The following is a 144,179-nucleotide window of genomic DNA, read 5'->3' as shown; positions in this document are numbered from 1 at the left end:
GTATTGAGCTTTAAAAAGTAAGATAAAGTTTAAGAATGGAACTGAAGACAGGATTGTGATTATTTACAGACTGTGCATTGTAGAGTTAAACTTGTACAGAGGACTTAATTTTGGAAAAGTTGTGAGTAGAGAGGCACAGATGGTGCATCCCAGATGACCTAGAACTCCAGGCTCTGGGAACTCATCATCACATGAAAGAAATAAACTACCTCACTTATATACGCCCCGTGTTTCTATGATTATGTTGATAAAAGAGGAAATTGGGGGTGCAAGTACATGTCTTAACATGATGATTTCTTGAAAGTAATTCTTTATGACATGTTAATGGCTCTTACTGTCTAAATGCCATTCTGGTAGAACTCTGAGTTTCAAAGACTTCATTAAGATATACCTGTAATATTTTCACCTGACTTTCCTATTATTTAATTGACTTCTATCATTATTTAATATTTAAAATTCTGTTTCTTTTCAACTTTGAAATATGAATAATCTCTTTGTTACTGAAACCTTTATTATCTCTTTATTACTTTATTACTGAAAAGTAGTATATATTTACAATCCATATACTACTGCCTATACTCAGAAGTGTTATTAAAAATGAAACATAGTCTCAATTTTTAATGCAAAATGGGAGACCATGTATTTTTTGTTCCCTGGAAAAGGAACTGGCAAGCCACTCCAGTATTCTTGCCTGGAGAATCCCATGGACAGAGGAACCTGGAAGGCTATATAGTCCATAGGGTTTCACAGAGTCAGACATGACTGAAGCAACTTATTTTGCACACACATATTTTCTGTTAAGATTTGGTTTATCATTAATATTCTGTAACACCTACAGCAGAGAGAAAATGGATGAAGTCTGTTTCCAGTTCGAAGTTTTTTTTATCAAGAAAAGTTAATGCACTATAAGAAAAAATATAGCTTCAATTTTTAGCTTTGTCTCCTATGAATAATAGAACCAGTTGAGTTAAGTTCTATCTTTGCCCTAGGCACTCTGTGAATTTAAAATCTTTGCAGTTTCTCATTCTACTCTTCATGTCAAGAGTGGCTTGAGGTGTCATAAGAATTGTAAAACTATAAGAAATGTCTAGTCTAGTACTTCTCCAGCTTTATGTGCTATGAGGGATTTATCTGGAAAAATTTTACAGATAACTTTCATCTAGGTGATATTTAAAATTCCATAGTTTAAGAAAATAATGCTAAGAATCTAAATAAGGCTTCACTACCATTTCTATCAACTGTAGATACTAATATAAACAAGTTGAATTATCCTTTGAGATGAGTGGCAATGCATCCATCTTTTGTATATTATATTAATTCCAGAAAATTATTCTTAGGTAAAAGTTATAGGAAACTGTTAGAAAGCAATTCTGAGGGTTGTAATCAAGATATCCTCAGAAGAAATGTTTAAATACAATTATTCTTTCAATGTAGAGACACCACCAAAGACTAAGATATCAAAAATCTTTTGTAGTTCTAAAATCATAATACATAAAAAGATAGATAATGAGTCTACAAAATAATAAATAAAGATTTAAACAAGAAAATTAATTGAATAATGCTAATTTCATCAGTAATTAAAAAGATAAAAATTAAAGTAGCATTGGATGACCATTTACTTGTCTACATATTTGTTCACATTTTATTTAAGAAAACGTAGATAACTTGTCATGCTTGGAAAAGATGGGATAAAAATTATATATTGCTAGAAAAAAATATGGCAATGTGCTTTCTAGCAATATATCTAGCATAATATCAATTGGATAAAGTAGGCTATATTCCAGCTTCTCTAACAACATAATTTTACTGAAATAAAATATGCATGCATAGACACACAAACACACGAGGGAAGATTAGAAATTCTATTAAAAGGAATAACACCAAGTGGTTACAATAGTTGTAGAATTGAGGAAATATGGTCAGTTTCTTTCCCATTGTTTTTTGTCTCCTTTAACATGGTTATTTTTCATAATTAAAAATAAACATTACAATATATGCTGAAAAATATAAAATGCTTGTGATATTATCTTGGTCAAAATATATAAATTTTGTACAATTTTAAGTGTGTAAACCTATGGAAAATGAATGAAATTATTGTAAATAATTTAAAACTGTAAAAGCAAGGAGGATTTAATTCACTTTAACTTCTGATTTACTGACTATGCCAAAGCCTTTGACTGTGTGGATCACAAGAAACTGTGGAAAATTCTGAAAGAGATGGGAATACCAGACCACCTGACCTGCCTCTTGAGAAATCTGTATGTAGGTCAGGAAGCAACAGTTAGAACTGGACATGGAACAATAGACTGGTTCCAAATAGGAAAAGGAGTACATCAAGGCTGTATATTGTCACCCTGCTGACTTAACATATAAGCAGAGTACATCATGAGAAACGCTGGACTGGAGAAACACAAGCTGGAATCAAGATTGCCGGGAGAAATATTAATAACCCCAGATATGCAGATGACACCAGCCTTATAGCAGAAAGTGAAGAGGAACAGAAGAGCCTCTTGATGAAAGTGAAAGGGGAGAGTGAAAAAGTTGGCCTAAAGCTCAACATTCAGAAAACTAAGATCATGGCATCCGGTCCCATGACTTCATGGGAAATAGATAGAGAAACAGTAGAAACAGTGTCTGACTTTATTTTGGGGGAGCCTCCAAAATCACTGCAGATGGTGACTGCAGCCATGAAATTAAAGGACCCTTACTCCTTGGAAGGAAAGTTATGACCAACCTAGATAGCATATTCAAAAGCAGAGACATTACTTGGCCGACTAAGGTCCATCTAGTCAAGGCTATGGTTTTTCCAGTAGTCATGTATGGATGTGACAGTTGGACTGTAAAGAAGGCTGAGCGCTGAAGAATTGATGCTTTTGAACTGTGGTGTTGAAGAAGACTCTTGAGAGTCCCTGAGACTGCATGGAGATCCAACCAGTTCATTCTGAAGGAAATCAACCCTGGGTTTTCTTTGGAAGGAATGATGCTAAAGCTGAAACTCCAGTACTTTGGCCACTTCATGCGAAGAGTTGACTCATTGGAAAAGACTTTGATGCTGGGAGGGATTGGGGGAAGGAGGAGAAGGGGACTACAGAGGATGAGATGGCTGGATGGCATCATTGACTCGATGAAAGTGAATCTGAGTGAACTCCGGGAGTTGGTGATGGACAGGGAGGCCTGGCGTGCTGCGATTCATGGGGTCGCAAAGAGTCAGACATGACTGAGTGATTGAACTGAACTGAATCTTGTTTGAAATCATCTATTAAACAAGGAATTACCCGTAATTAATACATAATAGTTCAGAATTTAAGATTTTATGTCATGAATAAAAATTCAGTAATGATACATCTTTTCTTTCCATTTAGTTGTTGAAATCCTGTTACATTTTAGCCTCTTTGTTTAAAAGTTATTTGATTTAATTAAAATGTAATTGTCTTATTTTGACAATTAGGTCAAAATATGACCTAATTCATTAGGTCGTACACCTTTTGATTTGTGAAACGCATACCAAGAAATTGTTTTGGAACAGTTTTCTATTTGGAACCAGTCTGTTGTTCCATGTCCAGTTCTAACTGTTGCTTCCTGACCTGTATACAGGTTTCTCAAGAGGCAGGTCAGGTGGTCTGGTATTCCCATCTTTTTCAGAATTTTCCACAGTTTCTTGTGATCCACACAGTCAATGGCTTTGGCATAGTCAATAAAGCAGAAGTTAAACTGAACTGAATCCTCCTTGCTTTTAGAGTTTTAAATTATTTACAGTTATATCATTCATTTTCTATATATTTCTTTAGAGCAAGCAATTAATTTACATTTAATATAGAATCCACTGCTTTTGATAATATTGATTTACTAATATTTGAGATGGACACTGTGTTAAACAAAATGCTATCTTTTTAACATAAATTTTAATAAACTTACTATTATTTCAATTAAGAGCAACTTGCTAAATTATTTAATATTGTATAAACAATAGCAAATATTCTTTGTATGTTTACTACATGCTAGCGATCTTATAGGGAGAAGGCCATGGTAACCCACTCCAGTACTCTTGCCTGGAAAATCCCATGGGCAGAGGAGCCTGATAGGCTGCAGTCCATGGGGTCGTGAAGAGTCGGATACGACTGAGCGACTTCACTTTCAATTTTCACTTTCATTCATTGGAGAAGGAAATGGCAACCCACTCCAGTGTTCTTGCCTGGAAAATCCCGGGGACAGGGGAGCCTGGTGGGGTGCTGTCTATGGCGTCGCACAGAGTCGGACATGACTGAGCAACTTAGCAGCAGCAGCAACTTTATAGTCATTCTCTTAATTAATCCTCATAATAGCCTGCAATATTCCATAGACATAGGAGCCTAGCAGATTGTAGTCCATGGGGCCCAGAGTCAGACATGACTGAATACATACACAGGCACACAAAGTAGCCCTATAAGGTAAATCTATCATTTATCCCATTTTTGCATAACTAAAACTGAATCTCAAAGAGATGAAATGCTTTGTCCAAGAGAGGACAGGGAATGTTTGGAGCTCCTGGGGCTCAAATCCACGTCTGATTCTGGAGAAAGAAATTTAATGATTATTATTTAGACAGCAGGTACTAAAACGTCCTGTATATTTCATTTTTATTAGTCACAATACTCGACACAAATATAAGAAATATTCATATGTTCTGATTGGAGGTTGTAGTTGTGGGGCAGCATGAGGCAGCCTAACTAGAAACAGATCAATTTATGTGATTGATTGATAAAAAAAGTGGCTTTGTCTGGTTGATCCTGGCTAGAAATGGGAACAAAAAAACGAAGTCTACACTCACTAACCAAGTCCTGACCATATGAACACACTGCTGCAAAGACTGTGCTTTGGTTTCCTGGGCTTTTAATGTGGGTCAGAGGTCAACTGTTATATGTGGGCTGGCGCTTGTCTTTTTGTGTATTCAGTAAAATATCAGTTCAGTTGCTCAGTCATGTCTGGCTCTTTGCAATGCCATGGACTGCAGCATGAGAGGTTTCCCTGTCCATCAAACTCCCAGAGCCTACTCAAACTCATGTCTATCGCATTGGTGATGCCATCTAACCATCTCATCCTCTGTCGTCCCCTTCTCCTCCTGCCTTCAATCTTTCCCAACATCACAGTCTTTTCCAATGAGTTGGTTCTTCACATTGGGTGGTGAAAGCATTGTAGTTTTAGCTTCAGCGTCAGTCCTTCCAATGAATATTCAGGGCTGATTTCCTTTAGGATTGACTGATTTGGTCTCCTTGCAATCCAAGGGACTCTCAAGAGTCTTCTCCAACACCACAGTTCAAAAGCATCAGTTATTAGGTGCTCAACTTTCTTTGTAGCCCAACTCTCACATCCATACAGTAATACTGGAAAAACTGTAACTTTGACTAGATGGACATTTGTTTGCAAAGTAATGTCTCTGCTTTTTAATATGCTGTCTATGTTGGTCATAGCCTTTCTTCTAAGAAACAAGCATCTTTTAATTTCATGGCTGCAGTCACCATCTGCAGTGATTTTGCAGGCCCCAAAAAATAAAGTTTCTCACTGTTTCCATTGTTTCCTCATCTATTTGCCATGAAGTGATGGGACTGGGTACCATGATCTTAGTTTTCTGAATGCTCAGTTTTGAGCCAGCTTTTTCACTCTTCTCTTTCATCAAGAGTCTCTTTAGTTCTTCGCTTTCTGCCATAAAGGTGGTGTCATCTGTATATCTGAAGTTATTGATATTTCTCCTGGCAATCTTGATTCCAGCTTGTGCTTCATCCAGTCCAGCATTTCAAATGATGTATTCTGCATATAAATTAAATAACCAGGGTGCCAATATACAGCCTTGATGTACTCCTTTCCTGATTTGGAACCGGTCTGTTGTTCCATGTCCAGCTCTAACTTTTGCTTCCTGACCTGCATACAGATTTCTCAGGAGACAGGTCAGGTGGTCTGGTATTCTCATCTCTTCAAGAATTTTCCACAGTTTGATGTGATCCACACAGTCAAAGGCTTTGGCATAGCCAATAAAGCAAAAGTTGATGTTTTTCTGAAACTCTCTTGATTTTTGATGATCCAACAGATGTTGGCAATTTCATCTCTGGTTCCTCTGCAGACAAACATTGTCAACGGTCATCTTTTCTCTCTTTTTATTTTTCTTTCATATCTTTCAACAACTAGAGTTTATTACCGGGGGATAGAGGACAGCAGAGAAAGAGGCATACGTTTTATGAAGCAGGATCTGGTGTGGATGTCTGCTAGGTGTTGTGAATACTTAAAGCTAGCTTTTTCTTTTACCAACCTTCTCATCAGCCTCACCTTGGATTTTGCTACAGCTTACTGATTCAAATTCTGTATTTTAATAAGATCTTCTGATGGTTTGTATGCACAATATCATTTAGAAAGCACTGAGCTAGAATGCCTTTGTGAGTTTCTCCTAGATTTCTTTACTGGCAGCTATCAATTACAATTCTCATGAGGTTGATGGTACTCACTCCACTAACTGTATTCTATTATTCTTCAGTCCCTGTGTTTCTGGATATTTGTTTTACTGCCAGGCCATTTCATTCCTTAGGCAGTTTTCCTACATGGAATGCCCTTGAAGACAGCTCCATCCAGCATGGGCTAACCTACATAGTACAAAGAAAACCTGGATTTTTGCTTCCTCGTTAGTAAAAATGCTTTCTTTCTCTCTCTCTGATTCACTCTTTCAGACAGAGTTAACCAGGCTTCCTTATGCTAGACCTTGTGCTTAGTCTTCTAGTCATGTCTCACTCTTTGCAACTCCATGGACTAGCCCATCAGATTCCTCTGACTATGAGATTCTCCAGGCAAGCATACTGGTTCCCTGTATTGGAGGCAGATTCTTTACTATGTGAGCCACCAGAGAAGTCCCAAATGTTGCTTACATACTAGATCCTAAGTAACTCTAAGCCAAAGAACACGCATTGCCCTGTTTCAAGGCCCAAACCCCGAAAAATCCCCTTCTTTAACCCAAGTACGGGGGCAGAAATTGTTTCCTCTTCTTTAATGAAGTTAAGAAACAGCATAAGTGACAGAGTAGAGCCTATTTCATCAATTCAGCAAAAGACCTCTCTCCTTAGAACTTAAGATTTTAAAAACTAGAGATTGGTAACTACCTACTAACATTTGAAGAAACAGATACACAATCCCTTAGAATGACCAGGAAGAGGTAAAGCCCCAAAATTAAGATTTAAAAAAATCCTGCAGTCTATTGCCTTGTTCTTCTCTTTGTGGGTCTAAAAAAAAAAAAAATCCACAGAGACAAAGGGAAATCATGTCATAGCAAGAATTGTCAAGGCACAGTTATATTAGGGAAAGGAATTAAAACTTCAGGACACAAATCAAGCAGAAATCTGATAACCTTGATTCCCAAGAGCAGGTAGGTTCTTCATCCTGCCCTTTTAGGCTTTTTTTTTTTTTTTTTTTTTACTGTATTGGTTTTTCTATACATTGACATGAATCCGCCACAGGTGTACATGAGTTCCCAATCCTGAACTCCCCTCCCATCTCTCTCCCTATATCATCTCTCTGGGTCATCCCAGTGCACCAGCCCCAAGCATCTTGTATCATGTATCGAACCTAGACTGGCGATTCGTTTCTTACATGATAGTATACATGTTTCAATGCCATTCTCCCAAATCATCCCACCCTCTCCCTCTCCCACAGAGTCCAAAAGTCTGTTCTATACATCTGTGCCTATGTTTTCCTATAAAATAGGATGAGAATTGCTATTGTTTAGCAAAACACGCAGAGACCTGGACATGAGAGAAATTTGGAAGTCAGTTTTGGCAATAACTATTTAGCTTAAGAAAACTCACAGTTTATTTTAACAGCAGCTTTTGGTTTTAGGAAACTTGGAACACCATGAAATCTATCTGGATATAGGTGTAGCCCTTGTTTTTTATATCAAATGCCCTAAATATCAAATATGGGTTTGAGTAAACTACAATTTATTTCCTTTATTTTTGGGAATACTTAAAGTCCCTTTAAGTCTAAAATCTTATCAAGTGGATTTCCCCCCCTATGAGGAAGCTTGAGAAGAAGAGCAAAGAAGAAAATTATTCATATACTGCAACACAGTAGAATAGCAACAGAAGTTTATATCATTTGGATCAGCCTTTAGGGTTTGTGAGAAATAAGTACTCTCTTATTTCTTATGAGGCTTACTGTCCAGGTGATTTTTTTTTTTGTCCCGACTGAAGACAACAGGGTATTCGTCAACGAGAATGCTAAAGACTGTGCTATATAAATCAATTACAGTAAATAAGTTACTTTTTTTCAGAATGGATATTAGCAATATGTTAATTTATGAGGGACAGTGTGTTGAGACATAGGAGTGCTTTTTATTGCTCTGATGTCATGGATAAAATTCTATCCTCAATCCTTAGGTTTTCTCACTCATAAAAGAGGAGCATTACTAAGACTGAGGAAAGAGATAATGAGGTTTTGAACTTATGCAGTTTGTTTCTTGAAGGCCTTTTTTATTCATTGGATAATGATCAATTTTGGGAAGAGGTTGTGAGGAACAGATTTTCACTTGAAACTAATGGAAGGTTCTTTGTGAATTTTGCGACATCAGTTGGAGATGTTGCCCATATGAAAGGTAATCGCTGATTTAGTAGGTACTATTAATCAGTAGTTCCAGAATTGGGCTTCCCTGGTAACTCAGCAGCAAAGACTCTGCCTGCTAATTTGGGAGACATGGGACACCCGGTTCCACCCCACAGTTGGGAAGATCCCCTGGAGAAGGAAATGTTGACACACTCACGGTTCTTGCCTGGAGAATTCCAGGGACAGAGGAACCTTGTGGGCTACAGGCCATAGGGTCGCAGAGTTGGACAGGACATAACTGTGTATGCACACACACATACACTCACTATCAAAGACAGAACAGATGATAAATGTTGAAGGCCATTTAGTTCACTGGAGCTATTTTAGTGACTACTGACAAATTCTAGAATTATTTTTCTCTTTTGGGAGAAAGAAATTCCAGCATGATATTTCTCTAAAATATCTTGACCTAATAAGTAGATGTGGGTGGAAGAATAAGGAAGAGAAATGTGTATCGCTCAAAGGGCCTGAAAATAAAGAGAATAGGTTCAGAGACAAGAATCTTTTGATATCAGTTAGAAAGCCTCACTATTTGAACTGTTTCAGTACTCAAGGGCAGGGGCTGATTTATAGTAGTGGGGTTGAGCACCAAGAGCGTGACTTCAGTGTCAAATAAGATTGGGAGAAATTCCTCCCCAATACAGAGGGTTTTCTCATGCCAGTTAACAGAAAGGACTGGAGAGAGCTTCTCTAGCTCCATAGTTCAGTTTAGTCATTCAGTTGTGTCCTACTCTTTGCAACCCTATGAATTGCAGGTGCCAGGCCTCCCTGTCAATCACCAACTCCCAGATTTCACTCAAACTCACCTCCATTGAGTCAGTGATTCTATCCAGCCATCTCATCCTCTGTCATTCCCTTCTCCTCCTGCCCCCAATCTCTCCCAGCAGCAGTCTTTTCCAATGAGCTTCTCATAAGGTGGCCAAAGTACTGGAGTTTCATCTTAAGCATCATTCTTTCCAAAGAAATCCTAGGGCTGATCTCCTTGAGAATGGACTGGTTACATCTCCTTGCAGTCAACGGGACTCTCAAGAGTCTTCTCCAAAACCAGAATTCAAAAGCATCAGTTCTTTGGCACTCAGCTTTCTTCATAGTGCAACTCTCACATCCATACATGACCACTGGAAAAACCATAGCCTTGACTAGACGGACCTTTGTTGGCAAGATAATGTCTCTGCTTTTGAATATGCTATCTAGGTTGGTCATAACTTTCCTTCCAAGAAGTAAGCATCTTTTAATTTCATGGCTGCAACCACAATCTGCAGTGATTTTGGAGCCCCAAAAAATAAAGTCTGACACTGTTTCCACTGTTTCCCCATCTATTTCCCATGAAGTGATGGGGCCAGATGCCATGATCTTCATTTTCTGAATGTTCAGGTTCAAGCCAATTTTTTCACTGTCCTCTTTCACTTTCATCAAGAGGCTTTTTAGTCCCTCTTCACTTTCTGCCATAAGTGTAGTGTCATCTGCATAGCTGAGGTTATTGATATTTCTTCCAGGAATCTTGATTCCAGCTTGTGCTTCTCCCAACCCAGCATTTCTCATGATGAACTCTGCACATAAGTTAAATAAGCAGGGTGACAATATACAGCCTTGACATACTCCTTTTCCTATTTGGAACCAGTGTTTTGTTCCATGTCCAGTTCTAACTGTTGCTTCCTAACCGGCATATAGGTTTCTCAAGAGGCAGCTCAGGTGGTCTGATATTCCCATCTCTTGAAGGATTTTCCACAGTTTATTGTGATCCATACAGTCAAAGGATTTGGCATAGTCAATAAAGCAGAAATAGACGTTTTTCTGGAAATCTCTGGCTTTTTCCATGATCCAGCGGATGTTGGCAATTTGATCTCTGGTTCCTCTGCCTTTTCTAAAACCAGCTTGTACATCTGGAAATTCATGGTTCATGCATTGCTGAAGCCTGGCTTGGAGAATTTTGAGCATTACTTTACTAGTGTGTGAGATGAGTGCTACTGTGCAGTAGTTTGAGCATTCTTTGGCATTGCCTTTCTTTGGGATTGCAATGAAAACTGACCTTTTCCAGTCCTGTGGCCACTGCTGAGTTTTCCAAATTTTCTGGCATATTGAGTGTAGCACTTTCACAGCATAATCTTTGAGGATTTGAAATAGCTCCACTGGAATTCCATCACCTCCACTAGCTTTGTTCGTAGTGATGTTTTCTAAGGCCCACTTGACTTCACATTCCAGGATGTCTGGCTCTAGGTGAGTGATCACACCATCGTGATTATCTGGTTTGTGAAGATCTTTTTTGTACAGTTCTTCTGTGTATTCTTGCCACCTCTTCTTAATATCTTCTGCTTCTGTTAGGTTCATATCATTTCTGTCTTTTATCTAGCACATCTTGCATGAAATGTTCCCTTGGTATGTCTAATTTTCTAGAAGAGATCTCTAGTCTTTCTCATTCTGTTCTTTTCCTCTGTCTTTGCATTGATCCCTGAGTAAGGGTTTCTTATATCTTTTTGCTATTTGTTGGAACTCTGCATTCAGATGCTTATATCTTTCCTTTTCTCCTTGGCTTTTTGCTTCTCTTCTTTTCACAGCTATTTGTAAGGCTTCTGCAAAAAGCCATTTTGCTTTTTTGCATTTCTTTTCCATGGGGATGGTCTTGATCCCTTTCTCCTGTACAGTGTCATGAACCTCAGTCCATTGTTCATAAGTCACTCTATGTATCAGATATAGTTCCTTAAATTTATTTCTCACTTCCACTGTATAGTCGTAAGAGATTTGCTTTAAGTCATACCTGAATGGTCTAGTGGTTTTCTGTTGGGACCTAACAAACACCATGATAGGCTTCAGGGACTAAGGTAGGACTCACAGGAAAAGCTGAGTCATTGTTCAGTGAGTTCATCCCCGCAGATGCCAGGACTTGTCTATTCAGCATACTTCCCCATTACCTGGTGTGAGTTTATCAGGACGTAAAAGACATCCCCCTGCAGCCAATAGCCAATTAGTAAATACCAGGAAACCCCTGCAGCCAATAAAAATTAGCCAATTAGTAAACTCCTGCAGCCAATCAGCCCTTGCCAACTCTCTGTTCTAAAACCTATAAATACTGCTGTAAATCTGGGCTTGGGGCTCCTTGCTCCACTCTGCTGTGTTGGATGTGGTGGGAGCCCTAGCTCGAGCTAGAAATAAAACCCCTTCATGCTTTTGCATTGCTGTGGACTTCTTATTCTCTCAGTTTTGGGGACTCGGATTCTGGGCATAACATTTTCCCTACTTTCTTCAATTTAAGTCTGAATTTGGCAACAAGGAGTTCATGATCTGAGCCACAGTCAGCTCCTGGTCTTGTTTTTGTTGACTGTATAGAGCTTCTCCATCTTTGGCTGCAAAGAATATAATCAATCTGATTTCGATGTTGACCATCTGGTGATGTCCATGTGTAGAGTCTTCTCTTGTGTTGTTGGAAGAGGGTGTTTGCTATGACCAGTGCATTTTCTTGGCAAAATCTTATTAACCTTTGCCTTGCTTCATTCCATATTCCAAGGCAAAATTTGCCTGTTACTCCGTGTGTTTCTTGACTTCCTACTTTTGCATTCCAGTCCCCTATAAAGAAAATGACATCTTTTTTGGGTGTTAGTTCTGAAAGGTCTTGTAGGTCTTCATAGAACTGTTCAACTTCTGCGGTGTTACTAGTTGGGGCATAGATATACTTGGATTACTGTGATATTGAATGGTTTGCCTTGGAAATGAACAGAGATCATTCTGTTGTTTTTGAGATTACATCCAAGTACTGCATTTTGGACTCTTTTGTTGACCATGATGGCTACTCCATTTCTTCTGAGGGATTCCTGCCCGCAGTAGTAGATATAATGGTCATCTGAGTTAAATTCACCCATTCCAGTCCATTTTAGTTCGCTGATTCCTAGAATGTCGACATTCACTCTTGCCATCTCTTGTTTGACCACTTCCAATTTGCCGTGATTCATGGACCAAACATTCCAGGTTCCTATGCAATATTGCTCTTTCAGCATCAGACCTTGCTTGTATCACCAGTCACATCCACAGCTGGGTATTTTTTTTTCTTTGGCTCCATCCCTTCATTCTATCTGGAGTTATTTCTCCGCTGATCTCCAGTAGCATATTGGGCACCTACTGACCTGGGGAGTTCCTCTTTCAGTATCCTCTCATGTTGCTTTTTCATACTATTTATGTGGTTCCTAAGGCAAGAATACTGAAGTGGTTTGCCATTCCCTTCTCCAGTGGACCAGATTCTGTCAGACCTCTCCACCATGACCCACCTGTCTTGGGTGACCCCATGGGCTTGGCTTAGTTTCATTGAGTTAGACAAGGCTGTGGTCTGTGTGATCAGATTGACTATTTTTCTGTGATTATTGTTTCATTGTGTCTGCCCTCTGATGCCCTCTCGCAACACCTACTGTCTTACTTGGGTTTCTCTTACCTTGAACGTGGGGTATCCCTTCCTGGCTGCTCCAGCAAAGTGCAGCTGCTGCTCCTTACTTTGGACAAGGGGTATCTCTTCACCACCACTCCTCTTGACCTTGAACATGGATTGGCTCCTCTAGACCCTCCTGTGCCCTCGCAGCCATGGCTCCTTGGACATGGGGTAGCTCCTCCCGGCTCCTTAGAGTACCTCTATTGAGAATGAGGAGGATGTTAGAAAGGCTGCTTAGAGGACCAAAGGAGACTTAAGTGCTTACATATGTAGTCTCTTCTCCAATGCCCTAGTTCTTTGCAACAACTGCAGAGACTAAAAGAGTTTTAGTTTTTTTGTTTGTTTTTGTTTTTTTTTCTAGGAGTCTTCATTTGCTGGGGTTGAAAATTAAGAATCTTAACTCTCTGCCTTTTAATTGACTCATTCAGAGTGTGAAGAAGATGCTCTGCCATATTAACTAATTATTAACTAATTCTGGAGTAGACTATGACCCTCCCTTAGAGTCTATGGCTTTTCCTGGTTGTCCTTGCAGGAAAGAATAGAAGTTTCTCTTTTTTTATTGGACTCTGCTACTGTTACAAAGCTTGAGTGCTCACGCTCTGGCCTCTCATCTCTATTTAATTGAGGTTTCTCTTTGTTAAATATTTTTACAGTACACATTCTCAAAAATTTATAGGCAAATTATTAGCAGATTCCATGCTCCTTTACCACTATATTAAGATTCATCCTAATTATAATTTTTCTCCCTTAGGAAAAAAAAACACTTTATGGTAAATGGCATATCATATGCTAAATATATAATTGTGACTAACCAGTTCCAAAAATTTAAAATGGAAAAAATTATGCACTGCCAGTTGTTATTCAGTCGCTCAGTCGTGTCTGACTCTTTGCAACCCCATGGACTACAGCATGCCAGGCTTCCCTGTCCTTTGCTATCTCCCAGAGCTTGTTGAAACTCATGTTCATTGAGTTGGTACTGCCATCCAACAATCTTGCCCTCTGTCATCCCCTTCGCCTCCTGCCTTCAATTTTTCCCAGCATCAGGGTCTTTCCTAATGAGTCAACTCTTTACATCAGGTGGCCAAAGTATTGGAGTTTCAGCTTCAGATTCAGTCCTTCCAATGAATATTCAGGGTTGATTTCCTTTAGAATTGACTGATTTGATCTCCTTGCAATCCAAGGGACTCTCAACAGTCTTCTCCAACACCACAGTTCAAAGGCATAAATTCTTCAGTGCTCAACTTTCTTTATAGTCCAGCTCTCACATCCATACATGACTACTAGAAAAACCATAGCTTTGACTATACAGATCTTTTTTGGCAAAGTAACATCTCTGCTTTTTAGTAATGCTGCATAGGTTTGTTATATCTTTGCTTCCAAGGAGCAAGCATCTTTTAATTTCATGGCTGCAGTCACCATCTGCAGTGATTTTGGAGCCCAAGAAAATAAAGTTTCTCACTGTTTTCATTGTTTCCCCATCTGTTTACCATGATTTGTACTTTCAGAGTGGCCCCAATATCTGTACAAGAACAACAGGTTTCAATAATTTCTTCAGTAATATAATAAATGTAACTTGAAAAACATTGAAAATATAGATTGTTATTCATTTTTGATGAAGAAAATAACACAATGCCATTATCACCACAGACAATTTAATGTATATTTTAAGTGGAAGATGAATAATCATATTCTGACCATATATACAAATGATGGACTCCTTAACTGAGAAGAGAATTGAATAAGATAACCTCTGGATTCATATCTAGTCAATTTATAACAGCCTAGAAAATTAGGAATTTAAAATGTCTAGCTCTACTTTATTTGGGAGTGAATGAATATGTAATACAAATATAAATGCATCATTACCTTTAAATAGTGAAGTATCCTAACTTTCCATTTTTATAAAGAATTATGCTTTAGCAAATTCCCTGGAGGTCCAGTGGTCGAGACTCCATGCTTCTAAAGCAAAGGGCACAGATTTAATCCCTGGTCAAAGAATTAAGATCCCACATGCCACACAGTATGGCCAAAAAAAGAAAAAAGAATTATATTCAATAATGTTGAAACATAAGATATTTTATATATAACTTTTAATTTATCAAAACAATTATATAAACAGAACATTTAACTTTTAGCGTATTTTGATTGATAGAATGAAAAATTTTAGTTTTTTGAGATCTTTTACGACTTTACATAGAAATAAAATAAGTTCTAAGTGAATCATTTTGAAGTGATACAGATCATTAAAATCTGAGAGAGGAAACTTGCAAAACATTGAAAACTTAATTAAAAAGCAAAATAATTAATAATACCTTAAGTACAGTGCTTTATAATTTATAAGGTCCCTTCACATAAAGAATTAAATTTAATGCTAAGACAATCTTTCAATGTAGATGTTATTTTAAGCTTATTGAATATATAAAGTGAAGAAAAAAAAAATCAGTCATTGCACATTCTATTACCAAAGACTGAAAGTCTTTTTGAAATGTCCTTCTCATAGACTTATATTAGCTTCAAAGCCCAACTTAATTGAGATTTCTCTTGTGAGCTCCTTTTTTAATTTCCAAAGACTTTACCATCATTCTTCCTGTGTATACTGTGTTAGAACTTATGTCAGCACTGAATTTATTTCATAGTCTGTTTTCTTCTTCTTCTTCTTTTTTTATACCAGATATTGAACATCTAAGTGCTTCTCTAATGGCTCAGATTTTAAAGCATCTACCTGCAGTGCAGAAGACCTGGGCTCTTCTGCAACAACTGGGTTGTGAAGATATCTTAGAGAAGGAAATGGCTACCCACTCGTGTATTCTTGCCTGGGAAATGCCATGGACAGAGGAGCCTGACAGGCTACATTTCATGGGGTCACAAGAGTCGGACACAACTTAGCAACTGAACCACTGCCACCATGGAGTTTGACAGTATGGCTATAGGGCTAGCTTTCCACACTTATGTAATGACCAGCAGCAACACAGGTTTCACTCCAAGCTTATCTTCATTCCCTTCAGAACCTCATTAATAATGTGATTCTTTATCATTCTGGGTCCACACTTTACAATCCTTGTTCATGGGACTCTACGTGGTAAGAGGAACAGCATTCTACCTCAGCACTTCTTTCCTGGTAACTAACTAGAAATGTGCAGACAAAAGAAGTAAAGGGAGATTCAGTGCTCTAAGTATTTCAAAACTGAAGCCTTCAATCAAGGATCACAATTTACCCTTTCTCTTCACAGTGAGTACCAATTTTCTGGAGTCATCCTTTCCTTCTCCCACATGTATACATTCATTTATTATCAAACATATGTTTAAAGTCAAATAAACAGCTTGTCTTAGGGAATAGTGTGATATTTCAAAAATATTTGGCTTTCTTGATAACTAAATTGGTAAAGAATCCACCTGTAATGCAGGAGACCCCGGTTAAATTCCTGGGTCGGGAAGATCCACTGGAGAAGGGATAGGCTAACCACTCCAGTATTCTTGGGCTTCCTTTGTGGCTCAGCTGGTAAAGAATCTGCCTGCAATTCGAGAGACCTGAGTTCGATCCCTGGGTTGGGAATAATCCCCTGGAGAAGGGAAAGGTTACCCACTCTGGTATTCTGGCCTAGAGAATTCCATGCAGTCGCAAAGAGTCAGGCACAACCGAGCAACTTTCACTTTCAAAAATATTAACCAATATATTTTGTTGTAGTGATTATTTTATAAAATTATTTTTATCTTGTGTATATTCCATCTAGTTAGGAAATTACTAGGTTTACTTTTGTCTCAGGAAAAAGATGATATTACAAGAAAGGATAAATCTTTTTTTCCTTGCTTTCACATACCAAAAGTCCAAGCACAAGAAAAACCTTAAAAGGACTCTTGTGCCTGAAGAATATATTACACTTGATCATTGTTTCCTAGGCTGTCAAAGAGGAAAATTAGAGCAGAAACAAAAAATGAGTAGATATAGTGGGCCTCTGACAAAGGGGACTGCTTCCTAAGAAGGGATAAAGCAGAGAGATTAAAAAGGCCATATAAAATTTAGAGTATTTACAGATAGTATATTTCTATATTTGTCTCTTTTCCCTGAGTGGAAATGCAGGTATCCCTCAGATATTTTCACCAATTCTTCATTCTCCAACATGGCCTTGAAAAACAAAAATGTTTCTCAAGCCCCTGAGTGTAGCATGGAACTAGCAGAACCTTTAAATAGTATTTTAGAATTTCCTTTATCCCAGTGTGTTGTTAAGGAAACAGCAGAATGATGTCCATGTATCCACAAGTAGTAGTGAAAATCATTAGAAATGGAGAAGAGGAATACACTGGTGATATGCATGGACAAATGATACAAACCTGGCTGGGCCATGAATGTCTCAGAGAATTCCAGCAAGAACAGATTACAGAGAACTGTGTGGAGCCCTTTTGCCAATCCCCTTTGCCATTCACCACTGGATGTTAGACACAATTCTGGGAAGAAAAGTAGATGTTAATTTACTGGAAATGTAAATCATCATTAGGCAAAGTAGGAACTAGATTTATTACATCGAATTAGGTAAAATGTCAGACATAATTTTTTTATAGTAAATTTATGGACCTACTGAGTTGCAGACAGTACAGTTTTACTGACCTCTTCATTATCTTTGATTCACATCTAAAAAAATTCTCAAAACTGACATTACTGAAAGTAAGGGAAGTCAAATCAAAGTTTTAGACCAGAATATACATTCAGTTCAGTCACTCAGTTGTGTCCGACTCTTTGCGACCCCATGAATCGCAGCACAGGAGGCCTCCCTCTCCATCACCAACTCCTGGAGTTTATCCAAACTCATGCTCATTAAGTCGGTGATGCCAAACGACTATCACTATCTCTTCCTCTGTCATTCCCTTCTCCGACTGCCCTCAGTCATTCCCAGTATCATGGTCCTTTCAAATGTGTCAGCTCTTCACATTGGATGGCCAAATATTGGAGTTTCAGCTTCAACATCAGTCTTCGCAATGAACACCTAGGACTGATCTCCTTTAGGATGGACTGCTTGAATCTCCTTGCAGTCCAAGGGACTCTCAAGAGTCTTCTCCAACACCACAGTTCAAAAGCAGCAATTATTTGGCACTCAGCTTTCTTCACAGTCCAACTCTCACATCAATACATGACTACTGAAAAAACCATAGCCTTGACTAGACGAATCTTTCTTGGCAAAGTAATTTCACTGTTTATTAATATGCTGTCTAGCTTGGTCATAACTTTCCTTCCAAGGAGTAAGCATCTTTTAATTTCATGGCTGCAATCACCATCTTCAGTGATTTTGGAGTCCAAAAAAAAACAAAGTCAGCCACTGTTTCCCCTTCTATTTGCCATGAGGTGATGGGACCAGATGCCATGATCTTCGTTTTCTGAATGTTGAGCTTTAAGCCAACTTTCTCACTCTCCTCTTTCACTTTCATCAAGAGGATCTTTAGTCCTTCTTCACTTTCTGCCATAAGGGAGGTGTCATCTGCATATCTGAGGTTATTGATATTTCTCCCGGAAAACTTGATTCCAATTTGAGCTTCTTCCAGCCCAGCGTTTCTCATGATGTACTCTGCATAGAAGTTAAATAAGCAGGGTGACAATATAGAGCCTTGATGTACTCCTTTTCTTATTTGGCACCAGTCTGTTGTTCCATGTCCAGTTCTGACTTTGCTTCTTGTCCTGCATACAGATTTCTCAAGAGGCAGGTCAGGTAGTCTGGTATTTCCATCTCTCAGAATTTTCCACAGTTTATTGTGATTCTCACAGTCAAAGGTTTTGGCATAGTCAATAAAGCAGAAATAGATGTTTTTCTGGAACTCTCTTGCCTTTTCAATGATCCAGAGGATTTTGGCAATTTGACTTCTGGTTCCGCTGCCTTTTCTAAAATCAGCTTGAACATCTGGAATTTAATGGTTCTTGTATTGCTGAAACCTGGCTTGGAGAATTTTGAGCATTATTTTACTAGCGTGGGAGATAAGTGTAATTGCCTGGTGGTTTGAGCATTCTTTCACATTCCCTTTCTTTGGGACTGGAAATAAAACTGACATTTTCCAGTCCTGTGTCTCTTGCTGAGTTTTCCAAATTTGCTGACATATTGGGTGCAGCACTTGCACAGTATCATCTTTTAGGATTTAAAATAGCTCCAATGGAATTCCATTACTTCCACTAGCTTTATATATAGTATACATAATTCATAACTTGAATGTATTCTTCAGAGATGACTTCTCTTTCCTTTCCAGCACCCAGAAAGGAAAATAATATATTTAAGATATGTTTCAGTTCAGTTAAGTTCAGTTCAGTCGCTCAGTTGTGTCTGACTCTTTCATGTCAGCCTCCTGTCCATCACCAACACCCGGACTTCACTCAGACTCAAGTCCATTGAGTTGGTGATGCCATCCAGCCATCTTATCCTCTGTCGTCCCCTTCTCCTCCTGCCCCCAATACTTCCCAGCATCAGAGTCTTTTTGAATGAGTCAGCTCTTTGCATGAGGTGGCCAAAGTACTGGAGTTTCAGCTTTAGCATCATTCTTTCCAAAGAAATCCCATGGCTGATCTCCTTCAGAATGGACTGGTTGGATCTCCTTGCAGTTGACGGGACTATCAAGAGTCTTCTCTAACACCACAGTTCAAAAGCACCAATTCTTCACTGTTCAGCTTCCTTCACAGTCCAACCCTCAAATCCATACATGACCACTGGAAAAATCATAGCCTTGACTAGACAGAACTTTGTTGGAAAAGGAATCTTTCTGCTTTTCAATATGCTGTCTAGGTTGGTCATATATTTTCTTCCAAAGAGTAAGTGTCTTTTAATTTCATGGCTGCAGTCACATCTGCAGTAATTTTATAGCCCCCCAAAAACAATGTCTGACATTGTTTCCACTGTTTCCCCATCTATTTCCCATGAAGTGATGGGGCCAGATTCCATGATCTTTGTTTTCTGAATGTTGAGCTTTAAGCCAATCTTTTCACTTTCCTCTTTCACTTTGATCAAGAGGCTCTTCAGTTCCTCTTGACGTTCTGCCATAAGGGTGGTGTCATCTGCATATCTGAGGTTATTCATATTTCTCCCAGCAATCTTGATTCCAGCTTGTGCTTCTTCCAGCACAGCGTTTCTCAAGATGTACTCTGCATATACGTTACATAAGCAGGGTGACAATATACAGCCTTGACGTACTCCTTTTCATATTTGGAACCAGTCTGTTGTTCCATGTCCAGTACTAGCTGTTACTTCCTGACCTGCATATAAGTTTTTCAAGAGGCAGGTCAGGTGGTCTGCTATTCCCATCTCTCTCAGAATTTTCCACTGTTTATTATGATCCACACAGCCAAAGGCTTTGGCATTGTCAATAAAGCAGAAATAGATGTTTTTTCTGGAACTCTCTTGCTTTTTCCATGATCCAGGGGATGTTGGCAATTTGATCTTTGGTTCCTCTGCATTTTCTAAAACCAGCTTGAACATCAGGAAGTTCATAGTTCACAGTCTCATATTTCTGAAGCCTGGCATAGAGAATTTTGAGCATTACTTTACTAGCATGTCAGATGAGTGCAATTGTGCGGTAGTTTGAGCATTCTTTGGCATTGCCTTTCTTTGAGATTGAAATGAAAACTCACATTTTCCAGTCCTGTGGCCACTAATGAGTTTTCCAAATTTGCTGGCATATAGAGTATAGCACTTTCACAGCATTGTCTTTCAGGATTTGAAATAGTTCAACTGGAATTCCATCACTTCCACTAGCTTTGTTGGTAGTGATGCTTTCTAAGGCCCACTTAACTTCACATTCCAGGATGTCTGGCTCTAGGTGAGTGATCACACCACGTGATTATATGGGTCATGAAGATCTTTCTTGCACAGTTCTTCTCTGTATTCTTGCCACCTCTTCTTAATATCTTCTGCTTCTGTTGCTGCTGCTGCTAAGTCGCTTCAGTTGTGCCCGACTCTGTGCGATCCCATAAATGGCAGCCCACCACGCTCCACCATCCCTGGGATTCTCCAGGCAAGAACACTGGAGTGGGTTGCCATTTCCTTCTCCATCTGCTTCTGTTAGGTCCATACCATTTCTGTCCTTTATCGAGCCCATCTTTACATGAAATATTCCCTTGGTATTTCTAATTTTCCTGAAGAGATCTCTAGTCTTTCCCATTCTGTCCTTTTCCTCTATTTCTTTGCATTGATCGCTGAGTAAGGCTTTCTTAATCTCTCCTGCTATTCTTGGGAACTCTACATTCAGATGCTTATATCTTTCCTTTTCTCCTTTGCTTTTCCTTTCTCTTCTTTTCACAGCTATTTGTAAGGCCTCTGGAAAAAGCCATTTTGCTTTTTTACATTTCTTTCCATGGGGATGGTCTTGATCCCTGTCTCCTGAACAATGTCATGAACCTCCGTCCATAATTCATCAGTCACTCTATGTGTCAGATCTAGTCCCTTAAATCTATTTCTCACTTCCACTGTATAATCATAAGGGATTTTATTTAGGTCATAGCTGAATGGTCTAGTGGTTTTCCCTACTTTCTTCAATTTAAGTCTGAACTTGGTTATAAGGAGTTCATGATCTGAGCCACAGTCAGCTCCTGGTCTTGTTTTTGTTGACTGTATAGAGTTTCTCCATGTTTGTCCGCAAAGAATATAATCTTTCTGATTTCAGTGTTGACCATCTGGTGATGTCCATGTGTAGAGTCTTCTCTTGTGTTGTTGGAAGTGGGTGTTTGCTATGACCAGTGCTTTCTCTTGGCAAAACTCTATTAGCCTTTGCCCTGCTTCCTTCCATATTCCAAGACCAAATTTGCCTGCTATTCCAGGTGTTTCTTGACTTCCTACTTTTTTATTCCAGTCCCCTAGAACGAAAATGACATCTGTTTTGGTTGTTAGTTATAAAAGGTCTTGTAGGTCTTCATAGAACCGGTTCAACTTCTTCAGCATTACTGGTTGGGGCATAGACTTGGATAACTGTGATGTTGAATGGTTTGCCTTCGAAATGAACAGAGATCATTCTGTTGTTTTTGAGACTGCATCCAAGTAGTGCATTTCTGACTCTTGCTGACCATGATGGCTACTCCATTTCTTCTGAGGGATTCCTGCCCACAGTAGTAGATATAATGGTCATCTGAGTTAAATTCACCCATTCCAGTCCATTTTAGTTTGCTGATTCCTAGAATGTTGACGTTCACTCTTGCCATCTCCTGTTTGACCATTTCCAATTTGCCTTGATTCATGGACCTAACATTCCAGGTTCCTATGCAATATTGCTCTTACAGCATCGGACTTTGCTTCTATCACCAGTCACATCCAAAATTGGGTATTGTTTTTACTTTGGCTTCATCCCTTCATTCTTTCTGGAGTTATTTCTCCACTAATCTCCAGTAGCATATTGGGCACCTACTGACCTGGGGAGTTCCTCTTTCAGTATCCTCTCATGTTGCCTTTTCATACTATTTATGTGGTTCTCAAGGCAAGAATACTGAAGTGGTTTGCCATTCCCTTCTCCAGTAGACCACATTCTGTCAGACCTCTCCACCATGACCCACCCATCATACAATAATACAATATTACTGTATTATTATTGTCAGTACCTTGGCATCTTGACATTTCCTCTCTAAGCTATGCCACTTTTAGTTTTATTTTTCTGATTTATTTAAATATACTGCACTTGTATTAGTCACTCATGAAAAATATAATCTTTAATTTTTGAATCTATGTAGGAAAACATGACATATTCTTCAGCTTAGAATTCTAAAATATAAAAGAAAAATAAAATGAGCCTAGTAAAGATTTAACTTATGTTGCCTATATCAAAATTAAAAGACATTCACTATACTATTAATTTTCTAAAGTGTTTTTGAATACACTATTATTATATATGTCATTTTCTTTAACATTTACAATTACATGTTTTAGCTTATGTGTTTTACAAGAAACAATTGGGTATTGGTTCTTTCAAGACTCTGTAGGGAGTCATTTCAAGTTAATTCACTAGGAAAATTACTGAACCAGCAAATCAACATGACTACCATTGGCTCCCTACCATCTGTGCTGCGAGAGGATGCCAATAAGTGTTAGCTTTCTTCCCCATCAGCTGACCCAACCAAATTTTACCAACCTGCTTAACGTTTTTTCCTTTTGTTTTCTACCTTTATCTACCATATTCTAAAATATATTTTATTTCATCATACTGTTAAGCTATGGTTTCCATAAAGATTTATATCAGGAAGATAGTAGAACTTGAGCACATAAGCTTTTACAGTTTAAACACTGGTTCAAATTTTAGCTCCATCATTTATTGATTTGTAACCATGTTCGGTTGAGAAGTGTATGGCAGCCCACTCTAGTATTCTTGCCTGGAGAATCCCATAGACAGAGGAGTCTCATGTGCTATAGTCCATGGGGTTGCAAAGAGTCAGACTTGACTGAAGTGACTTAGCAAGCTCAACTAAAATTTGAATTCTAATTTCCTCATCTGTAAAATAAAAATAATAGGAATTTATTCAGAGGAAAATGTAGGGTTTGAAAGATAAAGATGTAACACATGTAACCCACTGCCCACCACATGGTAATAAGCTTATGTAATATATATTGTCTCCACTGATGCTCTAATTATGACAACCTTAAAAATTAATGGTTATGAATTATATAGCAATACAGAATTTATATTTATTGTGCAAATATTTCATTTTTAAACTGGAAGCTACTTTTGAAATAATTTTTGCATCTTATTCATAGGGAAAAGCATCTTCATGGCAAATGTTTAATTAGATATAGATATTATGGGGTTATTTCATCAGCATAATGATGTAATGATAAAAGTACTCAATTTGAATTGTCAGAATTTGATTACAGCCAATGGTTTTAAGTTCAGTCCTGTACATCAAAAATATCAGTTATTAAGATACACATTTTAGTTAAACGAATGTTTGAGGCTTTAACAGGGAATCTATCTTAAATTTAAATAAGGAACTTTATTTTACAAAAAGGCAATAAAAACAAATTCCTGCTCTGTTCAGTTCAGTTCAATCGCTCAGTCATGTCTGACTCTTTGCGACCTCATGAATTGCAGCACGCCAGGCTTCCCTGCCCATCACCAACTCCCGGAGTCCACACAAACCCATGTCCGTTGAGTCGGTGATGGCATCCAACCATCTCATACTCTGTCATCCCCTTCTCCTCCTACCCTCAATCTTTCCCAGCATCAGTGTCTTTTCAAATGAGTCAGCTCTTCCCATCAGGTGGCGAAAATATTGGAGCTTCAGCTTCAACATCAGTCCTTCCAATGAACACCCAGGACACATCTCCTAATTCCTGCTAGCAATGGTTTATTCATGTATAGAGATATCTATTGTTTAAAGCTTGAATGAAAAATCTCATGGAGTATGCTTTAGAAACTTCAACATTTTAGTTGATCTATGATCTTCTAAGGATATTATTACATGACTAATACACCAATGAGAAGGTTTAAATTAATTTAATATATAGAATGAACCCTAAGATTTGTTTAGCTCTTAAACCATCAGATAAAATTTTTATTATGGTCAATAATTCAGAATGTATTTCAATAGTACAAGTTCTCAAAGGATAATGTAATACAAAAATTAGTTTTATTTTTGTTTGGAATCCCCATTTTTTGTTGAGCATGCTTAACTTTTTATAGAGTTTCTAGTTGCTCAAATTAAATAGTCAATTAATGAAGGCTTAAATTAGAACACTAGAAAACTATTTAAATTCTATTTTTCTTACTCCCTGCCTCAACTAAATAATTAATAATATCACTCTGCAAGTGGATGCAGACTACATGACAAAATTAATTTTTGGAAATTCACTGTATCCATAAACTAGGAATGTGTGTTAGCCTCTCATTCGTGGTTGACTCATGGACTATAGCCCACCAAGCTTCTCTGTGCATGGGATTTTCCAGGCAAGAATACTGGAGTGGCTTGCCATTCCCTTCACTAGGGGATCTTCATGACCCAGGGGTCAAACCCAGATCTCCTGCATTGCAAGCAGTTTCTTTACCATCTGAGATACCAGGGAAGCCCCAAATTAGAAATGGTATATAGTAATTTCTCTGCAAACCTGTGTCATATGTGCAAGCAGCAATGGAGATTGGGGAAGAATAAAGTTTTTTTACACACATCAAAATTGTGTTTTGTTAGAGATTTCTGTATAATAGAAGTCTCTTATAAGCAAGGAAATACCTGGAAAAGTACAATTCCTATTATTTTGGAATCTAGCATTAACAGTCTATATTTAAAAGATTTCTAATATGTGGAGTTTTATATTACTATCAAAATCCTCATTATATAGAAAATGCTGTAGATAACATCTAGGAGATTAACAGATATATTAAAAACTTCGCTAAAATTAACTCATTTGAAAAAGGATTAATATCCATAGAGTAAAAAGTCCATTATTTCATATTTAAATTATGTTTATTGGAACTAAAATTATTGATATATTGTCATATAGTTCTTTAAAATTAAGCACACTTACTCTCAATTATTTGCCAAGTTTAACTGCCTAAACACATAAAAAATATGGTTACACAATGTTGGAGATGACAACAAATTTGAGATCAGTCCTAGAGGCCCAGAAAGCCAATTTTGGTTATTGTCTTACAACAAATTAGATTCTGATCACCATGATTTAAAATTTTAATTTCTCTCTCCAGTAGCTTAAACATACTAGTCTGCCAAGCATTCATTGGTTTTGTTTATAAACAATTTCTTTTATATTCTTGTCATTTTGCATCATATCCTTGCCTAAATATGGTGAACAAAAGGCCACACTCATTTTTTAAATGTTTTGATTTTTTTATGACATAACTTTTTATTTTTTATTTTTATATTGGATTATAGTTGATTTACAATATTGTGTTAGTTTCAGGTGCACAGTAAAGTGATTCAGTTATACATATATTCATTCTTTTTCAGATTATTTTACCTTATAGATTATTACAGAATACTGAATACAACACCCATTTAATATTCAAGAATATAACATAATGTTAACTCATCTTAACCCACTTCTCTTTAGAGCTGGCATAGTGACAAATGGGGAGTGATGTTTTCTTTATTTTTAAACAAGCTTGCTTTACTTTGTGTGTGTGTGTGTGTGTGTAAGAAATGTGTAGTGGCTACAGCTGGAGCATAGGTTGCATACAAAGGAAAGCTGGTATGGGTCTTCACAAGATGGTCAGTGAATTCCTGAATGGGAAGGTTTGGTGAACACAGTCTCTTTCCAGAGGCTGGATTGAAATAGCTATTGGTCTTAGAGATGGCATGGAATCCATGTCTGGAGCATGGAAGGAGGAAGATTTATCCACACAACATATATTCCTAATAGGTCAATGATGGCTCCATGAGAGTTAACTGTTTTAATGTCTGAGTTCACGGTTTTGCATGCTAGGGTGGTATCTAACATATGTATCAATTTCATACGTTAGAAAAAGACTCTCGGTAAGAAATAGAGGCTGAAGGCCTAGGCAGATCAAAGTGAAAGCTACTAAGATGCATCAATGCAAACTTGGACAAAGTCTCTTCAGAAGATATTGCTATATCAGAAGCTAAAATAAGAGTTTGAACCCAATCTTTTATTCATGTATTTAAATGTACTTAAAAGATTGAGGGATAAATTCAGGAAGCAAATTATGTTTCACAAAAAATGTATATAGTAGATCTTACTATTGATGAATCTTCATAACATAAGCAAGAATAAAAAAGTACATACAGGAACTTCTAATTGCAGCCTCTAAGAACTCTTGTCACAGAAATTTTAAGAGCTGTCATAGTGTAAAATGCCAAAATAGGTATTTAAATATGTGTATATACATATATATATACACAAATATGTATGTATGCACATATATGTCTATATACACACACATATTAGTCTCTTACAAATAATCTTATTTTTATTTTTATATGCAACATTATATGACAAGGTCTTATTTTTCTCATTTTTGGAATGTAACAGAACTATTATTGGCTTCATAGACTTAATATCTGCATCTCAGTTAAAAGCAAAACTATAGAAAAGTCATCCAACAATACAATAATTCTCAAGTTATTGTACACAGTGATAAACATCCATCAAACAAACAGTGTATGAAGGACATTGTTTCACAAATATAAGTGGAAAACAAATAGGAAAAGCCATTTATAGGTGAGAGAGAATAAAAACACTAAGAGATTGTCTTTCAATACTTTAGAATACCAAGGATTTGTGCTTTCATGTTCCCATGATCATTCTAATTGGATCTTATTATATAGACATTAAAGGCTAGAGTGTAAAAAGAGAATATCCATAATACTATCTCACATAGTTCATTAAAAATGTGTTTTCTTAGTTCTTCACATTTTATTTCCCCAAACCATCTGATTAGAATATGGTTTTCACAATGATCTTTGGAATTGAATCTAGTTTGTGTTTATGGAAAATATCACACAAATATCATGATTATATAGCCTTGAAAACTTTTATCTAAGTGTTCAGTTCCCTCACTGGTCAATGAAGAGTAGAAAATATTGCATTTGTGAGGAACTATGGAATTTTCCTGGAGAAGGCAATGGCACCCCACTCCAGTACTCTTGCCTGGAAAATCCCACGGATGGAGGAGCCTGGTAGGCTACAGTCCATGGGGTCGCCAAGAGTCAGACACGACTTCACGACTTCACTTTCACTTTCCCCTTTTAAGCATTGGAGAAGGAAATGGCAACCCACTCCAGTGTTCTTGCCTGGGAAATCCCAGGAATGGGGGAGACTCGTGGGCTGCCTTCTATGGGGTCTCACAGAGTTGGACACGACTGAAGCGACTTAGCAGCAGCAGCAACAGCATGGAATTTTCCAGTGACAAGTATATGTCAGATAAAGATGCATATATAAACAACCCCAAGATAGCAACAGAGTATACTTCAAATCAAGTATGCTCTCTGTCTATATTATCAGCTCATGAGCTTTAATGCAGAGCTGTTGTTTACATTTAACCCCAATATCAAATATGGGTTATATATTAATCCAAGAGCAACATATATGATTTCATCAAAGATTTATTTCAATACTGTCCCATTTCATATGCATACATATATATGGAACTTAACCCGATTACACTAACACCAAAAATGTTGAATCTAAAATTCAATTTAAAAAATCTCTAGGCAAAACCAATACAATATTGTAAAGTAATTAGCCTCCAACTAAAATAAATAAACTTATATTTAAAAAAAACCTCAGTGACACCTCACTCCTGTCCAAATGCCTATATTAAAAAGAAAAAAAAATCTGTAAAAATATTTCTTATTATAATGCTAATTTTATATTTCAACCTGGCCAGGCTATGGGACCCATTTGTTTGGTAGAATACCAGTCTGGATGTTGCTGAAAAGGCATTTTTTTAGTTGTGATAACATTCAAAACAGTAGTCTTTTAGTGAAGCAAATTAACCTCCACAATGTATATTATCAGCTAAGTCCTTACTAGAAAAGAAGGCAGGAAATCTGACTCCAAACTGTCTTCAGGTTTAAGACTACAATTATTTTCAGAATTTTCAGCTTTGTGGCTTTCCCTAAAAATTTAAGACTTTTTTGCCCCTACAATTGCAGGAGCCAATTCTTTATAATAAATGTGATCTTCTAGAGAAAAATTTGGCGTCAAGTCTTCAACATGTGAATTTGTGGGGGAGGGTTAGGACACTTAACATTCAGCCCATAGCAGAAACCATCAGCATATGTGCCAACACTTAGAGAAAATCTGATCAAACTTCAATGATGAATTCTTTCAAAATTGCTTTGCCATTATTCTCTTTATTTTCCTTTGTGGATGTCAGAGGTAGTGAGTTATTTGAGGTTATTTGAATTTTCCAAATTCCATTCTAATTTTTTTACTGACTTATGACTCTTAGTATACTATTTTAGTGCTTATTTTTGGTGTTGAAATACAGTTAGCAAATTCTATATGGGCCACTTAAAATTAATCTTTTACCCTTTCAAATAAAAGAAAGAAACCCAAACAGCTCCACAAGGTTTTACTCTCCCAGCAATGCCATATTAGGGATGCTTCTAATTTTATTTTTCTATAAGCCACTTTGGTAGGAAGTCTTACTTCAGTCATTGACTATTAACTAGCCAAATTTCTCCCCTCTATGGGACTGCAAGGAGATTAGCCCAGTCAATCTTAATGGAAATCAACTCTGAATATTCATTGGAAAGATTGATGATGAAGCTAAAGCTCCAATACTTTGGCCACTTGTGAAGAGCTGACTCATTAGAAAAGACCTTGACACTCAAAAAGGTTGAAGGTAAATGGAGAAGAGGGTATCAGAGGATGAGATGGTTAGACAGCATCACTGACTCGGTGGACATGAAACTGAGAAAACTCCAGGAGATAGTGAAGGACAGGAAAGTCTGGTGTGCAGTAGTCCATGGGGGTCTCAAAGGGTCATATCCAACTTACCAAGTGTACAATAGCAACTGTGAATTGAATATATGCTACTCATGTTTAACTCTTTTCCCCCTGCATATTAAGTATTTTGAGGTCATGAGTCATGGCATATTTTATTTTTAATCACTTTAGTTTGTAGAAGTTGACAAGCAGGAATAAACTGAAAATTATAGTTGTGAGATTTGAAAGGTAAAAGGTACTGGACAGCTATGATGTAAGGTTAAGAAAGTGGGAACTCAGGGGGTAAGGACACATAGTCCATGCCTAGAAGATAAAATCATATTTTACCACACTTAGTATTTTCAAACAATTTAAGCAAGAGGGACTTAGCATTGATTCTTAATGTCCATATTAGTGGGACAATTGTAGAATGGAAAACACAAGAGCAGAATTTTTCAGATATCTTGTTTAAGGAGCAAAGTGCTGAGTATCGGAACAACCACTATAGTGTTCTTAAATAAATTCACTTTCCAGGTTAGAATTATTGAGTTATTATCAATAATTCAATAAAATACCTACATACCAGAAAGCCTCATTGGGACTTCAGTGGAATCAATATTTGTCTCATATGGTGGACATCTGACAAATGTTAAAAAAGATAATGAACACCTTAAATAACTTTCATTGTGCCTAAGAGAAGTAATGCATGCATCAATAAGAGAAAAGAAGAATCATTTATGTCCTACTGTCTTTTTACATAGAGAAAGAATTTAAAGCCAATCAATGCCTCCTACTTGAAAGTTATGCTATGCCCAGTAATGAATAGCTTTTCAAAGCAATCACTGACCTTGGTGATGTTTTCATTCTGCACACTTGTTACTCCTAATACATAAGATTAAATTCCTTAATGTCTCTATTGGCCCTGATTGATACTACATTGATATTATTGCTATTGGCCCAGGTTTTTGACAGAATGTGTCATATATTGTGGCTTCCCCTGGAGGCTCAAATGGTAAAGAATTTCCCTTCAATGTAGGAAACCTGAGTTCATTCCCTGGGTTAGGAAGATCCCTTGGAGGGTGGCATGGCAGTTCCCTCCAATATTCTTCCCTGGAGAATCCTGCTGGACAGAGGAGTCTGGCAAGCTATAGTCCATGGGGTCACAAAGAGTCAGACACAGCAGACTGACTATATCAATGTAATATTGATTATTCAACTAGTAATATCATAAAAATATTATATATGTGATTTAGTTATACTAGGCTTTCGATTTTAGAAGATCAAGGTGCTTTATGTTAGTGTTTAATGATCTAAAATCACAAATTCCTACATTTTGCTAAATTTATCTTCAACATTCTGTGAAATGTATGATGGAATGCATCTGAATATGATTACACAGTGGGTTAACATTTTATGGCTTTAATGATACCCTGTGTAATGATCAAGACCAATAGAGACATTTAGAAATTTCATCTTATGTGTTATGAGAAACAAATGTGCAGAGTGAAAAAATCACCATGCTCAGTGATTGCTTTGAAATATTATTCATTATTGGGCATAACATAACTTTCAAGTAAGAATGATTGATTGGATTTAAGATCTTCTTCTATGTAGAAACAGAGTAAGACATAAATGATTCTTCTTTATTCTTACTAATACATGCATTGCTTCTCTTAGGCCCAGTGAAACTTATTTAAGATGTTCACTGTTGTCATATATTGTATCTAGTTAACTACCAAATATCTTATGTGAACTGTGTCCTTAGTCTTACAGAGAGTCAGAAATAAATCTATCACATACCTAGTAAGTGGCCACAAGATATGGCTTCACAAAGAACACTTTATTAAATGAGACATATGAAATCAAGATAGTTCATCATTGGTTAATTTTATTCCTTGACAAGACTTCATTAAATATTTTATAAGAGTGATGGAGATACATGCATAAAGAAATAATATCGCAATCATACAACTGCCAAAGAAAATCCAGACATAACAGTTTATATATTGTAGGACTGCATTGTGTGGCAGCAACTTTCATTGCTAAAATGCTTTTAGGCAGAGAAGAATCACTGTAGAATATGTTACAATTAATGGTTTGGTAGAGGAAAATTTGAACTGTGCATTGAGGAGATATATGGTCAGATTGGGAGATTAAAAAAGAGAATTAAATAGGGTATTTCATAAAAGGTGGCATAAGATACATGGAAAAGGAGTCTGAGTACATCCTAATCCAAAGTGCCTAGAAGTATACCCTCCATCATCTCAATTTCTAGCATGCTAGCCTCCCGCACCCTATCCTAATAATTTCACTTTCTTTGCCTGTTCCTCTCAGCTCCCAAATTCCTCTAACTCATCAAGAACTGCAGTACATTTGTCCCTTCATATTTCTTTGACTCTGAAAGCTTATGCTTTTTTCTCTTTCCTACTTGGTTTAAATTCCATGATTAATAATGATTTTTTTTTCTTTTCTTCTTACCTAGCTTTGACTCTAAGAGCAGTCATCAATGATATTTCCTTTACTCACATTTTTTTTCTCTTTCTTTGTGATTTTCTCCTTATTTCACTCTCTAGGAAAAAACAAAATGCTGTTGAAATCTAATATCCTATCTACTCTCTACTTTTACCTGTGTTGAGTAAGACAGGAGAAAACACACGATGACAAGCTCTTAGTCTTGCCTTACAAACCTGATTTTTTAAAGTTAATTTAGTCTTTACCTTCCTAAATAGTTTTGCATCTTTAATTCTCTCTTTAAAGTCTCACCTCCTTCCCCAGCTCTTCACTTAGTTGATGAGTTTGCTTAATAGGAGCAATCAGAGAAATTTCACACTAAATGATACAACTTACTTGCATCTGCACATATGTAGGTTCTTCACTTCATTTTTTAAAATATAAACTGCCTGTGTTCACGTCTAAATTGAGTCCCTATATTTTTTATTGTCATTCAGCTGTCAAGTCTTGTCCAACTCTGTGACTCCATGGACTGCCGCTTACCATGCTTCTCTGTCCTTCACTATCTTCCAGAGTTTGCTCAGATTCATGTCCATTAAGTTGGTGATACTATCTAACCATCTCTTCCTCTGCTACCTCCTTCTCCCTTTGCCTTCAGTCTTCCCCAGGTTCAGAGTCTTTTCCAATGAGTTGGCCATTTAAATCAGGTGGCCAAAGTATTACAACTTCAGCTTCAGCATCAGTTCTTCCAAAGAATATTCAGAGTTGATTTCCTTTAGGATTGCCTGGTTTGATCTCCTTGTAGTTCAAGAAACTGGATTTATTCCATCCCATTCACTGAAGTACTTTGCTTCTGTAATTATTCCTCCTTGTCTTCTGTGTTATCAAATTATCCATCTTTACTGTATTAATATCACAGCTTATTGATCAGTAATCACATGAACTTGAGGAAGCTATGTAATACCTCTGAACCTCAATTCCTCTTTATTAAGAAAGAAACAAAAGAAGAAAGAATGATGGAAAGAAGGATAAAAATTATTTTCCACTGTATGAGTTTGTTATGAGAATTTATATTTAAATGACTCAGCATGATTCCTAGTGGATGCTAAATATTCAATTTACATATGCGTAGAACTGACAGGATTATATATATATATATATAATGTATTATATATAATTATAATTTGTGATATATATTACATATAAATATAATATAAATAAATGTACCTATATTAAAAAATATATAGAGATAGTATATATTCGGATATATACCCATCTTACCCTGCCATTCTCCACTCCATTTGGCCCAGGTAGCCTCAAGTTTCTAACCCTGACTTTGAAATGAGAGATATATTTTGGTAGAGAACTCAACGTGCAGTATGGATGCAAGTGACCTCTGGACAACTTATAAACGCAAGAACAAAACGTGAAAGTATGGTCTTAATAGTCACTAAGATATTGGGATTATTTTGTTACTCTACATTAACACAGGAATAGCTAACTAATAATGATATAAGCACTTTTTCTTGTCTGAAGAATTAACGATAACTACCATGACAAATTGCACAATTGCACTCATCTCACACGCTAGTAAAGTAATGCTCAAAATTCTCCAAGCCAGGCTTCAGCAATACATGAACCGTGAACTTCCAGATGTTCAAGCTGGTTTTAGAAAAGGCAGAGGAACCAGAGATCAAATTGCCAACATCCACTGGATCATGGAAAAAGCAAGAGAGTTCCAGAAAAACATCTATTTCTGCTTTATTGACTATGCCAAAGCCTTTGACTATGTGGATCACAATAAACTGTGGAAAATTCTGAAAGAGATGGGAATACCAGACTACCTGACCTGCCTCCTGAGAAACTTATACGCAGGTCAGGAAGCAACAGTTAGAACTGGACATGGAACAACAGACTGGTTCCAAATAGGAAAAGGAGAAGGTCAAGGCTGTATATTGTCACCCTGCTTACGTAACTTATATGCAGAGTACATCATGAGAAACACTGGCCTGGAAGAAGTACAAGCTGGAATCAAGATTCCTGGGAGAAATATCAATAACCTCAGATATGCAGATGACACCACCCTTATGGCAGAAAGTGAAGAGGAACTAAAAAGCCTCTTGATGAAAGTGAAAGAGGAGAGTGAAAAAGTCGGCTTAAAGCTCACCATTCAGAAAACTAAGATCATGGCATCTGGCCCCATCACTTCATGGCAAATAGATGGAGAAACAGTGGATACAGTGTCAGACTTTATTTTGGGGGGGCTCCAAAATTCCTGCAGACAGTGACTGCAGCCATGAAATTAAAAGACACTTACTCCTTGGAAGAAAAGTTATGACCAACCTAGATAGCATATTGAAAAGCAGAGATTACTTTGCCAACAAAGATCCATCTAGTCAAGGCTATGGTTTTTCCATTGGTCATGTATGGATGTGAGAGTTGGACTGTGAAGAAAGCTGAGCGCTGAAGAATTGATGCTTTTGAATTGTGGTGTTGGAGAAGACTCTTGAGAATCCCTTGGACTGCAAGGAAATCCAACCAGTCCATTCTGAAGGAGATCCACCCTGGGATTTCTTTGGAAGGAATGATGCTAAAGCTGAAGCTCCAGTACTTTGGCCACCTCATGTGAAGTGTTGACATATTGGAAAAGACTGTGATGCTGGGAGTGATTGGGGGCAGGAGGAGAAGGGGCCAACCTAGGATGAGATGGCTGGATGGCATCACTGAGTTGATGGACGTGAATCTGAGTGAACTCCGGGAGATGGTGATGGACAGGGAAGCCTGGCGTGCTGCGATTCATGGGGTCGCAAAGAGTCAGACACGACTGAGCTACTGAACTGAACTGAACCATGACAAAATAAAGGCAGAGAAAAAAAAAATCGTACTGCAGCAAGAGAGTTAAAGTATGAACATGCATATCATTGCTAGAAAACCTGGGTTTGTATGCTATCTGTGTTCTTCCAACCACTAAGATTTTTGGCTTCCTAAGCTTCTAATTCCTTAAATTAGATAGTAAATAATACTGCATCTCTATTGAGCTGCTATAAATACTAAATTTAAAAGACATAAAATTTCCTAGAATAGAACCAATCATAGAACTAATAATTAACATTTATTATGTTCTATCCTGATAACATGCTGGAGGACAGAGAAGCCTTGAGTGCTACAGCCCATGGGGTCACAAAGAGTCAGACATGACCTACTACTAAACAACAGTAACAAATCCTGATAATAAGGATTCAGTTCAGTTCAGTAAGTTCAGTCGCTCAGTCTTGTCAGACTCTTTGCGACACCATGAATAGCAGCATGCCAGCCTTCCCTGTCCATCACCATCTCCCAGAGTTCACTCAGACTCACGTCCATCGAGTCTGTGATGCCATCCAGCCATCTCATCCTCGGTCGTCCCCTTCTCCTCCTGCCCCCATTCCCTCCCAGCATCAGAGTCTTTTCCAATGAGTCAACACTTCACATGAGGTGGCCAAAGTACTGGAGCTTCACCTTTAGCATCATTCCTTCCAAAGTAATCCCAGGGCTGGTCTCCTTCAGAATGGACTGGTTGGATCTCCTTGCAGTCCAAGGGACCCTCAAGAGTCTTCTCCAACACCACAATTCAAAAGCATCAATTCTTCAGTGCTCAGCCTTCTTCACAATCCAACTCTCACATCCATACATGCCCACAGGAAAAACCATAGCCTTGACTAGATGGACCTTTGTCGACAAAGTAATGTCACTGCTTTTGAATATACTATCTAGGTTGGTCATAATTTTTCTTCCAAGGAGTAAGGATTAGAGATACTGGTATAAGCAAACATATCAGTAGAATCACTTTGGTGAAAGTGTCTTAACTCAGAGTAAAGACTCAACATGTGTTTGGTGTATTTATGAATGAACACTGCTGCTGCTGCTGCTAAGTCACTTCAGTTGTGTCCGACTCCTAGCGACCCCATGGACCGTAACCTACCAGGCTCCTCCATCCATGGGGTTTTCCAGGCAAGAGTACTGTAGTGAGTTGCCATTACCTTCTGGATGAATGAACACTATATATCCTCAAATAATTTCAACTAATTTTATAATTAAGTCACCAAAATAAGTGAACATAGGTTAAAAGAAGAATACTTTTTGTTCTATTTATTACTTGTGTCTGTGTTGTTGTTCAGTTGCTAACTAGGGGAAGCAAGCCAGGCTTCCCTCTCCTTCACTATCTCCTGTAGTTTGCTCAAACTCATGTCCATTGAGTTGGTAATGCCATCTCATCCTTTGTCTTTCCCCTTTCCTCCTGCTCTCAATCTTTCCCAGCATCAGGGTATTTTCTAATGAGTTGACTCGTCACATCAGGTGGCCGAATGATTGGAGCTTCAGCTTTAGCATAAGTCCTTCCAATGAATATTCAGGGTTGATTTCCTTTAGGATTGACTAGTTTGAGCTCCTTGCAGTCCAAGTGACTCTCAAGAGTCTTCTCCAACACAACAGTCTGAAAGCATCAATTCTTTGGCACTCAGCCTTCTTTATGGTCCAAGTCTCACATCCGTACGTGACTACTGGAAAGACCATAGCTTTGACTATACAGACCTCTGTTGCTGAAGTGATGTCTCTGCTTGTATCTGTGTCGTTCAAAGCAAATAATTCATTTAGCATTTACACAGAAATTAAAGTAGGAAAAGATCTGTCAGTAAGAATTCATGGAGACTTGTATTCATATTTCTTAAAAACAATAACCACTCCTAATAACCAGATTGAGGTCTTGGAATACAATTTCCCACTAAAATAATTAATTGAATGAAATATCTGCCTCCATCTGCTTCCAGTTCAAATGGGGAATAAACAAAGATGGAATAATTTTGACATAAGTGAGAGTAATAATTACAAGGGAAGTGGAAGTAGAAGTGCTAGTTACCCAGTCAACTAACAGACCAGGCTGTAGCAGACCATGCTCCTCTTTTCATGGAATTTTCCAGGCAAGAATACTGGAGTGAGTATTCATCCTCTTTTCCAGAAGATCTTCCCAAGCCAAGAACTGAACCAATGTCTGCATTGCAGGCAGATTCTTTCCCATCTGAGCCACCAGGGAAGCCCAATAAGTACAATACATCAAACCAAATCAAATATATTTAATTTCACCAGTTACAAATGAAACTAATTTTCATTTTTAACTAAGGAAAACTAATTTATTTGTCTTTTGCAGATTCTAGAAAATCCACTCTATACCAGTCAATAAAGAATGGAGAGACTCTATTCTGCCTTTCCTCTTAACTATGTCTCCTGGTAGCTAAGACATGGATGAAATAAAATATATTTTTAAAAAATATATTCTAGTTTTGTAAAGATGAAATTTTAGAATGACAAATCCATTCATTCAAATCTCTAAAGAATTAATAGAAAATTCATGGTGGCTAGTATCATAACATGTGTGCATGTATGTGATAAGTTGTGTCCAGCTCTTCATGACAACATGTGTCATAGCCTACCAGGCTCCTCTGTTCAAGGGATTTCCCAGACAAGAATACTGAAGTTGGTTATCACTTTCTTCTCCAGGGGATCTTCCCAACCCAGGGATCAAACCTGTGTCTCCTGAATGGGCAAGTGGATTCTTTACCACTGAACCTCATGTGAAGTAGACATTGCAACATGAAAGACAAATACTACATTCTTTCTAATTGAGGTGAGAATGTTATCTATGAAGTAACCTTTCTAAAACATTGACATTAAATCTAATTACACCTTAACTCTAATTACTGATTATCAATGAAAAAAAAATTACAAGTGACAGACATGTATTAAATTGTAACATCAAGTCCAACCAGTAAAACCCAGATTGTGGGAAATTTCACACTAAAATTGGCTTCTTAGACAAAGAACTAGTAACTTAATAAGAGAGAACAAAAGGGCACAGATGAATTTAAAAAATTATAATTGAAAAGAAGGAAAGCTATGGAATAATTATTTTGCATAACATTATAGTGCTTATCATAAAAGCCGGGATGGAATCAGAAGGCGATAGCAGAATGCATATTCAGAATTTCTATTTTCTAACCAGAAAAGTGTTATTAACTCAGTTGTGTCTCTTTGGGACCCCATGAACTATAGTCTGCCAGGCTCTTCTATCCATGGAATTCTTCAGGCAAGAATACTGGAGTGGGTAGCCATTCTTTCTCCAGGGGATCTTCCCAACCCAGGGATTGAACCCTGGTCTCCTGCTTTGCAGGTGAATTCTTTACCATCTGAGCCACTAGGGAATCATATTTTCTGGCCTAATAGTTGTTAAAGAGTGCTTGCCTTTAAATAACTTACAAAGCTCTAAACTTTTAAACATTTTTATTTAAATATAAAAGTATTGAAATACAGTTGGGAGTTTGGGATTAACAGATGCAGACTAGTATACATAGGATGGATAAACAACAAGGTCCTATTGTATAGCACAGTGAAATATAGTAAATATTCTGTGATAAAGACAAAAGCTATGAAAAAGTATATATATATATATATATATATATATATATATATAAACTATTGCTCTACAGTGGAAATTAAACACATTTTAAATCAACAATACTTCAATTAAAATTTAAATAATATATAAGGAGTGTGGGAAATACTGTTAAACACTTAATTTTTTTAACCTTAGGAAGTCTCACATTGCTAATGCTTCCTCTGGATTATTCAGAGAAATTTAGCCTGTAATATTTCACAATCTGACTGTGAAGAACTACTTTATTCCCAAAATACTTATTAACACTCCTTAAAATTTCTGTTTTTTAAAGCACAGTCCAGAAATCACACATCTGTTCAATATATATGTCTAGTCTAGTGGTATCCCAGGCCACAGTAGTTCAGTGATTTTATTCCACTAAAAATTTCAATTATCACATAACTGTGCTAAATTTACTAAGTAGTCTTCAGTGTGGACTGTCTTGAACATTTGCCAAAGGGAATTTTCTTTTAAGTGGCAACTGTTTCTGTTCTTATAAAATATCATTGAACACATATTGAGTTTACTTCCAAGATTTGATTTTCTGACACTTCCCATTGCTTTCTTGATTTTTAGATCTGGATATGTCTTTTTCTGTAAAAATAACAAACCTAAGATTTTGTACAATATGATTCAATACAAAAATAAGAGATATGATTTTAAAATCTCACAGCTACAGTGTTTGTATAGGATAGTTCTGTTGCAAACCTTAGAAAATTATAAAAAGGTCACATATCTTGAGCTACTTGTCCCCTTTAAATATACAAGATTTAAGCTGACCTTCCAATATAGGATCAAATACTGTAGCAATATATTGTCGAGATATGATATTTCCCTCTGGAACTCTAGAGAATTCACATCCCATCAAGGTAAGTAAGATTGTTGTTGTTGTTTAGCTGCTAAGTTGTGTTTGACTCTTTACCCCATGGACTGCAGCCAACAAAGTTCCTCTGTCCATGAGATTTCCCAGAAAGAATACTGGAATGCATTGCCATTTCCTTCTCCAGGGGCTCTTCCTGGCCCAGGGATCCAATCCATGTCTCCTGCACTGGCAGGTATATTCCTCTGAGCCACCAGGGAAGCCCAGTAAAGTTAGGGGGCAAAAAAGTTGTAGCATATGCAGAAAATAATCAATTTTCTATATTATAAAGCCCAGAATTGATTCTTAAGGCTTTGCTCTATCAGAGTGTTTGGGCAACCCTAAACGGGAAGTCACCTTACATGAAGAGATTATTCATTAAGATTTTCAGAAGAGTGCTGAGCATAGATATAATTAACGTAGTTAATGACTTTAAATAGGCCAAGTAGAGTTTTATGTCAAGCATAAGACACTATAGAAAGGCAGAACTTATTTTATACAATTCTAAGAGTGAGAATTCAATCTCTTATACAATTAACTTCCCCAAAATAAAAGTTTTTTTTTTAAAACAAAGTTACTGCCACAGGTACCAATTTATACCTTTTATTTCTTTTTTCAAGAGACATGTAAACTTGGAAAACATATATTCTGTTAATAGGGGGACTTTTAAGAAAGTGTTTAGTCTCAGAAATACTGTGGGGTTTTTTTGGGTTTGTTTTGTTTTTTTCTTTTTGACTGAATTAATTGACCATAAATGAGGCTGAGCACCAAAGAATTGGTGCTTTCAAATTGTGGTTCTGGAAAAAACACTTGAGAGTCACATGTACTCCAATGAGATCAAACCAGTCAATCTTAAAGGAAATCAGTTCTGAAAATTCATTGTAAGAACTGATGCCAAAGCTGAAGCTCCAATACTTTGGCCACCTGAATGGAAGAGCAGATTCATTGGGAAAAATCCTGATGTTGGGAAAGACTGAAGGCTAAAGAAGGGTGAGGCAGAGCTTGAGATGGTTAGAAAGCATCACCAACTCAATGGACATTAGTTAGAGCAAACTCCAAGATATAGTGAAGGACAAGGAAGCCTGTCATGCTGCAGTCCATAGGGTCACAAAGAGTTTGACATGACTTAGCAACTGAACACAAATATAATAATAAAATATTAAAGACATAATATAATTATTTTCTACCTCTCTATATTGTTTAAGTAAGCAACTTCTTAAATATATCAGTTTATGGATGCATCAATGTGAATATCATGTAGTGAAATTTCCAGTTTCCAATTTCCAAGCTGCTTAATTCTTGTAAATACAGAGCTATAACTACGTAACTCACTCAAACGTTAAGAGCTGAAAGGTATCTCAGATGAATACAGATGAACAGTTCTGTTAAAACATTTTCATGATTTGTTATCATTTTTACATCACAGCAACTCCTATATTTTTTTTGTAAATATAGCAGAGGCACTGTTTAAAGAATGATACAAAGCCGAACGTTTACAACTGTGTCTCTGGTTAAATTAAAAATCATTAGACCTTCTGCTTTATGCTTGTAACTAAAACACAGCCTAAGCAAAGAGCCAAATCCAGTATAATTAGGCCTCTGCATTAGAGACAAGATATGAGACATTTTGACAGCTCTGGAACATTGCATTTCACAGGGCTCTGTGCACAGCTAGGTAGCACAGGTGTTCCTGTAATTGCAGTACAATGGAAAATTCAGTGCTCAGTGGCCTTCACATTCTCCATTCCTGTGTGTGATGTGATGTGAAGCACCTATGTCAGTGCTGCCTGCTTTCTCTGTGATGGAATATGGTTATGTGGAATGCAACTGAAAATATTTTGAAGTTCTTGATCTCCAAAACTAGATTAAAATTATATATTTAGCTCTTTCCCCTGTCCCCATAGCTTCTGTATATCAGCATCTGTGATTTTATAAATATAGAAAAAAAAAAAGGATTTCAAAAGCCTTTGTTGATACAAGTTTTATTTTGTGAGAGTTATCTTCTCTTTCTCTTATTAGAATGCTACAGCCAAACTCTGCTGCTTCCTGAGCCAGCCTGTCATAATTATCTTTCACAGAGTGCTGTTTAATGTGGTAAGAATTCTGGTGATTTTTCTTTCCAATTTCTTGTCAGAATCCTGTCAATTTTGAGTTTAAATTTATGAAGTCCCTCTCAGTGAACTAGATAATTAAAGAAAGAAGCTTAGGTTTATATATATATATATATATATATATATATATATATATATAATCAAACATCTAGTCATTTAAAATCTGGCCATGTTAAAATTTTGAAGAACATTTGTATTAGAATTTGTTCTTTGAACAAAAAGTTACAAATTTAATTTTTGAAATCATAAATCGCCCAAGTGATAATCTTAATGAGGAGCCTTGAGCTCTTAACTGAATCTTTAATATAAATCTTCTTTTTCAAAATGTGCCTATAGCAGTGGTACATGGCAAGATATATCTTTCTAGTTATAGAGTGTAAAGCTAAGCTGTACTAATAACTGGCTTATCTGAAATAAGAACAGAGAAATTGTGTTTGTTGGTAGCATGTCACCTGAAAGTAGGAGAAAACCTTTGGGAGAGAACCAAATGTAGAAAGGTGACCTCCCACATATGCAAGAAACGTATGCCTAAATACTTGGAAAAGCACATATATAGAACCACATATGGTGGACACATCAAGAAGATAATGGGCTTTCCAGAACTTCTGAATGCTGATGTTAATGATTTCCACTCTTACAAATGATCTACCAGTTGCCCATGATTATTTCCTTTGTTGATAAGTGATATAAAATTGATATCTATTTTTCAGTCTTTTCTATTTCATTTTACATTATGGACAAAAGAAAATCATTATTTTTAATACTTGCAATTATCATCTCTAGTTTTATCATCATAATCAATAAAACTGCATGAGATAACATACTGGCCATTGAAAAATGGGAATTTCTTGAACGTACCCACTAGATATTGATAACTCAAGGAGTGTGAGCCATTTGTATAATCAGATCTCAACAGATATCTGTTGAATAATTGAGTTAATGACATGGATTAGTATATTGGAAATGACCTAATAACTATGTCCAGGTTACAGCCTCATTTCCTTTCCACATTTTATTCATCTATTATTTCAGGAAATAATTATTCTTTCACATGGTCAATGATCTTATTTACTACTGATTCTAACACAGAGAATGAAACTCAACTTCAGAATGAACGAAGCAGCCAGGAAATTACCAGATATTGGGCTTAGCCAACCCTTCTCAAATTGGATCACACCCCAAGTGTGATTTTATATCCACATAACAAACACTTTTTTCCCTTTGCTGCCACTCAGAAACTGATAACGTTAACTTTCGGAAGCTTTACAGAAGAGCCTTCTCTAACCCAAATATTACAGAAGCTATTTATTCTCTTCTTCGAAGGCCTTCACGCTAATTTGAAACATGCTCTCCAAATAGCTAATTCTCAGGTGCTCCCAATAAATGTTTAAGGAACCCAACTATAAGTTTTGAACTATTAAAACAGGCAACAGCATATGATATTAAATACCTATATAATTTTTATTTTTCTGTGACTTATTTTAAATATAATGATATCAAATTAGCATGAATTGGAGTTTTTTATACTTCTGTATGGATAATAGTTACTAATAGCAATTGTCACCATGTAGCTCAGTCAGTAAATAATCTGCCTGCAGTGCAGGAGATCCAGGTTCAATTCGTGGATAAAGAAATGGCAACCTACTCCAGTATTCCTGCCTGAGAATCCCAGGGGCAGAGGAGCCTGGCAGGCTATAGGCTAATTTGTCCTACAGGCAAAAGCTGGACACAACTTAATGACGAAACCACTACCACCAAGAATAACTAGACAGTATTGCAAATGTATGGAGAATAGGAAATAATTGATTTTTACAACTAATGACAATGTTGTAATAAAGTCCATTATTGACCATATAATTTTTATCTTATTAGTCATTTTTGTGTCATTATTGTATCTCTTTTTCAAATTTAAACAAACTTTTATTTATAATAAAACTGGAACATTGAGAAATAAGAAAGGATTAAGGAAATGTTTCCTAAGAAATTCATGCTGAATTTTTATTTGCATATTTATTGTTAAAATGGTTCCCTTAATGTATAGTTCATTAAATTTTTATGTTAACCGAACTGATATAATCAAAATCTGGGCAATAGGAAAACTCTGAAGAAATCAGAGAGTCTGCGTTTGATATAGTTTCTCCTTTAAATCTGAGAGATATGTGTTCTGTCATAATCACATTAAAATAGAAATGTATTTTTCTTGAACACTTCACATACTTTAAGATGGCATCTACCAGAAAGGGCACACATTTATCCTATGTTAGTACTGTCTTAGTCATAACACTCTATTTCCTGCCCCATGTGTACTTGCTTGATCTTTATTCTACTTTGTTATCTGCACATGAGAAAATTGGATACTAAATTCTACTACAGCAGGGAGCATTTTTTATTTATTTGTTTATTCAAATAACTTTGAAAACTCTGGGAATTCAGCTGAAGTTTGTATTCTCTCTATTTATATATCTCTCTATAATGCATGCCTGAGTGCTAAGTTACTTCAGTCATGTCTAACTCTTTGCAGCCCCATGGACTGAAGCCCACCAAGCTCTTCTGTCCTTGGGATTCTCCAGGCAAGAATACTGGAGTAGGTTACTGTTACCTTCTCCAGGGGATCTTCCTGACACAGAGATTTAAACTGTCTCTTACACCCCCTGCATTGACAGGCACAGTTCTTTACCAGTAGTGCCACTTGAGATGAGTCTCTCTATATAGAGAATATACATAAAATCAAGATTTTATAGTCTTAGAGATTTTGACAATTCTTCAGAAATATCTACTGTTGAATTTTGAGAAATTTCAGAGCAGATAAAAGTTTTTACTCTGTTAATTTTAGATTAAGTTATTAGGAGAACTTCCCAGGTGGCTCATTGGTAAAGAATCTGCCTGCAATGCAGGAGGCAAGGGTTTGATCCCTGTCGAGAAGATCTTCTGGAGAAGGAAATGGCAACCCACTCCAGTAGTATTCTTGCTTGGGAATCCCATGAACAGAGGAGCCTAGTAGGGTACAGTCCATGGGATCCCAAAAGATAGGACAAGACTTAGCAACTAAATAACAATAGTCTACTAGGAATCTTTAAACATTAGAAGCCATATGTTCTTCAGAGAGACAGATAACTACTTCAAATATAGTCAGATATAGTGAAAATATAGTACATGGGCTACATATTTTAAATATACTCTAAATGTTTTCATGAATTATATTACTATTTTCATGACTTCTTTTGCATTATTTTAATCAAATGGAATATACAAAAGAATTTTTGTTAAGTATTGACACCGAAGGGCAAAAATTAAGTTGATGGTCTACAAGCTAGTATCATTATACAAACAGCTTATGCAACCATTTATAAATAGATTTTTGAGTTATTGAGTTAGTCTGCTTTCTTCTGGACCTGCTAGAGATCTACTGATTGGTTATGCATTTGCAATTCTACTTTCAAGAACAGCATCAAAAATTTTCTCAGATACCAGTATAATCAATTATATATTTTGCTTATTTATTTCATAAATTTCCTGTCACTGACCACTTAAGTACAGTTTCGTTTTATCTTGAATCTTTCCTTTTATTGGCCTTTTCTCTAGAATAACAAACATATTGTTTGTCCATGCTCAGTTGCTCATCTTGTATGACCTTTATGTGACCCTAAGGACTGTAGCCTGCCAGGCTCTTCTGTCCATGGAATTTTCCAGGCAAGAATGCTGGAGTGGATTGCCATTTCCTTCTCCAGGGAATATTCTCTCTGGAAATGTGAGTTCCGGGTTGGAACTCACATCTCTTACATCTCTTGCATCTCCTACATTGGCAGGAGGATCCTTTACCACAGTGCCACTTGGGAAGCCCAACAGACTTAGTACAAGCACAAACATTTTGCATATTCTTTAAAATAATTGAAAGATATGTTGAAGTTAATTCATGTGCCGTGGGCTAAAAATGAAGTTATTCGGCATTCTGTTACTTGAACATACTTAATTTTGTTACCAAAACACACTTAATTTTGTTCTTCTTAGTCAATTGGAATATATCAGAAATTTCAGGAAAACATGAAACTGAGATGTAGATAACATGAGATTAAGAATTTAAAATACGTAATTCCATACCAGATGCAGTGTCAACCAATGCTTGGATCTCTTCTTAAATCAGGTAATATCCCTAAGTAGATAATATCACTAAACTGAGAGCTGGCTTTTCTTATGGTGAGAATTGAAGCCAATAAGCTGTTGCTTCCAACAAAGAGTGAAGCTGGGTTTCCTCATATTCTTACTCTATTCAAAACAGAAATGATTGGCCAAGTAGTCCTCTTGCCTCGTTTGAGTCTCTAATTGGAAGGGGTGCTGAAGCATTCAAAAGATTCCACTGGTGGCAGGGGTGGATGGGGGCATCAGATTTTAGTTCTAAACAAAAAAATACTATCCTGGTCCACAGACATGACTTTTGGTTCTTCTTTCTTTCAGATACATAGCTTATTTTGTGGAAAGACCACAAGGGTTTTAGCACACTTTTCTTAATTATGAAAACAACGAATGTGATCAATTAATCTCATTGTTCCCCATAAGGACAAACATTGTAATATCAGACAATGTTACAGCAGTGTGCCAGGTAGAGCCTTTTGCTCACTGCTTTGCCATCTGGTTTTGTACATTATGAGTTGATTTTCTTCAGTTAATTTACTTATTTTAATTAGAGGATAATTACAATATTGTGTTGGTTTTTGCCATACATTCACATGAATCAGCAACAGGTGCACATGTCACCCCCATCCTGAACTCCCCTCTCACCTTCCTGTCCACCCCATCCCTCCGGGTTGTCCCAGAGCACCAACTTTGAGTGCCCTGCTTCATAATGAGCTGATTTTTATTAAATTTACCTGTAATTTCTACAGTTTCATTTTTCTAAGAAATCTGGTGTGTCTGCATATGCTGCTTATGAATCATTAAAAACTTACTGCATCTACTTTTCAAGCACTTCTGATGCTTTGTGTAACTGGATCAATAATATATGTGTATTTCTCTTATGATAAAGTTACACTAAAATTAGAAGTACCGTAAAAATTCAGTAATGCTTATGGTGTGATGAGACAGTGTGGTGGAACTGTGTACTGTTTGTAGGAAATTATTACGTGATTTCCATCACCTTCACATACTCTGCTCCATGTGTTATACATTGATTATCTATTTATGTCTGGGTTTATTTTGAATAGGTATTTGAATAGGTCATCTCACTAACATCATCTGGTGGCTATTACTTCTCTATCTACTCTTTCATCCAGAGAGTCAAACTGCTAACTGAAAAAGCCATTGCGTATCTTCATAGAGTCTATTTTTACTTTGTTGAATGCTTCTAAGAAAATCCATTGTTAGATATATACTCGTAAAATATTAACAAAAAGTTATGTTCCCACAACCATATGAGACATACAGGCTCATGAATGGTCATCACCAAAATGTTTATAAGAACAATCTGCTCCTCTACTGATACCCCAATAAACAACTATGTTCTACACTGCAGAGCAGAGGTCTACATGCCCAAGATGCATCCTGTCTTTCAAATATATCTGAATTTTTTTTACAAATTTGTTTGTAAAATTTGCTCTACTTTTCATCCTTCATTGTCACCTGGAAACATTTTATTTTTTTTACCTTTTTTTAAAATAATTATCTTATTTTTTATTTATTTTAATTTTTTTAACTTTATTTTACTTTACAATACTGTATTCTTTTTGCCATACATCAGCATGAATCTGCCACGGGTATACATGAGTTCCCAATCTTGAACCCCCCTCCCACCTCACTCCCCATACCCTTCTCTGGGTCATCCCAGTGCACCAGCCCCAAGCATCCTGTATCCTGTATCAAACCTAGACTGGCAATTCATTTTTTACATGATATTATACATGTTTCAATGTCATTCTCCCAAATCATCCCACCCTCTCCCTCTCCCACAGAGTCCAAAAGTCTGTTCTATACATCTGTGTCTCTTTTGGTGTCTTGCAAACAGGGTTATCGTTACCGTCTTTCTAAATTCTATAAATATATGTTTTAGTATACTGTATTGGTGTTTTTCTTTCTGGCTTACTTCACTCTGTATAATAGGCTCCAGTTTCATCCACCTCATTAGAACTGATTCAAATTCTGGAAACATTTTAAAAACTTGGAGAGTGTGGGACAAATTGAAAGTGTAGCACTGAAGCATATATATTACCATAGGTCAAATAGACAACCAGTGGGACTTTGCTGTGTGACTCAAACCCAGTGCTCTGTGATAATCTAGAAGGGTGGGATGAGGTGGGAGGTGGGAAGGAGATTCAGGAGGGAGGGAACATATGTATACCTATGGCTAATTCATGTTGATACATGGCAGAAAACAATGCATTATGGTAAAGCAATCATCCTACAATTACAGAAAAAACTTGGAAGTTATGAAAAGAAGAATAAACTGAGAAGTAATAAATTTTGTCCACAACAAACATAAGAACTTAACAAAACACACATATAGAACTTTAGTTATGTTCTAAAACTGCCTTCTAGACAAGAAAATACTAATAGGGAGCCTTCCTTTTGTCCATCCTCTTCTCTCTCCTCCATCATCCTGATGACCAAATACAGAAATGCTCATGGATCCATGATGATTGCTATCCACCCCTAGGGATGACAATACTCCCTATAAATTAACAAATTGGCATTTATAAAGCATTTTTTCACCTGTACCTTTCACATACTTTTGGAACTTAAGTTGTTTTTTCCCTTTTATCCACAGAAAATATTAAATAAATGCTCAAATACAGCAATAGTTAGATCATCTGAACTCAAAAATACAGAACACTCCATCCACATTTCCTCCCCTACAAGACCAGTGGACAGTCAGAACACTGCTTTAAGAGAATGTTACACAATTGCATTTCCCCAATACAATAATTCCCCTGAATTCACAAACACAAATCACATCTTATGCATCTTCTATTCTGTATACTTCTAAATATCTAGAAAGACAAAAGTTTTAAATAAGAACTCAAATTTGTTTACTATAAACAGAAACATGTTGAATAAAGTGCACCCAGATAGCAGAGGCTATAATCTAAATGTGTCTTTTAAATAGCGTTTTGGCCTAGAACTCCCTCTCTTTTCAGTTCTGTCAAATCAGCATGAGATGGTTTTAACAATTTTATTTTCACATACCATTTTTAGAAGACAATCTTGCCTATGAATTTTGGCTTCTTTTGCCATATTCTGGCAAACTCCTTGAAATTTATGGATATTAAATGTTGTAAATGTGTTATTCATTTGTTCACTGTTTTGTTGGAGGAGGTCATCAGGAGATTGTGACCACCAGTTGATATACAAGCTGTATCAGGCAACTGGGGGCTCCTTTCCCTCTTCCCTGTCCTTGGAATGTATATTCTCCTCACCAGTCCCACACTAGGAGCCAGTTTCAAAGACAAAATCTTGAGAATGTAATGTATTGTTAAGAGCATATGGATGGTATATGTTACTGAGCAGTTAAGGCTCTATGAAACTTTTAAAATTCTGACAGTAGGTGTAGAGATCTACTCATCTGGTGGTTGCTCAAGACAAATGTATGCAAGTTCCTTTGCTTATTAAACTTACCATCTACTAATCAGGATTGACCTTTCTCTTTTTTGATCATTCCTTGGCCTCCATGTGCAGGGGTTAGTTTTAGATTATACCCGAGAAACTCCTGAGGTTTTGAACCAATGCTTTACATTGTATACACAGCCAAGTAAAATAGAAAGCACAGACCAGAGTTGATAATGGTTAGCCTTGTCTCTCTATAAACACACAGGCAGAGAGCTCTTTGCATTTCATTACCTTCCTTCCTCTCCCAAAGACTGTAAAAACAATGTGGTATGTCTCAATAAGGAGGTTTGGCTACTCCATTTAAAATATATTATATATATATATGTATATATATATATATACACATATATATTTCATACAAGTTTTTACCAAAAAGATTCAGAAAAAAAAACACATTTTATTTTATTAACTTTACTGTTAACACACCAAGTAGTTCAGATAATCTAGAAAACACTGGCTATTTCATAAACAACTTAGCATTGTCAACTATATATACATAGTGAGGACTAAAGCACACACACAGAACAATGATTATAATACAAATGTGTCTTTCAAATACAATCAGCCTGGCACTGAGTCTAGTTTTCTTGTTGTAGAGACTTTCTACTACACTCCTTCAATCCACTGAACAAATGTGGGTATGATGCTCATGATACTGTTTTTAGAGGTAATACTTTAACAATTTAATTTCCAAAAGTTATTTTGAGAAGAAGTTTCTCTTCTGTGATTTTTTTGAAGGCATTTATAGCATAGATTTTTTTGAACTCAATGTTATCTTATGATAGTAACCAGTTTACATGTAGAATGTTGAAATATAGCAAAATTATCTAATCTACAAAATTTCCAGGGAGTTTGAAAACCTTTTCATAGGTACACAGACCTCTACAAATGACCTGGAAATCAGAGTAGTGAGCATTTCTTATTTAAAAAAAAATGTGGAACATTAGTCTACACATCTTTTCTTTCAATATCAAGATCAGGTAGAAAATCACATGTAAGTAGGCTGCTGACCACTCTGTCCATTCTCCTTTGGGACACTACTGGGCCTTGTTTAAACAGATGGTATCTTATCCAATGAGGGTACAACGGCAATTCAAGGTCCTAGATAATTGTGGCTCCATGACTCGAATCTGAGGTGCTGAAGCTGTGAGCTACTTTCTATGCACCCACATTCCTGAGTCAAGGAGACACTTCCTCATGCATTGGTTTGCTACTGTTGCCCTCATTCTTTGCACTCAATGGCCCAGTGACCCAAGGTCTGGTTGGGGCCCCTTTGTCATTGCAACAACCATCAGCTCGCTGGTGGGAATGGGATGCTCCCACTGATTCAGGTCTTGGACCAGGTGGCATGTATTTCAGGCTTGCTCAGGGCTGAGCCAACACCTATCTGACCAATCAAGAGAGTCCCGCTCATCTCCCACTCTGAGGTCTTTCCACCCTGTTACACACTGCACCTTCTGTTTGGATTGACTTTGTGGTTCATTAATCCAGAGAGAGAGGCTGGTTTCATTTTATTTTATTATTAATTTTTGTATTGAAATCTAATTTTAATGAAATTAAAAGATGCTCCTTGGAAGAAAAGCTATGACCAACATAGACAACATATTAAAATGCAAAGATATTACTTTGCTGACAAAGTTTCATCTAGTCAAACCTATGGTTTTTCCAGTAGTCATGTACGTAATGTGAGAGTTGGACTATAAAGAAAGCTGAGCTAAAGGAGATCAGTCCTGAATATTCATTGGAAGGACTGATGCTGAAGCTGAAATTCCATTACTTTGGCCACCTGATTCTAACAACTGACTCATTGGAAAAGACCTTGATGCTGAGAAAGGTTGAAGGCAGGAGGAGCAGGGGATGACAGAGGTTGAAATGGTTTGATGGTATCACTGACTGGATGGACATGAGTCTGAGCAAGCCCTGGGAGTTGGTGATGGAAAGGGAAGCCTGGAATGCTGCAGCCCATGGGGTCACAAATATTTGGATGTGACTGAGCTACTGAACAGAACTGATAATTTGCATACTACACAATTTACTCTTTTAAATGTATTATTTATGGTTTATAGTATATTCATGATATTATGCAATAATCACTAATTTTACAATATTTTCACCACCTTTAATTAAAAAAAAAAAATACTTGATAGCTTTTATTCCCCATAAAGAGGGGAAACTCTTCCTAGTGACAAGAGTGAATCACTCATCTATTTTGTTTCTTCTTGAATCTTATTCTGAACATTTTTTTGTTTAGTTTTTTATTTTTTAAATTTTAAAATCTTTAACATTTTATAAGTGAACTCACATAGTAAGTGGCCTTTTGCATATGTCTTCTTTCACTTAGCATAATGTTTCGTAATTCATCTATAGTGTTGCTGCTGCTGCTAACTCCCTTCAGTCATGTCCGACTCTGCGCGACCCCATAGATGGCAGCCCATTAGGCTCCTCTGTCCCTGGGATTCTCCAGCAAGAACACTGGAGTGAGTTGCCATTTCCTTCTCCAATACATGACAGGGAAAAGTGAAAGTGAAGTGGCTCAGTCGTGTCTGACTCTTTGCGCGATCCCATGGACTGCAGCCTACCAGGCTCCTCCATCCATGGGATTTTCCAGGCAAGAGTACTGGAGTGGGGTGCCATTGCCTTCTCCACATCTATAGTGTAGCATGTATCAATATTCCATTTCTTTTAATGGGTAACATTCCATTGTATGCTATATTACATTTTGTTTATCCAGGGCTTTTCTTGTGGCTCAGCTGGTAAAGAAATGGCCTGCAATGAGGGAGACCTGGGTTCGATCCCTGCATTGGGAATATCCCCTGGAAAAGGGAAAAGGCTACCCATTCCAGTATACTGGCGTGGAGAATTCCATGGACTGTATAGTCCATGGGGTCGCAGAGAGTCGGACATGACTGAGAAAATTTCTTTCATTTCATCTAGTTATCAGTTGATTTATATTTATGTTGTTTTCATTATTTGCTACTATGATTAATGCTATTGTGATTATTCACTATCATATTTTATGAGAGTTTGTTTATTTTGGGTGTAGTATAGGCATTCTGAGCCATATCATGCCTTCATGTTTAACTTTATTAGGAACTGACCAACTCTTTTCAATAGAGGCCAAATCATTTTACTTTTTATGAATATTCTTACTTTACATTTTATGAGTATTCCTACGTATACAACATCATCACACTTAATGTTTGATTACAGCTATCCTAGCTACTATGAAGTGGTATGTCTTTGTGGTTTTGTTTTGCATTCTCTTAATTTTTAATGATCCTGAACTTGTTTTCACATGCTCAAAAGCTATGTAGATATAGATACAGATATATACATAAATAGGTGTATTCCTTGGAGAAATTTTAATTCACATCTATATTTTTTAATTATAGTATTTGAATAGATATTTATTTAATAAAGATATTCTGATGGCTAATAAGCACACAAAAGATGGTTAAGGCCACTAGTTATTGTCTTCAGAAATATGAAATGAACTCTTACAAATCAACAATAAAATAACACAACTGGGTTATCTTTTTACTGTTAAATTGAAAAAGTTATTTATTTATTTATTTTTATTCTGGATAGTAGTAAAACATTATGCAGATTGACATTTAAGTTTTTTGATAGTGTCCTTTGAAACACAGAAGTGTTTAATTTTAATACAATCAATTGCATATTTATGTATATATGTACTTGTTAATTGTACTCAAGAAACTGTTATCTAATCCTATGTCACAAAGGTTTGCACCTATTTTTTTATAGCTTTATCACTTACACTTAATTATTTGATCCATCTTGATCAACCTTTTGTAAATGTTATAAGATTGAGATCTAACATCTTTCTTTTGCGTGGGGATGTTCAGATGCCCCAGTGTCTTCTGTTAAAAACACCATTTCCTCCATGGTTTATTGTCTTGACATCCTGTTGAAAGTCAAATGGTCATAAACAATTATGTTTATTTATAGACTCCTGATTCTTTCAAATGGCTTAATATGTCTATCCTTATGCCAGCACTATATTGTCTTGATTGCAATAACTTTGTAGTAATTTTTAAAATTGAGAAATATGAATCTTCCAATTCATTTTCTGATTCAACCTTGTTTTGGCTTTTCTGAACCTTTTGAATTTTCATATGAATTTTAGACCCAGCTTACCAATTATTGCCACAAAAAATAGCTATGATTTTATATGACATCAAATCTGAAGAACAGTTTGCAAAGTATTAACATCATCTTAACAATATCAAGTCTCCCAATTCATGAACCCTCATCAATGTTTTATAGTTTTCACTGTACAAGTGTTGCATTTCTTTTGTTAAACCCATTTTTTATTATCTTAACTTATTATTTTTAATTGGAAAGTAATTGCTTTCCTGCCATATATCAACATGAATCCACCCTAGGTATCCATGTGTCCCCTCCTTCTTGGACCTCTCTTCCACCTCCCACCCCATCCCACCTCTCCAGATTATCACAGAGGTGGGATTTGATCTCCCTGCATCATACAGCAATTTTCCACCAGCTATCTAATTTTACATATGGGAATATATGTGTTTTAATGCTACTCTTTCTTTTTAGATTAGTTTTTATTTGTTATATGGAAGTGTTTTCTTACTTTCCACTTGTTAATTGTTATTAATTATTATATATTTATTCTGTATCATGCAACCTTGCTGAATTCATTTAATCCTCATATGTGTGTGTGTATTCCTTAGAATCTTCCATATACAACATCTTGTCATCTACAAATAGAGAGAGTTTTGCTATTTTTTCCAAGCTAAGAGTCTTTCACTTCAATTTCTTCCCTAATTAACCTGTCTACAAACTCTATACTGAGTAAAAGTGACAAGAACAAAATTATTTGTCTTGTTCCTTATCTTGGTTAAAAGTATTGAATATTTTACCATTAAAAAAGAAATTACTAATGATTTTTGCAGATTCTTTTTGTCAAGGTAAGGAAGTCTTCTTCTATTCCTAGCTTGTTACGTTTTATTCTGTAAAGGTGTTGAATTTTGTCAGCTGTTTTTCTTGCATCTACTGTGATGATTGTGTGTATTTCTTCTGTATTATGTTAATATAACAATTAATTAATTTTTGTATCATGAACCAATGTTACATTCCAGAATAAGTCTTAACTCAGTCATTGTGTATAATTTTTCTTTATATGTTGCTGGATGTGGCTTACTACTGCTGTGCTGGAAGTTTTGGTATCTATATTCAAAGAAATGTTCTGTAATATTCTTGTTATGTCTTTTTATGGTTTTGCTATCAGGGTAACAATGGGCTGATAGAATGAGTCTGGAAACATTTCTTATTTTTATGTTTGGAAGTGCTTGTGAATGATCAGCTTTAGTTCTTTATATATCCGGCAAAATTCCCTAGTAAAACTGTCTGGGCTTGGACTTTCCTTTATGGGAATTTTTAAATTATTAATCTCCCCTTTGATAACATCTCATAGTTCTGGGAGAAATATCAACAACTTCAGATATGCAGATGATACCGCTTTAATGGCAGAAAGTGAAGAGGAACTAAAGAGTCTCTTGATGAAGGTGAAAGAAGAGAGTGAAAAAGCTGGCTTAAAACTCAACATTCAAAAATTGAAGATCACAGAGTCTGATCTTACTGCTTCATGGCAAATAGATGGGAAAAATGTGGAAACAGTGTTGGATTTCATTTTCTTGGGCTCCAAAATCAATGCAGATGGTGACTTCAGCCATGAAATTAAAAAACACTTGCTTCTTAGAAGTATAGCTGTGTTTACTCTATTGTATATTCTTGCCTCCTTTGTCAAAGATAAGGTGTCCATATGTGTGTGGATTTATCTCTGGGCTTTCTATTTTGTTCCATTGATCTATATGTCTGTCTTTGTGCCAGTACCATACTGTCTTGATGACTGTGGCTTTGTAGTAGAGTCTGAAGTCAGGCAAGTTGATTCCTCCAGTTCCATTCTTCTTTCTCAAGATTGCTTTGGCTATTCGAGGTTTTTTGTATTTCCATACAAAGCTTGAAATTATTTGTTCTAGTTCTGTGAAAAATGTGGCTGGTAGCTTGATAGGGATTGCATTGAATTTGTAAATTGCTTTGGGTAGTATACTCATTTTCACTATATTGATTCTTCCAATCCATGAACATGGTATATTTCTCCATCTATTAGTGTCCTCTTTGATTTCAAAACTGGTCAACCACTTGTAAAAGAATGAAACTAGATCACTTTCTAACACTGCACACAAAAATAAACTCAAAATGGATTAAAGATCTAAATGTAAGATCAGAAACTATAAAACTCCTAGAGGAGAACATAGGCAAAACACTCTCAGACATAAATCACAGCAGGATCCTCTATGATCCACCTCCCAGAATGCTGGAAATAAAAGCAAAAATAAACAAATGGGATCTAATTAAAATTAAAAGTTTCTGCACAACAAAGGAAAATATAAGCAAGGTGAAAAGACAGCCATCTGAATGGGAGAAAATAATAGCAAATGAAGCAACTGACAAACAACTAATCTCAAAAATATACAAGCAACTTCTGCAGCTCAACTCCAGAAAAATAAACGACCCAATCAAAAAATGGGCCAAAGAACTAAATAGACATTTCTCCAAAGAAGACATACGGATGGCTAACAAACACATGAAAAGATGCTCAACATCACTCATTATTAGAGAAATGCAAATCAAAACCACAATGAGGTACCACTTCACACCAGTCAGAATGGCTGCGATCCAAAAATCTGCAAGCAACAAATGCTGGAGAGGGTGTGGAGAAAAGGGAACCCTCCTACACTGTTGGTGGGAATGCAAACTAGTACAGCCACTATGGAGAACAGTGTGGAGATTCCTTAAAAAATTGCAAATAGAACTACCTTATGACCCAGCAATCCCACTTCTGGGCATACACACCGAGGAAACCAGAATTGAAAGAGACACATGTACCCCAATGTTCATCGCAGCACTGTTTATAATAGCCAGGACATGGAAACAACCTAGATGTCCATCAGCAGATGAATGGATAAGAAAGCTGTGGTACATATACACAATGGAGTATTACTCAGCCATTAAAAAGAATTCATTTGAATCAGTTCTGATGAGATGGATGAAACTGGAGCCGATTATACAAAGTGAAGTAAGCCAGAAAGAAAAACACCAATACAGTATACTAACACATATATATGGAATTTAGGAAGATGGCAATGACGACCCTGTATGCAAGACAGGGAAAGAGACACAGATGTGTATAACGGGCTTTTGGACACAGAGGGAGAGGGAGAGGGTGGGATGATTTGGGAGAATGACATTCTAACATGTATACTATCATGTGAATTGAATCGCCAGTCTATGTCTGACGCAGGATGCAGCATGCTTGGGGCTGGTGCATGGGGATGACCCAGAAAGATGTTATGGGGAGGGGAGGTGGGAGGGGGGTTCATGTTTGGGAATGCATGTAAGAATTAAAGATTTTAAAATTTAAAAAATAAAAAACAAAAAAAAAAAAAAAAAAAAAGAAGTATAGCTGTGACAAAACTTGACCACATATTAAAAAGCAGAGACATCATTTTGCTGACAAAGATCTGTCTAGTCAAAAACTATGATTTTTCCAGTAGTCACATGTGGGTGTGAGAGTTGGGCCATAACAAATGTGCAGCACTGAAAAATTGATGCTTTCAAACTGTGGTGCTGGAGAAGACTCTTAAGAGTCCTTTGGGCAGCAAAGAGATTAAACCAGTAAATCCTAAAGGAAATCAGTCTAGAATATTCATTGGAAAGAGAGATACTGAAGCTGAAGCTCCAATAATTTGGCCACCTGATGAGCTTCCCTCATAGCTCAGTTGGTTAAGAATTCACCTGCAATGCAGGAGACCCTGGTTTGATTCCTGGGTCAGGAAGATCCATAGGAGAAGGGATAGGCTACTCACTCCAGTATTCTTAGGCTTCCCTTGTGGCTCAGCTGATAAAGAATCAGCTGGTAAAGAATCCTGCAGTGTGGGAGACCTGGTTTCAATTGTTGGGTTAGGAAGATCCCCTGGAGAAGGAAAAGGCTACCTATTCCAGTATTCTGTCCTAGAGAATTCCATGGACTATATATAAGTCCATGGACTATATGAGTCAATGGGGTCACAAAGAGTCAGGCAGTACTGAGCAACTGAACTGAACTGAATTGATGAAAAGAGCTGACTCCTTGGAAAAGGCCCTGATACTGGGAAAAACCGAGGGCAAGAGGAGAAGGGGGCAACAGAGGATGAGATGTTTGGATGGCATCACTGATTCAATGGACTTGAGTTTGAATAAACTCAGGGAGCTAGAGATGGACAGAGAAGCCTGATGTGCTGTGGTTTATGACGTCACAAAGTATTGGACATGACTTAGCGACTGAACCACAACAACAAAGTTCCTACTCAATCTTTTTGCCATTATTCTATTTTTTTAAACATTTTTGTAGTAATAGCTGACTTACAAGAAAAGTTGTAAAACTACAAGCAATCCTCATATAGTTTTCTCAAATTCTCACATATGTTCATTTTGCACACTTCCTTTATTCTTTTCCTTTCTCTATTTTTTCCTGAAAATATTGAATCAAATTTTCAGAGATAAGCCCTTTTATCTTTAAATACTTCAATTTATATTTTCTGAAACAAAATATTTTCTCTCATATAAAATATATGATGATCAAAGTTATAAAATTGCATATTGATATCTTTTTCTGTTCATGATCCAATAGTGCATCACACACATATAATTCTAGTTCTGTTAAGTATAGAAGTGGTCCTCAGGCTTGCTTTTGTCTTAACACTTATGAAGAGTTAAACCTAGTTGCTTCGTACAATGTGCTTCCATGTGCACTTGTCTGATTTTTCTTTTTCAGATCATATACTTTTCAGATATATGCTTATATATATATATATAGATAGATTCAGATTATATACTTTGGGCAATAATATCTAGAAATAATGAAAGTTCCTCTCAGTGTATCAAGTTGAGAGGCACATAATATTAATATGTCCTATTAAACTGATGTTAATTTTGATTACTTGTATCAGGTTTTGCCTGCCAGCTTTCTTCACTGTAAAGTTAAAATTTATACCCCTTGTAATTAATATGGGAATGGCTACCCACTCCAGTTATTCTTGTCTGGAGAATTCCATGGACAAAGGTGCCTGGCAGACTATGGTCCATAAGGTTGTGAAGAGTCAGACACAACTGAGCGACTAACACTTTTTTTTCAAACATTTAAGTAATAAGCCGTTAAGTGGACATAGAAAGTGAAGCAGGCAGCTGCGACTGGCACACTGAGCATGAGCAGCTGCAACCGGCACATTGAGCGCAGCCGAGAGGAGCTACCACATGTCCGAGGTCAGAGACAGAAGCTGGGAGGACCCCATGCCCGAAGGGTGGTGGCCAAGAGGAATTACCCCACGTCCGAGGCCAGGGGCCGTGGCCGAGAGTGCCAGGCTGTGATGGCATAGAAATGGCCAAGAGGAGCTATCCAAGTCTGAGATCAGGGGCGGTGGCTGAGAGGAGCCACACCGCAACCGAGGCCAGGGGTGGTGGCCAGGAGGAGCAACCCCACATCCAAGGAGCGGTGGCTGCGCTGGCACAGGAGGGCCTAGAGGAGCTATCCCACATTGAAGGTCAGGAAGGGCGGCAGTGAGGAGATACCCCTCCTCCAAGGTAAGGAGCAGCAGCTGTGCTTTGCTGGAGCAGCCGTGAAGGGATACCCCACGCTCAAGTTAAGAGGAACCCAAGTAAGATGGTAGGTGTTGCAAGAGGGCATCTGAGGGCAGACACACTGAAACCATACTCACAGAAAACTAGTCAATCTAATCACACTGGGACCACATCCTTGTCTAACACAATGAAACTAATCCATGCCTTTGGGGCAACCCAAAACGGGCGGGTCATGGTGGAGAGGTCTGACAGAATGTGGTTCACTGGAGAAGGAAATGGAAAACCACTTCAGTATTCTTGCCTTGAAGAAATGAAGTGGCTCAGTGGTGTCCGACTCTTTCCGAACCAATGGACTGTAGCCTACCAGGCTCCTCTGTCCCTGGGATTCTCCAAGCAGGAATACTGGAGTGGGTTGCCATTTCCTTCTCCAGGAGATCTTCCCAACCCAAGGATTGAACCTGGGTCTCCCATATTGCAGGCAGACGTTTTACCATCTGAGCCACCAGGGAAGTTCTTGCCTTGAGAACCCCATAAATACTATGAAAAGGCAACATGAGAGTATACTGAAAGAGGAACTCCCCAGGTCAGTAGGTGCCCAATATGCTACTGGAGATCAGTGGAGAAATAACTCCAGATAGAATGAAGGGATGGAGCCAAAGAAAAAACAATGCCCAGCTGTGGATGTAACTGGTGATAGAAGCAAGGTCTGATGCTGTAAAAAGCAATATTGCATAGGAACCTGGAATGTTAGGCCCATGAATCAAGGCAAAGTGGAAATGATAAAACAAGAGATGGCAAGAGTGAACGTTGACATTCTAGGAATTAGCGATCTAAAATGGACTGGAATGGGTGAATTTAACTCAGATGACCATTATATCTACTACTGCGGGCAGGAATCCCTCAGAAGAAATGGAGTAGCCATCATGGTCAACAAAAGAGTCCAAAATGCAGTACTTGGATGCAGTCTCAAAAACGGCAGAATGATCTCTGTTCTTTTCCAAGGCAAACCATTCAATATCACAGTAATCCAAGTCTATGCCCCAACCAGTAATGCTGAAGAAGTTGAACGGTTCTATGAAGACCTACAACCTTTTATAACTAACACCCCAAAAAGATGTCCTTTTCACTATAGGAGACTGGAATGCAAAAGTAAGAAATCAAGAAACATCTGGAGTAACAGGCAAATTCGGCCTTGGAAAGTGGAATGGAGCAGGGAAAGACTAATAGAGTTTTGCCAAGAAAATGCATTGGTCATAGCAAACACCCTCTTCCAACAATACAAGAGAAGACTCTACATATGGACATCACCAGATGTTCACATCGAAATCAGATTGATTATATTCTTTGCAGCCAAAGATGGAGAAGCTCTATACAGTCAACAAAGACATGACCACGAGCTGACTGTGGCTCGGATCATGAATTCCTTATGACCAAATTCAGACTTAAGTTGAAGAAAGTAGGGAAAACCGCTTGATGATTCAGGTATGACCTAAATCAAATCCCTTATGATTATACAGTGGAAGTGAGAAATAGATTTAAGGGTCTAGATCTGAAACATAGAGTGCCTGATGAACTATGGAATGAGGTTTGTGACACTGTATAGGAGACAGGGATCAAGACCATCCCCATGGAAAAAGAAATGCAAAAAAAGCAAAATGACTGTCTGGGGAGGCCTTACAAATAGCTGTGAAAAGAAGAGAAGTGAAAAGCCAAGGACAAAAGGAAAGATAGAAGCATCTGAATGCAGAGTTCCAACAAATAGCAAAAAGAGATAAGAAGGCCTTCTTCAGCTATCAATGCAAAGAGATAGAGGAAAAGAACAGAATGGGAAAGACTAGAGATCTGTTCAAGAAAATTAGAAATAAAAAGGGAACATTTCATGCATAGATGGGCTCAATAAAGGACAGAAATGGTATGGACCTAACAGAAGCAGAAGATATTAAGGAGAGGTGGCAAGAATACACAGAATAACTGTGTCAAAAAGATCTTCACGACCCAGATAATCACGACGGTGTGATCACTCATTTAGAGCCAGACATCCTGGAATGTGAAGTCAAGTGGGCCTTAGAAAGCATCACTACGAACAAAGCTAGTGGAAGTGATGGAATTCCAGTTGAGCTATTTCAAATCCTGAAAGATGATGCTGTGAAAGTGCTGCACTCAATATGCCTGCAAATGTGGAAACCTCAGCAGTGGCCACAGGACTGGAAAAGGTCAGTTTTCATTCCAATCCAAGAGAAAGGCAATGCCAAAGAATGCTCAAACTACTGCACAATTGCACTCATCTCACATGCTAGTATAGTAATGCTCAAAATTTTCCAAGCCAGGCTTCAGCAATATGTCAACCGTGAACTTCCGGATGTTCAAGCTGGTTTTAGAAAAGACAGAGGAACCAGAGATCAAATTGCCAACATCCCCTGGATCATGGAAAAAGCAAGAGAGTTCCAGAAAAACATCTGTTTCTGCTTTATTGCCTATGCCAAAGCCTTTGACTGTGTGGACCACAATAAACTGTGGAAAATTCTGAGAGAAACAGGAATACCAGATCACCTAACCTGCCTCTTAATAAATCAATATGCAGGTCAGGAAGCAACAGTTAGAACTGGAAATGGAACAACAGACTGGTTCCAAATAGGAAAAGGAGTACGTCATGGCTGTATATTGTCACCCTGCTTATTTAACTTATATGCAGAGTACATCATGAGAAACGCTGGACTGGAAGAAACACAAGCTGGAATCAAGATTCCTGGGAGAAATATGAATAACCTCAGATATGCAGATGACACCACCCTTATGGCAGAAAGTGAAGAGGAACTCAAAAGTCTCTTGATGAGAGCAAAAGAGGAGAGTGAAAAAGTTGGCTTAAAGCCCAGCTTTCAGAAAACGAAGATCATGGCATCCGGTTCCATCACTTCATGGGAAATAGTTGGGGAAACAGTAGAAACAGTGTCAGATTTTATTTTGAGAGGGCTCCAAAATCACTGCAGATGGTGACTGCAGCCAAGAAATTAAAAGACACTTACTCCTTGGAAGAAAAGTTATGACCAACCTAGATAGTATATTCAAAAGCAGAGACATTACTTTACCGACTAAGGTCCGTGTAGTCAAGGCTATGGTATTTCTTGTGGTCATGTATGGATGTGAGAGTTGGACTGTGAAGAAGGCTTAGCGCTGCAGAATTGATGCGTTTGAACTGTGGTGTTGGAGAAGACTCTTGAGGGTCCCTTGGACTGCAAGGAGATCCAACCAGTCCATTCTGAAGGAGATCAACCCTGGGATTTCTTTGGAAAGAATGATGCTAAAGCTGAAGCTCCAGTACTTTGGACACCTCATGTGAAGTGTTGACTCTTTGTAAAAGACTCTGATGCTGGGAGAGATTGGGGGCAGAAGAAGAAGGGGACGACAGAAGATGAGATGGCTGGATGGCATCATGGACTCGATGGACGTGAGTCTGAGTGAACTCCGGGAGATGGTGATGGACAGGGAGGCCTGGCGTGCTGCGATTCATGGGATCGCAAAGAGCCAGACATGACTGGGTGACTGAACTGAACTGATAGTGTATCAGAACGGAAGGAAGATAGTGATTGACAAAATGTTTTTGTGACAGATACAATCACCATATAAATACACTACTGATGAAAATTAACTTACTGTGTGGAACAACTTGAATATTTAACATATTGTGTGGAACAGAAGTACATGTTTTTAGAATTCAAATTCCATTGCTCATTTCAGCTTAAAGAGAGTAAATGCATAAAGCTAACATACTCAAAAGTAATATTTCCTTTACTATGCCTTTACAAACAATCAATGCTGGGAGATGTTGAAGCCACACCTCTTAAATCCTTGGGACATACAATGAGAAAAATACTTTTTTTTTTTTTTTTTAAGGGAGAGATATCATTAATCTGTTTGATCATAGCATGGATCAATAGTATTTTAGTGAAATTTATTTTCATCTTAGCCTTCTAAATCAGAGATGAACATTCAGTAAATATTTGAGTTAATAACATAGTTCCCAATCCTGGATTCTCTACCCTTCCTACCTGCCATCTCATTATACTTCCCAGAGACAAGTTTCACTTTCTCCAGACTCTCGCTCATTATTATCTTTAAGGCTTCAGTACTAAATTCTTCATAATTCCAAGAATGTTTATAACTCAACTTTCTTCCAACCCAGCTCAGTGTCTCCGTCTTTAACCCAGGAAGGTTCTTCTGCTCACTCACAACACAGAGACAACAATACCAGAAAGCAAAGGGAAGGAAAACCGATAAGACCCTGCATTAGAGAGACAGCATGACAGATGCTGCCAAATCTGAGCAATGAAGTGCGGCCAGCACTGCCAAGCCCCAGCGGCATAATAATTGTTTAGTTTTCTGTATATCTCTAGTGTCACACAGGTCAAGAGGCAGCCCTTGCCATGCTACTAGCCTCAAATAAAGTTTCAATTATTTTTTGTTTTTGAGGCAGACAATAAATAATGGAAATATTTTATGACAATGGCATATAAATGTTTTAGTGAGGTGCTTGCTAAGTTGCTTCAGTTGTGTCCAACTCTTTCTGATCCTACAGACTGTAGCTTGCCAGGTTACTCTGTCTCTGGGATTCTCCAGTCAAGGATACTAGAGTCAGTTGTTGTGCCCTCCTCCAGGGGATCTTTCCAACCCAGGATTCAAACCTGGCTGTTGTTGATAAAAATAATTGACTGGAAACTTAGTTTTATTTAAGGGTATGTAAATAAAACAGGTAACAGTTTAATTTAAAAGTACCTTATTATGTGAACTGGAAAAATAACATGATGTAACATATTTGCCTTTTCAATTTAGGATCATAGCATCCAGTCCCATCACTTCATGGCAAATAGATGGAGAAATAATGGAAACTGTGACAGACTTTATTTTGTTGGTCTCGAAAATCACTGCAGATGGTGACTGCAGCCATGAAATTAAAAGACACTTGCTCATTGCTAGAAAAGTTAAGACAAACCTAGACAGCATATTAAAATTAAAAAAAAAAATTAAAAAAAACACTTTCAGCTATCCAACTGACTTTTACACAACCCCCCAAATGTAGCACCTTTGATAAAACAAATCATGTGTTATTAAATATCCATTTAATTTGAAAAAAAAATAATAAAAAAAAAATAAAAAGCAGAGACATTACTTTGCTGTCAATGGTCCATCTAGTTAAAGCTATGGTTTTTTCAGTAGTCATGTAAGGATGTGAGAGTTGAACCATAAAGAAGGCTGAGCAACAAAGAATTGATGCTTTTGAACTATGGTGTTGGAGAAGACTCGAGATTCCTCGGATTACAAGGAGATCAAGCTAGTCAATTCTAAAGGAAATCAATCCGAAATATAGATTGGAAGGACTGAGGCTGAAGCTGAATCTCCAATACTTTGGTCACTTGATTTGAAGCATTGAGTGATTAGAAAAACCCTGATGCTGTGAAAGACTGAAGGCAAGAGGAGAAGGGGATGACAAAGAATGAGATGGTTGGATGGCATCACTGACTCAATGGACATGAATTTGAGCAGCCGCTTGCAGATGATGAAGGACAGGGAAACCTGGCATGCTGCTGTCCATAGGGCCACAAAGAATTAGGCATGACTGAGTGACTTAGTAACAGCACATTTTCATTGAGGGAGAACACAACAGTGTTTTAGAATCTTGAAAATTTGCAGTGCATTTTCAATGTCAAAAGGAAAAAGAAGAAAAAAATAATTGTTTTAAAATCTTGGATAGCTTTCTGTGTTATTTAAAAAAAAGAAAACAAAACAAAAACAAAACAAACAAACAAACAAAAAAAAACAAAGAACAAAAAACACTCTTAAACAACCGTATCTCTAAAGTCACATGTTAAGCAGTGCAGCACGTCTCAAAAACATTTTGATGTGCTCATACACAACATTATATTTAGAACTTTTTATTCATTTCATTTTACATTGTTTAACTATTCTGCCAGGTTTGATGTTATACTGTTGAGCTATTCCCCAATGAACAGGGAAAAAAATGAATCCCTAAAGAAATTTTGTTTGGAATTCTAGTGCTCAGGATGGTAGGTCCCAGGAGGAAAATTGCTCTGGAACTGGTCAGAAAGGATCAACAATCTTTAATTCTATCAGAAGTTTAATCTTGTAATGAAGCCTGAAAAAATCCATTTTTGTTAATAGAAAGAGAATCAGCATGAAATGTAGAGAGCAAAACATTTTCCTGGCAGCTAACAACCACACTGAGTCATCACAGACTCAGCATATAAATTTGATTTAATTATATTGAAGAAAAGGAGGGCAAAAATGGGTTGAACCAGCACAGTCAGCCAAATGCAAGACTCATGACTCAAATTGTGTTACCAGTGGAGTGTAATATGCTTTAGGTTAGAGCTGAGGTTTCCATCTGTGTGCCATCCTTAAGTGTTCTGACACAAAGCAATATCAGGTTTATTTAAAAGTATCTTTCCTCACTGGAGATCTTGCTTCATTTTTGATATGGCTGCTTTGGAACAGTACTTCAGTTGTATTCACAGGCAAAACCAATAGAAGAACTCAATAAGTGGCATGCTCTTTCTTTTGGGTTGTTCTGTAATGTTCCTAGAAATCCATTTTTCTCTATCAACATAGAATATTCTCCACCTCTAAGTACAAGACTGTTTATCCAAATGCAGATAAGATCATCATTTGCTTTCCTTAGGGTCCATGTTGTTTTCCAAATTGTTGCTAAAGAAATCTGTTACCTGGAGAGTGAATGAATTATTCTTTGCACAGAAAGGCACATGGCATGGAGAAGTAACTCTGGATGGAAGTCAGGAGACCAGGAATTTTTTGTCAGTTTTGCTACCATGGAAAATAATCTGCTTTTTTGTTGTTGTTGTTTATTTTATTGTTTTTTTTTGTTTGTTTCTAGTTTTTCTAGGTGAACACTTTCTGTACTTAAATATTTCTCATTTGTAAAATAACAAGTTTGTTGAGAGAGTTCTTTACAGCTCTACTAGTCTTTGATCTCAGCTTGCTTTATTATCAGGACTTCCCAGATGGCCTCAGTGGTAAAGAATTCCCATGCAAATGCAGGAGACTTAAGAGATGAGGGTCTGATCCTTGGGTATAGAAGATCCCCTGGAGGAGGGCATGACAACCCACTCCAGTATTCTTGCCTCCTGGGGAATCCCATGGACAGAGGACCCTGGAGGGTTACAGTCCATGGGGTCTCAAAGAGTCAGACACGACTGAAGCGACTTAGCATGCATGCAATAAGCAAAATCAGCATAAATGCATTAGTAACATCATTTATCATGTCATTCATTAGGAATCCACAAATTACCTAAAACGATCAGTATGATAAAAAACCAAAGCCTCCTTTTTAAGTTTTGTTTTTTGTTGTTTTTGTTTTTATTCATTTTTGGTAGTTACAAACACACACACACACAAAATATACAGAAATATATATACATATATATATACAACCAGATTCAAAATATTACGTCCAACACCTTTAACAATATATTTCAAAAATATTTTAGCTTGTAAAAATAAAAACAGGATCCCCTAAAATATATATATATATATAAATGAGAAAAATGTCCTAAGGGAGAGAACATAGAAAACTGACCCGGTGTGGCCAACAGAAACCCCACATGGAGCCAGGAGGTGATGACAAACCTGGGCTTCAGACTGTTCTTAGAAAAATCACAAGTAAAATTTGCAAGGACTTCTGATGCGGCTGCTAAGGGCAGTGGGTGTGAAAGTCCCTAAGGAGAAATGAAAGCCAGCCATCAAAAACTTGAGGTCGGGTTGCAAAAACTTTTGGTCAGGCTACACTTACCATCCAGGTGCTTTACACGTCTCCCAACTGTGGTTTCTGAGGTTTTTGTTTTTAAAAATCTCTTACTCTATTCAAGTGGTGAAAAATAGGGAAACACAATGCACTTTCAATTACAGTCGGTGACTTTGTATCCCTGGTTTTCAAACCTTGGGCACAATAAAACTGTTCTTTTGCTTCCAGATATCCATGAATCCTCCTCTCCCCCCGGGATTTATTTCTAATTTAGGATGACAATTTAGAGCTTTTACCTTTTCTTAATATCTAAAGGAACCAGCATTGAAGAAAACACGAACACCCACTAATATGATTTCATCTTTTCATAGTTTACCGATACTGATTTTTTCCCCCTAATTGATTAATGTCCCCTGAGGGGTGTGTGTGTGTGTGTGTGTGTGTGTGTGTGTTTAGTTACTAAGTCGTTTCTGGGACTTAGTTCAGTATTTCCGGGAACTTGCTCAAATTCATGTCCATTGAGTTTGTGATGCTACCTAACCATCTCATCCTTTGCTGACCCCTTCTCCGTTGGCTTCAGTCTTTCCCAGCATTAGGGTCTTTTCCAATCAATTAAGTCTTTTAATCTGAGGATATAAAATGTCTTTTCTTTAACTGTGAGATTAACATTCAATGGTCATTCAAAACATGTTAAAAGTTTTAGTTTCTTCTCATATCTAGAATTATTTTTAGTGTGGTCCTAGTTGATAAATGGTATTTTTTTTAATTATTTTGAGGGTGGGTAAGGAGGTTTGCTTGTACAAAACTTGTTTTTGTTTTTACAGTTTCCTTCTTGGATCCAAGTTGCAGTTAACACACCCTTGCTTCATTTTAAAGGGCCTTCTTGTAGAAGGCCATTGATTAGGAAGTTACTTATCTGGAAAAATCCTAATTGCTCTATTTTTGACAAAGTGAGCAAACTAACATTGCATTTTAATGCTGAATAAGAGGCGAACCTAACAGAGGTGGAAATAAGAGAAAAAATAAATTTCCAGTTAAATAGTTAAATGCATCTTCTTGTTAAAAGGGTTAGAGAAAAAAGTATTCCCACCAACTACACAGAAATTTAAAAAGTATAGAGTTTATGATGTTTTCCCATTAAGGTAAGAAAACAAATAATTTATGACTGCTCCAGGGTTATTATTTTCCTTTCAGTGGAATCTTAGTGCCCCCTACTGATATCAAAAATGTTTTATATCAAGTATATTTTCTCATATTCTTTTTATATAAATGTTTTTCTGTTATGAAAATTCTGGGAATCCTCCAATAACATGATCTCAGCTTTGTCAAGTTGCTGAATAGCAGTGAGTTCAGATAATACTTCTAGACAGATTCCTGCAACCCATCTGAAATCGCCAGTTAGACACAATACACTATTTTCAGAATCAATTGATCTGCATATGTTTTCTTAAGTTGTTTCTGAGCCATTAGGTCAATCAGTGATGTATTTTCTTTTTACTCTCATTTTGAAAGTTAAAAAAATGTCTTTAAAAGTTATTATAAGCTTTTGGTAAATGACAGGTAGACCTATCACAATATAGGCTTTCAATGGAAAAGGGCCACCCATTAATGCATCCTTCACCACCCATCTTCCCAGAGGCAATATAGCCCATATCTTCTAGTGGCACCTTGGAAATCTACCTTTATATTTCTAAGTAATATGCTCATTATTCCATTCCCCTCTCTCTTTCTCACCCATTTTTTTATCAAATTATCCATTTTCTATTGAGTTACTATAACGGAAGAGAAGAGTTAATCTCTCTACCACACACAAAAACACATAAACACACACAAATCACATCCCTCATCATACTTTCCACACCATAATCTTTTATTATATGATAGTTGCAAATATTCTTTTGTGCATCTTTGCTTGTCATACATATTGAAATAACCCTTGCTTCTTTTCTTCTATATAGCCATCATTAACTACTGGTGTGATATGTGTTATTTACATACATTTATACATGGATATTTTTCCATATGGAGGACAGGCATACATTTTTCAAACTAAAAATAAAAACTGGATAAAGATATTTAATGAATTTGTAGAAAGAAAAAAAAGCATCTATTTTTGCTGAGTCCTGAACTGGATTCCAGAAATCTTCACAGTAGTCAGAACTCTGCCACTTACCAGCTGTGGAAGCTCAGGTATGTCATTTTACCTCTCAAGTTCTCAGATTCTTTATCTGTAGAAGGAGACACTGGCATTCACTTTCTGAAATTCTGAAACAATTCTAATGTAAAAATATGATATGATATAAGATTATAGTGTATTTGATTGCATTCATTTAGATGCTCTAACAGATTTAAAAATGTTAGTAGAGAAACCCAAGACCAATATTGCTTCTTAGGGTCTAATCCTACAATAATGAAGATAGTCTTGTCTGTGAATTAGACTTTCTATGCAGTGGATGCCTTATTTTACATTCTAAAAGCCTGAAACAGTGCTATCAAATTTCAGGCTGCATCCCATTATTCGCCTGGGTTTAATGTCAAAATGCTGGTTCTAATTCTGTAGATCTGAGGACAGGCCTGATTTGCTGCTTTTCTGACAAGCTTCACAAATCTCACTAGAGCAGCAAGGGCTACAGTTTAATTTTCACTGAGCACATGTACAAAGCAAATATGCATTACTTATTACCTGTGGTGAGCAGGTCATCAAATTCTCTGATGTACAAACTGAGTTCACCATAAGGATTTTGAGTCAAGATAAAGTGTTTAAGATACAGTCAATGGTATTTGTGCACAATTCAGTTGATCATGTGTAACTATTGTTTTCCAATAAAATGCAGCCTATTCTATTTTGGCTCTTAATAGAACTCTAAGACATAAACAAGGTGGAAAATATGATTAGTAACTCAGACTTTGTATTTATACATTATATGATAGCCACTTATTAGCAAATGATCAGTTTATTGAGAACTTTACTTTTTCCTAAATGATAGATTTACCTCAAATAAAAGTTGTCTAAATTACTCTCAGAGTATTTTTACCTAAATCTATTATTTCTTCTTAAGATAAATGCAATATTTAATTATTTTTTGAAATCGTACCACAGTAACTGCATAAATTAGAGAAACATCTTTCATGTTAACAGTCAATCACAAAATCTGACTATAAAGCTTGCTGTATCCAGGAAGAATAACTAAGAAACACATTCTCCTATAAATGACCTCATTCTACTGCTGTAACCTCAAAAACAAAAGCAAACAAAAAAACAGAAAGTGAATGCTGGTAATTTTCAGAACATGGTTAAGACTGCTGTAACATAGTTTGTCCCAGCAACACTCCAACAGAAAGTACGGCATATACGGCATTGAATCAGTAGCACTTCTTTCTGTAGTTTATCAGGAAAGACCATGAAATGCAGTACTTTTTTATTTTTTTATTTCAAGACACCCAGTTCTAGGACCACGTCCATAAATCATTGTCTTTGACCCCTGCAACCTCATTTTGCTACCCCAGAGGGGTAAAGTCCTACATTATATCCTCAAGAAATCAAGAAAATCAAAGTCAATTTCTTTTTGAACTCTCCTTCTAAGGTATCAAGGAGAAGTAATCATCTCCTTACAAATCCTCCCACAGCCTTCTTTGTAATGCTCACTAGAGACCTGAATACACTCCTACTTGACACCCTGAATGCCTCTCCTCATATAGAATTTAATGGACAGCCTGACCTTCAAGAATGTGGTCCTGATTAAATCGATCAAATATGTGTCCTTTCTTGGAAAAAGTGGTAAAAGACAGCCCTCGTTATTCCTTAAAGTTTCTTCTCTTGAAGAAAGAAGTTCATTCCTTTATTTGTTAATTCACTTAACAAAAACATGCTGAAACCCCACCATATGTCAGACACTGGACCAGCCTTGAAGATACAGGGATGAGCAAGACTGTCAGGGTTTCTGACCCACCCTGAACTTCCAGTGTCACAGTTCAGCAATGGCCAAGTTCAGTCTAAAGTTCCTGGATGCTTGACCTTCAACTTCTTTGTTCCCCAAAACCATAAAGTGTTTCTGATATACTGAATCTCAGTGTTCATGGGAACGAGACAGAATGAACTGTGGATCATTATAAAGTAATACTGCCACCCCCAAGAAGAAGAAAACTCTGGTTCAGCTTATCAGGGGTTAGTGTTATGTTTCTGTCTTTCAAAATATCTGCAGAGGTGACTCTCTATGTGGAAAATGTTTATGTTATCCTGTGATCTTTCTCCATGTATTGGTTTCTTTCTTTTTTTTTTTTTTACTCATTCATGTATTTAAGAATTGATTAAGGAGATTAAAACAAGAATATAGTTTATAAAATTGCTGTGGTTGAGTTGCCAACTCCTGTATAACTTTTTGAGACCCCATAAACCACAGCACACCAGGCTTCCTTATCCTTCACTTTCTTCCAGAACTTGCACAAATTCATGTCCATTGAGTCAGTGGTGCTATCATCCTTTGCCATGCTCTTCATCTTTGGCCATCAATCCTTCCCAACACCAGGGTCTTCTAAAATGAGCCAGATCTTGCATCAGGTGACCAAATTGTTTTAACTTTGGCTTCAGCATCAGTCCTTCCAATGAATATTCAGGGTTGATTTCCTTTAGGATTGACTGGCTTGATCTTGTATTTATAAAATAGCTTAATTGAAGTTGTAGAGAGCCCCAAATCAAAATATTGATATTTATTTTAGGTGTGCAATTTATTGCCAGGAATACTTTAGCCAATTTTTTCACTAAAAAGGTGCAGTTGACTCTGTTGTACTCTTCGTTTTTTTAATAGCCACTTTTCAAATGGAATGTCATTATGAAAATAGTTTGAATTTATACTTCAGATGTAACTATGTTTGACCGTAGGAGGAATACTGCATGCATGCGTGTGTGCTAAGTTTCTTCAGTCATGTCCAACTCTCTGTGACCTTATGGACTAGAGCTGGCCAAACTCCTCTGTCCATGAGATTCTCCAGGCAAGAATATTGAAGTGGATTGCTGTGCTCTCCTCCAGGAGATCTTCCTGATGATCCAGGGATTAAACGTGTCTCTTACCTCTCTTTCACTGGGAGGTGGGTTCTTCAACATTGTGCCACCTGGAAAGCCTGGAATAATAAATATCTGAAGCTAAAAGCCTAGACATATTTTCAATCTGAAGGTTTTCTGGGTATAATACATGTAGTTTTCTTGGGACCCAGAAAAGGAGAACTGAAAAGTATAAAGCTGGCATGATTTCTGGATGGTTTCACAGAAGAATGAGACTTGCAGCCAATATGAGGAGCTTTTTTGAAAACAGCCCTGATTCTAGATATCCTGGCATTGCATGTGTTCCTTTAAAAACTTTCAAGGGATTTAATCTCTAGGTTTGTGTAAAATAAGTCTCTGAATATTGTGACAAATAGAATTTGACTGCAGATTATTACTAGTTACTACATACATGTTGATTTTAATAAACAAAAGTGGAGAAAGTGTTGCTAAATATTATGTAAAACACACCTCAAAAAAATGTTTATCTAAAACTATAAGTAGCTTAAATTATCAGGTTAAATAAAATACAATCACACAATCATCTTCCAATTTTCTTCCAGTTTTCCTAATCAGAATTAGATCAATCTTTTGCTTAATGTTAAACATTCACATAATACAGACTATGTTATTATTACTGAAGATATTTGTTAAAGTTGAATTTTTGAAGCAAACACATCAGTATAGTACATTCTTTACCATAAAACACTATGGGATAGATGTTTAATTTTTCTTATTGCCAAAATTATTTCTTTAAGAAGCAGTATCTAGTTTTGTTACTTAACCTAAATGTATTGACAAACTAAATCTTTTCTCCAAAAACATTTGAAGCTTTTTGAGAAATACTGTCCATCACTATAAAATCATCAAATGCCTAACAAATAGGTAGCAGTTAATAACAGACTCCCAAGTGATTCACACTAGTTTGGCTCAAGTTTCACCTCTAATTCTTTCTCAAACAGGACCTAGGGCAGAATTTTCTTAATCTCCCATGATTCTTCTCCTTCGCCTATGAAAAAAAAATGGAAATAAATTTCAGAGTTTCCCAAAGGTTAACATCCATAAATTATAAGCATTATTATCTTGTTATCTTAAACAGAAGCAGAGTTGGCAAAATTAATTTTCATTAGAAATAAACACATGTGTAGATAAGTCAAATTTGTGATAATTCTCGGAGAAGGCAATGGCACCCCACTCCAGTACTCTTGCCTGGAAAATTCCATGGATGGAGGAGCCTGGTGGGCTGCAGTCCACGGGGTTGCGAAGAGTCGGAAACAACTCAGCGACTTCACTTTCACTTTTCACTTTCACGCATTGGAGAAGGAAATGGCAACCCACTCCTCTCTTCTTGCCTGGAGAATCCCAGGGATGGGGGAGCCTGGTGGGCTACTGTTTATGGGGTCGCACAGAGTCGGACACGACTGAAGCGACTTAGCAGCAACAGCAGCAGCAGCAAGGAAACTTTAGACAGAGTTAGACTTGGGAGCTTTCTCTGTTCAGGCAGTAAGGTAACTCAGCTGAGTGCACCAAACAATACCACTTGGACTTGAAATGTGTGTGCTTTGGGAAAGTTTAATTTGACTTTTTTTTTTTTTAAATTACAGTTTTTCTCAATACTCCCAAATGACTTTTATTTCCTTTCTCAGGTTGATAGAGCTTATTGATTTGATGCTTGAAGCTTTCTCTCCAGAATTCTTAATGTTTCCTTCTAGTTATTAGGTACTTTAAAATGACTTTCAGACTTTAGAGTTTTCTAGGAGGGAAACTAATTTTATATATAGCCAATAAGAGGCTTTTAAAAGGCTGAATGAGATGAAAGTATATGCTTCCTAATGGAACTGAAATTTTGAATAAAATTTGAAAGTTTGAAGGTAATTTTTAAAGTTCACATTTCTGGCTGCCACTTATAAAGACATGCTCTTATATAAAATTTCATACATAAATTCCTAAGTATTACAATCAGGACTTGCCTAGCAATAAAGACTAAATATTTTTAATTGAGTGCTCACATAGCTAAACAAGTTCCTCAAACAAACAAATTTGAAAAATCCTGACACTCTTTTATTACACATCTCAAGCAAGGAAAATACTTTCAAAATTTGAACATCTCAATATGAATTTTATTAAGTATCAGAAGAGTATAGTTTAGTAAGAATCTTACTAAATAAATTTAAGAGTGTCAAATAGTGAGCCATGATTGGTATAACTACAAAGTAAGATCTTATGTCATTCAAAAATTCAGATTGACACAAAAGAACTAGAAGACAGAAAACAGAAAATGGTTAGAAAATCTCATGAAGATTGAATATAACTTGGGACATTGCATCATAGAGTTCACAGAATGAAAAATGTATATTGATTTTTTTTTCTCCTCTCTGCTCATGTCAGGAGATATTACATCAAATATTTCTAAAAGTAGAACATTCCATTAGTTTTATTATCTGGGAATCACACATAGTGATTTACTAAGCTTGTTGTAAAAATGCATTGGAGCTAGTTCTCTTTAACAAAGAAAAAAAAAACACATGGCACTCCTTAATATATTAATTAGATTAGTATGCTAATTGTAATTAACATGATATAAAGTTGAAAGAATTCTTCTCTAGTGGCTCAATGATAAAGAATTTGCCTGCCAATGCAGGAAACATGGGTTTGATTCCCGGGTTTGGAAGATCCCCTGGAGAAGGAAATGGCAACCCACTCTAGTATTCTTGTCTGGGAAATACCATGGGCGGAGGAGCCTGTAGGGCGATAGTCCATGGTGTCACAAAGAGTTAGACATGACTTAGTGACTAAACAACAACAACAAAAGTTGTAAAGCAATGTCCAATTCATTCAAAAATTAATTATTCTTCAGTTAAGTTCAGTTCAGTCACTCAGTCATGTCTGACTGTCTGCGACCCCATGAATTGCAGCACGCCGGGCCTCCCTGTCCATCACTAACCCCTGGAGTTCACCCAAACTCACATCCATCAAGTCGGTGATGCCATCCAGCCATCTCATCCTCTGTTATCCCCTTCTCTTCCTGCCCCCAATCCCTCCCAGCATCAGAGTCTTTTCCAGTGAGTCAACTCTTCACATGAGGTGGCCAAAGTACTGGAGTTTCAGCTTTAGCATCATTCCTTCCAAAGAACATCCAGCACTGATCTCCTTTAGAATGGACTGGTTGGATCTCCTTGCAGTCCAAGGGACTCTCAAAGATTCTTCTCCAACACCACAGTTCAAAAGCATCAATTCTTTGGCGCTCAGCTTTCTTCACAGTCCAACTCTCACATCCATACATGACCACAGGAAAAACCATAGCCTTGACTAAATGGACCTTTGTTGGCACAGTAATGTCTCTGCTTTTCAATATGCTATCTAGGTTGGCCATAACTTTTCTTCCAAGGAGTGTCTTTTAATTTCATGGCTGCAGTCACCGTCTGCAGTGATTTTGGAGCCCCCCCAAAATAAAGTCTGACACAGTTTCTACTGTTTCTCCATCTATTTCCCATGAAATGATGGGACCGGATGCCATGATCTTCATTTTCTGAATGTTGAACTTTAAGCCAACTTTTTCACTCTCCTCTTTCACTTTCATCAAGAGACTTTTGAGTTCCTCTTCACTTTCTGCCATAAGGGTTGTGTCATCTGCATATCTGAGGTTATTGATATTTCTCCTGGCAATCTTGATTCCAGCTTGCACTTCTTCCATACTATGTTATTGAAATGTTCCAGTTGTTGGATAGTTTATTTATTCATAACTGTAATAGAATGTTAATAGAGTAAGACTTAAGGGGATTTTAAGATCTTATAACTAAACTGACACTAATTCAAGGTATTGCTTTGCAAACCTCATACCTTTATTATTTTATTCAACATGTTGGAAAAGTGGAGCTTTCAGGAAGAATCATTTCACTTTCATTTCATTTTATTCTCAAAGAAATAAGTAAGGAATTAAGCCAGATCATTTCTTCCAAATGAATGCAAAACTTACACATGTAGACACGCTTGCTTAGTTAATTCTACTGCTCCTGGTATATACCAATATCTTCCTATTGTCACCCCACGTGATGGTAGTCATTCTGTGAGAATTCTTGTCTTCTGTTGTTCTTCCAACAGTATCCTTGTATGATACTGAGTCATGAAAAGATATTTGAGAGGTTCTCAATCATCCTTCATCTCTACCAACCTTGGAACCATGTCCAGGGTATTGGTTGTAGATATATTTTTAATGATACTCAAAATAAAATACCTCAATTAAGAATCAAGTCTTTGAGTCATGCTAATTTCTTTGATTTCAGGACAAATATATGACTATTATAGTTGCATATTTCTCTTGTGAAAAATGACAATAACTGGTTAAGATATTGTGATATAAACAATAATTGAGACAAGGAAAAGAAGAAATAAGAACAAAAGAAAGAAAGAAAGAAAAAACCTACTGGATATATAGCTGGGGGGAAAAAAAAAACAAGGCTAGGTTTTTATTGTAGGTTTCCAAGCTGAGGCTACCTATGCAATAGTAAGTGCAGTCAAAATGGCAAGCCTACAAAGAGTATCACCTCATGGTCACCCCTCTGGTTTACCTCTGCTCAAAAAGTAACACAATAGGATTAGAATCAAGGAATTATCATATTCATTTTGCTGCCTAGTGGCAATAAGACACTGCATCTACCAAGCGGTCATGGCTTAAAACATCTTTCTGGCAAATTAAAATGTGAAGAACCTAGAAAAGTGAAATCACCTGATGACAATAAGAAACTTGAAAGTTAAAGTATTAGTCGCTCGGTCCTATCTGACTCTTTGAGATACTAGGGACTGTAGCCCTCCAGGCTGCTCTGCCCACAGGATGTCCCAAGTAAGAACAGTGGAGTGGGCTGCCATTTCGTTCTCCAGGGGATCTCCCAATTAGGATTGAACCCAAGTTTCCTGTGTATCCTGCTTTGGAATGAGGATTCTTTACAGTCTGAGCCACTGGGAAGCCACCAGTGGGGAGCGTTATATTAGAAAACTATTTTGTAACCCTGATACTGTGTGGTATTTGTTAAATAACCTTAAAAAAAAAAAAAAAAAAAAAAAAAAAAACAGAAAGTTCAGTGGAGAGGGGCAGAAGGCACTTACATGTTCTAAAATTAAGGAAGCCTAATTTATCCATATGATTTTTGTCAAGGCAGTCTGAATGCAGATTGGAAAAGAATTTCCAGACAAAGGGCATTTCAGAAAGAAGTGAGTTTACTAGGAGCAAAAAGCAGAGATAATGTGGGTACTGTGAGTGCAGTGTGGCAATACTTCCTGACAGACCAGGGAGATTCGATGCTTTCTGTGTGTTAGTTTAGTTTAGTTCAGTCACTCAGTCATGTCCTATTCTTTGCGACCCCATGAACTACAGTATGCCAGGCCTCCCTGTCCATCACCAACACCTGGAGCCTACCCAAACTTATGTCCATTGAGTTTGTGATGCCATCCAACTATCTCATCCTCTGTCATCCCCTTCTCCTCCTGCCCTCAATCTTTCTCAGCATCAGGGTCTTTTCAAATGAATCAGATCTTTGCATCAGGTGGCCAAAGTATTGGAGTTTCAGCTTCAACATCAGTCCTTTCAGTGAACACCCAGGACTGATCTCCTTTAGGATGGACAGATGTATTAGTAGTGAATCTTTATTATGGGTTTTACTGGTGGCTCAGATGATAAATAACCCACCTGCAATGCAGAACCCTGGGTTTGATCCCTGGGTTGGAAAGATTCTTTGGAGGAGGGCATGGCAACCCACTCTAGCATTCTTGCCTAGAGAATCCTTATGGATAGAGGAGCCTAGCAGGCTACAGTTCATGGGGTCACAAAGAGTCAGACATGACTGAATGACTAAACACACACACACAAAATTCCTGCTGGAAGGTTAGATTTAGATGATTGGCTAGGGCACATAGAGTGAGCATAGGATGGGTATTTTTGCCTACTGTGGGGTTAGGAAGCTGTGTGTTAAGAAACAGGGGGCTTTTGGCGTCACACCTGTGGTCTTGGGATAGGACTCCACAGCTTTGACAATGGAATAAATAGATACAATATACAAATACAAATATTGTTTCATTAGAACAGCAGAGCTATATCTGACATCTTCTAACACTCTTGGGATAAGCTTTAAAAATCTTAAAAACTCATAAGCAAAAATAATGGGTGTGGAATATTGCACAAAATTTGAGGGAGAACCAGTAAAGAGATATATTTCTTCAATTTTTAAAAGTACTACCATATACCAGACTGCATCCAATATTAAGAAAGGATATTATTCTAGTTCGGTTAAATTTTCTGCTTTTAACCATTTTTATTGTACTATGTCTATATTATTCACTTACTATTTTTTTCATCCTGGATTATTTGTTTTCATTTTAAGTTTAATACTTCAGGTTGAAAACTGAATGAGGAGAGCCACCCCCACCCCCCACCTCATATTGTGTGTGTGTTGGTGAGAGGAAAAGTTGAGGGTAGTGTTAAAAGATAAAAAGATTAAAAAAATGGAGATATAAGGACATCTGAACCTGAAAGAAGAGAGCCATGAATGGGTGAGATCTCCATTTAGCTATCTTTTCCCTGAGGAAACTCAGTAATTTGCACAGCATGGGACAGCTAGGGCTAAAGCTAAAGATGATTTTATTGGCTCTAGACTTTTTCAGGATAGATTTCAGATCTTCAAAATCAGCTGCAAGTTGAGGAGGGAAAACACATAAATGAAAAAGTCACAGAGTGGAGATATTTGTCTGTATATAAATGCTCTTGAGAATATTCATTATAGCCTGAAGTATGGATGTATATAGGGCTTCCCTTGTGGCTCAGCTGGTAAAGAATTTTCCTGTAATGTGGGAGACCTGGGTTTGATCCCTGGGTTGGAAAGATTCCGCAGAGAAGGAAACAGCTACCCACTCCAGTATTTTGGCCTGGAGAATTCCAGTCCATGGAGTCACGAAGAGTCAGATATGACTGAGTGACTTTCACTTTTACAGATGCAGATAGGGGGCATTAAAGAGCCCAGTGGAAAGTCAGAACTAGAGGGCCTAAAGTGGTGAACAAAGATGATACTGATCAACATAGAGAAACAGTTTGAAGATAAATTATGCCAACTTAAACAGACTTGGTAAAGAGCTAAGGCTTTCCATTCAAACTTAAGAATTGCTATATTTTAGGACCAAACACTATGTGTGACAGCAAAGTGATTGATCCTATGCCTCAGGGCAAATAAGATTGTTCTGCCATGAAATTGTAAAACCAAGCCTACAAAATACTATTATGAACAGTTAGTAATGTATTTGCCAGATGAAATGAATAAACACTCTTCAGAAGAATGTAGTTAAATCCAAACCAACTGAAACATATTGTGCACAATAGCTAATATATAATAATAAGTTTTTTAAGAAAATAACTAGAGATGGCAAGAAAGAAAATGCAACACATTTTTAGGACCAAAACCTGTCAATAGAAAAAGACACTTAGATAACCAGATGCTGAAATTAGAAAACATCTATTTTTAATTATGCTCAAGAACTTCAAGGCAAAGAGAAAAAAAAAAAAGAATCATAATGATTAACTACATGGTATACCAGAGAATCCCATGGATGGGGGAGCCTCGTGGGCTGCTGTCTATGGGGATGCACAGAGTCGGACATGACTGAAGCGACTTAGCAGCAGCAGCAGCAGCATACCAGCACAGGGCTTCCCTGGTGGCTCAGACAGTAAAGAATCTGCCTACAATGCAGGACACCTGGGTCCAATTCCAGGGTCAGGAAGATCCCCTGGATAAGAGAATAGCAATGCACTCCAGTATTCTAGACTGGATAATTCCATGGACTGAAGAGCCTGGTGGGCTTCAGTCCATGGGGTCAGAAAGCATCAGACACGACTGAGCAACTAAAACGTGTACAAACCAGCACTAAAGAGGAAATATAAATAAATAAATATTATAGATTGAAAAATACAATATCTGCAATAAAAACATTAGCAGAGTGGGTAGCCAATGAACCAGAGGATAGCTCAAAGATGTTATCTAATTTGAAGACCAGAGAGAAATAATTCTGAAAAAGAGAAGAGGTATTATGTTACCTGTATGCAACACTGAATTTTCTACTATAAGGGTAAACAGAGTATTTTGAGGAGAGGAAACAAAGACTGAACAGAGTGAAAGAATGTTTAGATAAATAAATGCTAATACATGTCCACATTTGATGAAAAATAACAAACAACTCCATATAAGTAAATCTCAAGCAACATGTATATTAAAAAGTAAAACAAAAAATCCTTGATCACATAATATTCAGACTGTTGAAACTCAAGAAATGGGATAAAACTTTTAAGCCAACTAGAGAACAAGATGTCAGAGGAGTAGGTGGACATGGAGTACATCTTTCTCCACAGATACATCAGGAAGACACCTTCAGACCCAGAAGTGCATGCAGAACACCAGCTGAGAGCAGACAGGAATACCTGACCAGCAGAGAAGAATATATAGAATCATACAAAACTCAGTAGGATGAAGGGACTACAGGGGAAAACAGGAGTGTTAGTAGGATTGGACCTGCCCTCGGTGGGTGGGGGAACTGAGGCAGGGGTCCAATCCCCACATAGGGGCAACTGTCTGAGTCAGAGGAGAAACATTTAAGGCTGAGAATACAACAGCTGATCTGTGGCAACCTAAATGGAATGAGAATGAGACAGTCTTTGCTGCAGTCATACATACCATGTAAATGGGCACAGGTCCCCTGGAAGGCACAGTGGCTGGGAGATGGAATTTAGGGATTGTGGGGCAATCCCAGGGAGAGGGCTGCTGTTGACTGTGGAGAGATGGATCCAGGGGATGTGATCAAGGAGATTGTCGTGGGAAATGCCTGTGGAGGAAAGCCAGGCAGCAAAGGAAGCAAGGCAATACTGCTGAATCACACGTATGGGGTCGAGCCATAATCAAAGCCTCTCTCTCCCTACATGCCAGCATTGGCAGCTGAAGAATAGAAAGGCTGGCCCATCAAGCACCTGACGCACCAAACTACAGAGTAGGACCCCACTCAGGGTGCCACTTTAAGTGCCTAAAACACCAATCTACAGCGTTTGACCCCAGCCAGGGGGGCCCTTCTGTGTGCTGAGCCACAGAACAACAGAGAAGTACCCCAGGCAAAGGAGCCCTCCAAGTGCCTAAATGGGCAGATCTACAGAGAAAGACTGGCCAAAGAGGTCTTCTGATTGCCAGCTACCAGAGGTTCATAAAAAAGACTCTGATAGGACTCCATAACTCCTGAGGCAGAAGCAGTGAATATCCCTGCACACTTGGTACCACCAGGATCCCAGGAACCCAAGAGCTGTGCCACCTTTGTGGTCAACCTTGTGGGCAGAACTGTCACTGATGGAAAAAAGTCTTGTGCCTATGCACAGAGAGTTGCTTCAGTCATGTCCAACTCTTTGCAACCATGTGGACTGAGGCCTGCCAGGCTTTTCTGTTGAGGTGGGGGGAGGGGGTTCTCCAGGCAAGAATACTGGAGTGTATTGGCCAATACTGGTTGCCATACCCTTCTAGAGTACAATATTTCCTGCTGCCCTAGCCACTAACTCCCCTGAGTACCTGGTGCTGCCAGAACCCCTGCAACCCAAGCAGCTGCACCACCCCCACACCTGGCCCTCACTGGGGCAGACCCAAGTCCTCCAGGAGCAAACCCCAGTGGATGACCCACATGCAGAGGTGGAAATAAAACCACAATGGAAACCCAGAGGCAGTGTGGCTAAGGAAAAAGACCCAAAACTTTCCCACCAGCTGTGCAAGCTGAATATTAAATTCACATGATCAACTAGGCAGACTCTGTGTCTACGGAATATATAAAAGGACAATGAAAGCTCCTACAAAACACACTAGTTCTAATAGCTGTGGACATTGGAGGCAAAAACATATAGGAGTAGGACCAAATTAGAATCTGAGTTGTTGTCACAGCAGGTCCAGAGATCAGCACAGTGTTGGAGAACACCCTAGGGAGGTGAGATGGACTGTGACTCTAAGCAAAAGAAAGGACACTAACAGCTGTGACTCAAGAAAAACATTTATTAATCTTATGTTTTTACTTGTTCTGTAGATTCTTTTGGATTTTTTTTTTAACTTTTTTCTTTTTCTCCTGCCCCCTCCCCCCCCCACCACCATTTTAGTTGTTGATTTTATCGGGATTATGAAATCCAGTTAAATTTTGAGCTTTTGTGTGTGTGTGTGTGGTTTTTTTTTTTCCCCTCAGTCACATTTTTTCTTGTTATAAACCTCTGCCCCTATTTTGGGTTTTTGCAGTTCTGTGCAGTTTTACTTTGTCTTTTTTTTTTTTTTTAAATATTTATTCTCCGTTTAGCCCACCTTTTTTTTTAATTTTAAAATTTTTAAACCTATTATTAATTTTTTTTGCATTTGTTCCTTTGTTTGCTTTCCCTACTATTCTTCTCCCCTTGCAGTAAATCTTTAATGTAGATAAATCTTTATCTACTCCTATTTAACTGCATATGTATTCTTTCTTTCTTTTCTGCCCTATCAACATATTTGTTAGGTTTTTTTCATTGCTTTATTCACCACTTGGCACTTTGCTTTAGTTTTGTTTTCCAGTTTGTGCTTTAGTTTGTTTTGCTCTTAACTGGTAGATAAAATTTTTGGTTTCCTTTGTTCGCTGGGTCAGTATATTGTACTTTATTTCTGTTGGACTGTTTTGATTTTGCTTATGGGTGTTTATGTATATTCCATTATTTTAATTATTATTTGCCTGTTTTTGTAACTACCATTTGTCTGGGGTTCATCTTTCTTTTCTCATGTTGGGTATTTGTTTCAATCTCACTTAATGCCATTAAAAAACACCTGTGGAATATTGGCTCCTGACAAGAGATCAAGCCCTGAGCATTTGGAGTGGAAGCTTGACTCCAAGACCCTAGATTATCAGAGAGCTAACCCTAAGGAGTATCAAATAGTGAGAACTCACACAAAGGAAGCCACTTGAATAAAAGGGCTGGCACCACACAACCACCAGTAGTAGCCTGTAAAGGATGCCTCATTTAAACAACAAACAAAACAAAAATATAAACCCAATCATCAGCAGACAAGATTACAACTTTACTCAGTTCTGCACATCAGAGGAAAAACAAAGAAAAAAAAAATCAGCACAAATATCACCCTATATGAAGATTACACAAGCCACTGGACCAACCTCAGGAGGGTAGAAAACAAAAGGAAGAAAGAATTTAACCTTTCAGCCTTAGAAAAGGAGACTTCAAACACATTATATTAAAAAAAATAATAATAACAATGAAAAAGAAGAGAAATACTACACAATTGAAGGAACAAACTAGAAATACAGAAGTCCAAATAAATGAAGATCAAATAGGCAAACTAACTGAAAGAGAATTCAGAATAATGGTAGTAAAGATAATCAAAAACTTTGCAAACAGAATGAAGAAAATGCAAGATTCAATTAACAAAGACCTAGAAGAATTAAAAAGCATACAGAGACAAACAACATAATTACTGAAATTAAAAATACTCCAGAAGATATCAATAGCAGAATATCTGAAGCAGAAGAATGAATCAGTAGGCTGGAAGATAAAATGGTAGAAATAACTTCTGAAGAGCAGAATAAAGCAAAAAGAGTGAAAAGAGCTGAGGATAGTCTCAGAGACCTGTGGGAGAATATCAAATGCACCAACATTTGAATTATAGGGGTCACAGAAGAAGAGAAAAAGAGAGGGTATGAGAAAACTTTTGAAGAGATTATAGTTGAAAATTTCCCCAACAGAGAAAAGGAAATTGTCAATCAAGTTTAAGAGGTGCAGAATCCCATAAACCCAAAGAGAAACACACCAAGACACATGCTAATAAAACTAACAAAGATTAAACACAAAGAAATAATATTAAATGCAGCAAGGGAAAAACAACAAGTAACATACAAGGGAAATCTCATACGTCTAATAGCTGATCTTTCAGCAGAAACTCTACCAGCCAGAAGGGAATGGCAGGATACATTTAAAGTTCTGAAAGGGAAAAATCTACAACCAAGATTACTGTAGCCAGCAAGGATCTCATTCAAAATTGATGAAGAAATCAAAAACTTTCCAGACAAGTAAAAGTTAAGAGAATTCAGCACCACCAAATCAGCTCTACAATAAAGTTAAAGGGACTTGTACAGTCAAAAAATACAAGAGAAGAAAAATATCTACAAAATCAAACCCCAAACAATTAAGAAAATGGAAGTAGGAACATATATATTAATGATTAATTTAAATGTGAATAGATTAAATGCTCCAACCAAAAGACACTGACTGGCTGAATGGATACAAAAGCAAGACCCATTTATATGCTGTCTACAATAAATACACTTCAGACCTAAAGACAGATATAGAGTGAAAGTGAGAGGATAGAAAAATATATTCCATGCAAAGGAGAAGCAAAAGAAAGCCAGAGTAGCAATCTTCATACCAGACAAAAAGAGACCTCAAAATAAAGAAAATTACAAGAGATAAGGAAGGACATGTGTTCAAGGGATCAATCCAAGAGGGAGACATAACTATTTTAAATATCTATGCACCCAACAAAGGAGCACCTCAATACATAAAACAAACAACAGACTTAAAAGGAGAAATTGACAGTAACACAACAATAGTAGGAGACTATAACACACCACTGACACCAATGGACAGATCATCAAAACAAAATTAATAAAGAAACACAAGTCTTAAATTATACATTAGATGAGATGGTTTTCATTGATATCTTCAGGACATTCCACCCAAATGCAGAAGAATGCCCCTTCTTCTCAAGTGCACATGGAAGATTCTCCGGGATAGATCATATCTTGAGTAACAAAATAAACCTCAGTAGATTTAAAAAAATTAAAATTTTATCAGCCTCTTCTCTGACCACAATGCTATGAGACTGGATATCTCATCATCCTCTCACAAGAGGAAAAAAAAAAAAAAACAAAAACCTCATGGAGATTGAACAATACGTTTCCAAATAACCAACAGGTAACTGAAAAAAATCTAAAGGGAAATTTAAAAATTCTAGAAACAAATGACAATAAAAACATGACAACTTAAAACCTATGTGATGCAGCAAAAGTAGTTCTAAGACGGAAGTTTCTAGCAATAGAATCCTACCTCAAGAAACAAGAAAAACATCAAAGAGACAACCTAATTTTACATCTAAAACAACTGGAAAAAGAAGAACCAAAAAATCCCCAAAATTAGTAGAAGGAAGGAAATCATAAAGATCTGAGCAGAAATAAATGAAAAAGAAATGAAAGAAACAATAGTAAAGATTAATAAAACTAAAAGCTGGTTCTTTGAGAAGATAAGCAAAATAGACAAACTTTAGTCAGACTCATTAAGGAAAAAAGAGAGAAGAATAAAATCATTAACAACCATATGGCAATAAAATAGATAAACTGGAAGAAACAGACAGATTCTTATAAAAGTTCAGTTTTCCAAGACTGAACCAGGAAGAAATAGAAATTATGAACAACCCAACTACCAGCACTGAAATTGAAGTTGTGATAAAAAAAATCTCCCCCAAAACAAAAGCCCAGGACCAGATGGCTTCACAGGAACATTCTATAAAACATTTGGAGAAGAGGTAATGTCTATCCTTCTAAAATTCTCAAAAAATTACAGAGGAAGGAACACTTTGAAACTCATTCTATGAGACCACTATCATCCTGATTGCAAAACCAGACAAAGACAACACAAAAAAAGAAAGTTGCAGGCCAATATCTCTGATGAACATAGATGCAAAAATCCTTAACAAAATGTTAGCAAACATAATTCAGCAACACATCAAAATGCTCATACACCGTGATCAAGTTGGGTTTATTACAGGGATCCAAGGATTCTTCAATACACATAAATCAATCAATGTGATACACCATATTAACAAATTGAAACATAAAAACCATATGATAATATCAATAGATGCAGAAAAAAGCTTTTGACAAAATTTAGCACCCATTTATTATTGAAACTCCTCATAATATGGACATAGAAGGAACCTATCTCAACATACTAAAGGCCATTCATGATAAGACTGTAACAAACATTATTCTCAATGGTGAAAAACTGAAAGAAGTCCCTCTAAGATCAAGAACAAGACAAGGGTGTCCACTTTCACCACTATTATTCAACATGGTTTTGGAAGTCCTAGCTACAGTAATCAGAGAAAGAAAAGAAATAAAAGCAATTCAGATCAGAAAAGACAAAGCAAAGCTCTCACTGTTTGCAGACAACATGATATTATACATAGAAAACCTTAAAGATAGCATCAGAGAATAACTAGAGTTAATCAGTGAATTTAGCAAAGTTGCAGAACACAAAATCCATACACAGAAATCATTTGCATTTCTCTACATTAACAATGAAAAATCAGAAAGAAAAGTTAAGGAATCAATCCCATTCACCACTGCAACAAAAAGAATTAAATATTTAGAAATAAACTTATCTAAAGGTGACAAAAGAAATGTACACAGAAAATTATAAAACATTGATGAAAGAAATAAAAGACAACATAAACAGATGGAGAGATATTCCATGTTCCTGGGTAGGAAGAAGCAATATTGTGAGAATGACTATACTACCAAACATAATCTACATATTCAATGTGATCCCTATCAAATTACCAATGGCATTTTTCACAGAACTAGAACAACACAAAAAAAAATTCACAATTCATATGGAAACACAAAAAATCCTGAATAGCCAAAGCAGTCTTGAGAAAGAAGAATGGAGCTGGAGGAATCAACCTTTCTGACTTCAGATTATACTACAAAGCAACAGTCATCAAGACTGTATGATACTGGCAAAAAAAATAATAATAATAAATACAGACCAATGGAACAAGATAGCCCAGAAATAAACCCATGCATCTATGGGTAACTTATTTTTGACAAAGGAGGCAAGAATATACTATGAAGCAAAGCCAGCTTCTTCAATAAATGGTACTGAGAAAACTGGACAGCTATATGTAAAAGAATGAAATTAGAACACTTCCTAAAACCATACACAAGGATAAATTTAAAATGGATTAAAGACCTAACTGTAAGACCAGAAACTATAAAACTCTTAGAGGAAAACATAGGCAGAACATTCAATGACATAAATCAAAGCAAGATCCTCTATGACCCACCTCCTAGAGTAATGGAAATAAAAACAAAAATAAATAAGTGGAACCTGATTAAGTATAAAAGCTTTTTCACAGCAAGAGAAACTATAAGCAAGGTGAAAAGACAACCCTCAGAATGGGAGAAAATAATAGCAAATGAAACAACTGACAAAGGATTAATTTCCAAATTATACAAGCAGCTCATACAACTCAATACCAGAAAAACAAACAGTCCAATCAAAAAGTGGGGAAAAGACCTTAATAGACATTTCTCCAAAGAAGGCATACAGATGGCTAACAAACACATGAAAAGATGCTCAACATCACTCATTATTAGTGAAATGCAAATCAAAATTACAATGAGATATCACCTTACATTGATCAAAATGATCATAATCAAACGACTACAAACAATATAGGTGGGGAGGAAGTGGAGAAAAGGGAATGTTCTTACACTGTTGGTGGGAATGTAAATTGATACAACCAATATGGAAGATGGTATGGAGATTCCTTAAAAGACTAGGAATAAAACCACAGTATGACCCAGCAATCCCACTCCTAGGCATATATCCTAAGGAAACCAAACTGAAAAAAGAGACATATATCTCATTGTTCATTGCAGCACTATTTACAATAGCTAGAACATAGAAGCAATCTAGATGTCCATTAATAGATGAATGGATAAAAAAGTTGTGGTATATATACACAATAGAATATTACTCAGTCATAAAAAGAAATGCATTGAGTCAGTTCTAATGAGGTGGATGAACCTAGAGCCTATTATACAGAGTGAAGTAAATCAGAAAGAGAAAGAGAAATATCATATACTAATGCATATATATGGAGTCTAGAAAAATATTACTGAAAAATTTATTTGCAGGGTAGCAGTGGAGAAAAAGACATAGATAATAGACTTATGGACACGGACAGAGGGGAGGAGAGGGTGAGATATATGTTGAGAGTAACATGGAAACTTACATTAGCATATGTAAAATAGATAGTCAACTGCAATTAGCTGTATGTCTCAGGAAAGTAGGGCTCAGAGGTTAAAGCATCTGACTGCAATGTGGGAGATCTGGGTTCAATCCCTGGGTTGGGAAGATCCCCTGGAGAAGAAAATGGCAACCCACTCCAGTATTCTTGCTTGGTGAATCCCATGGACGTCAAACAGGGGCTCAGTATCAACCTAGAGGGTTGGGATAGAAAGGAAGACGGGAGGGAAGTTCAAACGGAAGGGGATACATATATATCTATGGCTCATGCATGCTGAGTTTTGACAGAAAATAACAAAATTATGTAAATCAATTATCCTTCTATTAAAAATAAATAAACTAAAAAAAATAAGTCACTAGATAAAAATGTCAGATTGTCTATAATGGAACAACCACACTGAAAGCTAAATACAGCTCATATGCCTATATGTTCTCAGGCTGGGGAGGTGGGGGGGATGGCTGAAAGAAAACAATAGAGAAATCATTATTAAAGCATTTAGATAAAATCTTTCAACCCAGAAATGTACACATAAGTTAATGAAAAATTAATGGAAAATAGTTTTGTTCTTTTCTTTTTGGATCAGTTCAAGATGAGAAAACTTTTCACTAGGAGACATGCACTATAGGAATTGCCAAAAGAAATTTTCAACTGAAAAGAAGCAACACAAGATGGGAATTAAATGGGTATTAGCTATTGATAGCATAAAAAAATGTAAGCTTACTAGTTTAATGCGAAAATCCTTACAAACATAACACAAAGGAAAGGGACATGTTGATTATTTTGATGCAATGATATTTAATTTTATGAAAATATTTAATTATTAGACTTTGATAACTGCATACTCAATATACCCAAGAATAAAAAGCAGTTACAGAAGAGAAAAAAAAAAAAAAACTAGAAGATAAAGAGACTGCAACAAAATCTAGACCTACATCACAATATTTGCATTAAATAAAGAGACAAACAATTTAATTCAAGCACAGATTTTTTTTTAATCATTTCTATTTACCTTGTTGATAAGGGAAGGATCTCCTCCTTTAAATTATATGAAATGCCTGAACAAATATCACCTGCCACTGGACAGATGAAAGAAACCACAATTCATATTCACAGAGACTTGGCAGACTTTCTGCCAAGTGCGGAAGAGGATGCTGCACAAAGTGCAGGGCCACGCAGGGCTGAACTTAGGAACCCTGGATAAGCAGAGGCAATGAGAGGGAGGCTCTGTAGTAAAAAGAGGGTGGGGTGACCCTGGTTTTCTGAGGAAAGACTTAATTAGCTAGTTTAAATAATTCCACATGCTGGCTAGAAACTGAGGCTTGCTACTGGGCATTAGCAGGCTCTGTGCCTGGTCTCTGAGATAAAGGGGCTTGTTTGGCAAGAAAACCTTATCTTCAGCAGCCAAGGTGGGAGGGAACTTTGTGAGTATGCTATCTGAGACCTTCCTGATATTACCAAATGTCAAGACATCACTTAAATATTCAATCTTAGTTTCAAATCTCACACTTGGCTAGGTGTTTAAATAAAAGGCTAAAGTATATGAGGTCTCATAGGAAAATATATACATATAAAAAATCAGATGGATTAACAGTGTCAGGACAGAAAAAAAAGGCATGCACACAGTAAGAATAAGAAAGCAAGTGTGGCTATAGTTGTAAGAGATGATATACATTTCAAGACAAAGAGTATTACCAGTCACAAAAAGGAACTTTGCATATGGATAAAAGGCTAATTTTACTAGGAAGATATTCCATTATGGGATGTGCTTGTACTGAAAATCAGGGCTTTACAGTACTTGAAACCATAATAGGGACAGATAAAGGTAAAGGGATAATTAGACAACTTTACTCTCATAAAAGAATATTTAAATCACATTAACTATAATTGATAAAAATGGGTAAAAATATTAACAAGCACTTAGAATATTTAAACATTATCTTGCAACTTACCTCATTTGAAATTTATGTAATTCTGTACCCAACTTTTCAGAATTTCACCAACATAGACAAAATGTTGAACCATAATATGCCTTTAAAACAGAGAGAGAGAAGAAAAAAGAAATAGCACAGAGTATGTTCTTTGACCACATGGATTAATTTAGAATCAATAAGTCAATAAATTAGAAAAGATCCAAATATCTGGAAATTACACACACACACACACACACACACACACACACACACACACACACACACTATGCTATGGTCAGAATGTTTGTTCCTCCCAAAATACATATGTTGAAAACCTACATCCCATGGTGATGACATTAGGAGCTGGGGCCTTTCAGAGGCATTTAGGTCAGGTGAGTCCTCATCATTGAGATCACAGCTCAGATAAGGCATCCCATGGGAGAAGGCAACGGCACCCCAGTCCAGTACTGTTGCCTGGAAAATCCCAGGGATAGAGGAGCCTGGAAGGCTGCAGTCCATGGGGTCTCCGAGGGTCGGACACGACTGAGTGACTTCACTTTCACGTATTGGAGAAGGAAATGGCAACCCTCTCCAGTGTTCTTGCCTGGAGAATCCTAGGAACAGGGGAGCCTGATGGGCTGCCGTCTATGGGGTCGCACAGAGTCGGACACGACTGAAATGACTTAGCATGGAGTTCGCTAACTCTTTCTGCCAAGTGAAGATACAATGAAGAAGTTTGTGACCTGAAAGAAGACCCCCACTTGACCATGGTGGCACTCTGATACTAAACTTTTAGTTCCCAGAATGGTTGAGATAAACATTTTTGTTGCTTATAATCTTCCCAGTCTGTGATGTTTTGTTACAGGAACCCAGGAGGACTAATACACATACATTTTTAAAGGACCCATGCATCAAAGAAGAAATTACAAAGGAATTTTAAAATGCAAATGAAATGAAATTATGACATATTAAAAAAATCTGGATGCTTCTATGGCTTTACATGGGCTTCCCTGGTGGCTCAGATGGTAAAGAATCTGCTTGTAGTGAATTAGCAGCATATATAATTAATATATTAAATACTACACTAAATATACATTATACTATAATAACTATAGTATGTTTATCAGCAGTAATCAAGCTGTGCACTTAAGACCTCACACGTCACTGCATTTCTCTCTCCGTGTGACACCTCCAACTTTGTCAAACTTTGAATTTCTCTGACTTCCCCTTCTGTTTTCTGTGATCAGTGAGTGAAAACTCTGCTTTTGAATTAGTCAAAAGGTCACCCAATTTGCAATTTTAATTACATGTTTAAAATCACTTCAAATTTGAATCTAGATTAGTGCATGATTGAATAACCTAGAAATGAGAATCTCGGGGTGGTGGGGGGAGGGTAGCCATCTTTAAAATTCTGCCAACCATAGAAGTCTTCTATATGACATTTACCATGGCAGCTATAGATGAGTTATGGAAAGAACTCTATTTCTGGGACCCCAGAAAGTCATGGAGAAGAATGCAAAAATTACCATCTTACCAACTAAATGAGTATTTTGAATACTAATGTAACAAACTAGCTCTAATAGCAAACAAATAATGTAATCAATAAATCAATATCAATATAGCTCAGACATTTAAAAAATCTTATATGGACTTGCCTTGCAGTCCAGTGGTTAAGGCACTGCACTTCTGCAGGGAACATGGATCCAATCCCTGGTCAGGGAACTAAGACCTTGCATGCAAAGAAGTGCAATCAAAGAAAAAAAAAAGTTTATTGAAAAATTAGAAAAGTTGTATATCACATATTCCATTGAATGATGACACAGCTATCATAATAACAATTCCTTACATATATGTAGAGCTTTATACTTGATTGGGAATAAGATACGAATATTTCAATGTGTCTTAATCTTTGCAAATTCATACTTTTATTTAATTAGCCTTTTTTAACCATGAGATGACTTAATTAAGTCTTTCTTATCCAAAAGATGACTAACTTGAACATCACCAGATGGTCAATATTGAAATCAGATTGTTTATGTTCTTTGCAGCCAAAGATGGAGAAGCTCTACACATTCAGTAAAAACAAGACTGGGAGCTGACAGTGATTCGTATCATGAGCTCCTTATTGCAAAATTCAGACTTAAATTGAAGAAAGTAGAGAAAAGCATTAGGCCATTCAGGTATGACTTAATCAAATCCTTTATGATTATACAGTGGAGGCAACAAATAGACTTAAGTGATTAAGTCTGGTAGACAAGGTGTCTGAAGAATTAAGGATGGAAGTTCATAACATCATACAGGAGGCAGTGACTAAAATCATCCCAAAGAAAAAGAAATGCAAGAAGGCAAAGTGATTGTCTGAGGAAACCTTATAGTTAGATGAGGAAAGAAAAGAAATGAAAGGCACAGGAGAAAGGGAAAGATATATCCAACTGAAAGCAGAGTTTCAGAGAATAGCAAGGAGAGATAAGGAGACTTATTCAATGAAAAGTGTAAAGAAAAAGAGGAAAACAAGAGAATGGGAAAGACTAGAGATCTCTTTAAGAAAATTGGAGACATCAAGGAAATATTTTATGCAATGATGGGCATAATAAAGGACAGAAGCTATAAGGAAAGAAACAGTAAGGACATAAGAGAAACAGAAGAGATTTAAAAAAGGTGGCAAGAATACACAGAACTATACAAAAAAGATCTTAATGAATCATATAATCACCATGGTGTAGTCACACACCTAGAGCCAGACATCCTGGAGTGTGAAGTCAAATCGGCCTTAAGAAGCATTACTATGAACAAAGCTAACAGAGGTGACAGAATTCCAGCTGAGCTATTTCAAATCCTAAAAGATGATGCTGTGAAAATGCTGCACTGAATATGTCAGCAAATTTGGAAAAGTCAGTAGTGGCCACAGGACTGGGAAAAGTTAGTTTTCATTTCAATCCCAAATAAAGGAAATGTCAAAGAATGTTCAAACTACAATACAATTGCTCTTATTTCACATGCTAGTAAAGTTATGCTCAAAATCCTCCAGCAGTACACAAACAGAACTTCCAGATGTTTAAGCTGGATTTAGAAAAGGCAGAGGAACCAGAGACCAAATTGTCAATATCCATTGGATCATGGAGAAAGCAAAAGAATTCCAGAAAAGCACCTATTTCTACCTCATTGACTATGCTCAACTGTGGACCACAACAAACTATGGAAAATGCTCAAAGAGATGGATATATCTGAAAACCTTACATGTCTCCTGAGAAATCTGTATGTGGGTCAAGAAACAGCCATTAGAACCGGACATGGAACAACAAACTGGTTGAAAATTGGGAAAGATGTACAAGGTTGTATTTTGTCACTCTCCTTAATAAACCTGTATGCAGAATACATCAAGGGGAATGCCAGGTTGAATGAATTACAAGCTGGAATCAAGATTTCCAGAAGAAATATCAACAACCTCTGATATGCCGATGATACCACTCTAATGGCAGAAAGTGAAGAGGAACTAAACAGCCTCTTGATGAGGGTAAAAGAGGACAGTGAAAAACTGGCTTACAACTCAACATTCCAAAAAATAGGACCAGGGCATCTGGTCCCATTATTTCTTGGCAAATAGATGAGGAAAAAGTAGAAACAATGACAGATTTTATTTTCTTGGGCTCCAAAATCACTGAGAATGGTGACTGCAGCCATGAAATTAAAAGACACTTGCTCCTTGGAAGGAAAGATAAGACAGACCTAGACAGTATGTTAAAAAGTAGAAACATCACTTTGCCAACAAAGGTCTGTGTAATCAAAGTTATGGTTTTCCAGTAGTCATGTATGGATGTGAGAGTTGGACCATATAGAAGGCTGAGCATCAAAGAATTGACGCTTTTCAATAGTGGTGCTTGAGAAAATCCCTGAGGGTCACTTGGACAGGAAGAAGATCAAACCAGTCAATCCTAAAGGAAATCAACCATGAATATTCATTGAAAGGACTGATACTAAACCTGATGCTCCCATACTTTGGTCACCTGATGTGGAGAGCCTAGTCAATGGAAAAGACCCTGATGTTGAAAAGATTGAAGGCAAAAGGAGAAAGGGGAAGCAGAGGAAAAGATGATTAGATAGGATCTGTGGTTTAAGGGGCCAGAATCTGAGCAAATTCTAGGACATAGTGGAAGACAGAGAAGCCTGGCATGCTGTAGTCCATGGTGTAATAAAGAGTAGGACAGGACTTAGTGACTGAATGACAACAGCAACATAACCATGAAAATAAAACAACAGTACAAAATACCTCACAATCAATAAAGGAATCAAACATTTTGTACAATTCACATTAGTTGCCATTTGAAGACGCTGAAGGTAAGAATACTAACAATTTCCCTATATTATAGTTCTAATAAAACAAGAATAACAGTTTCATACCCTATTTCAAACTGATCTATTCTGTATATAACCAAAACATGCAAGGCAGTTCAACATGTGAAAGATTATAAATGTTGATGTCCCAGTAGAAAATTTGTTTATACTACCATTTGTCAAAAGGATCTTCTAGTCTTGTTTCCTCCTATGAGAAAAGGTTTTAAATAGTTGTGTTTTAAAATTTAAGCAATTTTTGGATCTACATTTTCCCCTCAACATCCCTGCATTGTTTGCTGAACATAGCCATAATGTTATTATGTCAGCCATATTTTTAAGTAACAACTCAAAACAAACAAACAAAAAAGATGCTGAAGCCCAGTTTGAGATCATAGTTTAACTGTAAAAATATGACCAGTTTTTAGGTGACAGGGTAGAGTTCTCTAATGAAGACTTTTATAACTTTCAACAAAATAAGTCACCGTGATAGAATTTTGGAGCTCTCCTTGTCTCCTTCTCCACCATGAGAATGAAAATATCTGGCTTCCTTGGTGCTCAGCCTGAGTTGGTAAAAGGAATATAAGGCTGGTATACAGAATAAGCTAGGACATTTGGAAAGCAAAAAAATGAAAAAAAGGAAAAAAATGAAAGAGAAAACAATGCCTCATTGCCCATGCTAACAAAGACACAGATTATAAAATGACTGAAATGAATGAAATGTTTGACAGAGTATTAAGAAATAAATCTGGGGCTTATCTTCCCCTCTGCATATAGCTTTATTTTGTAAAATAAGCAGCAGTGGGTGTGAGAGAGAATTGTGTACAGCAGGAAAAGAAAGGACACCAAGCAGAAGCATTTCTCCCAGTGGAAATATACAAGAATAGAAATTTTGAAAACATTGCTATTGTAAATACTTAAAAAAATTCTATTTTGCTTTCCCATTCTTCTTTCCCCATTTCTACTACAACTAATTTAACCTTTCATAAAAACGTCTCTATCAGCTTTGGCTTTCATTATGTGTAACAAAAGCTAAGAAAGAATAGTGGGAATGACTATATAAAAGAATAAAAAAGTTCACATTTTTTTCCAAAGGTGACATCACTCTCCATATCCCAACTGGCTATGATTCAGAAGGGAGAGAAAGAAAGGGGAAGGATGAGACTTAATTGAAATGTAAAATGAAGGGGGAATATTTAGTTTCTATTTGACAAGGGTTGAAAGTAAATTTTTCTAACAAAACGAAGCATTTCACCAAATAAGTAATTTCTGATTTTGCCCAGGTGTCATAGATAGAAATATGGTTGATTTGAGGGCTTCGCATTGCTGCCTGGAGAATCCCAGGGACAGAGGAGCCTGGTAGGCTGCCGTCTGTGGGGTCACACAGAGACGGACATGACTGAAGTGACTTAGCAGCAGCAGCAGCAGGTGGCGCTAGTGATAAAGAATCTACCTGCAATGCAGGGGACGGGTTTGATCCCTGGGTCAGGAAGATCCCTGGAGGATGGGATGGCTGGCTGCCTACTGGAGCATTCTTGACTGGATAATTTCATGGACAAAGGAGCCTGACAGACTACAGTCCATGGGGTCACAGAGTCAAAAATGACTGAGCAATAAATATTTTTACTTTGGGCTTGATGTTAAAAAGTTAAAGGCATAAATGTAAATGATGATTATATAGACTTACTGACATGGAGTTTGTATTTTGAGTTCTCTTCTCCACTTTATAACTAACACTGACTCAGAATTTTACACACCCATAAATTAAGGACTCATTCTCAAATGAGTCAATTTCTAATATTTCATTAACTCTAATAGAAAAGAAAAAAAAAACCTACTGTGTTTTGAATTGCAACATTGAGAAACAGCATAATTTATGGTGATACTTAGTGGAATTAGAGATAACTAAGCTTTTCCTTTGGACTTCCCTGGTGGCTCAGAAGTAAGTAATCCATCTGCAATGTGGGAGATGGAGGTTCAATCCCTGGGTCAAGAAAATCTCCTGGAGAAGGAATGGCATCCCACTCCAGTATTCTTGCCTGGTAAATCCCTCACAGAGGAGACTAGTGGACTACAGTCCATGGGGTCACAAAAGAATCAGACACTACTTAGGGACTAAACAACAACTTTTTCCTTTAATCTCACATGATCTATGACTTGGGACACAATTGTGCCACAAGTTTATTCTCCACTAAAAACGTAGGTTGGATATGTGAGTGAAATTATATTTGGGCCACCGACTCTTCCAAGAACTGGACATATTGTAATCAATAAGCCAGATAATGTCCTTATATTAGAACTCTAAACTCTCACCAATGAATGCATGATGAGTTGCTTCAGTTGTGTCCAACTCTTTCAGACCCTATGGACTGTAGCCTGCAAGGCTCCTCTGTCCATGGGATTCTCCAGGCAAAAATACTGGAGAGTGTGGCCATTTCCATTTCTACATCAATGAATAAGGCAACAAATAAATGTGCAAGGTGTTTTTATGGGGTTGTATTTGTTATGAGGAACACAAAAAGGATAATGTGTTGAGTGACTAAATGACAGAGTTCCTTTCAATCAGGTGGTTGTGGAAGGTGTCAATGAGAAGATGATCAATGTACAGTTGCTTCATTGAGAGGGAGAAAGAAGACTGCGTTGGTCAGAGGAAAGCATGTGGTAGGTTATGCAATAAGGAATGGCATGCAGTGGACATGGTGGGAACCATCATGGCCAGATCACATAGGACTTCATAGGTTGAGACAAGTGGCAGTGTTTGCCCCTTTGTAACTATTCTCTAGCCTCTCTCTCTCTCCTGTTCTGTGCATCCAGAGGCTGAATTGTGTGAATAGCCACAGTGAGTTGATATATGTACTGTTTTCCAGTTGTGTTTGACCAACCGGTGACTCTAGAAAGAGATCAAGAGGATGAGAGGAAAAAGATTCTGGTATTCATTCACCCCAGCTACTTTTCCATTGATTCACCCTGGGACAGCTGCATCCCTCCACAGAAAGTCCCAAATCCTACAGGAGGTCCTCTCACCATATAGCTTTTCTTTCTGATTTCTGTAACTTACCTCAACTCTTCAAGTCCAGACTTGGTGAAATGTCCCTGCTGTTTGCAGTCTTAAACACTTTACTGTTTCCTGATGGTCAACCTAAACTCTGACTACACCTCTAACAATAATATTAATATTTGACTATAAGTGCCAAGTTTGTATGAACTCTTAATTTCTTACTGGGTTTTTATCCGGCACAAAGACAGTAAAAATTTAGTTTTAATTAGGCACATGATAGATAAAACTACGCACATGCTTTTTCATAGTTGGAAAACACAATGCACTATTAGTGGCACTATGGGAAATGGAGCTGTCACCACTGAACCTCTCTCTCACTTCTTGGCTAATAACCACCAGGGGCCAGGCCAAGAGGTTGTACTTGTGGTTTTGGAATATAGAGATTTGAATGTTTTCAGAGAACTTTCTTGACCTTTTCTCCTTCAACCTCTGAACTTATAAAAGCAGAATAAAATATCAGGAGTATGATCAAAATTAAAAGACAAGTTTTAGATAATCTTAAGAAAAGTTGCACATCCACTCAAAACGTGCAATATGATAATGAGAACAAAAGCTGTGGAATTAGTTTTGTTCTCATAATTATTTCCCTGAAAAGCTGTATAAATAGAAAAAAAATTGTCTGGAATACTAGAAGGCATTTGCAAAATGGACTCCTAGAATGCATACATTTATTATACTTTGTGTTGCCTGCTGCAAAGCATTGTTAAGTCATTATTTCTTCTCTGAAAGAAAGGAAATATTGAATTTTGTAAGACAAAACATATGATCTAAGTATATGCTGTTCATTTGAGAAATACAATGCTTTTCTTGAGACAGTTCAGAGCTACTAGTTTCTTTGGCAAAAGGTATAAATAGGAAGACCCTCCATCTAAGTTAAGGTTTTGTGCAAACATCAATGAAATGCTTGAGCTATTCTCTGAAGTGCTAGTAATCCCTCCTCATAAAACTTTATCCAAAAAAAAAAAAAAAACCCACTGTGTTTACACAAGCAAACAGAAGCAGAGGTTTGAGAAAGAATCTGGTAATTTTAAACAGTATAGACACCCCAGAATTGGGATATCTAAATAATCGAGACCAAATCTCACTCTTCCTTTAACATCAGTTTTGTATTTATTTATTTTAAATTTTTGCAGACGGTTAGGGATAAATGTGTGAAGCAAGAGAGGCTTGGAAATATTTGTTGCAAATTAATTTATTTAGATAAGACATATAAGGACAGAAATTTTGGTAAATATTTACCAGCTTAAAACATTTAGTCATGACTTTAAGAAAAGTAAGTCCAAGCTACATACTATACAGAAAAAGTTGACAAGTTAATAAGAAAATTAAACCATGCAGTATTTTTACCAGGTCTAAATATCACTTTCCCTACATCTCTTAGGGTAGCACTATTATTACCTCTTTCAAAACAAGTGGTTCCTTTGTCAGTGAAGTTAGTGAAGCAAAAAGTAAGGCCAATGAAGTATAAATTAGATGCTGAGTATTTGACAGGTAAGATCTTTTTTTGATGAAGGTATAGTGATGCTCTAGTTGTCGTGTTGGGAGAAATGAAAAGGTTTAATGATCTTGTACATTTAGAGGTTCAAGGGCACCTGAGCCCTGATTTTCCAATGAGTCATTTTGCTTACATAACACTATGTTGAATGCTGATTAAAGTGATGGAAAATAGATAATTACCCAAACAACAGTGACAACAAAGTACTTCATGTTTTTAACAGATTCTGAATATTCTGGAATTTTCCTGTCTATAAATTTTCCCTCTTTGGGCAAACAAGCAATCTAATCTGCATTCTTGAACTTAACACTCATTCATTCATATTGATTCATTGCGAGAAGGAAGTGGCAATCCACTCCAGTATTCTTACCTGAAAAGTCCCATGGACAGAGGAGCCTGACTACAGTCCATGAGGTAACAAAGAGTTAGACACAACTGAGCATGCATACACATACACTGATTCATTGATTCATTCAACAGATACATCTGGGTGATGTCTGCCAAATATCAGGATAATACTAAGTACTGAGGATGCTCAAATTTAAAGCACAGAGACATGATGTCCACTATTAAGAGGTTCATACTGCTTACTCACAAACTACAAACATAATGTGTGTGTGTGTGTGTGTGTGTGTGTGTGTGTGTGTGTGTTACTTGCTCTTTCAGGTCCAGCTCTTTGCCACCTCATGGACTACAGCTTGCCAGGCTCCTCTGTTCATGGAATTCTCCAGGTAAGAATACTGGAGAGGGTTGCCACTCTCTTCTTCAGGGGATCTTCGCAACCCAGGGATGGAACCTGTGTTTTCTGCACTATGGGCAGATTCTTTACTGTGAGTCACCTTGGAAGCCCAGTAATAAGATAATAAAAAGCAAAATAAAAATTAGCTGCTATTCTGCAGTTAGGACAATAAAAAAGCAAAATAAAAATTAGCTGCTATTTTGCAGTTACATCAGTTTTGATATTCTTGGTGAGGAATGGAAAAATAAATGAGATATTTGACTGGAATGTTAGAATTTAAACTAGTGTTATTGGTACTTACTAACATAATTTACTTTTATTTCTTGTTGTTTTGTTTTGACAAGGTTAAGGAAAACCACTATAAATACAAGAAACAGAATGCTGTGATGATATTAACCAGGTGTGATTTACGGTAAAGTATGTCTTATCTTGAAGCTTTAAGTCAATTTCAGTGCTCCAGAGAGAGGGTCTTCCTTCATACAATAGAAATTTGAAGAGTATTTTTATTTTTCTTTCTGAGAAAAGGCAGAAGTATATATGCCTTGCTTATAACAGATGGGCTTACATTGAATCTCTTTTAGAACAAACTAAACTTGAATCTTTTCTCCCCCAAATACTGTCTAAACTAAATGCATATATTAATTTTAATAATTTTTTTTATGTTATTTCAAGGCATTATTAGCACCTAAGATTCATTTTTTAGACAACGAAATTTCCTAATGACCTATTTTCTAAATAGACTATTGGGAACATCTTACAACAAATACTTATAGTAAAAACATGACATTTCTGAAATAGGCCCCTCTTCAGCTTTGGAGGGCTTCCTTGATAGCTTAGTTGGTAAAGAATCCACCTGCAATGTAGGTGACCCCTGTTTAATTCCTGGGTTGGGAAGATTTGGCTCTAGGATGTGTATAATATTCACTGATCTCATTTAGTACAGATTTGACTTCCTGTGGACTTTTGTTGTTCAGTCACTAAGTCATGTCTGACTCTTTATGACCCCATGGACTGCAGCACGCCAGGATTCTCTGTCCTTCACTATCTCCCAAAGTTTTCTCAAACTCATGTCCATTGTATTAGTGATGCCATTCAATTATCTTATCCTGTCACCCCTTTTTCCTTTCCCAGCATCAGGGTTTTGTCCAATGATTCAATTCTATGTATCAAGTGGCCAAAGTATTGGGGCTTCAGCTTCAGCATTAGCCCTTCAATATGCAGAGGTGATTTCCTTTAGGATTGACTGGTTTGATCTCCTTGCTGTTCAAGGGACTCTGAAAAGTTTTCTCCAGTACCACAGTTTGAAAGCATCATTTATTGGATGCTCAGCCTTCTTTATGGTCCAACTCTCACTGTCCTTTATTCTGCTATGGTTCTGGCTCCCATACCTTGCATCATTCCCCTGCTGAAGCTGAGTAATATTAGAGAAGCAGTGCTGTCTCTAAGACCATAAAGTAAGTAGTTAGTAATCAATCAGAGGAATTGAAAGAAGATGAAGAAGAAAAAAGGAGGAGAAGGACCAGAAAGAGAAAAAAAAAGAAGAGAAGGGGAGAAATGGGGATGGGGAAGGTAGGAAGGGGAGGAGCAAGAGGAAGGCAGAAGAAAAAGAAGACACAGAAGAAAGGAATGTATCATTGATTTTAAATAAAATTTCAGGATCACTGTAGATCAAATAGAGTTTTTAGAAATTGACTTGAACATGTCATTCCAAAAACACAACAGGTGGCAAGATCCTGAGAAGAATGAATGAGGCCCCAATTACTCTGAGTAGGTCAAGCTTCAATCATAGCAAGACCCTGGATGGCTCAGCCCCTTGCCAACCCTTTTGAGTCCTGGTCACCGTTAAACCTAGGAGTTCCACAAAGTGGAGCATCATCTTGGATCACTGCCTCTTTTATTCTCAAGTGTTTCCAGTAAGATTAACATCTGTTCATGGATATTTTATAATAATAAATATAGTAAACCTGGTAAAACAAGATTATCACATTTTTATTCATGATTAATGCTATTTAAAAAAATGTATACACTTTAAAGTTTTATGTAAAACATAATTAAATGAATTTTAAGCTATTCTCTAAGTCAAAATTGTAAAGACATTAAGGAATTCAAAAATATATTGCTTCAGTTCAGTCAGTTCAGTTCAGTTGCTCAGTTGTGTCCAACTCTTTGTGACCCCATGAATTGCAGCAAACTAGCCCTCCCTGTACATCACCATCTCCTGGAGTTCACACAGACCCACGTCCATCGAGTCCATGATGCCATCCAGCCATCTCATCCTCTGTCGTTCCATTCTCCTCCTGTCCCCAATCCCTCCCGGCATCAGAGTCTTTTCCAATGAGTCAGCTCTTCGCATGAGGTGGCCAAAGTACTGGAGCTTCAGCTTCAGTATCATTCCTTCCAAATAAATCCCAGGGTTGATCTCCTTCCGAATGGACTGGTTGGATCTCCTTGCAGTCCAAGGGACTCTCAAGAGTCTTCTCCAACACCACAGTTCAAAAGCATCAATTCTTTGGTGCTCAGCCTTCTTCACAGTCCGACTCTCACATCCATACATGACCGCAGGAAAAACCATAGCCTTGACTAGTCGGACCTTAGTCGGCAAAGTAATGTCTCTGCTTTTGAATATGCTATCTAGGTTGCTCATAACTTTTCTTCCAAGGAGTAAGCGTCTTTTAATTTCATGGCTGCAGTCACCATCTGCAGTGATTTTGGAGCCCCCCAAAATAAAGTCTGACACTGTATCCACTGTTTCCCCATCTACTTCCCATGAAGTGATGGGACCAGATGCCATGATCTTCATTTTCTGAATGTTGAGCTTTAAGCCAAATTTTTCACTCTCCTCTTTCACTTTTGTCAAGAGGCTTTTTAGTTCCTCTTCACGTTCTGCCATAAGGGTGGAGTCATCTGCATATCTGAGGTTATTCATATTTCTCCCAGCAATCTTGATTCCAGCCTGTGTTTCTTCCAATCCAGCGTTTCTCATGATGTACTCTGCATATAAGTTAAATAAGCAGGGTGACAATACACAGCCTTGATGTACTCTTTTTCCTATTTGGAACCAGTCTGTTGTTCCATGTCCAGTTCTACCTGTTGCTTCCTGACCTGCATACAGATTTCTCAAGTGGCAGGTCAGATGGTCTGGTATTCCCATCTCTTTCAGAATTTTCCACAGTTTATTGTGATCCACACAGTCAAAGGCTTTGGCATAGTCAATAAAGCAGAAATAGCCTAATAATTTCATAATGCAAGACACTGAGAGCATCAAACACTGGTGAGGATGAGAAGCAACCCTCCAAGGAACTCTCATTCACTGCTGGTATGAATACACAGTGGTACAGCCACTTTAGTAGTTTAGTTGTTTTGTACAACACTAAACATACACTTTCCACGATATCCAGGAAATTTAATTCTTGGTATTTATACAAATTAATTGAAAACATATGTCCACACAATAACCTGCAAGCAAATGTTTATATCAACTTCATTCACAGTTGCCAAAACTTGAAAGCAAGTAAGATATTCTTCAACAGGGGGAGTTCAGTTCAGTTCAGTCACTCAGTCGTGTCCGACTCTTTGCGACCCCATGAATCGCAGCATGCCAGGCCTCCCTGTCCATCAGCATCTCCCGGAGTTCACTCAGATCCACGTCCATCGAGTCCATGATGCCATCCAGCCATCTCATCCTCTGTTGTCCCATTCTCCTCCTGTCCCCAATCCCTCCTAGCATCAAAGTCTTTTCCAATGAGTCAACTCTTTGCATGAGGTGGCCAAAGTACTGGAGCTTCAGCTTCAGCATCATTCCTTTCAAATAAATCCCAGGGTTGATCTCCTTCAGAATGGACTGGTTGGATCTCCTTGCAGTCCAAGGGACTCTCAAGAGTTTTCTCCAACACCACAGTTCAAAAGAATCAATTCTTCGGCACTCAGCCTTCTTTACAGTCCGACTCTCACATGACTACTGGAAAAACCATAGACTTGACTAGAAGGACCTTAGTCAGCAAAGTAATGTCTCTGCTTTTGAATATGCTATCTAGGTTGCTCATAACTTTTCTTCCAAGGAGTAAGCGTCTTTTAATTTCATGACTACAATCACCATCTGCAGTGATTTTGGAGCCCCCCGAAATAAAGTCTGACACTGTTTCCACTGTTTCTCCATCTATTTCCCATGGAATGATGGGACCGGATGCCATGATCTTTATTTTCTGAATGTTGAGCTTTAAACCAACTTTTTCACTCTCCTCTTTCACTTTCGTCAAGAGGCTTTTTAGCTCCTCTTCACTTTCTGCCATAAGGGTGGTGTCATCTGCATATCTGAGGTTATTCATATTTCTCCTGGCAGTCTTGATCCCAGCTTGTGTTTCTTCCAGTCCAGCATTTCTCATGATGCACTCCGCAGATAAGTTAAATAAGCAGGGTGACAATATACACCCTTGACGTACTCCTTTTCCTATTTGGACACAGTCTGTTATTCCATGTCCAGTTCTACCTGTTGCTTCCTGACCTGCATACAGATTTCTCAAGAGGCAGGTTAGGTGGTCTGGTATTCCCTTTAAACAAGCCAATAATCCACACAATGGGACATTACAGACTCTCTTTGAAATGGGATTCTGTGACAGGCAGTTGAAACTAAGGCTGCTGAAAAACACAATTACAACATCGTGCAGGTGGTGATAGAACACCTTCAGGTCAACAACAAAGGCTGGTACAGCCACTGCTACTGAGGAGTAACCTCGTATTAAATAACTTTGCCTGCTGCTCAGTGATGATCTTTATTCTGTTGCGGCATGGGGTAGAGACCCTTGCTTATTTTTTAATCTGATGAAACTATAATAGAGCCCATCATTGAACTATCCATACAGCACTTGCCATTGCAGTATTTCTTGGAGCAAATAAAAAACCAGAACTTAAATTTTCATGGTAGATATTAGGTGAATTTTAGGAAGAGCATTTTTCAGTTAATTTGGATAAAGCTCCTTTCTCTGTTTTAGTGCACTGAAGAGTATAACTTCCTATAGAACCATTTTTCTTTCTGCTTGTACTGAAGTTAGAAAAGGAAATGGCAACCCACTCCAGTGTTCTTGCCTGGAGAATCCCAGGGACAGGGGAGCCTGGTGGGCTGCCATCTCTGTGGTCGCACAGAGTCAGACATAACTGAAGTGACTTAGCAGCAGAAAGAAATGTGTTATCAAGCAGTTTAAAGACAGAAGAATGAGAAATGTATTTTTTTAAGTAAAAGAAACCAATGTGAAAAAGCTATACATGATTTTATTCCAACTGTATGATATTTCATTCTTGAAGAAGCAAAACTAAAAACAGTGAAAAGATCAACAGTTGTGAAGAGTAGGGCAGGGGAAGAATAATTATGCAGAGTATGGAAAATTTGGGGAACAATGACCATACTCCATGTGGTATATAATGATGGATACATGTCATTTACATTTGTTCAGACCCATAGAATGTACATCTAGTCTGAATTCCAATAAAATCTATAGACTTTGTGTGATTATGATGTGTCAATGTAGAATCATTGATTATGACAAATGTACGGCTCTAGTACGGAATGCCATTGAGGGAATGTGTGTATTTAGGGAGAGAAGGTGTATGGGAAAATATGTATTTTCTGCTCTAGTTTTGCGTGAACCTAAAACTGTCCAAAAAAAGTAAAATTTGACAATTAAAACTAGATGAATAATCCTGCAGTGTGTTTATCAAAAGGTTGTGCTAGTCTGTGCATTACTTTAGGAAGGGGAAAAAAAAAAAAAGATTATCAGAGCAACTAAACCAATCATCCTTTGCCATAAAAAGGGAATTTTGTAGCAACCTATTTAAATTTAACTAGGAAATAGTGCAGAAAGGTAAAAAAAAAAAAAGAAAAAAAAAAACAGAGGAATTGAAAGGCCCGCATATAGAAGCACTGTGATATAAATGGCAATATTCAGATCATGAAAATTAGGTCTTTGACAAACCCACAGCTAGGTCATTTGTGTGAATAACTATGCTGTTTTGACAAATAACATAAATTATTTTAAAAGCTTATTCTGCTGTCATTTAGAGCTTCTGACAGGGAGAAAAAAGTGACTGCTAACAAATTCATCATGCAGGAATTTTGAGCCTTGAGTATATTCTGATTTCTTCCTTTTTTCACTTCAATGTTTCACATATTGGTGGTAAAAAGGGCCCCTACTGTGAGATATGGCATCTCTTCCCAACTAGAAGTGAAGTGTCTTTCTTTAACCCTGGAATCATAGCTGTTCTTGTCATTTGGCCTATAGAGTGCAGAGTTGTCATAGCACAGCATTCTGAGTATAGAGCTCTGGAGGCCATTTATACTGCACTCTCTTGGAACTTTGCTTATTTACCTTGAGAATAAGTTGGACTGGCCAGCTGTCGGGTAAAAGAGTACCTTGAACAGAGAGACCCACTTCAATTGAGGCAGTGTAGGACCAGCCAGATCCCAGCTGACTAACCCCTGACTACACCAAGATCAGTCAAATATGACCTGACCTAGATCTGCAGAACTTCCCAAAGACTCATCACTTTGAGACAGATTAAAATGACTGTAGTTCCAATAATCTTAAACAATTTATTGACTGAAGACATATTAATATGTCTTTTATTCACTTACATGACAAATCACTGGCCACAGTCTTTAGTTTCTGCAAAAATCCAAACCTCCTCCGCCCCAACTCCTGTCAATATGTTACAAGTGTTGGTTACACAGAAATAGCTAAGTGATAAAAGATTCTTAAATGAACTGCTGACTTGTATTTTTGTTGTTGTTTTTTTTTAGTCACTAAGTCATATCTGAGTCTTTGCAACCCTATGGATTGTAGCCTCCCAGGCTCCTGTGAACTGTAGTCTCCCAGGCTCCTCTGTCCAAGAGATTTTCCAGGCAAGAATATTGGAATGGGTTGCCATTTCCTCCTCCAGGGGATCTTCCCAACACAGAAACTGAACCTGCATCTCCTGCATTGCAGGTGAACTTTTTACCCCTGAACCACCAGGAAAGCCCTCATCTTTGTTTAACAAATATTTATTCAAATCCAGCAAGTCTCTCGAACTCTGCAGGGCACTCTAGAGGAAATAAAAATTGTGTGAGAATATGTCTTTGACCTCAATTAACATAATTCTTTAATGTGCCCTTTAAGGTAAAGCTTTACTATCTATGCAGACTTCAGTTTTGCCTTATCCATGACAATGCCTTCATTATGAATCTAGGGATGGCACCAAGACTTTCTGACTTCCAATGACCTTTAAAAATATACATATCAGAGCAGTCTCCCCATGGAAGACCAATCTTAGAAAACAATGTGTGTGTATTCTTAGACTAAATTAAAATAATTGAATTAGTTAATAGATAAGTATAACTAAAATCTATTTTACAGGGTTTTTTAAAGTAAGAGTTTATTAAAATTACTTTGCATTAAATATTAAAAAGTAAAGATATCTACCTTTTATTTTCTCATTGAAATATTTTAATCTTTATGTTAATGTTTGGATCTTAAGTACAAGTCCTTTTTTTTTTTGGTCCTTGTTATTATTTTTATTATTGCATGAAGAACTACAGTTCTCAGCATTAAGAGGATGCTGAGAAGATAAAGTCTGTCTTTCTTTTCAGGAAACTACTTTCTCACAACCACACTTTCTAGATAAACCTCCCATGGCTGCCTAGACTGGTGAAGAGACCCATGTGTTGAGACTCTGGATCATTCAGCAGCCCCGTTGGTGGGACCAGAGACCTTTCAACCATGCTAAAGGCAAAAAGTTCATGTTAGTCTTGAAAAATCCCCAGATTGCCCCTCTAAAAAATATCCCTGGGAGAAACTTCTTACATTAAGCTGCATTACTTTTAAGTAGTGAGAAGAGGACAAGAGGAAAACAACATCGTTAGAAGGGAAGGAGAAAAATGGGCATATGCCATAGAGACTAAGGTGACTGGGTCATGAAGAAGAATTCCCCCATGTATCTCTCTGTTCTACCCACTACTGGGAAAACCACAGAACTTCTCTAGTCACCAGTGTGCCCACATCGATGGAGTTTTTATAAGAATTGTAAGCAACAGAACCTAAAAGATTTTTTAATATTCACAATTAGGAAAGAAGACAGCACATATGAGCCCCTTTGAGGTAAATTCTTCAATTTCTGTACCATCCCTGACTGCAAATTATAGAATACTACCTACAACTCAGTAGAGTTTAAACTAATTAAGCATAAAACATTTTACAAGTGAAAATATATCTTATGTTGTATTTAAAATTGAAAATAATGTGTACATCCTACACACACAGACATATATGTATACATATACATATACATATACATATACATATATCTTGGTATAAAACCAGTCTGGTATACAGTTTCTTAATCCACAGGCTTAAATTTAATCAGACAGAGGAGATCTCCTTTTCTCTTCTTATGTGCATTTTTTAAAGCAATACTACTAACCACTTCACTAACTTATATATACATAGAAACAGTCTCTTTGCATCATCACTATATTACCATAAGTCACATCATCAACATAATTAGTGTCAGAGTAGAATGCTATAAGAAAAATGTTGAATTTTTGATGTAACCAATGAAGGAGACAAGTAGGAAAGATGAGCAGTGGAAACGTTTTGAAGAGCTTTAGGAAAAGTTTCTACAGTCTTGGAATTAAAATATATATATTTATATAAGATTATATTTATATATTTCATATTTCTTACTTATGGTTGACTGCTGGCTATATACATGCAAAACTTTACTGGCTTCCTAATTATTTAGAACATTATTTCTCTAATTCTTTATGTCTTTAGAGTTATATCAAACTGCATAGTAATTTATTATGAAATTTTCTTCAGCTCCAAAATCACTGCAGATAGGGACTGCAGTAACAAAATTAAAAGACGCTTGCTCCTTGGAAGGAAAGCTGTGATAAATCTACACAGAGTATTAAAAAATAGAGGCATCACTTTGCTGACAAAGGCCCAAAAAGTCAAAGCTAAAGTTTTTTCATTAGTCATGTATGGATATGACATTTGGACATAAAGAAGGCTGAGCACCAAAGAATTGATGTTTTCAAATTGTGCTGCTTGAGAAGACTCTTGGTAGTCTCTTGAACTGTAAAAAGATCAGATCAGTCAATCCCAAAAGAAATCAACCCTGAATATTGACTGGAAAGACTGTTGCTGAAGCGCCAATAATGTGGCTACCATATGTGAAGTGCTGACTCATTGGAAAAGACCCTGATGTTGGGAAAGATTGAAGGCAGGAGGAGAAGGGGGTGACAGAGGATGAGGTGGTTGGATGGCATCACCAACTCAATGGACATGAGCGTGAGCAAGCTCCAGGAGACGGTGATGAACAAGGAAATATAGTGTGATACAGTCCATGGGGTCACAAAGAGTTGGAAATGACTTTTAACTGAAGGACAGATAAATGAGCAGAACTCTGGTTGTACAGAATATACTAGACTTCTGGCATCAAACCGAGTGTCATTTATAATTCCTCACAGATAACAGTCATTGGGGAATTATGAAGAATTTACTGAGTAGATTTTGGTCTTTGTAAGCGCTGGAATTCCCAATCTAATCACTATAATAAAAGTCTCTAAACCTTAGAAATTAGCCTTGAATTAGACATCTGAGAGGCTAGAAAGTGGGCTGTATAGCAGACGCCCCAGAATGAACTATTCTTCAGTAGTTTCCAACTATTACAGTCACTCCGTAAGACTCAACAGCAAAGACTCCAAAGCAGAGTATAAAATTGTTACTAAGGTAGTCAACTATACATACATATTTTCTGAAATGACTTCTGTACATCATGTGATTTCTTCAGGTAAAGGCATCTAATGGATTATGTGCTGTGTATAAGAAAAGAATGTTACATGAGCACTTCCTTCATTTTGGCATTTTGAGGTCTTAAGGAGAGTCTTTACAATGCAAGGGTGGGGAAAATTGACACATTTTGTGTTATTTTTGCTTCTTCACAGCATTTGCTATGTGCATCACAGTATAAGTTTTGCAGTTTAAAATGTGAGCTAAAGTTCATCTTGCTGTGCTAATCACCACATTAAGCAAGCCTAGCAGAAAAGCCTGAGAGGTGAACAGAAAATCTGAAAGAGGTTTTGCTATCAAATTATAATGGGAAATAAGTTTTAAATAATCACTGAGCTCTCTCCACAGGCCTGAGAAGTCAGAGAAGCCAAGAAGGGAAGAAAAAATGTCCTGAAAACTTTCAAAGTGAAAGTGTTAGTTGTTCAGTCTTGTCTGAATCTTTGCGACCTCAGGGACTGTGGCCTGCCAGGCTTCTAAGGGATTCTCCAGGCAAGAATATTGGAGTGGATAGCCATTCCCTTCTCCAAGGGATCTTCCCTACCCAGGTATCAAACCTGGTTATGCATTGCAGATTCTTTACTGCCTGAGCCATGCATGGTATATTGTAAAAAGCAAAACAATGTATTTAAAAATTATATCTAAAATATTATATTAAAGCTTACTGTACACTACTCTGGACTTCCTTGGTGGCTTAGATGGTAAAGTGTCTGCCTACAATGCGGGAGACCCAGGTTTGATCCCTGGGTCGGGAAGATCTCCTAGAGAAGGAATGGCAACCCACTCCAGTATTCTTGCCTGGAGAAACCCATGCATGGAGAATCCTGGTAGGCTACAGTCCATGGGGTTGCAAACAGTCGGACACGACTGAGCTACTTCACACAAAATGACCCATAGGGGTTCCTAGTTCTTTGTCCTTTTGTAGTTTAGACAGGTGTTCCTGACTGAAGAGCAACTCTCCTCCACACCACACAGAGATCCAGAGTTCCTGCCCCCTCCCTTCTACAATACTGTCACTGTCCACATCATAAAAACTGGTCTGTCATGCTCAGGGGTTGGTGACAGGAGGAAGAACAGACGTGGAGGAGGCACAGGTAGCCAGGCAGAGGTTCAACCATGAAGGCAGCACACATTCTCTCTACTGTTATCTCCTTAAGAGGAACTTAGTCAAACTACTATAATGATTGAAAGAGAAGCTAGAAACTCATTTTGTCCTGAATCCAAGAAGAGGGTTTTGATGGACAGTCATCTCCACCACAGACATCAACAAATTAATAGTGATGGTATCATGGCAAAGTAAGTTTCTAAAAAAAGTGTCAATCCTTTAAAGAGAAGCTAAAAAAATTGATGACCCCTAAGCAATGGAACCTCACTCCAGTACTCTTGCCTGGAAAATCCCATGGACAGAGGAGCCTGGTGGGCTGCAGTCCATGGGATCACAATTGAGCAACTTCACTTTCACTTTTCACTTTCATGCATTGGAGAAGGAAATGGCAACCCACTCCAGTGTTCTTGCCTGGAGAATCCCGGGGATGGGGGAGCCTGGTGGGCTGCCATCTACGGGGTCGCACAGAGTCAGGCACAACTGAAATGACTTAGCAGCAGCAGCAGCAACTCATTGTCAGTTCTTTGTCATCAAATATGCCTTTTGAGGGACAAAAGAAAAAAAGCAGTATTAGTCTCTCAGTTTTAAATACTTGGAAAAAACTTATGAAAACAGCATTAGGGTGAGCTAGAGAAGATTACAAAGTCAATAGAAAAAATAGATGGGAGAAAATACATGTCTTCAAGTCTCTTAGGTGTGTGACTGATTGAATGACCTCTCTGAACTCCAGATTTCTCTTCTAAATTGTTACAAAACACATACAATCTAAGTCGTTCACAAGCAGCTTTTTTTGTGAAAATTCAAACATGGTAAAGTATATGAAAGCATCCTGTAATGTAAAAAGCCACATAAGCTCATATAGAACATTGTATAAAATACTGATACTTTTAATAATTTTCTTTAAATTTCTAAAATAAAACAGAGTTAAACTGCATATGTTGCTATTCATTGATTAAATGGTTTAAAATTTTAGCATAATCCTTTCAACATATTTCATAATCAATAGCTCTATTTGCACTGTTTTTAAATTACCAAAGAAACATAAAATATTATTATTTGCTTTATTATTTCTTATATTTGTAGTTTCTTTGAAGGCAAGAATATAATAAATTTCTACTTGTAACATTACAGCAGCATTCTTCAAGCATTTTTTTTTAGTGTATGTCTGTTTATAAGTTAAAAATTGTCCTTTGTGGTATGTGTATAAATATATTTGCATGTGCATATATATGTATATAAAGGCATTTACATTTAATATGAATATATATCAGTATATTGTATACTTATAATAATAAACAAAAATTTAAAATACATTTAAATCTGATAATATAAAATTTAAAGAGAATTAAAAACATTTTTTTCTTTTCTTTATTAGGGAGAGAGAAATTTTTTTTCTCACTACATATTGTTAAAAGTTTGGTTATTGTATAATAAGAGTATAGTTAATATATTATCTACAGTATGATTAAAGCTATATTGCATGTATTATTGACATATTAATAGCAATATTAGTAGTGTGAATTGCATTGTTGATTTTGATTTCTCCTTAAAAATCTGGGCTAACAATGAAGGATACAGATATTCAAAAGTCTTAAAAAACTGGAAATAGAACTACCAATCCCACTGCTGGGTATACACATGGAGGAAACCAGAATTGAAAGAGACACGTGTATCCCAATGTTCATCGCAGCACTGTTTATAATAGCCAGAACATGGAAGCAACCTAGATGTCCATCAGCAGACGAATGGATAAGAAAGGTGTGGTACATATACACAATGGAGTATTACTCAGCCATTACAAAGAATGCATTTGAATCAGTTCTAATGAGGTGGATGAAACTGGAGCTGATTATACAGAGTGAAATAAGCAGAAAGAAAAACACCAATACAGTATACTAACACATATATATGGAATTTAGAAAGATGGTAATGATAACCCTGTATGCGAGACAACAGAAGAGACACAGATGTGTAGAACAGTCTTTTGGACTCTGTGGGAGAGAGAGAAGGTGGAATGTTTTGGGAGAATGGCATTGAAACATGTATAATATCATATAAGAAACAAATTGCCAGTCTAGGTTTGATGCAGGATATAGCATGCTTGGGGCTGGTGCACTGGGATGACCCAGAGAGATGGTATGGGGAGGGAGGTGGAGGGGGTGTGGTTCAAGATTGGGAACATGTGTACACCTGTGGTGGATTCATGTTGATGTATGGCAAAACCAATATAGTATTGTAAAGTAAAATAAAGTAAAATTTTAAAAATAAATAAATATTTTTTAAAAATGTCTGGTTCTAAATTGATTTAGTTTTATATAATTGTTAGCCTGAAGTTAAAATGATACCTCAAGAAGTTGCAATTTACATTACATACACACTGACACACACACACACACACATTTAGGAGATGGTTCATTGTTATAACAGTGGCGTACATTTATATTTCAATAAGATGAAAATATTAATTTTTAACTAATTTATTTTCATGTGTAATTAGGTCATCACTGTCTTTCTCTCATAATGGTGCTTCAAAAGATCTCCTACTAGTAATAGGATAAAAGGTAGTTCTGCCATTTTCTTACTGTTAATTTCTTGTATGTCAGTACTCTCTTTGAACTAGTTTCTACTAGGGAATGTTTTAAAAACGTGTCCATTTGGGATGAATGTTTATGCTATAACTGTGCTATGCTATAGAAAGTTTTACTTAAACCGGCAAAGTGAGATTGTAGTTTATAGCATTACTTTGAAATGAAAAGTGAAAGCAACTCTATGGAACTCTGTAATGTTTAGGATTTCTTGAGAGTCCTCAGACATTATGAGTATCCCAACCAACACCTCACTACTATGTATGAGATCCAGTAAGTTCTTGTGTCCTACATTCAGAAACTTGATTTTATTTTATTTATTTTAAAATAAATTTCTTTATTCTAAAATAAAAATATAACTAGAAAGGCTGTAGTTTTCTTCCTACACCTCAGTGAAAAATCTTATACATACTTGAGTTGCCTTACATTGTTACCATTATTTTAACTTTGTCAAAAGAACACTCAGGTCTTATTCTAGTATAAATTATAAATTTGGATCACACATTGTGATCAAAAAGTAAACTATATATATATATGATCTCTCAAGTATTATATGAAATAGAAAATTCATAAATTCAAGACAAGTCTGTTTTTATATGCTTTGTAAAAGTACATGACTACTTAAATCCTGGATTTATTATGTTTGCTGAAAAGGAGCTAACCTTGTCAGAGAAATTTTTAACGGTTTCTGAAAGATTCTAGAAAGAAATGAAAACTACTAAACAGGCAATTTTATTTGAAAGTTTTGTGCTTGCCTGGGGAAAGGAAAGAAATGGAGGAAAGTGTATGCATATTGAAATGTATGACTTGCATGAAAACTTTTGATCTCTTTCTTGCCAAAAAAATCAGGATTCAAGATTGCATTATGTATGAATACCTGGAATATAGGCATTCACTCATTTGACTGCATTTCCATAAATCTGCAGTCACAAATTTCTAAGCAATTCAAGTTTTCCATATCATATTTGTAGGTAATTCTAGCCTGGACATTTTATTCTTTATTTCAGGGAGAAAAATAAGTAGAAATATATAGCTAAAAGAGCAAACTGTGTGTGCTATTTTTAAAGAAACTTCCAAGAGTATCCTGAAATCTATTTAAATGTATGCTGCTGCTGCTGCTGCTAAGTCGCATCAGTCGTGTCCGACCCTGTGCGACCCCGTAGACGGAAGCCCACCAGACTTCTCTGTCCCTGGGATTCTCCAGGCAAGAATACTGGAGTGGGTTCCCATTTCCTTCTCCATTTAAATGCATGCACTTTTTTTACACTTTTGAGCAACAGTGTGTGGTCTCCCACCTGGCGGCTGCTGCTGCTAAGTCGCTTCAGTCGTGTCCGACTCAGAATTTATATATACAGATATGCATCTCCAGGATTCCGGAAGATATGCCACTAGGCAGCGCTAGTGGTAAAGAACCTACCTGTCAATGCAGGAGATGTAATATTGCAGCTCCATCCCTGAGTGGGGAATATCCCCTGGAGTAGGGCATGGCAACCGACTTCAGTATTCTTGTCTGGAGAATCCCATGAAAAGAGGAGCCTGATGAGCAACAGTCCATAAGGTCAAAAAAAGTTGGATACAACTGAAGTGACTTAGCATGTACACACACATGCCTGTCTCTTTTTATTCAAGGAAATATTTAACTTCAAAAATTAAAACTTTTTATTATTTTTTTTCTCAAGGTGACTAAAAGAAGTATGTAGATTTACTTTCTAACCTAATGCTACTTGCTCAAGATTTCTCACTGATAGACCATGCATAAGGTGTTAAAATATTTCCTGATGAAGTAGATGATGAAAAGTTTAAAGAACAACAACAAAAAAAAAAAATAGAGCCATCAAGCCAATACTAAATACTCCCTCTCTTATTTTCTTGATTAAAAATATATAGGTATATCTTCTTCTGACTAAAATGTTAAAATAAGAAGTAATCCTTTTTGAAATTGCTGAGATGTATTATAACATTATGGGAGATGGAGGAAAACTCTTGAAGGTCTAATACATCTGAAAAACACTGCTAAATGTTTTATATATACATCTAATTTAAGCCTTCTGGCAACCATAGGATGAAGGTCTTGTTGAGTCAGTTTTATAAAAAGGAAGATTATGTTCAGAAAGATTTAGTTGCTATGCCAACATCAGAGAACTTGAAACTTGCAGGTGAAAATTGAAGACTCAGAAATATCTCACCACATAGTACCCATTCACTGAAGAGATGGAGAAAGACCACAATTATTTGGTCTTTGTGAATAAGCATCAAGAAGGTATTTTGTTCAACTAGTCTAGTGTTTCTCAACCTCAGAGTTCTTCTTCAATGCAAACCTCTGTCCTTTGAATGATAGTATGATTAGCAGTGTCCCTCGTTTCTTTTCACTATATACGCATAGCATATCTTGACCACCCAACACAGTAATAACAGACAAAATTGTGTCTTGAGTTTGTGAAATGATGTGGTGGTGCCAACTAGTTGAGAATCACCAAACAGCAAAACTGCATAAAAGTCACAGCATTTCACTCTATCCAAGCTGTTTCTACTAAGTGTGTACTTACAGATAGTTGACTAAAAATAACAAAAATCAAACAGAAAAACATCACAATGGTCAACAACATGATTAAAAAAATAGCAAAAATGTACTGCATGAATTCACCTGCACGCTTAAAATAAGTCATAATACAATTTGTTCTGGGAGTATGAACTGAAATGTCATCAAAAGAAGAAATGCAAATAAATTTCAAACATTATTTCTTAAAGAGATCTATTAGTGCCTCCCTCAACTAAGCTTTCAAATCTCAAAATGTACACTTATTGTATAAGAAGCAAATGTAATACTGAGTTGCTTAGAAAAGACGGATTATCTATAAACTCCCAGATGCCAGGCTGCTAATGCTAGAATGAAGTAAATCTTACCAAATTTATTAACTAATTCATTCAAGGTAAATATAAGTGAAATCATTTTGCATTTCATCTCAAGGGTAAATTAATAAATAATAATCTGCAATACTCAAAGTTTCTCAAGTACTTAAACAGAGAGATTGCCTAATTTTGAACCCCATTTGGTGACCTACTTCCTCAGGAAAGTTCAAGATTCAGATGCCTAATTACTTTTCAGCCATAGTAAGCTACTTTAGACATACCTGACTTAAAAAGAAAAATCTCTAGAATGAATCAAGGATTAAAAAAAGAGATAGAGACCACTCCATAGTAAGATATAGAACTTTTAAACAGAAGAGTAAGTGGGCATGGGCCCCAACTACTAAACCCAAAGGCCACACCTACTAAAGCCTGCATGCCGTCGAGTCCATGCTCCACAACAAAAGAAGCCATACATATGCTGTGATCAAATGCCATGATCTTAGTTTTCTAATCTTGAATTTTAAGACAACACTTTTGCTCTCCTCTTTCACTTTCATCGAGAGACTCTTTAGTTCTTCTTCTCTTTCTGCCATAAGATTGGTGTCATCTGCGTATCTGAGGTTATTGATATTTCTCCTGGCAATCTTGATTCTAGCTTGTGCTCTGTCCAGCCTGGCATTTTGCATGATATACTCTGCATAGAAGATAACAAGTAGGGTGAAAATATACAGCCTTGAAGTACTCCTTTCCCAATTTAGAACCAGTCTGCTATTCCATGTCCAGCTCTAACTGTTTTTTCTTGACCTGTATACAGATTTATTAGGAGGCAGGTCAGGTGCTCTGGTATTTCCATCTCTTGTAGAACTGTCCACAGTTTGTTGTGATCCACATAGGCAAAGACTTTGACATAGTCAATAAAGCAGATGTAGATGTTTTTCTGGAACTCTTGCTTTTTCAGTGATCCAGTGGATGTTGGCAATTTGATCTCTGATTCCTCTAGCTTTTCTAAAATCAGCTTGAACATCTGGAAGTTCTTGGTTCATGTACTGTTGAGGCCTGGCTTGAAGAATTTTGAGCATTAATTTGCTAGCGTGTGAGATGAATGCAATTGTGTGGTAGTTTCAACATTCTTTGATATTGTCTTTTTTGAGATTGGAATGAAAACTGCCATTTTCCAGACCTGCGGCCACTGCTGAGCTTTCAAAATTTTCTGGCATACTGTGTGCAGCATTTCCACAGCATCATCTTTTAGGATTTGAAATAGCTCAACTGGAATTCTGTCACGTCCACTAGCTTTGTTTGTGGTGATGCTTTCTAAGGCCCACTTGACTTCACATTTGAGGATCTCTGGCTCTAGGTGAGTGATAACATTAGACATTTCAGGATGTTTGGATCATGAAGATCTTTTTGTACAGTTCTGTGTATTCTTGTCACCTTTTCTTAATATCTTCTGCTTCTGTTAGGTCCATACCATTGCTGCCCTTTATGAAGCCCATTTTTGCATGAAATGTTCCCTTGGTATCTCCAATTTTCTTGAAGAGATCAGTAGTCTTTCCCATTCTACTGTTTTCCTCTATCTCTTTGCACTGATCACTGAGGAAGGCTCTCTTGTCTCACCTTGCTATTCTTTGGAACCCTGCATTTATGTAAGTATATCTTTCCCTTTTTCTTTTGCCTTTCACTTCTCTTCTTATCATAGTTGTTTGTAAGGCCTCCTCAGAAAACCATTTTTTTCTTTTTGCATTTATTTTTCTTAGGGATGGTGTTGATCCCTACCTCCTGTACAATGTCATGAACCTCTATTCATAGATTTTCAGGCACTCTATCAGATCTAATCCCTTGAATCGATTCGTCACTTCTACTGTATAATCATAAGGCATTTAATATAGGTCGTACCTGAATGGTCAAGTGGTTTTCCCTACATTCTTCAATTTAAGTCTAAATTTGGCAATAAGGAGTTCATGATCTGAGCCTTAGTCAGTTCCCAGTCTTGTTTTTCCTGACTGTATAGAACTTTTCCACCTTTGGTTGGAAAGAATATAATCAGTGTGATTCTGGTAGTTCTCATGTTGGCTCTCAATTTTGAAAACTGAGACAAAATAAATGTTTGTGGAAACTGGATCTATTCTTCAGGCCACAGTGAGAACTCCAGAGCTAAATGAGGCAGGAGATGAGATAATGTCAATTTCTATAGGGAATTTTCAAATTTTTATTGTTGTATGTATTTATTCATGTCTCATTTATCTTCCCCTTCATAGGCCATTTATCTTACACAAACTCTCTTTCATCTAACAGTCAAACTATGCAGTTGAAGAGTCTTGTTACAAACAGAATCTGCACATTTCTTTTTTCTCTCTTGCTTTCTGTCTCCCTATAGAATTGCCATCTCCCCTCCATGGCCACCTAGATAAAAGCCTTCCTATCACTGCTGGGTAATTCAGTCATCCTTGGTAACTTGTACATTTTCCATGAAAGTTTTGTCTCAAACGATGGCCTCTCAGTTCCTTCATCTCATTATCACTAAAGAATTTTTTGGTCATTCCACCTGAGTCAGCGACAGTCATGGTCTTAACTCCTCCTCCTTCAAAATCACTATCTCATGCTTTCTGCTTTCTGACTACAACCATGAATATTCAAGACCTGCTCTTCTGAGAACCTCCGGTCCACTAAACCTTGTCATCCCTCATTCCATCAATTCACTCCATTGTTTATTCTATCATTGATTTAGATCCTATGGCTCATAACTTTAGTAATATGACTGCAAATCACAATGAACTAGTGCTTATCAAATGATCTATGATAAAAGATATTGCAGCTGTTGATGATGAAGAAAGTGATTGTGTTGTCATAATCCATTGTGGAACAATATTTTTGTAAAATAAAAAAATATTAAAATTGAAATTTAAAAATATTCAAAGGGCTTCCCTAATGGCTCAGATGGTAAAGAATATGCCTGCAATGCAAGAAACTTTGGTTTGATCCCTGGGTTGGGAAGATCCTCTGGAGAAGGGAATGACCAGTCACTCCAGTATTCTTCCCTGGAGAATTCCATGGACAGGGGATCTTGGCAGGCTCCAGTGATCTATGCAGTTGAAACGAAGACTGAGTAACTAACAATAAAGACATAAAAGATACAAACCATTAATGTGCTATTATTAGTTTCCATAGATAAAGTGCTGTCAATTTTCAATAGCATGTTATAAATATTTATCATCATTTTCTGTATTTTTCTTGCCATAATAATAAACCAATTGTGAACAAATGCATTTGTGGACCCAGTGTTTGAATAGCACTGTGATAACCCCTCTCCCCTCTGTACCTTTTCTTTGCACTCATCTGGCAAACTTTAATGTAATCATATAATTATTCTATATATTATAGAAATACATTAATAATTGAGACCTAATCTATGCATTTGTTCTATAACTTTATTTTCATAAGTTCTAAATATTCATATAAATGGCAAAAAATATCTTCTGTAACAGAAATTCAGAACCAAAGAGATTGAAGGAAGGTAGCAAATATGTTTTGGCTGGAAATTGAGGAAAAACAGTAGAAGCCTCATTTTGGGTTCAGAACAAACCATTTTTCTCTTATGCTTATATAAGAAAACCTGAATTCTAGTGTAAAGAAAGCATAACTGGAATTCAGTTAACATGTAACTCTCTATTTTCATTAATAGTAAAAATCTGTGGGAAACAATTATAATGGTATTGTATCATATTATGTATTGCATTTTTAATAAGACTTTATCACCACTAGAAGTACAATTAGAAGTATATAAAAATATTGCTACTAGTAATAAAATATATTACTACTTTCAACATTAATCTTCATAGATATAGCAGTATATGACTGATGTTGAAGCTGAAACTCCAATACTTTGGCCACCTGATGTGAAGAGCTGACTCATTTGCAAAAACCCTGATGCTGGAAAAGATTGAAGGTGGGAGGAGAAGGGGACAACAGAGGATGAGATGGTTTGAATGGCATCACCAATGCGCTGGACATAGTTTGAGTATGCTCCGGGAGTTGGTGATGGACAGGGAGGCCTGGTGGGCTGCAGTCCATGGGGTCACAGAGAGTCGGACATGACTGAGAGACTGAACTGAACTGATGCCTTATTCATACAAATGGAAACATATATATATATGTATATATATATATATACATATATATATATATATAAACTTTAGAGTATTCATTGAAAGTGAAATTCATTCATTCATGTCTAACTCTTTGCAACCCCATGGACTATACAGTCCATGGGATTCTGCAGGCTAGAATCCTGGAGTGGGCAGCCTTTCCTTTCTCCAGGGGATCTTCCTAACCCAGGGATTGAAACCAGGTCTCCCATATTGGCAGGCAGATTCTCTACCAGCTGAGCCACAAAGGAAGCCCTTTGGGTATTTTTAAATTTCAATTTTAATATTTTTTTCATTTTATAAAAATGTTCCACAATGGATTATGATAATAGTATCATCTTCATCATCATCAACTACAATATCAATTAGAACCTTTTAAGAAACAATATATTGATGTATATCTCCAACATATATATGGAACACTATATTATGTGTGTATATGTATATAGATATATAAAGAAAGGTGAAACAATAAAAAAGATGAATTAGTTCAACTTTATTTGTAATATATTATTGTTTTACTTAATGACAGATCACAAGATATTTAAACAAAATGAGAAAATTAGTACCTAATCAATGTTCATCAGAAAATGCAATTCAATTTTACTACTTTTTAATCAACTGTTCATTTTTATTTCTTACACTAATTTTCAAAAACTAATTTAAGTTGAGGATTTATAAACAAAAAGAAAAGTGTCTTACATAGCTTATCAATTTGGGGTAAAATCTCTTTTATGCTTCCCATGGCTTGTATTTTTCTTGAGAACACAAACACTATTCTGACATACTCCAAAGAATGAGAAAGTATTTTCTTACAGCCTTATAAAATCCTTTTTCTGCTCTCAAAAATGTGAATTTTTGTTTTCTGAGCCAGTCAGTATTGCTGCCACAACACTCCTACTGCTTGTATATGAAGTAGAGACCTCTGAACAAATGGTCTGTACAAAATGAATTAATGTCTTTGGCAGCCCATTGCCGTGAGCCATGACAAGGCTTTATCTCTGACCTCTCTGTTTGCCCCAGGGAAGGCTGACACTCTTGAGTTTATTCTCTCAGGCAGAGATCAAAAATAGAGTCAGCTTCAACCTCTGACATCACAAAGCCAGGCTATCACAAGAACCAAGGCATGCACTGACTTTCCCGATTCTTGATCTCAAGGAGGATGTTAAGTACTTTAACCCAAGTTGGTCCTTATTAAAGGGGCTCATTTTCTCTACGTTAACGATGGATACAAAGCTCATCATGTATTGAATGCTGTACTGATTTTTCATAAAATCTAACATACATCCCATAATTAGCCAGAGAATTTGAGCCTATTGGACTCAAAGTAGGATCATGTCCTTCTGTTCTGATTGTCTTAACAGGCTTTGTCAGCACAGACAATGCAGCAATGGCACAACATTCCTTATCATCTGATGATTGCTTTTTACAACATACATTGGAATTATCAATTAACTAGTTTATTATTTTCCGAAATAGCCCATGCTCTTATGATGTCTACATTGTGATTGGTTAAAGATCATGAAACAGGGAGCCTCCACTGAAGAGAGAAGTCTCCCAGAACATCCTGTTTCTCAGCCTTGATTATAAAACCAACCTAGATAGAAAAATGTGGTTGGCTATAGACAATGTGGTTGGCTATTTAATGATACTGTCTCTATTTTCTATTTCATATTCAGTAAATTTTGAGAGAGATGTTCCACATATATAGCATCTTTGGTAAAAAAAAAAAAAAAAGGATTTTCCTCTGATGAATTTAGAAATAATATTGATAAATGTTTCTGTCTATAGTCATTATTTTTTAAATAATATACATGCAAAATATACCAGTCTCTTTATTTTTATTGATGGAGATGACCAGTCCTGTTAGTTGACAAGGACTTCTGCAATTACAACCTTGCATACACATTCCTTCACCTTGCAGAGTAAGTATTCAGTTTGCATGAATCAATTAGGTCCCATATATACACTGCCTTATAAGATTCATCCCAAGTTATGAAAAAAAGGACACTCCTAGGGAAGGAGCACAGCCTTATTTTTGGATCCTAAATGTTAAGTTACTTAGTTTGCTCTGAAAGAGGCTTAAAGGGCTTCTAGCTCATTTGTTTGTCCATCTCAGAGTAACAAAAGCCATATTGAATCTCATGAGGCATTTTCAACTGAGGCAAAATTCAACATAAAGAATCCCTAGGAATGTTATTCCCCTAAGCAGGCTCTAAATTCTCAGTTGGATTGTTGCACCAGATAGCATTTCCAAAAACCGTGTGAAGTTCAGAGAAACACTGGGGAGACTTGGCTCATAAAACTGGTGATCAGAACAGAGTTGGGAAAATAATTCAGAGGGCTCCTGGGGAGAAGCAAGCTACCATTTATTGAACCCCTGCTATGATACCAGTAACTTCACAAATATTATATCCTTCAAGCCTTAGAATCAGACATTTTGATTGGAAATTTCTTCTATATTTACAAAACAATTCACCCAAGAACATATTTTCGTTAAGCATTTACTATATGACTCACTGTGAGTTAATCACTTAAATGGAAGGATAAAAAAGATAACTTGCCCTCAAGATGTTCATAGAAAAAAGGAAGAGATTGAAGAGAAACATCTCAGAAAGCCATGACAGGGATGAAACACAGGCAAGAAATGCCATGTAATCTAGTTTGTTTCTCATTAAATATGTGTTCCCCAGACCATAAATTGTCAACAGATCTGTAAAGTGTAGACACTGAGATTAAGCACAAAGAAACTTTTCTAACCATTTTGCCATGATATCAAAAAGCCGAATCACTTTTGAGGTCATTCTGATAGTTGTGATTGTTCATTCTTATTTTATTTCACAAAAGTTTTGTTCCATGATGGACTGAGATTTAAATAAAGAAAGTAACAATTACTTTACCACATTATTTTTGGAAGCATTAACCTAATAAAACTATTGGTATATAACTATGGGTATCAGAAAAAATAGAAAGCATGTGCCCAGCTTAGTTGATTCTTAAAGCATAAAAACCACTGTCCTCTACAAAGAGGCAGGTAATAAAGGGCAAGATTTGTTTAGACTGAGAAATCACCATGTCAAAAGAAGACTGAAACCCAAAGCTTAATTCTTTTTCTAAATCTGAAAGTTGGCAAACATTTGAGTCAAGATTCAAACCAAACTTTATCCATAAAGTTTCTGCTTGTTCCACTTGGATACTGAAATTGGTGATTAATGGTTAGACACTGTTTTCCCAAGTTTCAGAAGAGAGCCTAGAGTCAAACTTGTCCACTTTGATTCTCCAGGACATAATTTACTAGTCTTGCTATTTCTGTTGGGAGCAAAATAAAGATTGAAACAAAAAGAGATGAGGAAAACCAACCCCCCACCCCCAGACGAAGAAACAAAAGGAGCTTTTACAACTGCTGAACTCTCTTGAGATCTATTGAGCAGTAGAATAGTTTTTGATTCAAGAGGGATATCCTGGGTGATTGCACTTACCTTCACTTTTCTTTTTTTTTTTTTTTTTTTTTTACCTTCACTTTTCTTATTGCCCACAATACTTTTTAGCATTCAAAGTATGTAGAAAGGAGAGACATGTTTCTAGTAATATTTTACACATGCAGTACTGTATTTTACACATGCAGTATTAAAATCTTTGGTTCCAAAAGGTCAGTTATTAAGATTGTTTTATATCACATGAAATAATAGGTATTTTAAGAAGAAGTTTCATTACCTTTCGCTTAGGAAAAGAAAAAGTGAAAGTGTAAGTTGCTCAACCGTTTTCCACTCTTTACAACCCCACGGACTGTAGTCTGCCAGATTCCTCTGTCTATAGGATTTCCCAGGCAAGAATACTAGAATGGACAGCTATACCCTACTCCATGAGATTTCCTAACCCAGGGATTGAACCAAAGTCTTCTGCATTACAGGCAGATTCTTTACCGTCTAAGCAGCCTTAGAAGCCCTATATTTTGCTTAACTAGTGCAAATTATTTTCTTGGACTCCTTCATTCTATGCATTTCAGAGAGGCATTCAAGCCTTCTCCCGCCGCCCCCCCCCCCCGCACCCCCCCCATGGAGTTGTCTTTGCTCAGCTCCACTCCACAGTCCTGCAATCCTTGCAACTGCCAGGCATGAGACAGAAGAAAGAACACACAAACAGTGACAGAGACATCAGAAATTTACTGGATGAAGAATTTACAAGTCAGAGGCAGAGGTTCTGGAACAACACCCTAGCACATAAAGCAAATAGCAGACAGGACACAGAAGAAATCTTAGCCACACAGGGGAGGAGGAGGCCATCCATTATGAGGGACATGATGTCAGAATGGCTCCTTAATTGCCAGGGGAACAGTTGGAAAACATTCCCCCCCACCCCCCATCACTCTTTGAGTTAGCAGCTATTTCAAGAGCTTCTGTTTTCTCTGATGACCAACATACTGGAGTACTTCTGGTGCCAAGACTAGAACAATCACTAGCCATGGGGGGAGGGGGGAGGCAGTGATCGTGTAAGTAGTTTCTGATTAAACTTTCAGTTTAGGATGAAAAACAATCATCCACATAAGGTAAGGGGAAGCCAGGCCTGGAGTGGGCAAGGAATGTACTGAGAGCAAGAGAAAGCCATCTTATGTGCTGTGACCATGCATTCACTCATAGATACAATTCTAAAACTTCTAATGACAAAGTTTAACTCAATCACTGATTTCACCTGATCAGTCTTTCTATTAGCAGAGTCATTATGACAACCGAATTTAGAGGTGTATATTTAGTCCTGACTCCTGCATGATATTAAGTCATCAGGAAATACGTAAAGAGATACATGTAAGTTCAGTCAGTGAATCAAGATAAAGAGATGATTTTATTCATTCTGGTGTAAGAGATTTCTCTTAGAGAATTACTATGAGACCAACCAGAGAAAAATCTAGATCTAGCATCAGGCACTTAGCATAGGACTAGGTATTGAGTTAAAGAAGCAGAAACCACAATTCTAATTAAGTCAGTAAGAAGTGTATTAGGCTTCCATGGTAGCTCAGATGGTAAAGAATCCACCTGCAATTCAGAAGACCCCAGTTCTATTCCTAGGTTGGGAAGATCCCCTGGAGAAGGGATAGACTACCCACTCCAGTATTCACAGGCTCCCCCTGGTGGCTCAAATGGTAAAGAATCTACCTGCAATGCGGGAGACCTGGGTTCAATCCCTGGGTTGGGACGATCCCCTGGAGAAGAGCATTGCAACCTGCTCCAGTATTCTTGCCTAGAGAATACCGATGGACAGAAGAGCCTGGTGGGCTACAGTCCATGGGGTTGCAAAGTGTTGGACACAACTGAGAGACTAAGGACAACCCAGCACAGAAAGAAGTATATTGGGCTTCCCAGGTGGTGCTAGTGGTAAAGAACCCACCCAACAATGCAGGAGAGGTAAGAGACACAGGTTTGATCCTTGGTCCATAAAGGTCCCCTGGAGGAGGGCATGGCAACCCACTCCAGTATTCTTGCCTGGAGAATCCTATGGACAGAGGAGCCTGGAGAGCTACAGTCCATAATAAGTTCACACAGAGTTGGACACAAATAAAGTAACTTATTATTCATGCAAGAAGTGTGTTAGAGCTCCCAGTGTCCTTGGAAGCCAAAACTCAGGATCAGAGTAGGGACTTGGGTGAACTGGGAGGTATCATGGAACGTGTTCAGGATAGATGGGTTTTCATGCAATGCCACTTAATGTAATGTGCTTGGTGACAGAGCTTGGCTAGTGTTGGAACTTCAGAAGTTGTTAAGTGAATTCTGAAGACTCTGAGAAGGTCAACCATCTTGCCAACAACCACTGTGAATGGGTTTTGTGTAGAGAATCGTCTAAAAGAGTGGTTCTCAAACTTGAGCAGATATCAGAAAGTATAGCCCTGCTTCTCTTTTGGGTCCAGGACACATAGCTTGTGGATTTCAGTTCCCCAACCAGAGGGTGAACAGGGCCCCTGATAGAGTTTAGAGTCCTAACCACTGGACCACCAGGGAATTCCCTAGGTCTGCTTCTTAAAAATGTAGCTTCTCTGGCTCAACCCATAAGTTTCTGATCTAGTCTGTAGTGACCTAAGAATGTGTATTTTAAAGAATTCGAGATAACTCTAATGGAGATTTCTGATAAGATCCTATGGTTTAGGGAATTCCCAGGCGGCCTAATGGTTAGGATTCCAGGCTTTCATTGTTGGGTTCAGTCCCTGGCTGAGGAACTGAGATCCTACAAGCTACGTAGGTGATCAGAAAGAAAAAAAAAAAATTAAAGGAAAGAAGGAAGTGTGATTTAGGGGGAAAAACATGAGTCAAAATAATTGACAAAAGCTATCTTCAACTTGACAGGAAGAGCCATGTGTAATCTAATAAAATGCTCTTTGAGGGCCCAGATGAGAAGACAGAATTGACTGTTACCACCCCCTCTCAATTCAGGTTATAAAATAGAGATGCAAAGGCTTTTAAGATATTATTAAAATATTTAAACTTTTTCAGTTCAAGTCACTATAACAAATTAAGTGTATGACAAATAGCCATAGAAAGGAAATTTGAGTTTAAAAAGTGCATATCCCATTTGTGATTCAAGTGTCATGATTTACATGCTAGTTACATGTCAATTTTACAGGTAGGATAGAAATATTGTACCTGTTGAAAATAACAAATGTGAAGATTGTTAGTGACATTTGCATAAGCTTCTAGCTATGTACATGGCACATAGAAGAACTCTATTTTTAATTGGTTAATGAAGAATGAAAGAATATTTAGGTGGGAGAGATGCTGTTTGTGAAAGTAAATGAGAGGTTGATGAATTTGGTGTGTTAGCTTCCAAATTAGTGGCAAACATAATAAATAATTCTTCCCTATTATTTTTGATTATCAATATTTTCCTTTGTTTGCATTTGTATTTTTACCAGTGTGATTGTTCTGTATTTTATCCTGCTTTCTCTTCATATCCTAAATACCCTAGGTGCCTATCATTAAAGGGGGCTTCCCTGGTAGCTCTCTTGGTAAAGAATCTGCTTGCAATTCAAGAAACCTCTCTGTTGGGAAGATCCCCTAGAGAAGGGATAGGATACCCACTCCAGTTTCCTTGGGCTTCCTTGGTAGCTCAGACAGTAAAAAATCCACCTGTAATGCAGGAGACCTGGGTTTGATCCCTGGGTTGGGAAGATCCCCTGGAGGAGGGCATAGAAACCACTCCAGTATTCTTGCCTGGAGAATCCCCATGGACAGAGGAGCCTGTTGGGCTACAGTCGATGGGATTGCAAAAAGTGGGACATGGCAAGTGACTAAGCACAGCCCAGTGCAGCATATCATTAAATATACAATATAAACACTCACAGAGTGAACAGCCTTTGGATCCAATGTTATTTAACTGTAGAGAAACATTAATCATTTTATATGTCTTAGATTTTGAATATCTTTCCATCTTCTTCAGTACTTCTGTAAATTTCTAGACTGTGGACTTTGAGTAGTTCCAGTGAAGTTTCCAGTTCCTGGGGTTGTCTTCCATGTTAACTCTTCATTTGGCCTCAGCTACAGGCATCACTCTCCCATCTTGGATTTCACTAGGATCAAGGCAGAATTGGCATTTTCCTCGTCATGTTCCATTTATTTCTCAACACATGCTGTGGCTTATATTAAGTTCATTTTCTTCACAGTTGCTACTGAGGTGTAAAGCCATGCAGTTAGAAGGCATTGCTTTCCACAAGGGAATGAGATGAATAATGTAGACAGAGAAACAGGCATAGGAAAGTGACTTTTCAATATGTAATTTTCACTCCATGCAATGGAGACCCTTATTTTTTCTTAGAAGTAGAAAAAACACTATGACTTAGTGGTGGATAACACTTCTCTCTTTATAAGTAATTTTGTTAATACATACATGATTTCATAGTCACAGCAATATTCTGACATAGGTGGTCATTTAATGCTCACTTGAGAAATATGGAAAACTTAGGCTCAGAAAGGTTATAATGAATTGCCCAAAGTCACACAGCTAGTGAACTGCCAGGGTGAAATTTCATGATTAACACATGCCTCCTAATAGCAGGGTCCCAAAGTAAATAAGTAAATAAAGAGAAGGAAACAATCCTTGGGTCTGCATTCACAAACTACCTATTCAAACGTTGGTTCAAGAAAATTTAATTAGTTGAAACTTTAACTGTAAGAAAATGACACTCCATTTTGTCTATCAATTTTTTAGAAAATATAGTTGATTTCCAATATTGTATAAGTTTCAAGTGTACAACCTAGTGATTCAGTGTTTTTATAGATTATACTCCTAAATATAAAATATTGACAGCATAAGCTAATATATCCTTGTAACTTCTTTATTTTGCACACAGTAGCTTGTATCTCTTAATCTACTACCTCTGTCTTGCTCCTCCCTCCTTCCTGTTCCCCACTTGTAACAGTTAGTTTGTTCTCTGTGTCTGTCAGTCTGTTTCTGCTTTGCTATGTTCATTCATTTTATTTTTTATATTCCACATGTAAGTGATAACATATAGTATATGTCTTTCTCTGGCTTATTTCACCAAGAATGATACCACACATTTTAGGTCCATTCATGTTGCTGCAAAGGGAAACATTTATTCTTTTATATAGCTGAGTATATAATCAAATATACAACAAAATATAACAGAAAAAGATGTGTTACCTATTACAAATATACCTATAAGTACCACATCTAGGTATACAGTATATACAGAAACATAGGGTGTCCCTGGTGGCTCAGACAGTAAGGAATCCACCTGAAATGCAGGAGACCAAGTTCAATCCCTGAGTCCCAAAGATTCCCTGCAGAAGAGAATGGCTACCCACTCCAGTATTCTCTGGATAATGCTATGGACAAAGGAACCTGGTGGGCTACAGTCTACATCTCAAAGAGTCAGAAACAACTAAACAACTAAGTGCACACGCAAGCACACACACACACACACACACACACACACACACACACACATCAATATCAACCAGATCAATGAAACTATGAGCCATGCTGTGTAGTGCCACCCAAGATGGACAGGTCATGGAGGAGAACTCTGACAAAACGTGTTCCACTGGAGAAGGGAATGGCAAACTACTTCAGTATTCTCACCTTGAGAACCTGATGAACAGTATGAAAAGGCAAAAAGGTATGAGACTGGGTGATGAACTCTCCAGGATGGTAGGTGCCCAATATGCTATGGGAGAAGAACAGAGAAATAACTCCAGAAAGAATGAAGAGATGAAGCCAAAGCAAAAACAACACTCAGCTGTGGATGTGATGAGTGATAGAAGTAAAGTCCGATGCTGTAAAGAGCAATATTTCATAGGATCCTGGAATGTTAGGTCCGTGAATCAAGGCAAATTGGAAATGGTCAAACAGGAGATGATAAGAGTGAAGACTGACCTTTCAGCAATGAGTGAACTAAAATGGACTGCAATGAGTGAATTTAATCCAGATGACCATTATATCTACTAAGTGTGGGTAAGAAACTATAGAAGAAAAGGAGTAGCCATCATAGTCAACAAAAGAGTCCAAAGTGCAGTACTTGGATGCAATCTTAAAAACGACAGAATGATCTCTGTTCATTTCCAAGGCAAACCATTCAATATCACAATAACCCAAATCTATGCCTTGACCAGTAATGCTGATGAAGCTGAAGTTGAACAGTTTTATGAAGACTGATAAGACTTTTTAGAAATAACACCCCAAAAGATGTCCTCTTCATTATAGGAGACTGGAATGCAAAAGTAGGAAGTCAAGAAATACCTGTAGTAACAGGGAAATTTGACCTTGGAGTACAAAATGAAGCAGGTCAAAGGCTAACAGAGTTTTGCCAAGAGAATGCATTGGTGGGAAATAACACCCTCTTCCAACAACACATGAGAAAACTTTACACATGGACATCACCAGATGGCCAATACTGAAATCAGATTGACTATATTCTTTTTTTATTATATTCTTTGGCTGTTTTACAGTCTTTGGCTTGTTTTACAGTCAGCAAAAACAAGACCTAGGAGCTGACTACGAACTCATTATTGCCAAATTAAGACTTAAATTGAAGAAAGTAGGGAAAAACACTTGACCATTCAGCTATGACCTAAATCAAATATCTTACGATCATAAAGTGGAAGAGACAAGTAGATTCAAGGGATTAATCTGATAGACAGAGTGCCTGAAGAACTATGGATGGAGGTTTGTGACATTGTACAAGAGGCAGTGATCAAGACTATCTTCAAGAAAAAGAAATGAAAAAAGGCAAAATGGTTGTCTGAGGAGGCTTTATAAATAGCTGAGAAAAGAAGAGAAGCGAAAGCCAAGCTGAAAAGGAAAGATATACCCATTTGAATGTAGAGTTCCGAAGAACAGCAAGGAGAGATAAGAAAGCCTTCCTCAGAGATCAATGGAAAGAAATAGAGGAAAACAATAGAATGGGGAAGACTGGAGATTTCTTCAATAAAATTAGAGATACCAGGGAACATTTCAATCACAAATGAGCACAATAAAGGACAGAAATGGTATGGACCTAACAGAAGCAGAAGATATTAAGAAGAAGTGGCAAGAATACACAGAGGAACTATACAAAAAGATCATGACTCAGATAACCATGATGGTGTGATCATTTACTTAGACCAGACATACTGGAATGTGAAGTCAGGTGGCCTTAGGAAGCATCACGACAAACAAAGCTAGTGGAGTTGATGGAAGTACAGTTGAGCTATTTCAAATCCTAAAATATGATACTGTGATAGTGCTCTACTCAATATACCAGCAAATTGGAAAATTCAGTAGTTGCCGCAGGACTGGAAAAGGTCAGTTTTCATTCCAATCCCTAAGAAAGGTGATGCCACAGAATGCTCAATCTGCCACACAATTGCATTCATCTAACATGCTAGTAAAATAATGCTCAAAATTCTCCAAGCCATGTTTCAACAGTGCATGATCTGTGAACTTCCAGATGTTCAAGCAGGATTTAGAAAATGCAGAGGAACCAGAGATCAAATTGCCAACATTCGTTGAATCACTGAAAAAGCAAGAGAGTTCCAAAATAGCATCTGCTTTATTGACTATGCCAAAGCCTTTGACTGTGTGGATCACAACAAACTGGAAAATTCTTCAAGAGGGAATACCAGATCACCTGACCTGCCTTCTGAGAAATCTGTATGCAGGTCAAGAAGCAACAGTTAGAACTGGGCATGGAACAACAAACTGGCTCCTAATTGGAAAGGAGTACGTCAAGGCTGTATATTTTCACCCTGCTTATTGAACTTATATGCAGAGTACATCATGAGAAATGCTGAAGTGGATGAAGTGCAAGTTGGAATCAAGGATTCTGGGAGAAATATAAATAACCTCAGATATGCAGATGGCAACACTTTTATGACAGAAAGTGAAGAAGAGCTAAAGAACCTCTTGATGAAAGTGAAAGAGAAGAGTGAAAAAGCTGGCTTGAAACTCAACGTTCAGAAAACTAAGCTCCTGGCATCCCATTCCATCACTTCATGGCAAATAGATGGGAAAACAGTGACAGACTTTGTTTTTGTGGGCTCCAAAATCACTGTGGATGGTGATTGCAGTCAGGAAATTAAAGACACGTGCTCTTTGGATGTAAAGTTATGACCAACCTAGACAGTATGTTAGAAAGCAGAGACATTACTTTACCAACAAAGATCCATCTAGTTAAAGCTATGGTTTTTCCACGAGTCATGTATGGATGTGAGAGTTGGACTATAAAGAAAGCTGAGCACTGAAGAATTGATGCTTTTGAACTGTGGTCTTGGAGAAGACTCTTGAGAGTCCCTTGGCCTGCAACGAAATCCAACTAGTCCATCCTAAAGGAAATCAGTCCTGAATATTCATTGGAAGGACAGATCCTGAAGCTGAAACTCCATTACTTTGGCCACTTGATGCAATGAAGTGACTCATTGGAAAAGACCTTGATGCTGGGAAAGATTGACGACAAGAGAAGAAGGGGATGACAAAGGATGGGGTGGTTAGATGACATCACGGACACGAAGGACATGAGTTTGAGTAGGACCTAGGAGTTGGTGATGGACAGGGAAGCCTGCTGTGCTACAGTCCATGGGGTTGCAGAAATTCCAACACGACTGAGCAACTGAACTGAACTGCATATACCACATATTTTTTATCTAGATGCAAGTCCATTAGATGCACCTATTGATAGACTTATGTTGTGTCTTTATCTTGACTATTGTAATTTATGTTAATATGAGTATTGAGTAGTATCTTTTTTATATATGCCTTTTTTTCATTTTCTTTGACTGGTCTTTTATTCTTGGATTCATAGTTACTTCAAGTAACAGCTGTAGGTAATCTCTGGTTTTGAAATCAATCATTATACTACCATGATATAAAAACTCTAATCTTTAACAAAATCTGGATATTTAGCTTTCAAAGATATCATTGAACTAAGCTAATGGTGATATTCCAAAACAATGGGGACTAAATATGTGCTACAATTTAGTAGTTACGTTAGTTTCTAGTGGTCTACTCTGCTCTTGGGGAAGATTTTTCCTTCACCATGTGTTTTGAGATCACTTCTGACAGGGTCTATAGTGCAACATGACTAGATTTATGACTAGCTGTGAACCAGGCCCTCACTTTTTTGTCCATCAGTGGGTCATAGGAACCTTCCAGGAAGCTATAGATATGAAGAGATGGCGAGCCACCGGTGCAAATACATGGGTGCCATTGTAGTCTAGGTCACTGTGTACATAAATTGTACTTTTTGGATTTTCTCATGCCCAGTCATGAATCAATAGTACAATGGATTGCTATTATACTCTACTCTTAAAAAAAAAAAAAAAAGAAAGAAAGAAAGAAAGAAAGAAATATGACTCAGTGGGAGACTCAAGTCTCATAGTTATTTGGTGTGCCATGTCCAAGCATTCAGTTTTCACTGAGACCCACTTACACACCAGGAGTCATTTTTCAAATGTCAAGTAGTTCACACTATAAAATACGTAACACTGCTCCAGAATCCAAAAGGTCTCTGCTTTGGATTTCTTATTAGAACTTGTCAGAGACTCCACACAGCAAGCATCTTTACCCACCAGGTCTTATGGCCTACTCAAGTCAGGAACTGGTATCACATTCTACACTCAAAACTAGTTGCTATCTAAACATGATAAAAGAATGAAAATAATATTACCAAATGCAGGGTAGTGCATACTGTCTTAAAAACCCAAATGTCATGCCACTTAATTAATGGTAGAGCATAAATGAAGAACAATATATTCTGTCTCTTAGGGAATGACATGCTCTGAAACAATATAATCCTCTAAACATCACTCTGAAACTTCACAGAATTGTCTCCTATGTTCTGGCATATCTGTTGCATCTTATTAGGTATTTAAACTACATATCAATTAATACTTCCATGCCTATTTAGCAAGATGTCATCAACAGAGTTGATCACTGTGATGTTTTACAGAATCTCAAAATGTTAGAAATCCCTTTAGACTATATTTTTACAAAAAGCAGGAAGCTTAACACAGCCCTGGAGCAAGACAGAAAAATAGACTATGGTATTCCCATGCAAATTCAAACTGCTTTTGATTTCCCTTACTAATGTTGATATGTAAGAATTCACTAGACCAATTACTAAATGCCAGAGGTTATATTGATCTGTTCCAGTAAAAAAATCCCTCATTCAGCACAATATCTGTGCTTTGAGCTTCTACTTGATTAAGAAAAGGGTAAATCTTCACATTGACTTCCCTGGTGGCTCAGTGGAAAGGAATACTAATGCAATTCAGGAGACATGAGTTTACTCCCTGGGTTGGGAAGATCCCCAGGAGAAAAGAATGGCTCCTGTATTCTTTACTGGAGAATTCCATATACAGAGGAGCCTAGCGGGCTACAGTCAATGGGTTCGCAAGAGTCAGACATGACTGAGCATACCAATCCTGCTTATAATATAGACAGAAAACCCCATGTTATTTACTGTTCACCAGGGTATTCTCACAAAAGCAAAGGCTTTCTAAAGTATTTGCCTTTGGAACACTCTCATTAAAAAAAAAAAAAATCAGCTATAAGTCTAATGTATAAAGCAATAAGGTGGAGCTACTCAGTTTAAATTGAAGAGGGCTAGCCTTAACCTGGACGATACTTGGTGGAAACCTAACACTCTGAAAAATACAATTAGAAAGCACTGCTTTGAAGGGCAAAGACTTCTAATGCAAGAAGTTCAAGATCATCCAGTATAGCAAAGTTCCTAGGATAAGAATCTCTTTCATAGCATGCCTTGCAAGTAGTTATCTGACCTCTGTATAAACAGTTCTAGGAAAATAATGTTCCTACAGAGTTGGATTCCACTCCTGGAAAACCTGTAGTGCTACCTTCATTCTAACAAGCTAGCTATTAGACCAGCACAATGTTCAACATTAACCAATGTTCTAGAGATGTTGCTATCATATATGGTTCACCTTGTTATCTTTTGAAGTGATAGAGACAGAAGTATCATGGATGCAACTTACAGTTTTAGAAAATTCTATGGAACAAATTGTGCCCTCTCCAAAAAAAAAATTAAATTGATTCCTAGCTGTCAGTACCTGTGAATATGGCCTTATTTAGAAAAAGGGGGATGTATACAAAATCATGAACTCCTTATTGCCAAATTCAGACTTAAATTGAAGAAAGTAGAGAAAACCACTAAACCACTCAGGTATGACCTAAATCAAATCTCTTATGATTATACAGTGGAAGTGAGAAATAGATTTAAGGGACTATACTGATAGATAGAGTGCCTGATGAACTACGGACAGAGGCTCATGACATTGTATGGGAGATAATGATCAAGACCATCCCCATGGAAAATAAATGCAAAAAAGCAAAATGGTTGTCTGGGGAGGCTTTACAAATATCTGTGAAAAGAAGAGAAGTGAAAAGCAAAGGAGAAAAGGAAAGATATAAGCATCTGAAAGCAGAATTTCAAAGAATAGAAAGAGATAAGAAAGCCATCCTCAGTAATCAATGCAAAGAAATAGAGGAAAACAACAGAATGGGAAAGACTAGAGATCTCTTCAAGAAAATTAAGGACACAAAGGGAGCATTTCATGGAAATGTGGGCTCGATAAAGGACAGAAATTGTATGGACCTAACAGAAGCAGAAGATGTTTAGAAGAGATGGCAACAATACACAGAAGAACTGTACAAAAAAGATCTTCATGACAACGATAATCATGATGGTGTGATCACTCACCTAGAGCCAGACATCCTGCAATGTGAAGTCAAGTGGGCCTTAGAAAGCACCATTACAAACAAAGTTAGTGGAGGTGATGGAATTCCAGTTGAGCTATTTCAAATCTTGAAAGATGATGCTGTGAAAGTGCTGCACTCAATATGCCAGCAAATTTAGAAAACTCAGCAGTGGCCACAGGACTGGAAAAGGGCAGTTTTCATTCCAATCCGAGAGAAAGGCAATGCCACAGAATGCTCAAACTACCACACAATTGCACTCATCTCACATGCTAGTAACGGAGAAAGCAATGGTACCTCACTCCAGCATCTTTGCCTAGAAAATCCCATGGACAGAGGAGCCTGGTAGGCTGCAGTCCATGGGGTCGCTAAGAGTCAGGCACGGCTGAGCGACTTTCCTTTCACTTTTCACTTTCATGCATTGGAGAAGGAAATGACATCCCAATCCAATATTCTTGCCTAGTGAATCCCAGGGACAGAGGAGCCTAGTGGACCGCTGTCTATGGGGTCACACAGAGTCAGACACAACTGAAGCGACTTAGCAGCACATGCTAGTAAAGTAATGCTCAAAATTCTCCAAGCCAGGCTTCAGCAATATGTGAACCGTGAATTTCCAGATGTTTAAGCTGGTTTTAGAAAATGCAGAGGACCCAGAGATCAAATTGCCAACATCCGCTGGATCAAGGAAAATGCAAGAGAGTTCCAGAAAAATATCTACTTCTGCTTTATTGACTATGCCAAAGCCTTTGACTGTGTGGATCACAATAAACTGTGGAAAATTCTGAAGGAGATGGGAATACCAGACCACTTGACCTGTCTCTTAAGAAACTTGTATTCAGGTCAGGAAGCAACAGTTAGAACTAGACATCGAACAACAGACTGGTTCCAAATAGGAAAAGGAGTACGTCAAGACTGTATATTGTCATTCTGCTTATTTAACTTATATGCAGAGTACATCATGAGAAACACTGGGTTGAAAGAAACACAAGCTTGAATCAAGGTTGCCAGGAGAACTATGAATAACCTCAGATATGCAGATGACACCACCCTTATGGCAGAAAGTGAAGAGGAACTAAAAGCCTCTTGATGAAAGTGAAAGACGAGAGTGAAAAAGTTGGCTTAAAATTCAACATTCAGAAAACAAAGATCATGGCATCTGGCCCCATCATTTCATTGGAAATAGATGGGGAAACAGTGGAAACAGTGTCAGACTTTACTTTTTTGGGCTCCAAAATCACTGCAGATGGTGATTGCAGCCATGAAATTAAAAGACACTTACTCCTTGGAAGGAAAGTTATGATCAACCTAGATAGCATATTCAAAAGCAGAGACATTACTTTGCCAACAAAGGTCCATCTACTCAAGGCTATGGTTTTTCCTGTAGTCATGTATGGATGTGAAAGTTGGACTGTGAAGAAAGCCGAGTACCAAAGAATTGATGCTTTTAAACTGTGGTGTTGGAGAAGTCTTCAGAGTCCCTTGGACTGCACAGAGATCCAACCATTCCATTCTAAAGGACATCAGTCTTGCATGGTCTTTGGAATGACTGATGCTAAAGCTGAAACTCCAATACTTTGGCTACCTCATGTGAAGAGCTGATTCATTGGAAAAGGCTCTGGTGCTGGGAGGGATTAGGAACAGGAGGAGAAGGGGATGACAGAGAATGAGATGGCTGGATGGCTTCACCAACTGGATGGACATGAGTTTGGGTAAACTCCAGGAGTTGGTGATGGACAGGGAGGCCTGGTGTGCTGCAATTCATGGGGTCACAAAGAGTTGGACACGACTGAGCGACTGAACTGAACTGAACTGAATACTGGAGTCAAGTGGGGCCCCTCATCCAATATACTGATGTCTTTATATGAACTCAGCTATGTGAAAACATAGAGATAAAGGGAGACTACCACATGAAGATGGAAGCAAAGATTAAAGTAATACATCTAAAAGACACAAAATTCCGAGGATTTCAGAAGACTGGATGGAGGCATGAGATTCTCCTTCAGAGCCTTCCTAAGGATTCATACACTCTGGGACTTTTAGCCTCTAAAGTGAAAGTGAAGTCACTCAGTCATGTTCGACTCTTTGTGACCTCATGGACTGTAGCCTACAAGGCTCCTGCATCCATGGGATTTTACAGGCAAAAGTACTGGAGTGGGTTGCCATTTCCTTCTCCAGAGTATCTTCTGAACCCAGAAATCAAGGCTGGGTGCCCTGCATTGTAGACAGACGCTTTACCATCTGAGCCACCAGGGAAGTCCTTTTAGCCTCTAAAACTGTGACATAATAAATATTGTTTCAAGTTAATCAGGTTGTGATATATTTTATAGTCACCCTGGCAAATTAATACAGAAAGTTAAAGCTTTTTTTGTTTGTTTGTTTGTTTGCAAGCTCAGTCATGTCAAACTCTTTGAGCCACATGGACTGTACCTGCCAGGCTCCTCTGTCCTTGGAATGGTCTGAGCAAGAATACTGGATTGGGTTGTCATTTCCTCCTCCAGGGGATCTTCCTGACTGGAGGACCAAACTGAGTCTCTTGTAGCTCCTTCAGGGGTAGAACAATTCTTTACCACTTGAACCACCTGGAAAGCCTTAGTATTTCAGAAAATTGAGATAGACTTGGACTCAAAAAGATTTGGACTTAAATATTAATCACATTGTCTTTCCTGGTGGCTCGGTGGTAAATAATCTGTTTGCCGATGCAGGAAATGCATGTTCAATCCCTGGATCCCGAATATCCCCTGCAGAAGAAAGGAAATGAGAGGAGAGAGGAGAGAGAGGAGAGAGGAGCCTAGCAGGCCTCAGTCCTTGGGGGTTGCAAAGTGGCAGACATGACTTAATGACTAAGACAACAGCAACACTAGTTATATTACCCACTAGCTCCATGATTCTGGACAAATATATTAATTCTCTAAATCTCAAATTATGCATATGTGAAATTAGAATTATAATAATGGTGCTTACATTTTAGAACTTTTGTGAGATTAGAGTCAAAACATGTAATATGGTTAACATGTAATTACTAAGCAAATAGTAGGTATTTATTAATACTATGAAAGAGTATAGAGTTTGAGTGCTCCCTAGAGCCTGCAGCATCTGGCTCTGGAGAAGGTCGACGTGCAGATTTCCAGGAGCCTGAGCCGTCTTCTGGCACAGCATAAGCCCAGCTCCACCAGCACTGCTCGAGTCCAGTCCAAATTTTTTCTGAAAAAAACAAAAAGAGCATATAAATACTATAAAATCTTTGTACGATATGCAAAAAAATGGAGATAGTTAATCTCACATTAATTTACTTTGTTGTTCAATCTCTAAATCATGTCTGACTCTGCGACCCCATGGACTGTAGCCCACCAGGCTCCTCTATCCAAAGGGATTTCCAGCAAGAATGCTGGAGTGGGTTGCAATTTCCTTCTCCAAGGAATCTTCTCATAATAGAGATTAACTTACTTACTCCATAAATATTTATATATCAAGAACTAAATAGTAAGAACTATATATAGCAGGAACTATGTTAGGAGTTTGGGGCACAATACAGAATGACAAATATATAACTGTCATTAACGGAGATTAGAGATACCAATGGAACATTTCATGCACAGATGGGCTCAATAAAGGACAGAAACAGTATGGACCTAACAGAAGCAGAAGATATTAAGAAGAGGTGGCAAGAATAAACAGAAGAACTATACAAAAAAGATCTTCATGACCCAGACAATCATGATGGTGTGATCTCTCACATCCTGGAATGTGAAGTCAAGTGGGCCTTAGGAAGCATCATTACGAACAAAGCTAGTGGAGATGATGGAATTCCAGTTGAGCTCCTTTAAATCCTAAAAGATGATTCTATGAATGTGCTGCACTCAATGTGCTAGCAAATTTGGAAAACTCAGCAGTGGCCACAGGACTGGAAAAAGTCAGTTTTCATTCCAATCCCAAAGAAAGGCAATGCCAAAGAATGCTCAAACAACCACACAATTGCACTCATCTCACACACTAGGAAAGTAATGTTAAAAATTCTCCAAGCCAGGCTTCAGTAATATGTGAACTGTAAACTTCCCGATGTTCAAGCTGGTGTTAGAAAAGGCAGAGGAACCAGAGATCAAATTGCCAACATCCGCTGAATCATCAACAAAGCAAGAGAATTCCAGAAAAAACATCTATTTCTGCTTTATTGACTATGCCAAAGCCTTTGACTGTGTGGATCGCAATAAACTGTGGAAAATTCTGAAAGAGATAGGAATACCAGACCTCCTGACCTGCCGCTTGAGAAGTCTGTATGCAGGTCAGGAAGCAACAGTTAGAACTGGACATAGAACAACAGACTGGTTCCAAATAGGAAAAGGAGTACATTAAGGCTGTATATTGTCACCCTGCTTATTTAACTTAGATACAGAGTACATCATGAGAAACGCTGGGCTGGATGAACACAGCTGGATTCAAAATTGCTGGGAGAAATATGAATAACCTCAGATATGCAGATGACACCACCTTATGGCAGAAAGTGAAGAAGAACTAAAGAGCTTCTTGACGAAAGTGAACGAGGAGAGTGAAAAAGTTGGCTTAAAGCTCATCATCCAGAAAACGAAGATCATGGCATCTGGACCCATCACTTCCCCATCACAAATAGATGGGGAAACAGTAAAAATAGTGACAGACTTTATTTTTTGGGACTCCAAAATCACTGCAGATTGTGACTGCAGCCGTGAATTTAAAAGGTGCTTGCTCCTTGGAAGGAAAGTTATGACCAACCTAGACAGCAGATTCATGTTGATGTATGGAAAAACCAATACAATATTGTAAATTAATTAACCTCCTATTAAAATAAATAAATTTATTTTTTAAAAAAAATAAAATTAAATTAAAAAAACATTTAAAAAGTTAAAAAAAAAAAAGCAGAGATATTAGTTTGTCAGCAAAAGTCTGTCTAGTCAAGGCTACAGTTTTTCCAGTAGTCATGTATGGATGTGAAAGTTGGACCATAAAGAAAGAGCACCGAAGAACTGCTGCTTTTTAACTGTGATGTTGAGAAGCCTTTTGAGAGTCCCTTGGACTGCAAGGAGATCCAGTCAGTCCATCCTAAAGGAGATCAGTCCTGGGTGTTTATTGGAAGGACTAATATTGAAGTTGAAACTCCAGTATTTTGGTCATTTGATGGCGAAGAGCTGACTCGTTTGAAAAGACCCTAATGCTGGGAAAGAATGAGGACAGGAAGAGGAGAGGATGACAGAGGGTGAGATAGTTGGATGACGTCACTGACTCAATGGACATGAGTTTGAGTAAACTCCTCGAGTTGGTGATGGATAGGGAGTCCTGGTGGGCTGCAGTTCATGGGATTGCAAAGACTGGGACACAACTGAGGGACTGAACAGAACTGAACCGAATGGAGATTATCTTCAACTTGAACGAAACACTAAACTTCAAGAAAGTGAATTGAAGGAAGAACGTGTGCAAGGAAGATGGACCTTACATCTCAATGGGTTCATTGAACTAAGAATATGCAAGTTGTAATGGACTGAATGCAGAAGCCCCAGCCATCCACATTGGGAGCCTCCACTGGCTCCTTCAGCACTGGAGCTCCCATTTTGGGGAAGTGAATTCCACAAGTGTTTTTGACTGAAGATGAAGTTTCGCATTCTACTTCCTCAAAAGGAAGAAGAGTCACAAGACTTAGTGATTCCAGAAGCAAGAAAGCCCAGTGAGCCAGGGGAAAAGCCAGTCCTCCATTCTATTACCTGTGAATCTGACCAGGTCACCAGCCAAGTGGAGACAGCAGGGTAGCTCAGTGGTAAAGGATCCCTCTGTCAATGCAGGAGACATGGGTTTGACCCAGGGGCAGGAAATGCCCTGGAGAAGGGAATGACAACCTGCTCCAGTATTCCTCCCTGGAAAATCACATTGGACCGAGGAGCCTGGCAGGCTACAGTCCATTGAGTCACAAAAGAATCAGACACAATGACTAAACAGCAAGAACAACAACAAAGCATATATGACTTCTAAGGTGGTTGAAGCAGAAGTCAGTAACCTTATATGGGCTTAACTCTAAATAACTATTTTAAAAGACACCCTAAGAAAAATAAAGTGGGCACTTATGGCTAGTATCCTAAATTCACATATTTATCTGAATCTCCAGATTCTGGGTGTGAGCAGAGTTATCACACTATAAAATGGCTAGATAACAACCCAGGAAAACAGAAGTCATTTTTTGTCAAAAGTTGTTCTCCTCATCACAGAAGGTTAATTTCAGATAATAAATATTAGGAACGAAAGTAAAACCTCCATGAAAGGAATTGAGTTGAAAATCCAGGTGAAAGGAATGGAGTTAGAAATCACAAGAAGGCAGACACTTTAGAGAAAGTGGATTCTGAAGACTCTGTATGTTGAGAAAACTTTTATTTTTATTTTTTTGATACAAAAGTATGATAACATATTTACAAGAGACTTGGAAAATACAGAACAAGATTTCATGTAGTTCCTCTATATATTACAATTATTTTTAAGTAGGTAAATTGAGATGTTATGGGGAGGGAGGTGGGAGGGGGGTTCATGTTTGGGAACGCATGTAAGAATTAAAGATATTAAAATTTAAAAAATAAAAAAATAAAAAAAAACAAAATGGAGTTTTAATATCAAATTGAGAAAACTTTTTAGCTAATTAATGTTAAGTGTTACTTGCTCAGTTGTTCCCGACTCTTTGCGACCCCATGAACTGCAGCCCACCAGGATCCTCTGTCCATGAGATTTTCCAAGCCAAGCATACTGGGGTGGGTTGCCATTTCCTTCTCCAGGGGATCTTCCCAACCCAGGGATTGAACCCGGGTCTCCTACACTGCAGGCAGATTCTTTACCAACTGAGCTACAAGGGAAGCCCTATTAATGTTAACATTGATTCTATTTGAAAATGATTTTATGAGGTTAGGAAATTATTAATTGGATAGCTGGATTCCCTGCATGGAAATGTCTTTTATTCAAAATAAAGACTTGTAACTGGAAGAAGTAACTTTAAGATAAAGGTTAAAATGAATGTTTATAAATGAGATATAAGACAAAAATAAATAAATGGAGTTTCTCTTCATATGTCTCCTTTTCCATAGGATAATGGGCCTTGGCTTTGCTTGCTGCGCCCCTTCAATCCTACTGAGGAACCCTGTGCTACTTTTAGACTAGAAAGACTTCTTACTATGATAAATGGGACAAAGAAGGAATAGAAACAAACAAACAAACAACTCCACAAAAGTCACAGAGGTTTTATCTTTGAGAAAAGCCATCAAACAAAGTAAATAACACTGTTAAGATTACTTCAAATTATGGCAGCCACATAGACTCTATGTAATGGGTGAGCATGAGTGATATATAGATGAGATGAGGTGAAGGCTGAGACTGAAGTGAATGGGTAAGGAAGCTATACATTTATTCTCAGGAGTTCAGAACACCTCAGTTCAGTTCAGTTCAGTCACTCAGTCCTGTCCAACTCCTTGTGACCCCATGGACTTCAGCATGCCAGGCTCCTCTGTCCATCACCAACTCCTGAGCTTGCTCAAACTCCTGTCCATTGAGTCAGTGATGACAGCCAATCATCCCATCCTCTGTCATCCCCTTCTCCTCCTGCCTTCAATCATTTCCAGCATTGGGGTCTTTTCCAAGGAGTCAGTTCTTCACATCAGGTGGCCAAAGTATTGGAATTTCAGCTTCAGCATCAGAACACTTAGAGATTGGCAAAGAACGTAAATTTTAATAAGATTTACCTTGAACTAAAAACTTAAATATATTTGAGGGACTTTTAAGAAAGGCAAATATGAATTATTGCCTGGGCTGTGCTTTTTAAAGGTATCAGAAACTATGGATATGAATCTCGTATCAATAGGATTATAGAAGACTTATCAGGGCCTCATCCACCTGACCCCATTTATCTGATCAAACTAAGGTCTGAGTTATCTCTAGGCTGTCCAACACTTCTTGTAAACCAAGGAAATTAAATCTTAGAGTTTAAAAAATTGGATAGTTCATCATATAAATATGGGAGAATGTGTGTGTGTGTGTGTGTGTGTGTGTGTGTGTGTGCTGAAGCACAGATGAACCAGTTATTTCTGTGCTGAGCTGTGAATCTATCTCACTTGAGATATTTCCAGTTTGCCTAATTCAACTCTTGCTGTGTCTCTTGGGTATCTGATACCCAAATAACCTACTTCATAATTCTATCATTGCAGAGGACCTGTTTTATGTTATAGTCTGGACTATTATTCAAGAAAGAAATGGCAATACGCTTGTATTCTTGCCTGACAAATTACATGAACAGAGGAGCCTGGCACACTATAGTTCATGGGGTCCCAAATTTTCAGTCACGGCTGAGCACACACTCATGACACCCTATTATAGCCTCGGGCTTGGACTTGATCATCTCAACATTTTAGCTCATTTCTTTTTATGAACCTTCATTTTCATTTACCCTTGCTTCTGTGAAATTTCTTGGATAAGCTAAATTGGCCTGAGACTCCACCTGAAACGTACACCTTTCTTGACCTAGTTGACCAGTGATTCTGCATGTCTTGACTGAATAGGATGAATTCTTTTGGACCTTGGTTTCTATATTCTGGCCCTCTTAAAAGATTCCCGGCTTTGTATCCTTGTTTCCACCTCTTCAATGACTCCTTCTGTTAGTCTTAAGCCTTGAACCTTAGTCACCTTTTCTTTACATGTTTCATGTAGACAGTTTCAGCAAGTAGTTCAACCTAACCCAATGTGTATGAAGAAACAGATCATCTCACCAAACATGACTGAACAGGGTTGTAAACAAGGAATGGAAAACCAAAAATAATATTTTTAAGCCATTATTGATATTCAAATGGCTTTGAAGATGAACAATAAATACTGTTCCTTAGAAGTACTAAATTAACTTTAATAGCAAGATGATGCATCTTAAGAACATCTATACTTTTATCATCCTACATGAATTTCTAGACTTAGAAGATGACTGAGTATAGGGAAATTGCATTTGTCAGTTGAGATTAAAAAGCCCTAAAATTCCTAAATCTGTTGGGTTACTGAAACCAATTGAACAAGTAACCATTTAAATTATGCATGAAATCCCTTTATGGTTTAATATTCATGAGACCAAAAATGTTCCTTTTAAAATGTACTTATAGCTGAATCATATTTTATTAGCATTACTTCCATTTAACACATGCAGTTCTTTTCTGTAGTATATTCTGAGATTATTTTCCTTTTTGCACTCTACCTCTTTTAACCTTCATAAAATGCATTACTCTTCTGAGCATTATTTATTTTATTTATTCATTTATTTTACAAAACTCATGTGCCGATGATATTCTGTCTTTACTATAGTACTCATTTTTCTTTATTATTTCTATTCCCATCCCACTTCCACCATGTTCTTCAAGTGTCTCCATATATTTATTTCTTGAAATCAAATGTAGATGATTCTGAAGCCATTATGCTGCTGCTGCTGCTAAGTCGCTTCTGTCATGTCCGACTATGTGATTCCATAGACGGCAGCCC

Source organism: Ovis aries, chromosome 1 (genome assembly GCF_016772045.2).
Source record: "Ovis aries strain OAR_USU_Benz2616 breed Rambouillet chromosome 1, ARS-UI_Ramb_v3.0, whole genome shotgun sequence".
Lineage (NCBI taxonomy): Eukaryota > Metazoa > Chordata > Mammalia > Artiodactyla > Bovidae > Ovis > Ovis aries.
The sequence above is the reverse complement of the archived record's forward strand: the minus strand, read 5'-3'. Positions refer to the sequence as shown.